The sequence below is a fragment of the Giraffa tippelskirchi genome, chromosome 12 (assembly GCF_054371585.1).
Source record: "Giraffa tippelskirchi isolate mGirTip1 chromosome 12, T2T-mGirTip1v1.2.pri, whole genome shotgun sequence".
In the NCBI taxonomy this organism is placed as follows: Eukaryota; Metazoa; Chordata; class Mammalia; order Artiodactyla; family Giraffidae; genus Giraffa; species Giraffa tippelskirchi.
In genome coordinates, this window is record NC_137286.1 from 126,485,542 (window position 1) to 126,629,720 (window position 144,179).

General features: G+C 34.9%; 1 long non-coding RNA gene across 1 annotated transcript; it reads right to left on the minus strand.

Annotated features, from left to right (window-relative positions):
- Positions 1-5,224: 5,224 nt before the first annotated feature.
- LOC145529442 (uncharacterized) lies at positions 5,225-84,406 on the minus strand. The gene is made up of 5 exons (XR_014071233.1): positions 83,994-84,406; positions 72,962-73,115; positions 30,274-30,412; positions 28,650-28,750; positions 5,225-6,464 (listed from the first exon to the last, which is right to left on the minus strand). It is a non-coding gene; the product is annotated as an uncharacterized LOC145529442 (long non-coding RNA).
- Positions 84,407-144,179: the final 59,773 nt, after the last annotated feature.

Consider the following 144,179-nt stretch of genomic DNA (forward strand, 5'->3'; position numbering starts at 1 on the left):
TTTTAGTGTTAACTTGAAGAAGCTAAAAGTACTACAAGTTTGATGGCATTTTAAATTAAAAGTTGCTGGTATTTCATAAAAATATACAGTAATGAAATGACATTTCTCCCCATATACTTTCCATATTTCTTTCAACTATCAGATCAGATCAGATCAATTTTAGACCTAATGATGAATCATTTCCCTTTCCCTGATTTTTGTATTTCGTGATTTTTAAGTAAAATTTCATAGACAATTTTCACTTTTTTTGTTGTATGGCAATTCCAGTCAACACACTGAACTAAACTCTCACCTCCACCCCCCACTCTGCCTTAACACACACACACACACACACACACACACGGAGAGGCTGAATCAAATATGATATAAACATGCCTTAGATATTTATTTAACCAAGCTTGAAAGCAAAACAGGAACTAAATCACTGAAGTAGAAAGAAAAGAGAAGTTAAATTGAGATAGAAGAGCAATAGTTACTGGGGAGTGACTACTGGTCCTAACAAATGGGACTGGCTGGGCTCTGAAACCTGCAGGAAGCAGTCAGGTTCCTAGTCTTGCTCTGTATCTTTTAAGGTAAGTGCCCTCATTTTAGCCAGTCTGTAAATACCTTCCGGTCATCATTTTTAAACTCATCATTTAGCAATCCACCATATTGCATCCCTACCACTTAACAAATAGTCTTGGATCCAACTGCATCTTCTTCATACAATAGTTTAGTTTTATTTCTTCTTTTATTGAACTGAGAGACTGAGATTGACATATATACACTGCTATGTGTAAAATAGATAATTAATGAGAACCTACTGTATAGCACAGGCAGCTCTACTTGATGTTCTGTGGTGACCTAAATGGGAAGGAAATCTTAAAAAGAGGGGATATATATATATATATATATATATATGTTCTGTCACTAAGTCGTGTCTGACTCTTTGCAACCCCACAGACTATAGCACACCAAGCTTCCCTGTCCTTCACTACCTCAGGGAGTTTTCTCAAACTCATGTCCACTGAGTTGATAATGTCATCCATTATCCTCTGTTGCCCTCTCCTCCTCCCGCCCTTAATCCTTCCCAGCATGGATGTCTTTTCCAATGAGTCACCTCTTCATATCAAGTGGCCAAAGCTCCAAATTCAGCATCAGTCCTTCCAGTGATGTGGTGTAGTCGCTCAGTCATGTCCAACTCTTGCAACCCCATGGACTGTATGTAGCCCGCCAGGCTCCCAGTCCATGGGATCTTCCAGGTAAGAATACCGGAGTGGGTTGCCATTCCTTCTCCAGGGGATCTTCCCAACCCAGGGATTGAACCCAGGTCTCCTGCATTTCAGGCGGTGTCCTTACTGACTGAGCCACCAGGGAAGCTGTACCATTTTTCCAATTAATACACAGGGTTAATATCCTTTAGGATTGACTAGTTTGATCTCCATGCTGTCCAAGGGATTCTCAAGAGTATATATGGCTGATTCACTTTGCTGTTCAGCAAAAATTAATACAACACTGTAAAAAAATATACTCCAATAATATAGTTTAAAAACGAAAATGTAAAACAATGCCACTCTTGTCACTATTTTTTTACTTTCAAAAATATAATTATTTTTCACAAAATAAAAAGATTTTATAAAAAAGAGAGATTAACAAGAGAGACCCCCTTCCCCCCTCCCCCCCAAAAAACCCAAAAACGGTTTAACTTGGTTCTTCAGGCTCGATTCTGACAATAGGATTATCTGGTTGGTCATCACAGTGTTATTTACAAAATATAAATCTGAACTAAATTCAATGTTCTTCCTTTTTTTCCTATTTTTTTTATGGCTCTCCATTAACCTTCAAATAAGTCCCATTCACAATCTCATCCCTTCTCACTTCTCCAGATTTCTTGCATTCTTCCATTTGTTCACAGCTTTGCTCATCAGTTCAGTGCAGCTCAGTTCAATCACTCAGTCGTGTCCTACTCTTTGTGACCCCATGGACTGCATCACACCAGACTTCACTGTCCATCACCAACTCCCAGAATATACTCAAACTCACGTCCATTGAGTTGGTGATGCCATCCAACCATCTCATCCTCCATCGTCCCCTTCTCCTGCCTTCAAATTTTCCAGCATCAGGGTCTTTTCAAAGGAGTCAGTTCTTTGCATCAGGTAGCCAAAGTGTTGGAGTTTCAGCTTCAGCATCAGTCCTTCCAATGAATATTCAGGACTGATTTCCTTTAGGATGGACTGGTCATATGCTGTAGTTTTACAATTGTAATCTGCTTCCCTCTGGGTTCCATCCATTTACATATCTTTGCCTCCATTCAAATGGATATGTCTTTCCTTTTCCCCTTTGCCTTTTGCTTCTCTTCTTTTCTCAACTATTTGTAAGGCCTCAAACAACCATTTCGCCTTTTTACATTTATTCTTCTTGGGGATGGTTTTGATCACTGCCTTCTGTACAATGTTAGGAACATCTGTCTATAGTTTTTCAGGCACTCTATATATCATATCTAATCTATTTGTCACTTCCACTGTATAATCGTAAGGGATTTGATTTAGGTCAAACCTAAAGTAGGTTTTTCTTCATTGTAAGTCTGAATTTTGCAATAAGGAGTTCATGATCTGAGCCACAGTCAGCTCCCAGTGTTGTTCTTGCTGACTATATAGAACTTCTCCATTTTGATTGCAAAGAATAAAATCAATCTGATTTCAGTATTGACCAACTGGTGATGTCCATGTTAGAGTCCTCTCTTGTGTTGTTGGAAGAAGGTGTTTGCTATTTCAGTGTGCTCTTTTGGCTAAAAGCTGTCAGCCTTTGCCCTGCTTCATTTTGTACTCCAAGGCCAAACTTGCCTGTTACTCTTGACAGGGCGTCTTTTTTGGTGTTAGTTCTAGTAGGTCTTCATAGAACCGTTCAACTTCAGCTTCTTCAGCATTAGTGGTTTGGGCATAGACTTGGATTACTGTGATATTGAATGGTTTGATTTGGAAACGAACAGAGATCATTCTGTTGTTTTTGAGATTGCACCCAAGTACAGCATTTCAGACTTTTTTGTTGGCCATGAGAGCTACTCCATTTCTTCTAAGGGATTCTTGCCCACAGTAGTAGATATAATGGTCCTCTGAGTTAAATTTGCCCATTCCAGTCCATTTTAGTTCACTGATTCCTAAAATGTCAGTGTTCACTCTTGCCATCTCCTGTTTGATCACTTCTAATTTACCTTTATTCACAGACCTAGCATTCCAGGTTCCTATGTAATATTGTTCTTTACAGCATCGGACTTTTACTTTCATCACCAGTCACATCTACAACTGAGCCATGTTTTCGCTTTGGCTTAGGCTCTTCATTCTTTCATACCAGACCATCTTAACTGCCTCCTGAGAAATCTGTATGCAGGCCAAGAAGCAACGGTTAGAACTGGACATGGAAAAATGAATGGAGTGATTCCAAATTCGGAAAGGAGTATGTCAAGGCTGTATATTACCATCTTGCTTATTTAACTTATATGCAGAGTACATCATGTGGAATGCCAGACTGGATGAAGTACAAGCTGGAATCAAGATTGCCAGGAGAAATATCAATAACCTCAGATATGCAGATGACACCATTCTTATGGCAGAAAATGAGGAGGAACTAAGGAGCCTCTTGATGAAAGTGAAAGAGGAGAGTGAAAAAGCTGGCTTAAAGCTAAGATCATGACATCTCGTCCCATCTCTTCAAGACAGATGGGGAAACAATGGAAACAGTGACAGACTTTGTTTTCTTGGGCTCCACAGGCACTGCAGATGGTGACTGCAGCCACAAAATTAAGACACTTGCTCCTTGGAAGAAAAGCTACGACAAACTCCTAGACAGCATATTAAAAAGCAGAGACATTACTTTAGCAACAAAGGTCTGTATAGTCAAAACTGGTTTTTCCAGTAGTCATGTATGGATGTGCGAGTTGGACTATAAAGAAAGCTGAGTGCAGAAGGATTGATGCTTTTGAACTGTGGTGTTGGAGAAGATCTTGAGAGTCTCTTGGACTGCAAGGAGATCAAACCAGTCAATCCTAAAGGAAATCAGTTCTGAATATACATTGGAAGGATGGATGCTGAACCTGAAACTCCAATACTTTGGCCAGCCAATGAGAAGAACTGACTCATTGGATAAGACTCTGAAGCTGGGAGAGGTTGAAGGCAGGAGGAGAAGGGGATGACAGAGGATGAGATGGTTGGATGGCATCACTCAATGGACATGAGTTTGAACAAGCTCTGGGTATCGCAGGTGGACAGGGAAGCCTGGTGTGCTGCAGTCCATGGAGTTGCAAAGAGTTGGACATGACTGAGGGAATGCAAATGAACTGAACTGATGCTATGGGGGAAAAAAAAAAAAAAAAAAACCTTTCCTCAGCATCCTTCAAGGAAATATAATCACTGCTTTTCAAGTAATCTTTATATATTCTCACCCTTGTGTTGCACTTTGCTCTACTTCTCTACATAAAACTTTATTCCTTCTAAAATTTAAATATATCTTATTCAAATCATTGAGCCTGTAAAGTCTGTCTCAAATCAAAATTAGAATGAGAAAAATTTCCCCATCTCCTTAGTTAGAAGTGCTTTCTCTGTTTACAAAGCTACTGAAGCATTTATTAGTATAATTTATTTAATTTTAATGATTAAAACTAATGTAAATTGCCACTTTGAGCAATAAAGTCCTGTTTTATCAATGAAATTGCAACTGTTCTGTAAACAATTTATACATACATATATGTATATAATTTATGCACATATATATGTGTTTATGTACATAGTTTTCATTGTTTTTGTTTTCCATAATTAAAAAGTACAAATATAAAAGTCATGATATATTTTGTGAAATACAGTAAGTTATATCTATCACTTAATTAATCCACAGGAATTATTCTTTTTCATTGATTTGTAATTTTTTTAATTGCTAAATAAAAATACGTCACTTCAGTTTCTATCTGTGGGCTAGAAGGAACAAGATTATATCCTGAAAATAAGTGAGATATAATTAGGATGCTACTAATTATATTCTATTTCAATGGCTACCCATCAAGCCCAATAAAGCTCAGTAAGTTTGCACGGAAGGTCAATAACAGAGAAATTAATTCAATTTATTTCCTAATTCAAACTGAAATATGACAGAAAGTTCTCCTCCCCTCTGTTGATTGAGGACCAAATTTTCTAGCAACAATTTTTATAGTATATTGATGATACAATGAACTGAAAACATTTTATCTAAAAAGTTCATCTATAAAGGTACAATGTTTAATAATCATAATATTTTAAAATAAATTAATTCAAATCACATTCATGTAAAGCATTCTACTGAAATAATTACAAATACTAAATAATACTTGTGACTTTTTTTTTCTTATCTCTAAAACTTCACTTCTTAACATTACTTTCCCAAGTCATTTATGTAGTTTTCATTTTCAGCTTTCATTAACTTCAAGAAATTAGTTCGAGGGTCATCAAGGTTGTCACATATTTGCAGGATGTTCTTTTCTATAAAAATCTGAACAATATTCCATTGTATTTATGCATCACATCTTCTTTAGCCATTCATCTGTTGATAGATATTTAGGTTGTTTCCATGTCATGGCTATTGTGAATAATGATACAAAAATAGGGGTGGCATGTCAGGAAGCATTTAACAGGAAGCTTCCTGTGTGCTGTTTTCCGTCTTGCATAAATCCTATGTTTCTTATCAGCCCCTGAATGCAGGTGCAAGAGGGGCTGGCAAGCAGGCTCCCGGGAATAATAGGAATTTATGTATCTCATATGTATGGAAAGTAGCCTTTTCATATGGTGAAAAGTAGCCATTTACAACTCTCTTCCCTTTTGATATGGAAAGTAACTTTTACAATCCCCTCTCTTGAGAATGATTCTAGCCTCAGGCTTCCTGGATAACTTGTAAGATTTTTTAATCCCTATCTCTGCTGAAAAAGCTATCTTTTAAGACAGTATATATATGCCCACAATATGTTGAATAAACGCCTTTCATTCCATCAGAACATTGGCCCCCGTGTCTTTCTTCTCTCTCTCTCTCTGCCCCCTTCAGGCTGCTTCCACGGAGCACAGATGTCTGCTGTTGACACTCTGTGTAAATCAGGAAGTATCAGCCTCTTGTCTTCCTTCTTTCTTTCTTATCGCCGACTCCCTACCACCAGGTTCCGGTCCATTAAAGGACCCCAACAGTGGCATATATCTCTTTAAGATAGTGATTTCATTTCTTTTGGATATAAATCCAGAAATAGGATTGCTGGATCATAAGATTCTTTCTTTCTTTTGTTTTTATATTTTTGCAAAGTCTTCCTATAGTTTTCCATAGTAACAGCATCAATTTGCATTTCCAACAAAAGTGTACAAGAAAGTACATGTACTTTTGCTGTGCCATTTTCTATTCTCTGGTAGTACAGCAGTAAGCAAGCATCTTTCCACTGTAGAGTTTCTATTTTAGCGGGGAAGGCAGATGATAAATGATAGCTAAAATAAATCATATATCAAATAGTGTTATTATGGAGAAAAACACAGCAGGACGAGCAACTACAAAAGGACAAATTTGTAGGAATACAATTTTAACTAGAGTTATAAAGGAAAGGTTCACAGATCATTTTGGAGCAAAGATCTGAAAAAGGCAGAAGTAATCCAATTGGCCGTCTGCTGCCTAGAAGAAGAACATTCCAGAGGGAATACATATTGCAGAATGTGTTTTCTTTATATAAAAATAAGGAAATCATTTACATTGTCAATCACTCATGTCAATATAAATTGTTCCAAATTTAATATTCAATGGAAATATGTAACCTCTAGAAGATAATTATTTTCTTTTTGTTATCTGCTATCCTCCCAGTATACAAAAGTGTATCTATCATGTGATGGCCACTTGATAAGTTCTTATGATTGAATAAATATTGTTTTAAATATTATGACCCAAATTATTTGTCAAATGGAAATATTTATCTTGTCATTATTGCTTCCTTTCTTTGAGAACTACTATAGGCCACAAGTTACAAGACACCCAACTTTGAATGGTGCAATAGATACACACAACAAGTTATACAATGGTATTTAGTTGGTTAGGCAGTTAGGAGACTTGGTCAGGCAATTCAGTGACTTTATCAATAACATAGGCTTTATATATGTTTGTCGCAATATGACAAGTCTGAGTTGGCCCACTATGATCCTATGTGTATGCTAATTAATTGTAGGAGCAACTCATTTCATGTTAGCTGCTCATTTGCTTTTCCCCCTCAAGAATACACTGTACCTACTTATACCATAGGATCTATAGTTTCTCCTTATCAGTGGAGTATATTCTACATGTGACTTGCTTTGGCCAATACAGTGGGTGCTAAAATGATATATACTTATTCTGAGAAGATGCTTAAGAACATACTAGTATTTCCAGCATTATTTTTGCTCTTTTCTCTATTCCAGAAGAATATTAATTCCCAATCAAAGACTGGCCTCCAGGAAGGCTTTCCAAAACAGGACACATTTAGAGCAAATGCATAGTCACTGCCAATCCACAGTACATTAATGCCACACGATCATAAACATTGAAGTGCGGAGATTATTTGTTACTGTGGACTTATCTAACAAGAAAAATGAATAAAATATGTTTATAATTAAAATTCAGTGAAATTAAACCTCAGAAATTTTGTGAATTACTAAAGATACATTGAAACCGATTACTTTTTTAGAAAATATTTGAGTCAGCCAATAGTATGTAATAGAGCTATTCATTTAATTAGATTAAATAAATATTTTGACATAACGGATATAATAAAAGATATTCTTTTGCTCATAAATGTATCTGACAACATAGCATATATCCAATCTTAGCTTATTTTGTAATTAATTTTATCTACATTACTTCACTTTCATCCTGAAAATCCTAAAACATCACCTAATTGTATATTAAACTTCCACTTACTTTTTTTTACTGTGCTTCACTATTTTATTCATTTTATTTATTATACTTCACGGTTATCATGTCTTTTGCAAATTGAAGGTTTGTGGCATTGTTGCATTGAGTAAGTCTATTGGGGTCATTTTTCCAACAGCACTTGTTCAATTCACATCTCTGTGTCACATTTTGGTAATTCTTACACTGTTGTCCATGGGGTCACAAAGAGTCAGACGCAACTGAGCAACTGAACAACATTATTGTACAGTAAGCATGTGGCAATATCTGTGACATAGAGAAGATTTTTCAACTTTTAAGATCATGTTAACATTAAAAAAAATTTTTCCTTCTGTCGAATCCTCAAACTGCAACTTCAATCTAATCATCTGGAGCACCCCTAAGTTTCTTCAATACTAAAATCATCTTGTTGTTAATATATTTTAAAAAAATTACCCCATTTGTATTGTAACAATGTGAAGTACAGGCATACCTTCTTGAAGATATTAGAGTTTGGTTCCAGAGTACAACAATAAAGTGAGTAAACACATTTCTTTGGTTTCTTGGTGCATATAAAAGTAATGCTTACACCATACTGTAGTCTACTAAATGTTCAATAACATTATGTCTAAAAACAGTGTGTGTACCTTAATTAAAGTTTACTTTACTGCTGAAAGATGCTAACCATTTTCTCAGGTTTTATGGAGCCATAGTAATAACATCAAAGACCCCTGACTACAGATCATTTTAACAAATGCAGTGATTCTATTTTCCTGGCACATTTCAAGCAAAATGATGATGTGTTAACATTTTATAAGGCAAATATATATGATGCAAGACAGAAGTAAAAGAGGAGAATTTATAGAACAATTATGTTCTTGCCTATTAAGAAAAATTGGGAAAAAAAGTATTTTTTTAACTTTATTTGGTTTTTTAAGCTTATTTATTTGGTTTTTTAGAGTAGTTAAAGTGTCACAGAAAAACTGAAGGGAAAGGACAGAAATTTCCTATATATATCTGTCTCCACACACGCATATCATCTCTCATTATCAACAGCCCCCAGCAGGCAAATGACAAATGACAGAATGGTCATTTGTTACAACTAATGAACCTACATTGGCATAACATCATCACCCAAAGTCTATAGTTTACATTATGTTTCCCTCTTGGTGTTTTACATTCTGGGTTTGGACAAAAGTATAACAACATGTATCAACCATTATAATATTCTGCAGAGCATGAACTCCACTTCTCTATCTACAACCTCTGCAATCACTGATCTTTTTCTATCTCCCTAATTTTGCCTTTTCCAGAGTACTATCCTGTTAGAATCACAGAGTATGTAGCCTTTTCAGAGTGGCTTCTTTCACTTAACATAAGTAGGTGGCTTATCTTATTCTCTTGACATTGACTTTTGCAAATAGTGGTGTTTAAATTTTGATGAAATCTAGCTTATCAATTATCTCTTTCATGGTTCACATCTTTGGTATTATATCTAAAAATGCATTACTATATCTCAGGTCATCTAAGTTTTCTCCTAAGTTACCTTCTAAAGTTCTTTATAGTTGTGACTTTTAGATTTATGTCCATGATCTATTTTGAGTTAATTTTTATGAAAGGTATAAATTTATAAATTCATTTTTTCCCATGTGAATGTCCACTTGTTTCAGCATCATTTTGTTTAAAAAAACCCCACTATATCTGCTCCATTGTTTTGCATTTGCTCCTTTGCCAAAGACATTTGAAATATTATTTATTAACTTTTCAATTTTTGTCTCCAAGTCACCATCATCCCTTGGTGTATTTCTTATGCCACTTGCCACTTCTCACAGTCTGATCTGTCCTTCTCATCCTGACATTTAATAACTTAGTGCTCATGGCTTAGTTCTGATACCTCATCTCTTTATCAATCGTTTCTAATCACTTTATACCTTCTCACAGCTTAAATATTGTTTAAAATGCAATGGCTCCTAAATCAGAACCCTTCCTCTTCAGTTCTGTGTTTAATTATGTAATCAATATCACCTCTTGATGTACAACAGGCTTCCTATAACTTCCACGTTGAACTCCACATTTCCTATTGCCCTGTCACACTGAAAAGTCTGATTTGCAATGCCTGACTGTGTCATTATCCTGGTTGCTCATACCAAAAGCCTTTTTATCATCAACCCCTCTCCTTCTCTTACATTCCACAGTGAGTCCATCAGTATGTATTGATAACACTACATTAAAAATATATATCAAGCAGCCATCATTTCTGATCCAGGTTATTTCAATAGCCTCCCAACTAGTCTTATAGCACTTTAGTACTTATATCCATGTAGTTTTTCTCACTGGGAGTCAGCTACTAAGTCAAGCCTAAACTATACTGTGGTGCTTAACACTTCAGATCCTTAAACTGACTTTTCACTTCAGAGTAAATGTCAGTCTCTACAATGACATACCTAATCTATCTTCCCTCCCCTGTTTTGTTTTTTTTTTTTCCCCCTCTACTACTCTCCTATTATTCTCCCATTTATTTTCTCTTCTAAGACACACTGGAATTTTTGTTTTTCCTTTAAAAAGTACATTCAGGGTCTTTATCCAGGGCTTTCCTTCAAACACTGACTTTCCCATCAGATATCCACATGGTTTGCTTATTCCTTCCAAATTCTTAATCAAATGTCATCCTCCCTGTGATAACCCTTTAACTGTATTACTAGTCCTTTTCTTACTTTATGTTTATCTAGAACACATTACCATCTGATGAAATATACTTTTGACCCATTAATTTTTTTATTGTTTATCTCTCGTGCCTGGCATATAAATCACATGAGATTTGGAATGTTTATGATCTTTTTTAATGTAATTTCTTGGCCTAAAGTGTCTCTAACAAAAAAGATAGTCAAAAATATTTCTTGGTTAAAACTCTCAGATATTGTCAAATTGTCTTCCAAAATTTTTTTTTAATATGCAAACTCTCTCTTTATGAAGGTTGCTGTTTTCACATCACTTTCATCTATGCTCTGCACTGTGAATCTTGATGGGGTTTTAGGAAATTAGCAAGTAGAAACATTTATATCAGCATTATGTTAAATTATATTTAATTTAATTATGAATATTTCCATTTTGGAATATTCTATATTTCAAAAATATTTCCACTGTCTCTTTTAGCTATCTGTTCATTTATTATTTTCCCTGTTTATGATCCTTGTTTATGAGTTGTGTGACACACTTAAAAAGTAGAAGCAATTCCTTAAATTTGAATCTTCAGCAAGAGAAAAAGTTTATTTAAACATAAACACAAATGCATACCCAGCACAGCTTCACAACTAAGGTAAATATAGGAACCAAAGAATTTGTAAAAGACTGACTATATTATCTCTTCACTAGAGAATTTGGGAGACTCATACATATAGGTCTAAGGAAACTGTCTACCTTACTGCTTTCAAATTTTCTTTTCCCCATTTTCTTGAATACTAGTTGGTTTTCTAATAATTTACTGCATTGTTAATACTGCTGTCTTCATTATATTCCTTCTACTGTGTGATTATGAGTTAAATAATTACAGAAAGATATTATTTATGTGTGCATTTGTTGGAATATTACAGCTTTAATACAGTTATCAGCAAATATAAATCAGTTTTATATATCATTGGATACATTTAAATTTAAAATGTAGATAGTTCAGGAAAATGGTTACTTGCTTTTGTATTTTTCAAATATCTGGAATGCTTGCCTACACTGAGTGGAATCCTCTCTTCTACCCCATCTTTTGGCAATGTAAGCATCTTTGGAGAACATCATGTATACCAAAGGGAATAAAATCCTAAGTTGAACATCTATGTAAATTCATACATTTAATATCAGATATTGTCCAAAAATTTGCATTTGGTGGTGTAAGTATAAGCGCTGCATTTGATAGGCATTGTAAAATATTTTTAACCAATTCAGTGACTTATATGATTATAATGTTACATAGTTTTTAGGCAGCAAAATAAGACTTGAATTGCTGCCACATTATTTTTTCCAGTAGTCTATGTTATTTGGGCTAAAATCTATGAAAATACACTGACTTTATTCTAGTATTTGAAGGATATTTATTCTACTATTTCCTCCATACATCAGAGTAAAATAACCTGAGACTTGTAAGATCACAGAGAAGCAGTCATGCAAAACTGCATTTGCACTTTCCAGAGAGCATGGAAGGAAAGGACATTATATCTGAGAGAGAATCAATTGGACATAATGAAGCAAAAGAGAAAGTCCAGTGAGGCAGGAGAAGAGCAAGAGGGGTTTAGGGACAGGTTGGAGCAGAGGGCTATTATAAGAGAACAGAGAAGTATACAGAAGTCAGATCATGAATTTTTAGTTGATTGGTTTGCTTCTTTAGTGAACTGATTTACAGCTATAAACACACTTGGTGATTTTACTTTCTTCTGAGACCAGCAATAATGCAAACCAACTAATAGAACCTCCAAAGATGGCAGTGAATAGATAAGACATGAAAATATTCTTTAGCTGATCTTATTATTTGATTCAACACAATAATCAAAACATGAACTCTGTATAGTTGATGAATATTTTCCTTAAATTCTGTCTCATTTGGGGTAAAATATATGAGTAACTATATCTATTTATCATAAGCTGTTTGAGGATTTTAAAAATATTCCATATAGCACTAAGAATGGACAATGATAATTTATATAATAAAAAGGTTTTTATATATATAAAACTGACAAATTTTATTGCTTTGCTGTAGCATTCTGAATTTTGTGATGAAAGAATACCAGACTTTTCTTACGAGAGACAAGTTACTATCACTTAGTAACTTTGAATAAGTTCTTAATTTCAGTGCTAATTTAAATGACTCCATTGTCCTACTACACTGGAGAGGGGGAAATAAATGAGTCACCTTGTTTCAAAATGTGAGTAAGTGTCATCTTTGATATTATTAGTCTCTGCATTGTGTTAGGCAAGCTGATTTTATGTGCTGGCACAAAACCCATGGCTCATAAACTCAACAGAGGTGAGTGAGTTATGATCGTCTTGGAAATACATTAATGAAATTCTGCAAACATCAGTATGGTACATTAGTCTTCATCACATTTGGCTTTATTAAACACACAGATAGATGGGAGGCTGTCATGTACACCAATTGTTTTGCTTTTTCAAAATGACCCAAGGAAATATAAAAGGTTTTCCAGCTATTTTAATATCATGTGTAAAAGATAAAATTTCATAGTTTGTTGATTTAAAGAATGAGACAGCTTAGGATTTTGTCATCACCATAATTTAATATTCATCAAGGATCTATAAAATATTGGACAGGACAGGGGGGAAGGAGACTGCTAAGACACAGTTTCTGCCCTTAATTTATGATTGCTTATTTTTTCTAAAGACTAGAGAAAATATAAGGTTTGCTTCAGAGTACATGTTTTGAAAGCTGAAGTTTTCCATCAAAATCAATGGGGCCTAAATCATAGGAAAGGCAAGGTTGATTTGTTCATTTCAATACAAAGCAGATGTTAAAATGAAAGTTACGCCAGCTAATAATTAAAACTTAAATATTGAGCTCATTGAAGGAAATTTTTGCTCTACTGACCAATTATATGAACATTCAGTTTTTGAGTTCAAATTAAAAACATGATTTACAATCAGGATTTTTTTTTTTAATGTGGGGTAATATATAAGAGATCATGTAATTAATTTAGATTTTGGAACTGAAAGATGCCAGTCACTTTAAAAATGTTCTTTAATATATACCCTAAAATAGTTTACTGAATGTATTCTGTATACATACTTTAGCTCTGGGACATTCTTTTAACCAGGACTTTATAATAGCATAAGAGTAAAGTATGTGAAATCCTAAACTCATCTTTCTTTCAAACATAGTTTCCAAGTTTATCCAATGTATATTCTCTCCTAAAGCCAAATTTTATGATGTGTATATATTATGTCACTCTATGTCTTATTTGTTTCTCTCATATTTGGCAAGGTAAATATTATATGGCACTACTGTGCCTTTCTAATGGAGCATTACACAAATTTTTTCAGGGACAAACTCTTCTGTTTTAGTTGCTATTATTCAATTTTTACAATGGTATGATAGTTGATATAGTTGACTATTAATATCTCTTATTCCTGATTATAATATATTGCTGTACATTGTCTAAACACTCAGTATTATTAGTTGGCCATATGAATACATATTTATCCTTCTATCCATCTACACACACAGACACAAACACATATGTATGTATACGTATATACATGTATTGTATGTATACATATATATGTGCATATATATGTGTTTATATAAATTATAAATAGTGAGGAGGGACATTTAAAATATATATTTAAAGTTTGAGAAGTCAGGAAATGCATATGCATCAAGAGGGTTTTGGATGTGATAAAAACAATATTTCAAGGCAAGACATAGGACTCATGAAATGCACTTTAATAATTGCACAAAAACTGTAGAGCTATTTAGAAACTTGTTAGTAGGATTCTTGTAATATTTTAATGTCTTTTAAACTATCTATATCACTTTATGTGAATGTAGATATTGACCTATTACTGTAAAGCGATTATACAATATGAAGTTTTTAAAATTAATTGATTATTTTAAATTGAGGTAATATTGGTTTATAATATTCATTTAATCCATTTTAAAACCAAAATTTATCTTGTCAATTATCAGTTGAACACTATTATTGTAAAGGAAACATTTGAATTTCACTAATGAAGTGGCAATATCATTTAAGAATCAAACATTTGGAAATAATTATATTTCTAAATATATCTACTAGATTACTATATAAATATTAACAAAAACCCTTTTGAAAGTATAAGAAGTGATTTCTTTAGCTAATTCCAATCAGATCCTGTGCATTCTACTGAAAACAGTACATATCAGGTAGATGATTAAAATTATGCTTCTCTGACAATTAATATCCAGTTAAGGGTAAAAAATTGACTTCCATACTCAAATATTCATAGTATTCAATGAAAGATAATGTTTAGAGATGGACTGACCAAAATTATTCATTTGTTCTCTGACCAAAGAGATCAATAATGATAAAAAATGGAATAAATATGTTATGGAACTAAACAATGAAGGAACCTAGAGTCAATATCATTGAGGCTACTCAAAATAATTGGAAATAATTCCTATATTTTTAAAATGTCAAAAATAGTTAAGACTGACTTACTTACTAGTAGTAGACTTACTTACTTACTAGTATATGATCTGTGAATTCTTATTTCTAGGCTTCCTTGCTACAGTGGAAACTTGTGATCTACATTACACCAACTAGATATACCTTTTTAAGGCTTCTTTTCTGAGGTGTGAAATATGATGTCACAGAATTCAGGGAAAATGACTTTCTGGCAATCATGGAGGCAGAGTTGCTATTTGTTCTGAAGCAGTTGTATTATTTTCTGTTACCCAGTGACTAGAGGCAAACAGGAGAATAGTGCTTTCTGTACATTGGTTATTGCATTATGTTGTTCTTGTTCTGGTTATGTCTCTAAGTGGTGGCCAGCTCTTTTCAACCCCAGGGACTGCAGGATGGCAGGCTTACCTGTCCTTCACTATCTCCTGGAGGCCACTCAATCTCATGTCCATTGAGTTGGTGATGCCATTCAACTATCTCATCCTCTGTCGTCCCCTTCTCCTCCTGCCTTCAATTTTCCCTGGCATCAAGGCCTTTTCCAATGACTCAGCTCTTCGCATCAGGTGGCTAAAGTATTGGAGCTTTGGGTACAACATCAGTCCTTCCAAAGAATATTCAGGATTGATTTCCTTTAGGATTGCCTAGTTTGATCTCCTTGCTGTCCAAGGGACTCTCAAGAGTCTTCTCCAATATCACAGTTCAAAAGCATCAAGTCTTTAGCGCTCAGCCTTCTTTATGGTCAGATCCATACATGAATACTGGAAAAATCATAGCTTTGACTAGACAGGCCTTAGTCAGCAAACTGATATCTCTGCTTTTTAATATGCTTTCTAGGTGTGTCATAGCTTTTCTTCCAAGGAGCAAGTGTCTTGTAGTGTAATAGCTGCAGTGACTACCCAGTGATTTTGGAGCCCAAGAAAATTAAGTCTGTCACTGTTTCCAGTTTTTCCCCATTTATTTGCTATGAAGAGATGGGACTGGATGCCGTGATCTTAGTTTTTTGAATGTTGAGTTTTAAGCCAGCCTCTTCACTCTCTCACTTTCATCAAGAGGCTTTTATTTCCTCTTCACTTTTTGCCATTAGGGTGGTGTCATCTGCATATCTGAGGTTATTGATACTTCTCCCAGAAACATTGATTCCACTTTGAGCTTCATTTAGCCTGGCATTTTGCATGATGTACTCTGCTTATAAGTTAAATAAGCAGGGGAACAATATACAGCCTTGATGTACTCTATTTCCAATTTTGAACCAGTCCATCATTCCATGTCTCATTGTAACTGCTTTTTCTTGACTGGCAAACCAGGTTTTTCAAGAAGCAAGTAAGGTGGTCTAGTATTCCCATCTCTAAGAATTTTTCAGTTTGTTGTAATCCACTCAGTCAAAGACTTTAGCATAGTCAATGAAGCAGATGTTTTTCTGGCATTATCTTGATTTTTCTATAGTCCAGAGGATGTTGGCAATTTGATCTCTCATTCTTCTGTCTTTTTTAAATCCAGCTTCACATATGGAAGTTCTCGGTTCATGTACTGTTGAAGCCTAGCCTGAAGGATTTGAGCAATACCTTGCTCGTATGTGAAATGAGTACAATTGTGTGGTAATTTAAACATTGTTTGGCATTGATCTTTTTTGGGATTGGAAATAAAACTGAACTTTTCTAGTCCACTGGCCGCTGCTGAGTTTTTCAAGTTTGCTGGCATACTGAGTACAGCACTTTAACAGCATCATCTTTTAGGATTTGAAATAGCTCAGCTGGCATTCCATCACCTGCCCTAGCTTTGTTTGTAGTCATACTTCTTAAGGTCCACTTGATTTCACACTCCAGGATGTCTGGCTCTAGGTGAGTGATCACACTATCATTGTTATCTGGGTCATTAAGACCTTTTCTTGTACAGGTTTTCTGTGTATTCTCACAGATTCCCTGGCTATCTGGAAAGTTCTTGGAACAATTTAATATTTATCAATATTTTTTAACTACCAAGAGATGGCTTTTACTACTTGTGTGTATGAGTTCTAGGCAGAAATAACTTCGCAAAATTATTGCAATTAATAAATATTCAAGAATATGCTAAATTTGGATTTTGTATCTGACCTTGTCTGAGTTCACTACTATAGGATAGAAACTTGGAAGTCAAGAGCATCCAGTGATGAACATATTATTCAAAATCTCACGTTTACTCATCTGAATCATAACGCTGTGGAAAGCAAGACTTTGACAAACCAAGGACTACTTCAGATTGTACCAGTTATTTAATGATAAAATACAGCACTCAGTTTTTAAATTCTTACCTCACACACAGACAAAGAAAATGAAGATTTTTATGATGTTCAACTTTTTTATCTCCTCCAGCCAAAGTGACAATGATACTGAAAATCAAGTCTACAGTCTAAATATGCAAATTTTGGAATTATAGATAATTTTTTTGAATTTTTAGGTTTTCTAGTCTCTTGTGTGTGATTTTGGTAATCAATTTCACTTAAAGATGATCTGGAAGTTGAGGTAATTTTTTATAATGCCCAACACATGAACATCTTCTCACCAACAAAAGTACTCCCCGTCTGCTCACTGTAACTTGAAGACCATGTAATTATTGTGTTTGCCTGAGAAAGTTACCTACTGATAGTATTTTCTTCACATCTTACCCTAACTATCATGCCTTTTTTTTTCAACAAATTCAGAAGTATATCATACTTCACAAGGCCAACTTCAAATCTAATTTAAGAAGGCTTACAAATCAACAGAATACATGTATGACTGCAGTCTAGACAAGGAAATATAATTTTCAATATGTTAAGCTTATAAATATGAGTTCACTTACCAGAGATTTTGAATTAAATGTGCTCCTATAAAGTGGTAGTGATTGATTTCTCAGTAAGTGTAGACAGTAAACTAATTCAGTGGGTTTTCGCACAGAAAAGTCACAATGTCAGAAATTCCTTGTCAAGTTTGAGAGGGAAGAGTCCAAGTCTAACAAAGATAGGGATGTTGGAGTGGATTTAATATGGCTTGATGTACACATTTATCATTTAGATATGTTTCTGGATAAGATAAAAAAAATCAATCATTTTAACAGGCATTTAGAAATTCTTTAGTCTGGGGTTGCAAGAATCTTATAAAATATTATTTTGGCTATTTTCTAAAGAACAGAGATGTGGGTCTTAATGCTGTCAATAAAATGTTTTGCTTGGTTTCAATGTGGATGGTAAGATGCTAATCCATCAGAATTCTAGTACCAGTACTAAACCACCACAGGTAATCTTCTTAGCTACTAAGTCCTGTCTCTAATCAGAATAGAATGATCAGAAAGACTAGTTGATAGCAACTAATTAATTGTCGGTTCCTCCAACAAATATAATGAGGTACAACTTGTATAATTATATTAGGATTATGTAATTGAAAAAGATAGCATCTTATAGGTCTGGAAAGTATTTCCCTATATGAACCACCAAATACTACCTTTGCCTTAAATTCTAGTCTTAATCAGTTCAAACCCAACATGGATCCCTAGTGTCCCTGAGCAAGAACTATATTATAAGGGATTTCCCTGGTGGTCCACTGGCTAAAACTCTGAGCTCTCAATGAAATTGGCCTGGGTTTGATCCCTGATGAGGGAAGTTGATCCCACGTACCACCAACTACAGATTCCATATGCTGCAACTAAAGATCTCTCAGACCACAACAAAGATGGAAGATACCATATTCTATAACTACACTTGACACAGACAAATCAATAAATGTTTAAAAAATGAACTATATTATGACAATACAAGCATCTGTTATATCCTCATCCTAACATTTTCTAGAAATATGTGTTATTTACCAAGATAACTCTATACTTGTAAGTTAATAGAAATTTTCCTGTACAGTTGTATGATTTTCTTGTGTTATATTCACTAGAATTCAGAATGGCACTGAGGTCATGGAAGTACACTATGGCTTTCTCATACTTCAAATATCTTTGGTGGTTTGTGCAAACTTACTTACCAATCCCTTATTAAGTAATAGAAGTCTATTTAGTATGGCACATATAATATTTCCCTTTGGAGTTCTTCAAGACGTGGGGGCAAATTTTCCAGCAATGTCACTCCTGTGACTATAAGAGGTAAGTCTAATTTAAATTTGCCTTAGAAGTCCTTTGGTTTAAAACTGTTCACTAGGGTAGGAAACAACTTCTCTGAACCTATTACATTCTTTTGCAAGGTATTCAGTATGTATCAAAATAATCAATCAATTTCACAATAATTATGGTTTTTGTTGTCCCATAGTGACTATACATTGAATTAATTCCCCAAAGTTTCCTCCTCTTCCTACATTTTATGTCAATTAATAATAAATATCACCTTAGCTAATTGAGATATGACTACCATAATTTAAAACATCATAATCAGTGGGTTTATCATTGTCTTAAATCAGGTAGGAATTTGACTCTGAAGGCTTGCTTTTTCAAACAGGCCCTACTGGCAATTTTCTGAGCCCCAGATTCCTAACAAAAGCAAACTTCACACAAGGACAAAATGTCAAGAATTTATTCGAAAGGTACAATCCAGGAGGAGTAAGAGTAAGACTATAGTGACATAAGAAAGGAAAAGAGAAAAGCATGATGAAATATTGCCCTTGTGGCTACTGCTCCATGTGAAGCCTTAAAAAAAAACAGTGCAGATACTTCTATAGACTCATAAGGACTAGCTCCATGGCAAAACTGCCTGGAGAAAGAAGAAAGGGTTTATCTTCCTATTATTCTCTGATTTTCTGTTTAATTTGATTCAGACCAGAAGTTTCACTGCCTGAGGCTGACTAGCCCCAAAAGCTAGTGCCTTCGTTTCAAACAAGATTTTTTTTTTTTTTTGCAACAACATGTTTTGCCACACTACTGAAAATCAATCTGATTTCCAGAGTGGCTGCATAATGGACCATCTAAAACAAACATTAAGTGCATGTTGAGTGAGTGTGTAGGGGGTAGGGACAACTTCCTGACTGGAGTTAATGTAAAAGTAAAAGTCGCTCAGTCCTGTCCAAAACTTTGCAGCGCCATGGACTATAAAGTCCATGGAATTCTCCTGGGTAGCCTTTCCATTCTCCAGAGGAGCTTCCCAACCAAGGGATCACATCTAGATCTCCCACATTACAGGCAGATTCGTTACCAGCGGAGCCACAAGGGAAGGCAAAGAATAGTCGAGTGGGTAGTCTATCCCTTCTCCAGTGGATCTTCCTGATACAGGAAACAAACTGGAGCCTCCTGAATTGCAAACGAGTTATTTACTGACTGAGCTATCAAGAAAGCCCCTGATTGGAGTTAATATGGGGACATAAAATAAAAATAATGCTGTTAAAACCCTTAATAGAATCACAAATAAAATTTGATCTCAATGTCACATCACATTACATGAAAAATCATTTCTATATAGTTTAAAATTTAAAATGTACAAGACATGTATAAAATATTTTTTTAAAAATCCAGAATATGTTCATATCCTTTGTAGAGGGGTTACTACCTTAACAAAACGTAGAAAGTTGAAATGGTAATAAAATATTAAAAATAAAACTTACCATATTAAATGTAAGAAACATGTATTGCTCAAAAGATGACATGAAATGTGTATAAAGAAAACTGCAAACATGGAGACGATACATGGAACACATGTAAGTCACAAAAAACAGAGACTACTGAAGAGTAAAGAAAAAAAATGACAAACAAATACATAGGTAAGTAGACAAAAGCATAACCCAAAAATCTGAAGGAATAAGAGTCATGTTGACATATTAGTTACTAGTAGAAATCTATGTAATTATCAGTAAACTGAACTGATATATAATATGAGATTCTTAACATGAAATAATACCACACCGACATCAAATAATATGTGATAGAGAAACAGTACTTTTATTCTCTAAAATGGAGATAAGACAATGATGTGTACTAAAATCTCTCACTGTTCACATGGAAGGATGTGTTATAACCACAACTATAAACATTATATCTATAACTGTGGGCAAGAATCCCTTAGAAGAAATGGAGTAGCCATCATGGTCAACAAAAGAGTCCAAAATGCAGTACTTAGATGCAATCTCAAAAACGATAGAATGATCTCTGTTCGTTTCCAAGGCAAACCATTCAATATCACGGTAATCCAAGTCTATGCCCTGACCAGTAATGCCGAAGAAGCTGAAGTTGAACGATTCTATGAAGACCTACAAGACCTTCTAGAACTAACACACAAAAAAGATGTCCTTTTCATTATAGGGGACTGGAATGCAAAAGTAGGAAGTCAAGAAACACCTGGCGTAACGGGCAAGTTTGGCCTTGGAGTACAGAATGAAGCAGGGCAAAGGCTAATAGAGTGTTGCCACGAGAACACACTGGTCATAGCAAACACCCTATTCCAACAACACAAGAGAAGACTCTACATGTGGACATCACCAGATGGTCAACACCAAAATCAGACTGATTATATTCTTTGCAGCCAAAGATGGAAAAGCTCTATACAGTCAGCAAAAACAAGACCGGGAGCACACCGTGGCTCGGATCATGAAATGCTTATTGCCAAATTCAGACGTAAATTGAAGAAAGTAGGGAAAACCACTAGACCATCCAGGTATGACCTAGATCAAATCCCTTATGAGTATACAGTGGAAGTGACAAATATATTTAAGGGACTAGACCTGATAGACAGAGTGCCTGATGAACTATGGACAGAGGTTCGTGACATTGTACAGGAGACAGGGATCAAGAAAATCCCCATGGAAAAGAAATGCAAAAAAGCAAAATGGCTGTCTGAAGAGGCCTTACAGATAGCTTGGAAGAGAAGAGAAGCGAAAAGCAAAGGAGAAAGGAAAGATTCCCATCTCAATGCAGAGTTCCAAAGAATAGCAAGGAGAGATAAGAAAGCCTTCCTCAGCGACCAGTGCAAAGAAAGAGGAAAACAACAGATTGGGAAAGACTAGAGATCTCTTCAAGAAAATTAGAGATACCAAAGGAACATTTCATGCAAAGATAGGCTCGATAAAGGACAGAAATGGTATGGACCGAACAGAAGCAGAAGATATTAAGAAGAGGTGGCAAGAATACACAGAAGAACTGTACAAAAAAGATCTTCATGACCCAGATAACCATGATGGTGTGATCACTCACCTAGAGCCAGCCATCCTGGAATGTGAAGTCAAGTGGGCCTTAGAAAGCATCACTACGAACAAAGCTAGTGGAGGTGATGGAATTCCAGTTGAGCTATTTCAAATCCTCAAAGGTGATGCTGTGAAAGTGCTGCACTCCATATGCCAGCAAATTTGGAAAACTCAGCAGTGGCCACAGACTGGAAGAGGTCAGTCTTCGTTCCAATCCCAAAGAAAGGCAATGCCAAAGAATGCTCAAACTACCACACAATTGCACTCATCTCACCTGCTAGTAAAGTAATGCTCAAAATTCTCCAAGCCAGGCTTCAGCAATACGTGAACCGTGAACTTCCAGATGTTCAAGCTGGTTTTAGAAAAGGCAGAGGAACCAGAGATCAAATTGCCAATATCTGCTGGATCATTGAAAAAGCAAGAGAGTTCAAGAAAAACATCTATTTCTGCTTTATTGACTATGCGAATGCCTTTGACTGTGTGGATCACAATAAACTGTGGAAAATTCTTAAAGAGATGGGAATACCAGACCACCTGACCTGTGTCTTGAGAAACCTGTATGCAGGTCAGGAAGCAACAGTTAGAACTGCACATGGAACAACAGACTGGTTCCAAATAGGAAAAGGAGTACGTCAAGGCTGTATATTGTCACCCTGCTTATTTAACGTAAATGCAGAGTACATCATGAGAAACACTGGGCTGGAAGAAACACTGGCTGGAATCAAGATTGCCGGGAGAAATATCAATAACCTCAGATATGCGGATGACACCACCATTATGACAGAAAGTGAAGAAGAACTAAAGATCCTCTTGATGAAGGTGAAAGAGGAGAGTGAAAAAGTTGGTTTAAAGCTCAACGTTCAGAAAACTAAGATCATGGCATCTGGTCCCATCACTTCATGGGAAATAGATGGGGAAACAGTGGAAACAGTGTCAGACTTTATATTTTGGGCTCCAAAATCACTGCTGATGGTGACTGCAGCCATGAAATTAAAAGACGCTTACTCCTTGGAAGGAAGGTTATGGCCAACCTAGATAGCATATTGAAAAGCAGAGACATTACTTTGCCAACAAAAGTACGTCTAGTCAAGGCTATGGTTTTTCCAGTGGTCATGTATGGATGTGAGAGTTGGACGGTGAAGAAACCTGAGCCCCAAAGAATTGATGCTTTTGAACTGTGGTGTTGGAGAAGACTCTTGAGAGTCCCTTGGACTGCAAGGAGATCCAACCTGTCCATCCTAAAGGAGATCAGTCCTGGGTGTTGATTGGTAGGACTGATGTTGAAGCTGAAACTCCAATACTTTGGGCACCTCATGCGAAGGGTTGACTCATTGGAAAAGACCCTAATGCTGGGTAGGATTGGGGGTGGGAGGAGAAGGGGACAACAGAGGATGAGATGGTTGGATGGCATCACCGACTCGATGGACATGGGTTTGGGTAGACTCCGGGAGTTGGTAATGGACAGAGAGGCCTGGAGTGCTGCAATTCATGGTGTCGCAAAGAGTCAGACACGACTGAGTGACTGAACTGAACTGATAACACAAAAAAAGGAAGAAATGTTGAGATGGATATAAAGGGAACAGAATTATTGTTATGAAGACCTACACGACGTTCTAGAACTAACACCCAAAAAAGGTGCCCTTTTCATTATAGGGACTGGAATGCAAAAGTAGGCAGTCAAGAAACACCTAGAGTAACAGGCAAATTTGGCCTTGGAGTACAGAATGAAGCAGGGCAAAGGCTAATAGAGCTTTGCCAAGAGAACACACTGGTCATAGCAAACACCATCTTCCAACAACACAAGAGATGACTCTACACACGGACATCACCAGATGGCCAACATCAAAATCAGATTGATTATATTGTTTGTAGCCAAAGGTGGAGAAGCTCTATAGGGTCAGCAAAAACAAGACCGGCAGCTGACTGTGGCTCAGATCATGAGCTTCTTACTGCCAAATTCAGACTTACATTGAAGAAAGTAGGGAAAACCACTAGACCATTCAGGTATGACCTAAATCAAATCCTTTACGATTATAAAGTGGAAGTTACAAATAGATTTAAGGGACTAGATCTGATAGACAGAGTGCCTGATGAACTATGGATGGAGGTTCGTGACATTGTACAGGAGGCAGGGATCAAGACCATCCCCAAGAAACAAAAATGTAAAAAAGTGAAATGGCTGTCTGAGGAGGCCTTACAAATAGCTGTGAAAAGAAGAAATGCAAAAAGCAAAGGAGAAAAGGAAATATATACCCATTTGAATGCAGAGTTCCAAAGAATAGTGAGTTGAGATAAGGTAGCCTTCGTCAGGGATCAGTGCAAAGAAATAGAGGAAAACAATAGAATGGAAAAGGCTAAAGATCTCTTCAAGAAAATTAGGGACACCAAGGGAAAATTTCATGCAAAGATGGGCTTGATAAAGGACAGAAATCGTATGGACCTAACAGAAGCAGAAGTTATTAAGAAGACGTGGCAAGAATACACAGAAGAACTATACAAAAAAAGACCTTCATGACCCAGATGACCATGATGGAATTATCACCCACCTAGAGCCAGACATCCTGGAATGCAAAGTCAAGTGGGCTGTAGGAAGCATCACTGCAAACAAAGCTAGTAAGGTGATGGATTTCCAGTTGAGCTATTTCAAATCCTAAAAGATGATGCTGTGAAAGTGCTGCACTCAATATGCCAGCAAATTTGGAATACTCAGCAGTGGCCACAGGACTGGAAAAGGTCAGTTTTCATTCCAATCACAAAGAAAGGCAATGCCAAGGAATGCTCAAACTACCGTACAATTGTACTCATCTCACATGCTAGTAAAGTAATGCTCAAAAGTTTCCAAGACAGGCTTCAACTATACGTGAACCGTGAACTTCCAGATGTTCAAGCTGGTTTTAGATAAGGCAGAGGAACCAAAGATCAAACTGGCAACATCCGTTGGATCGTCGAAAAAACAAGATAGTACCAGAAAAACATCTATTTTTGTTTTATTGGCTATGCCAATGCCTTTGACTGTGGGGATCACAATAAACTGTGGAAAATTCAGAAGGAGATGTGAATACTAGACCACCTGACCTGCCTCTTGTGAATCTGTATGCAGGTCAGGAAGCAACAGTTAGAACTAGACATGGAAAATAGACTGGTTCCAAATAGGAAAAGGAGTGTTATCAGGCTGTATTGTCACTCTGGTTATTTAACTTATATGCAGAGTACATCATGAGAAATGCTGGGATGGATGAAGCACAAGCTGGGATCAAGATTGCTGGGAGAAATATAATAACCTCACATATGTATATGACACCACCCTTATGGCATAAAGTGAAGAACTAAAGAGCCTCTTGATGAAAGTGAAAGAGGAGACTGAAAAAGTTGCATAAAGTTCAACATTCAGAAAACGAAGATCATGGCATCTGGTCCCATCACTTCATGGCAAATAGATGGGGAAACAGTGGAAACAGTGGCAGACTTTATATTTGGGGGGCTCCAAAATCACTGCAGATGGTGACGGCAGCCTTGAAATTAAAAGATGCTTGCTCCTTGGAAGAAAAGCTATGATCAGTCTAGACAGCATATTAAAAAGCAGAGACATTATTTTGCCAACAAACATCTGTCTAGTCAAGGCTATGGTTTTTCCAGTAGTCATGTATGGATGTGAGAGATGGACTATAAAGAAAGATGAGTGCCGAAGAATTGATGTTTTTGAACTGTGGTGTTGGAGACGACTCTTCAGAGTCCCTTCGACTGCAAGGAGATCCAACCAGTCCATCCTAAAGATGATCAGTCTTGGGTGTTGATTGGTAGGACTGATTTTGAAGCTGAAACTCCAATACTTTGGCTGCCTGATGGAAAGAGCCGACTCATTTGAAAAGACCCTGATGCTGGGAAAGATAGAAGGCAAGAGGAGAAGGAGACAATAGAGGATGGGATGGTTGGGTGGCATCACCGACTCAATCGGACATGAGTTTGGATAAACTCCGGGAGTTGGTGATGGATAGGGAGTCCTGGAGTTCTGTGGTCCATGGGGTTGCAAAGAGTCAGACACGACTGATCAACTGAATAGAACTGAACTGAGCAGGCAATCTAAAAAAGTTTTTATCTTACTCTAAAATAAAATGGTTAGAAATAAGAAGGTCATTAACGTTCTGATTATGAAAATTGATTCATAGAAATAAGTTGGATTTGTTTTCAAGCACAATTAAAATCCAATGATATCTGTCTATCTATCTTTCCACTCTCTTCTAAATTTACTCTAGGATAAATATAGGGGAAATAAATAAATATGTGTGTGACAAACCGTTTAATTTATCATATCAAGAAAGTGGGCTCACGTCACAGAAAAAGAATAAAATGACATCTTTACAGCACCTACAAACATGGAATTCAGATTTGCCTGATTTAAATGTCAGCAAATCATGAAATAAATACAGGAAAATATAAATCATACATGCTGGGTTTAGGAAAGGACTTTTAAAATAGTATGTCTAAAGCATATAAAATAGTATGAAGAACTAATGGGTTTAATTACATACATACTTTTCATGAAGTTTAGGAAAAGTCATATTCAAACTGAAAAACCTAAAAAAGGTAAAAATCTAAAATAATAAAGAAATTCTGCCAATCACCAAGAAATAAACCAGGAAAGAATAGATATATGGAGAAAATATATAAAAATATAATTTACAGAGGACAAAACTCAAATTCTATATAAGGTACAAAAAAATCACAGCTAGCCAGTAAATGAAAATAAAAATGTACGACATTATATTCAAATATAAAATATTGGGTACAATTTCTAGTTGAAATGACAGGAACTCTTTGCTGCTAGTACAAATTTGACTGGTGCAGTAATATGGCATGTAGTCTGATATACACAATCAAAATACACCCTATGACTAGAAATCTTCTCCCATCATATGTGGCCCAGAAAAATTCTTACACACGTCTGTAAGAAAATATGTCAGAAGCTTACTTCAACATTCTTGTAGTTTTGGTATTTGGAAAGTGTTTAAATTTTTATTTTTGATGAAGGGAGATAAATAAAATAGAAAAGTCTATAGAATAAAATGCAGCAGTCAGAAGAAATGAATTAGAATATGTACCCCTCTTGTATGTAAACAGAAAAAAACATTTTAGATTTCTGTCATATATGTATTTTAAAAATGTATGTATTCCCCAAATAAAATATATATATAATTCAAGGATAAATGCTAACAATATTAGAGCACCTGTGAGACATGTGATTGTGAGTGAGAAAGGGGAAGAAAAATAGTATGAATGGAATAATAAATATTGAGTAAAACAAAATAGAGTTGATGGATGAAGAGTGTATACCTTAACTGAAATGTATTTTTAACTCAATTATGTATGCATGAGTTAAAGAAAGAAAATAGTCCCATAGTTCAGGAAAGCTAGCATAACCACATGATAAGTGATTAAGGAAGTTACAATTCCAGCATACAATTGCTAGTGACAACGCACATTTCCTGTTTAGTTTAGTTTGAAGTACATGGACAGTTGCACATGTACAGTGTCTAGCTGACAGTGGTATTCGATTCAGCATTATTTTCTACTCCCAGGCTCACCTTTCAAAATGAGATAATTCTACCCTATACTAGGTTTGGAGATTCAACTTTAAAACTGCTTAACCAATGCTTAGAATAAAGTACAAACAATAAACCCTCCCTCCTGTGCTTTTTTTAAAAGATTTAGGTTTTTAGGTGAAAAGGATAGTTGTTACTAACTCATCTAACTCATTTTTTAAAATACGTTATTGAAACAGTTTTAACAGTATATTGATAAATAATTGAACTTATTGAACAATTTTATTAAGGAAAGAACACTTCAATACAACATTCTTGTTTACTAATTTTTAACTAAAATCAATATGTAAAATGAAATCCTAGTTTTATCCTCAGATTTCTCACAGAAAGAGCTTTATCATCCCTATGTCTTTATTCCAGGAGCAGATCAAATACATTAAAGATGATCAAAATCAGTTTCCTCAATTTGTTCAGTTAAGAAAAACTACATTATTTTAAGAATAAATAAAATCAGTCTTAGAATGACTCTATTCCTGTCTTATAGTATATAACTGTCAAATTTTTGGAAGTTTTGTTTATAAATTAAAAATGACAATACTTTATTCATATATATGTCTTTCTGCAACCATTGTGGTGGAAGGTATGTCATCAAGTATAGCCAAACATAGTTTGTGAGAAGTTGAATTAGTTTTTCAGAGAACTCAGAGATTGGAAAGAAAAGATTGATGAACTGGGAGCCAAGAATCTTGAATATAAGGCCCAGTCTTGCTGGGGATATGTTGTAGGAATTGAGATACATCATTTTCCCATGAAATTTTCTAGTTTCCCATGGTGAAAAAGAAGAAGCAATTAGAAGCACACATATAAATGGCACATTTCTATTTATCCAGTACATAAAGAGCCCATTTACTCAAGGAATGCTTTTTGAAAAGCTGCCGTGTACATACCTTGTTCTGCGTAATGGGGAAGCAGTGATACAGAGTGAAGAGATGAAAAGCCGAGGGTTTATGCAAGGGAGTGGTTAAAATAATTGTTCATAAAACTTAACCTACAAATCAGGAAAGAAATATCATCATAGGGATGAGAAATAAGGGGCTTTAAAGATGTAGCAACAATGAAGGACTCTAAGTCTTAAATAGGATGAAAGTAGTTTGGAGTTGGAGAACTCAGGGACTAAACTGGATTGATAAGAGGTTGGATTGGAAATGTATGAAAGTGAGATAAAGGAGGAGTTGTTGGTTTTGGTAACAGCAAGTTCAAGTTTTCAACTCTTCTTATTTTAGAGCTTCTGCACTGACTCCATAATCAGCTATCCTCTCCCCTCATTATCACAACATTCCTCTCAAAAGAGTCTGAGGTTTTATCCTTTCATGATGAAACCCCAAATTCTCATCAGTGTACTTATGTATCTGTGGACACTAGAATTTCTTGGGGCTGCTGGTATTACTCTACACTAACATTTGAGAAGGAGATCTACCCAAATAAAAATGGATTCAAAACAGAAAAAAGTTGAATTCTCAGGGTTTCAATTTAGGAAAGTTGAATTAATTATGTAAATCAAATGTTGTTATTGAGTCAATAAATCATGCCTGACTCTTTGTGACTCCATGGACTGCAGCACACCAGGCTTCCCTGTCCTTCACCATCTCCCGGAGTTACCTTAAACTCATGTCCATTGAGTCAGTGATGCCATCCACCCATCTCATCCTCTACTGCCCCCTTCTCCCGCTCTCAATCTTTCCCAGCATCGGGGTCTTTTACAATGAGTTGGCTCTTTGCATTAGGTGGCCAAAGTATTGGAGCTTCAACTTCAGCTTCAGTCCTTAAAATGAATATTCAGGGTTTATTAACTTTAGGATTGACTGGTTTGATCCCCTTGCTGTCCAAGGGACTCTCAAGAGTCTTCTCCAGTACCACAGTTCAAAAGCATCAATTCTTTTGCACTCAACTTTCTTTATAGTCCAACTCTCACATCCATACATGACTACTGGAAAAACCATAGCTTTGACTATATGGACCTTCAGCAAATAACAAAGTAAATCAATGTGATTTTTGTGTTTTTGTTCCATATCAAGAGTTCTCCTTTGAAAAGATTTTACCTCTCTAATATTTAAAGACTGTATTTCAAGATTGTGACCATTCATCTGTATTTATCATCTCTGGTGGCTCAGATGGTAAAGAAGCTGCCTATAATGCATGGGAGTCTGGTTTGATCCCTGGGTTGGGAAGATCCTCTGAAGAAGGGAAGGGCAATTCACTCTAGTATTCTTGCCTGGAGAATTTCATGGACAGAGGAGCCTGGCAGGCTACAGTCCATGGGGTCACAAAGAGTCAGACACATCTGACTGAGCGACTAACACATCATTTAACACACTGTGACAATCCAATATACATTTCATTGGATGTTTCCATTTAATATAAAAATTCATGATCAAATGGTGATTTGTCCTAATTTTTTTTAAGTTTTTGTGAAAACTTAACTTGAGATCTACCCTCCTTATATGTTTCAAGTGTACAATTCAGTAAATTTTCTACAGGCACATTATTGTACAGTAGATCTCTATAACTTACCTTGCATAACAGAACTTTTATTCTTGTTGATTAGCAACTCGCCACTTTCCTTCCTCCAGCCACTAGCCAACACAATTCTAGATGAAGTTCTGGGTTTGAGAGATTCATTTGTGAATTCTCGGTTTAAACGTGGAACAGCCTGGGATGAATGAAGGAAATGTGGGAGTGAATGCATATAGACATGAAAAATGGATGAAAGACTAATACAATGCTTAAATGTTGCTAAATGAGGAAACAGTCAAGGGAAACTGAGACAATGGCTAGAGATGGAGTGCTGTATGGAAAATCAAGTGAAGAACATGTTCAAAGAGGGATGTGGATAGACCAGCTACTCAGAGATGAAGACTGAAGATTAGCTTTTGAATTTGTCAGTGTGGATGTTGTCACTGACCTCAATTATAAATCACTGTGTAGTAAGCAGTAAACAAAATTCTGATTGAAGTGATAATAAAAAAATTAAAAAAACCAAAACACTGAAATACTGGTGATACCAAGTATAATAGTGTATACAATTGCTTTCTTTTTTAAAACTGAGCCTTGACCTTGTTTTGAGGCACGGATTAGAGGTCCTTCAATTTTCCTTGAGTAACTGATTAGATTTCACCAAACTCCCTTAACTTGCATCTACTCTCTGAGACCACAATGCATCTACTCTTATCACCCCGATGTCAGAAATATAGGGACGGCCTCTATTCCTCAAAACCCACAGAATTATTTAAATTAGCCGGTTCACAGGGAACCAATGAAATGTAGCTAACCTCACTCACTTGCCTTACATAAACGGCCCCTAAGCTCCTGGTCACTGGTACCCTGTCTCTACCCTGGGGTTCTCTCCTTTGTGGCCCTGCATGGCAGCTTTCTCTCCTTTAGAACGGCAAGTTAAGTTCTCCCATCTATCCAAATGTAATCAGTGTCATTCTGCTGTGTCTTGCCATAAAAAAATCTTTAAATCCTAAAATGAACGTCTCTTGAACACATTTTTATCAGAGAAAGAATTGTAGTTACAGGAAGATTTGAGAGCAAGGGAAGATTTTTTTTCTCTTTTTATTACTTTTAGTAGTCATTGTGGCATATTTGGAAGCTGACCAGAGTAATTTAACAAGGAAAAACAACATTGGAGAAAAAGTGAGACCATTGTAGGACCAATGAATTTGAAAAAGCCATCTGTACTGGCTGATGGTGAGAGCAAGGGAAATTCACAAAAAAATTGCTACTTCAATAGTAGAAACAAAATAATGGATGTTTGATGACAGTAATATTAAACCACAATATTAGTATATATATATAGGCTCCCAGGAGAATACATTTCAGCAAAACAGAGTTAAAACTTCAAAACACTGATGAGTTGTGCTATGGCTCAAGAAGTTTCCTCTAGAGTGTGAAAACTTGGCTTCTTTTCACTACATTAGAAAAAAAAAATAATGCTGCAAAAATTGCTGAGCTCCACATTTCTCCATGGAAATTAACCAATTTAAACAAACCAAGAGCAGTGAAATGTGATTCACTCACTTACAATTAAGACTAGCTTAGTATATTCAGCATCAACATACAATTTTTCTTTGGACAAGCACTGTCCCAAGAGTATTCAGTAGTGATATAAAGGGTCAGGCTTATTAAATTATTAAGTATCCCATGGGGAACCCGCTGCATAAGCCATATAGTTTCTGAGTAGTATTGCAGCAATGAGAAATGTCTAGCTGTTTGGTTTTATGCATATATTTGCAACATATGCAATTTTTAGGAACTTAGGTCAAAAAATTTGTGCCTGATATTTATTCGCAATAAATTTTTCTTTAGTTCAATAGAGTACACATAACTCAGATTTTGACTAGCATACTTTCCATGCCTTTAAGATTTTCTTTTACTATGAAACTGGTGAATACGCTTTTGAAGTTTTGGTAATCAATGATAATTCTACTTTCTTGTTATCTCTTATTAATATAAAATATTCTAATAATTCTGACTGAAAAAATATAGCTGATAAAAAGATTTGCAATAGAGTTCTGAGACAAAATATTTAGCTTTCATTTTGTTTTAATTTATTAATAGGTTTTTTTTGAATGACATGAATTTTACCATTAGCAAACAGATGTTAAATATTTCACAGATTTTTAATTATTTTGAAATTCCAATTGATTAAACTTAGTATTCATTTATATTTTCTTAAAAATATTATTTGTTAATAAATTGAATCATTATTTCATTTTCCTAAGAATTGTATTATAAGCAAAATCAGAGATAGAACTGAAATCCTGAAAAATAAGATTCTATTTAATTGAGAATTACTTGTTGATATGAATATATCCAACATTAATTATGTATGTGATCATGGCTTATATGCTTATAATGTCAATTATTTGATTATAATGACAGTAAGAAAAAGTATAATTTGGGGGAAGTTTGTGTACATTGTAGGTAATTTTATTTTATATATTTTTACTGAAATGATTTTCACTATAGAGCTTACTGCATTCTCTAAGTGATATGTCAATGTATCTGCTAATTATAATAATTGAAATCCATGTAAATATAAACAGATTGATATGCTATCTTTCAGCATATAACTCTCAAAGATTTCAATTTCTCAACTTAGTTATAGCAGAAGCTGGGAAACAAAAACTATAAAAATAAAATATTTAATCAGAATTTGGAAACATTCTGATATATTTAGCTTTTATTTGAAGACAGAATTTTATTATTTACTTCCCCAAATATTTAATTAACCTCTAGAATAAATTGTTTATCATTCAACTTATATTTGGAATGATTTCTGAGATGTAGATTTTTAGTTAAAAAAAGCAGAGTTTTGAAAAGAAAATTTTTTTTAAACTTTCTTAGAATTTAAATTAGATTAAATATTCAACTCTGTTCAAAAGGGTATATTTCTATGGGTACATGCTACTGACTATTTTCTTTAAAATAAGTTAATGTGTTTCCATTAATAGAACACTGAGGATAATTCTATTTCTGTTGCAAAGTTGAATGATGGATTAGCATAAACTTGATGGAGAAAATATGAGCAAGTGATACTGTTTAAATAGAAGATTCAACCTGATTTGTTGGTAATGAGAACCCAGTATTTTGACTGCTGGCATGGAACAACCTACATGTTACAGACTCTGATTAGCATAAAAGTAGTTAGTGTAAGTAAATATATGCTTTCTTAAATAAACTTTCCTTAATAAAACATATTCTTTGTAGAATACCAAGTATACTCAACAAAAATTTTGATAGTTTAGTGAGAATTTGGAATAAAATTTAACTGGGATTTTTGGTTTGTTTGTTTTCTTTATTTTTAGAAAGGAAAGAGAGAGCCTGCATTTATACCTTATCTAGAAGATTTATGTGTATTATCTAAGCTAGTTCTTACAATTTTTATCCTCTTTTACATGAAGGATACAGGGCCCTAGTAGGTAACCATATTGAGATTAGAACTCAACTGACTGATACTAAATTACTCTTCCTAACATAATTTTTGCTCAGATTTCTTAGATATTAACTTACTTCTGTGTGTCTTAAATCTGAGTTCCTAGAATTCAATATCTTGTTTAGAAATTTGGAGTAGACATATTTGACCCTCCCTTCACATCTCTTATTAAAAGCAACCTTACAAATATAAAATTAGAAATATAAATAATTTGATAAAATTTATGTTTAGAAAAAATAGTCAAATTGATTTTATCTTTCATTATTTCTTGCTTAAACAATATTTAAAATATATTTAATTTAATATCACAGATATATCCCCATGTTTATTTCATTCTCTTTTTTTATCATGTTAGTCATTTTGTTGAACAAATTTCAAATTACTAAATCTATATTTTCTAAATCTATATACTTAGAAGATATAGAAGCCATCAGAAAACCAAATGGTAAAAATCTGCACAAAGAAATGCTGCTCAAATGTATATTGAAATGAAAGTATTTGAATTTTTATAGATGAATTGATAAACATATACATTTCTAAAAATATGATTTTAGAGGATAGATGTGTAATCAAGTTATTACAAACCTATTGCTTTCTGTATGAATGAAGACAGTGCGGTTAAAAATTAAAAATTATCTATGAGACAAATAGAAAAAACTTTTTGTGGAAACATATATATATCACCTGAGATTTACTTCATGAGCAACATGATTTCTAAAATGCCAAACACTTAAGAACAAAATTGATAAATGCATATGCAGATTGTTTAGGATATTTTGCCTAAGTGCATGATGAAAGACTAAGAAAATTCCAAGAAGTTCAGCTCTGTTGTATTATTCTGACTTATGTTTCTTTTGTATACATATCATTATTAATTTAGCAGTTCCAACTTTTCCTTAATCAGCTTAAAAATGTAATCTGCTTTATAACCTAGTTAATAAACATAGCATTCCTGACATAGAGAGATACCAGATTTTACAGTTTCTCTGGGTAACTGCTGAAAATTATTTCTCCTGAAAGTGCTTTTGATACCCTCTCTAATTCCTGACATATGACCTTGATTTATTCTTTGAGCATAACAACACATTTTTTTTTCCTCCCAATGTTCCTATAAAAACATGGTTGCACTCAGTGCAGCAGTAAATCACAGAGTTTCAAATCAAAGAGTTATCATGCCAAGGAATAAATGTGAACAAGAGAAAGCTGGCCAGGTAGGTGTCATAAATCATTGAGGGGAAGGTTTGTTTCCGGGAAGAGATGACAGGTCTACTCAGCTGTAAGCTTTGGGTCAGGATCTATAGTGATTTAGTTCTAGAGCAGTAAGCTAAAGCAGAAAAGGCCTAACAAGTCTCATAAATCTTGACATGCACAATGATAAATGCTATAGCACTGAAGTAATGCACGTTTTAGAATATGTGAAGTAAGTACAAAGTAGTAGCACCACCCTAATATGAGACCCTGGTTATGAACTATGATTACAGAAATATTGGACTTGTTTTATATAGATATTGAGAGTGGAGAGTTGAGATAAGCCAGATAACAAAGAAAAGAATAGGATTAAAAATTTAATGAGAATGATAGTTTAGTTTAAGGATTGCCAACAATCAATGAAAAGGACATATGAGAGAATTAACACAAGATCAGAAACAAAAGAGCATAAACTAATCTGAATTTTGCTTATTGTCAAATTCAGACTTAAATTGAAGAAAGTAGGGAAAACCACTAGTCCATTCAGGTATGACCTAGATCAAATCCCTTATGAGTATACAGTGGAAGTGACAAATATATTTAAGGGACTAGATCTGATAGACAGAGTGCCTGATGAACTATGGACAGAGGTTCATGACACTGTACAGGAGACAGGGATCAAGAAAATCCCCATGGAAAAGAAATGCAAAAAAGCAAAATGGCTGTCTGAGGAGGCCTTACAGATAGCTTGGAAGAGAAGAGAAGCGAAAAGCAAAGGAGAAAAGGAAAGATATTCCCATCTGAATGCAGAGTTCCAAAGAATAGCAAGGAGAGATAAGAAAGCCTTCCTCAGCGACCAGTGCAAAGAAATAGAGGAAAACAACAGATTGGGAAAGACTAGAGATCTCTTCAAGAAAATTAGAGATACCAAAGGAACATTTCATGCAAAAATAGGCTCGATAAAGGACAGAAATGGTATGGACCGAACAGAAGCAGAAGATATTAAGAAGAGGTGGCAAGAATACACAGAAGAACTGTAGAAAAAAGATCTTCGCGAGCCAGATAATCACGATGGTGTGATCACTCACCTAGAGCCAGACATCCTGGAATGTGAAGTCAAGTGGGCCTTAGAAAGCATCACTACGAACAAAGCTAGTGGAGGTGATGGAATTCCAGTTGAGCTATTTCAAATCCTCAAAGGTGATGCTATGAAAGTGCTGCACTCGATATGCCAGCAAATTTGGAAAACTCAGCAGTGGCCACAGGACTGGAAGAGGTCAGTCTTCGTTCCAATCCCAAAGAAAGGCAATGCCAAAGAATGCTCAAACTACCACACAATTGCACTCATCTCACCTGCTAGTAAAGTAATGCTCAAAATTCTCCAAGCCAGGCTTCAGCAATACGTGAACCGTGAACTTCCAGATGTTCAAGCTGGTTTTAGAAAAGGCAGAGGAACCAGAGATCAAATTGCCAATATCTGCTGGATCATCGAAAAAGCAAGAGAGTTCCAGAAAAACATCTATTTCTGCTTTATTGACTATGCCAAAGCCTTTGACTGTGTGGATCACAATAAACTGTGGAAAATTCCGAAAGAGATGGGAATACCAGACCATTTGACCTGTCTCTTGAGAAACCTGTATGCAGGTCAGGAAGCAACAGTTAGAACTGCACATGGAACAACAGACTGGTTCCAAATTGGAAAAGGAGTACGTCACGGCTGTATATTGTCACCCTGCTTATTTAACGTATATGCAGAGTACATCATGAGAATCGCTGGGCTGGAAGCAACACAAGCTGGAATCAAGATTGCCAGGAGAAATATCAGTAACCTCAGATACGCGGATGACACCACCCTTATGGCAGAAAGTGAAGAAGAACTAAAGATCCTCTTGATGAAGGTGAAAGAGGAGAGTGAAAAAGTTGGCTTAAAGCTCAACGTTCGGAAAACTAAGATCATGGCATCTGGTCCCATCACTTCATGGGAAATAGATGGGGAAACAGCGGAAACAGTGTCAGACTTTATTTTTTTGGGCTCCAGAATCACTGCTGATGGTGACTGCAGCCATGAAATTAAAAGATGCTTACTCCTTGGAAGGAAGGTTATGGCCAACCTAGATAGCATATTGAAAAGCAGAGACATTACTTTGCCAACAAAAGTATGTCTAGTCAAGGCTACGGTTTTTCCAGTGGTCATGTATGGATGTGAGAGTTGGACGGTGAAGAAAGCTGAGCGCCGAAGAATTGATGCTTTTGAACTGTGGTGTTGGAGAAGACTCTTGAGAGTCCCTTGCACTGCAAGGAGATCCAATCAATCCATTCTAAAAGAGATCAATCCTGGGTGTTCATTGGAAGGTCTGATGTTGAAGCTGAAACTCCAATACTTTGGGCACCTCATGCGAAGGGTTGACTCATTGGAAAAGACCCTAATGCTGGGTAGGATTGGGGGCGGGAGGAGAAGGGGATGACAGAGGATAAGATGGTTGGATCACATCATCGACTCGATGGACATGGGTTTGGGTAGACTCCAGGAGTTGGTGATGGACAGAGAGGCCTGGCGTGCTGCAATTCATGGGGTCGCAAAGAGTCGGACACGACTGAGCGACTGAACTGAACTGAATCTCAATTTCTTGTATTGGTCCACACAAAGTACACCAGAGCTTTTATGTTTCATGTTATATAACTCATGTGGAATGAGAAATTTATTCAGCTAACGGGAACTCAGTGCTGAGTGTAGGCCATTGATTTTGATATGGAGATGTATTAGGGGCATCTCAGCATTAGAAGTCTTACTATTTCAATTAAGAGATCTTGGCTTTGTCATGCAACCACACTCTGTCATATTCTCATAATGCATATATACATAAAAAGTTACAGACTTATATGAAAGACATGTATATTCATATACATAAATATCCTTGGTCTTATATCAGACATGATGTTTGCTTGCCTTGTGTCTTTGATTCCAACTCTGTACTTGGTAGGAATTGATTCAGAAAACTGTTACCATGAAGAGGTCCTTAAGAAAAACTCATACTTCAAAAATTATTCAAATTTATATAAATATGTACTTACTTGGGCTTCCCCAGGGTCTAAGTTGTACAGAATCTGCCTGCAATGCAGGAGATGTGGATTTGATCACTGGGTTGGGAAGATCCCCTGGAGGAGGACATGGCAACCCACTCCAGTATTCTTGCCTGGAGAATCCCATGGACAGAAGTTTGGCAGGCTACAATCCATAGTGATGCAAATAGTCAGACATGACAGAAGCAACTGAGCACACATGCATGTGTGAGCACACACACACGCACACACGTGTATGCATATATATGAAAGTGAAAGTGTTCATTGCTCAGTTGTGTGTGATTCTTTGCAACCCCATTGACTTTTAGCCTGCCAGGTTCCTCTGTCCATGGGATTCTCAAGGAAAGAATACTGGAGTGGGTTGCCATGCCCTCCCCTAGGGGATCTTCCCGACCCAGGGACTGAACCAAGTCTCTTATGTCTTCCGAATTGGCAGGTGGGTTCTTTACCATTAATGCCACCTAGGAAGCCCTAACTTCATATGACTTCTGGTCAAACTTAGCATTTTAAATGTAAGCATTTAGTACATTTCATCCTAAGAATACATGACAAGATCATAAATTGTTTTTGTTGTTTAGTTGCTAAGTCATGTCTGACGCTTTATAACCCCATGCACTGCAGCACACCAGTCTCCCCTGTCCTTCACTATTTCCTTGAGGTTGCTCAAATTCATGTCCATTGAGTCGGTAGTGCTATCTAACCATCTAGTCCTCTGCTGCCCCCCCTTCTCCTTTTGCCTTCAGTCTTTTCCAGCATCAGGGTCTTTTCCAATGAGTCAGCTCTTTGCATCAGGTGGCCAAAGTATTGGAGTTTCAGCTTCAGTACTTCCAATGAATATTCAGGGTTGATTTCCTTTAGGATCAACGGGTTTGATCTCCTTGCCGTCTAAAATGTCTTCTCCAGCACCACAATTTGAAAGCATCAATTCTTTGGCACTCAATGGACCAATTCTCACATCTGTTAATGACTACTGGAAAAACTATACCTCTGAATATATACAACACTTTTGGCAGAGTGATGTCCTTGCTTTTTAATATGATGTCTAGGTTTATCATAGCTTTCCTTCTAAAAAGCAGGTATCTTTTAATTTCATGGCTGCAATTTACCAACAGCAGTGACTTTGGAGCCGAGAAAATAAAACCTGTCACTGCTTTCACTTGCAAGATCATATATAACTATTGGTAAATAGAAAGGACAGGAGACAGCAGCACTGGAGAGTTTTAAATATATTTAGGGGAAATAAGTATTTATAGAAGTGCTTTAACTGAAATAACAATGTAATAAACTAAGACATAAGTGCTTAACAGTAAGAATGACAGAAGGTAAGATGCTTTCAACTATAACATCACCATAAAGATTAAGATATTTTAAAGAAGAGACACAATGAAAGGAGGAAATATAATAAGTCACACTTTAAACAAGTAGAAGGTTCAATTGCAATCTTTTAAGGAGAACTTGAAAGTTAAGAGAGGGATCAAGCAAAGCAAATAACAGATCATATACAAAAGATAAAAAATAAGAGTAACAGTGCATTTTTAATTGAAAACTTAAAAAATATAATGCAAAACTGTGCTCATTCTTAGATAAAATGCTTCTCAACTTGGTATTTTAATACAGAGGAATAATTATTCAAGTATGATTATATATTTTCTATGTAAGATCTTCCAAATGTATCTGGGTTGCTCTCTTTCAGGAAGTAATTAGGAAATGTGTTCCAACAAAATGTGAAAGCACATATAGATCCATGAATATTTTTTAAAATAGATTTTGATAGAGAGAGACAATCAGACATTCTTTATGATACTGTGAGCAGTTTAGGCTTGGGGTCCCAAACCTCCAGACTGTGGACCAGTAGTTAGCATCATATCAGCAGCAGCTTAGATTAGAAATAAATTGCATAGTATAGTCACTGATTTCAGTTGCTCAGTCCTGTCCAACTCTTTGCAACCCCATGGACTGCAGCATGCCAGGCCTCCCTGTCCATCACCAACTCCCAGAGTTTACTCAAACTCATGTCCATTGAGTCGGTGATGCCATCCAACCATCTCATCCTCTCTCATCCCCTTCTCCTCCTGCCTTCAGTCTTTCCCAGCATCAGGGTCTTTCCCAGTGAGTCAGTTCTTCGCATCAGGTGGCCAGAGTATTAGGGTTTCAGCTTCAACATCAGTCCTTCCAATGAACATTCAGGACTGATTTCCTTTAGGATGGACTGGCTAGATCTCCTTGCAGTCCAAGGGACTCTCAAGAGTATTCTTTAACATGACAGTTCAAAAGCATCAATTCTTTGGAGCTCAACTTTCTTTAAAGGCCAATCTCACAGCCATACATGACTACTGGAAAAAACATAGATTTGACTATACAGACCTTTGTTGGCAAAGTAATGTCTCTGCTTTTTAATATGCTGTCTAGATTGGTCATAACTTTTCTTCCAAGGAGCAAGCGTCTTTTAATTTCATGGCTGCAGTCACCGTTTGCAGTGATTTTGGAGCCCAAAAAATTAGTCTGTCACTGTTTCCATCATGTCCCCATCTATTTGCCAAGAAATGATGCGATATAAGCAGCTAAAGTCATCCCCAAACCATGCCCCCACCAACTCCATGGAAAAATTGTCTTCCAGGAAATCGATCACTGGTGCCAAAAGGGTTGGGGACTCCTGGTTTAATCCATCTACAAATGAAGTATCTGCAGAATATATTTCCTACATTTTAGAAAGAGATTGCTCAGACTGAAAGATCTAAGCAATGAAAAAAATAATAGAAAGAGAAGTCAGAATGTGACTTGAATATCTGGATCTACCTGTGTCTAAAGCCAGAATGTTTTATTTCTTTTTATTTATATTAGTCTATCTAGTGAAGTTGCTCAGTTGTATCTGACTCTTTGCGACCCCATGGACTGCGGCCTACCAGGCTCCTTCATCTATGGGGTCTTCCAGGTAAGAGTACTGGAGTGGGTTACCATTTCCTTCTCCAGGGGATCTTCCTAACCCAGGGATTGAACCTGGGTCTCTAGCATTGCAGGCAGACACTTAACCCTCTAAGCCACCAGGGAAGTCTCTCTTTTATTTATATTAACCCATACTCTTTTCTTCCTTTCACTTTATTTTTCTTCCATCATTCCTCACCACCTCCATATTTTGCCTTGAAGTAGTTTAAAGTATGTTTGTGTAAAAGGCAAGAACAATTCTGACTCCATATTAGATCTGTTCCTTTTGCTTTAACTTTGTGCTTTGTTGCTTGTTCTTAGTCATGCTGGCCTTGCATCTTTTGTGAGAGAATGTTGCTTAAAGCCTGAAATATATAGGATAGCCTATTCTCAGGACTCTGACCTTTAAGAGTCCATTCATACAGAGATAAAAAAGTTGAAGAACAGAGAATAACATTTGTCTTGTTGGAGTTTTACAGGAACATGACGACCTGACCTATGTGGCCAGTTGCAAGAACAAAGACATTTCCAAAAACTGACCACACTTCTCCCCTAGCTTGCCTAGCTTGCTTTGCTGAAACCCTTCTGCGAGTTTATGGGTTTTTAGCCCAGAGTCCCAAGCCACTCATATCCTTACATGGCCCTGCAGTAAACTTTTCTCTACTTCAAATTCAGTGTTTTAGTTTGTTTGATCTCATTGTAGGTAAGGCACACAAACTTGTATTTGGTAACATTTCATCACTTAAAATTGAAAGATAACTTCTAAAGAATCTAGTCAATAAATCTCTAAAGAGAAACAACATTCAATCACCAAGTTGATAGTGTCATTCTCAGACACTCAAACATTGTCTCCTGTTGTTGAAAGAAAAAAAATCTCATTATTGAGTATGTTACTATGGTGCACTCATACTTGTTATATGCATAAGACAAAGGACACAGTTAAGTTGACCCTTGAACAACATGGATTAGAACTGCATGAGTCTACTTACGCTCAATAATTTTCAAGAGTTAAATACTACAGTACTACACAGTCTGAGGTTGGTTGAAACTGTTAAGTAGGAAATTAGGCATGAGCAATGAGTTGTGGCCTAGCCGAAAAGGATGCAAGCTGATAGTTAAACTCTATCTGAGATACTCCAGGATCTCACAGATATGCTACAAAAATAACAACAGAGACTTACAATTTCTGCACTTGCCCCTTAAGCACACAGTGGATACAAACTAACCACAGGGGCTTCATGTAATCTTATGAAGCTGGTAGCCTGTTAAGGGATCATAAATATTCTATACATATATGCATGCATGCTAAGTTGCTTCAGTCACGTCTGAACCTTTGCGACCCTATGGACTGTAGCCTTTCAGGTTCCTCTGTCTGATTATAACAGACTGAATTATGGGAAGACATACACAACAGAACCTCTTATTATATAACTTGCAATTGTCAATCGACCTTGAGTGTATGCCCATTTGCATTCCCTTTCTTAATTAGTGGTGGGTACAAGCCCTGTTTTGCAGAGAGCACAACCAAATGAAGAGATGGGAAATATAAAAATAGGAAAGTCAAGAGGGACTGGGAGGAGGATGACTCCTTTGGAGTCAGTTGGCTCCCATGTCTTGAGAGTGTCTAATAAAAGATCTGTTGGCTTGAGCTGAACCCTTTAGTCCATCATTCCAAATTTTTGTTGTGATGAGACAAGAACCTAGGAAGAGAAATAAACCGACCTGACAAATCCATGGATGTAGAAGAGCCTGGATATGGAGGATCAATTATAGTCAGATTAATCCTTGCATTGTTCAAGGATCAACTGTACTTAAGGCCTCCACCAGAAATTTGCTTTTGGAGGTATTACACTAGGTTCTCCTCTGGTGTTTTAACTCTGGGAAATAGTGAAGGACAGGGAAGTCTGGCATGCTGCAGTCTATGGGTTCACAGAATCAGACACAACTTAGCAACTGAACAACAACTTTGCAAATAACAAGAATGGTAAGGTCTAGCTTTTCCAATCCAAGGATATTCTTCCACTTTTAAGGCAATCATCCCTATGAAAATGCTTCATCATGTATACCTGATTTCAAGTACTTTCAATCACTCTGTCTCCTCAGGTATTTCCTCTTAAACATAATCATGCTCATATTTTTCTTTTTTTTTTTTGCATCTTAAATTATACAGCAATCATTCAGACTTTCACTTCTGTCAGACTGCTCCCTATACATTAGAGTTCAAAATGAAACTGAATTCAAATAACCACACTGTAAAAAGTCCATGTAAATATATCTTCTTCAAAATATTAAAGATCTTTCAAAACAGAATGGACACAGTAGATCAAAAGGTGTGTGAATATATATAAAGTAAAGAAGTAAAAGTAACTTTTACTCTGATAGCATTGTCATTATCAGGCAAAATTCTGCTTTGTGTTTCTCCTAGTGGGTAGCTAGGGTACAAAAATTCAAACAAGATAAAGATCTAAGAGAATCAGTAGAAATTTGATAAAAATTATCAGAATTAACTTGTTCAGAACTCTGGAAATTAACTAGAGGTTTGCAGCAATCCAGCAGCAGTTTGGGGGAAAAAAGCCTGAATCTCTGTAACAACAAAAATAGCTTTTTGATGTTTTAAATTATCTTATTTCCATCCACCCCTTTCTGTATTTGTGGTTGCTTAAACCTAACAGCCAGAACTAATGTAAAAATAAGCACCCTGGCAGCCACTGAAGGTGCCAAAACTAGTTTGGAGCTTTATCTTTACTCACTACTTGCAAAATGTCATTATTTGACACTAGTATGGTGGTTCCATGAAAGGTCCAACTTCCACTAGGAAGACTGGTTTTATTTGAGGTGACTTAAAGCTCATCCACTGTGAAAGTTTCCCCCCAGTTCAGGGATATTTTTCACAATTAATTAAAGGAACTATTTTAACATTTTAGCTGATTGAGGTAGTGGATAGCAGTTAGGGTGATAAAAACACAGAAAATGAGTACTGGCAAAAATATGGAAAAATTTAAATGTCAATACATTGCTAGTAGGAATATTAAATGGAAGAAATTTAAAATACAACCACTGTGGAAACCAGGTCATCTGTTCCTCAAGAAGTATAAATTACTATAATGACTCAAAAATCTATTTTATATTATCTCATAATATTGAAATTGTTTTTAATCTAAATGCATAAACCACAACAGTGATCTACAACATTTGCACATATCTACTAAACAGTTTGTAAACTTTATATACTGAGACAACAATTTTTAAGACTAATATCTTAAATTTTCAAATTAAGTATACCCAGTTTTAAAAGATAAAATCAGGGGCATTTATACACATTGAAATTTTATAATAAAAACATTGAAGACTTTTAGGAAGATATATTTTATGTTGCTTTGTTTGACCTTGAATTAGGCCTTGATTAAATCACTCTGGCTACCACATGGATTAACTGAATCATATGGAGCAGTGTGAAGACTCTTCTGTTATATGTTACCATCATTTAACATCAGTAACATCCCTAATATGTTAGGAACATCACTGAGCATCAGGAACCACTTCTAATAAACACTTTATTTTACATATACTAAGTGCAGAAGACTCTTGAGAGTCCCCTGAACTGCAAGGAGATCCAACCAGTCTATCCTAAAGGAAATCAGTCCTGAATGTTCATTGGAAGGACTGATGTTGAAGCTGAAACCCTAACACTTTGGCCACCTGATTCGAAGAACTGACTCACTGGGAAAGACCCTGATGCTGGGAAGGATTGAAGGCAGGAGGAGAAGGGGACAACAGAGGATGATATGGCTGGATGGCATCACCGACTCAACGGACATGAGTTTGAGGAAACTCCAGGTGCTGGTGATGGACAGGGAGGCCTGGCGTGCTGCAGTCCATGGGGTCACAAAGAGTCGGACAAGACTGAGCAACTGAACAGAACTGAACTGAAGCGCAGATACAGCATTCTTAAAAAGTAGGCGATAGAGTGATTTTGAAATTAGTTGCCATGAAGACTGAAAAGTAAATGTCAAAGCAAAGCATAGGAAAAAAAAAATGCGGGGAATTCACTGGTGGTCCAGTGATGGTCCATAACACTCTCAATGCAGGGGGCCCAGGTTCAATCCCTGGTCAGGGACCTAGATTCTACATGCCACAACTAGGAGTTCACATGCCGCATCTAAATATCCCGCATGACAAACGGAAGACTGAAGAGCCTGCATGCCGCAACTAAGACCTGGTGCAGCCAAATAAATGAATATATATATATATATATATATATATATATATATATTTTAAGAAAAGAAAAAAAGAAAAACATTTATGGGTGGCCAAATATTTTGAAAGTGTTTTAAATTGTGCCATTCCCTATAAAATGTTCTAAAGAATGAAGAGCTGAGTATGATTGCTATTTTAACTAAATTCTGATAATTCCAAGGCTCATTTCCTCCCAACTTTCAGTAGCTTCAAGAAATTGGCTCAAGGCTGTTCTTTTTTATGAACGGCTGAATAATATTCCATCATGAATATACACCACATTTTCTTTATCCATTTTTCTGTTGCTTGACATGTAAGTTGTTTATACATCTTGGCTATTGTGAATAGTGTTACAATCTGTTAGACTGCTAAGCCAAAGGTATAAATCCTTCTCAGGACATGAGAAGATAAAATGAGATGTCCCGGCTCAATCAAAGATGAGGGGAAAAAGGGGTAAATTTATTCTTCTGAGCTTTTTGTTTTTGTCAGGCCCCCGATGGGTTAGATTATGTCCACCCATATTGGGAAATTATGCTCTCAGCTAACAAAATTGTCAAGAATATTTCAGTTAAAGAAGGGAGACAGGTATTAATTATTTTTTGAGAAATGGCACTAACAATATATTTATATTTAGTACAAGGCTAAAATGTAAGTCAGATATGCATTATAGTAAAAAATCTCTGCCTCCACCTGTAGCAGTTAGATACCTTAAAGAATACATCATTAACAAAAAAAAAAAAAAAAAAAGAAGAAGGATCAGCCCAATATTACTTTAGTTTATTTACTATGTTTACTTTTGATTATAACAGTTTTTGTTATTCTTTTCTTGGTATTATATTCTGGTATGAAAATAATAAAATGGGAAAATATGTAAAATAAGGTATAGAAACTGGGTATATTTTTAATGTACTTCATTTTACATGAGACTATAACTCCAGGAAAATATATGGAAAACCTAGAGGGATACCAAGAAGAAATCTTGATAAGAGGGAATCTGAATTTAGGAGAAATCAAAGAAATTCATTTTAATTATAGAAATTGATCCAGTTGACCACAAATTCATAAGAAATTTCATTTCAGCCTGTTATTTTGAATAAAGAAGATAAAACAGACAGGAAATAAGAATTGCCTATGTTTTATATTTTAAAGAAAAGTTGATAATAGAAAATCTTAAATGTCTTGGTTGTAGCTGTTCTTCATAAACTCTTCATCCAAATATTTTGCTAACAAAACGCTCACTTTACCATAATGAAATTCTAATGGTAAAAAAACACGCAAATGTGACAGTTACTGGAAACTAATATCTAGCCTGTGCCCATTCTATAGGACAGTTCTGTGCACTAAATTTGCTTTTTGTTTATATTCCTTATGCCATATATTTCATCCCTGTGACATTTAATTTATAACAAAGTTTGTATCTCTCATATTTTATTGAAACTACTTTTATACAATTTAAATTTCACCCCTGAGGAGGTTAATTTATGGTCTAGGATAATCTGGGGATTAGTAAGTTTCACAAATGTGATGTCATACAGCGTAAATCTATCATGTCTATAAAAGGGTTAAATTGAGCTGCCCTAATGGAAAAATAGTGCCCAGGTAAGAACAAACTCTTGCTTCTCCTTTGGCTTCACTTGTAGGTGACAAACCCATTAGTTATCCTTTAATTATCACTTTGACTTTACTCCAGCAAAACTGCAGAGTATTAAAATATAAATACACTATTTTAGTTTATTCTGCTTATGCTTTATGCCAGGATTCAGAGTCATCTAGTAGCCTGTTGTCTTGATAGATCTGCCTGCAAAGTCATCATGTTCATGGATGCAGGAGTAGGAATTTATCAAATTTTAACTGATATAAGAAAAGTAAATAATTATACATATTTATAATTCATAGATATATGGAAATATGTAACTGTTTCATAGATAAAATACCTATTATATGTATAAGTAAAACATTACATGGAAGAAATTTGAATGAATTATTAGCATGGTTGAAAAATGAGATGACACTGAATGGAACATACACATTTTTATGTCTCATTTACATTTTAAAAATAAGCACATAGATCTTAACAGACTCATCACAAGCATGGAAATAGAAACTGTAATCAGAAATCTTCCAGCAAACAAAAGCCCAAGACCAGATGGCTTCATAGCTGAATTCTACCAAACATTTAGAGAAGAGCTAACACTACCCTACTCAAACTCTTCCAGAAAATTGCAGGGGAAGGTAAACTTCCAAACTCATTCTATGAGGCCACCATCACCCTAACACCAAAACCAGACAAAGATGCCACAAAGAAAGAAAACTACAGGCCAGTATCACTGATGAACATAGATGCAAAAATCCTTAACAAAGTTCTAGCAAAAAGATCCAAAAACATATTAAAAAGATCATACATCATGACCAAGTGGGCTTTATCCCAGAGATGCAAGGATTCTTCAATATTCCCAAATCAATCAATGTGATACACCACATTAACAAATTGAAAGATAAAAACCATATGATTATCTCAATAGATGCAGAGAAAGCCTTTGACAAAATTCAACATTCATTTATGATAAAAACCTTCCAGAAAGCAGGCATAGAAGGAATATATCTCAACTTAATAAAAGCCATATATGATAAACCCACAGCAAACATTATCCTCAATGGTGAAAAATTGAAAGCATTTCTCCTAAAGTCAGGAACAAGAGAAGGGTGCTCACTCTCACCACTACTATTCAACATAGTTTTGGAAGTTTTAGCCACAGCAATCAGAGAAGAAAAAGAAATGAAAGGAATCCAGATTTGAAAACAAATAACATGATCCTCTACATAGCAAACCCTAAAGATTCCACCAGAAAATTACCGGAGCTAATCAATGAATATAGTAGTAAAGTTTCAGGATATAAAATTAACACACAGAAATCCCTTGCATTCCTATACGCTAACAATGAGAAAATAGAGAAATTAAGGAAACAATTCCATTTACCACTGCAATGAAAAGAACAAAATATTAGGAATAAATCTACCTAAAGAACAAAAGACCTATATATAGAAAACTATAAAACACTGATGAAAGAAATAAAAGATGACACAAATAGATGGAGAAATATACCATGTCCATGGATCGGAAGAAACAATATAGTAAAAATGAGTACACTGCCTAAAACAATCTATAGATTCAATGCTATCCCTATCAAGCTACCAATGGTATTTTCAGAGAACCAGAACAAATAATTACACAATTTGTATGGAAATACAAAAAACTTTGAATAGCCAAAGCAATCTTGAGAAAGAAGAATGGAACTACAGGAACCAACCTGCCTGACTTCAGGCTATACTACAAAGCTACAGTCATCAAGACAGTATGGTACTGGTACAAAGACAGAAATATAGATCAATGGAACAAAATAGAAAGCCCAGAGATAAATCCACACACCTGTGGACACCTTATCTTTAACAAGGGAAGCAAGAATATACAATGGAGAAACGACAATCTCTTTAACAAGTGGTGCTGGGAAAACTGGTCAACCACTTGTAAAAGAATGAAACTAGAACACTTTCTAACACCATACACAAAAATAAACTCAAAATGGATTAAAGATCTAAATGTAATACCAGAAACTATAAAACTCCTAGAGGAAAACATAGGCAAAACACTCTGACATAAATCACAGCAGGATATTCCATGACCCACCTCCCAGAGTAATGGAAATAAAAGCAAAAATAAACAAATGGGACCTAACTAAACGTGAAAGCTTTTGCACAATGAAGGAAACTATAAGCAAGGGAAAAGGCAGTCTTCAGAATGGGAGAAAATAATAGCAAACAAAGGAACTGACAAAGAATTAATCTCAAAAATATACAAGTAGCTCCTGCAGATCAATTGCAGGAAAATAAATGACCCAATCAAAAAATGGGCCAAAGAACTAAACAGAAATTTCTCCAAAGAAGACATACAGATGGCTAACAAATACATAAAAAGATGCTCAACATTACTCATGATCAGAGAAATGCAAATGAAAACCACAATGAGGTACCATCTCACGCCAGTCAGAATGGCTGCAATCCAAAAGTCTACAAACAATAAATTCTGGAGAGGGTGCAGAGAAAAAGGAACCCTCTTACACTGTTGGTGGGAATGCAAACTAGTACAGCCACTATGGAGAACAGTGTGGAGATTCCTTAAAAAAACTGGGAATAGAACTGCCATATGACCTAGCACCAAGGAAAACAGAATTGAAAGAGACACGGGTACCCCAATGTTCATTGCAGCACTGTTTACAATAGCTAGGACATGGAAGCAACCTAGATGTCCATCGGCAGATGAATGGATAAGAAAGCTGTGGTACATATACCCAGTGGTATATTACTCAACCTTTAAAATGAATGCATTTGAATCAGTTCTAGTAAGGTGGATGAAACTGGAGCCTATTATACAGAGTGAAGTCAGAAAGAAAAACACCAATACAGAATACTAACGCATATATGTGGAATTTAGAAAGATGGTAACAATGACTCTATATGCGAGACAGCAAAAGAGACACAGATGTAAATAACAATCTTTTGGACTCTGTGGGAGAAGGCGAGGGTGGGATGATTTGAGAGAACAGCATTGAAATATGTTTATTATCATATGTGAAACAGATCGCCAGTCCAGGTTTGATGCATGAGACAGGATGCTCAGGGCTGGTGCACTGGGATGACCCAGAGGGATGGGATGGGGAGGGAGGTGGATGGGGGCTTCAGGATGGGGAACACATGTACACCCATGGCTGATTCATGTCAGTGTATGGCAAAAACCACTACAATATTGTAAATAGCCTCCAATTAAAGTAAATAAATTAATTCTAAAAATAACCACATAGTTTTATTTCATCTAATTTGGTGAGTCAATTGTAGTTAATATAAAATAGCTTTCTTCCTTTCTTGCTTTCAGTTGCTGGAATGTGTGGCACAAATTGAGGAATTAGTTACAGAAAAATTAATTGCTGGCACAGTTTTATGAAGTAGGAATAATGATGAAAATGTAGCAGAAAAATCAGCTGAGTGGCATGGTGATAAGAGTAATGCTTTCTTTAGATACAGTTTTTGGTACTTGAACCCTCTCAACTTTAAAAAATACAAATATTTTGTTGTGATTTTTATTTTCCAAGGGAGTGATTGAAAATGCTAATAGCATTTTCAATCACTATTATTTAATAATATTAATTTATGAAAATATATAAACCTGTTAGTTCACAAATCACATGTTAGTATGATAATAGAGTGTTCATCTAGAATAGAAGTTTTTTTTCAGTAATGGAAACTCCAAAGTGGAGTTATTTTGAATACCTGAGAAAAACAATTAAAATTTAAGCTTCATGTCCCATTACTTTTCTTTCCATCCTGTTCATTACTTTCCTTTCTTCTCCAAGGATTGGAGGAGAAAAGCAGAATAGTGATCCTTTAAATTGATAGTATCTCATATTAATAAATCTTACACTTTCTGCTTTTCTTTCATTCTATTATTTACCCACATTAAAACTGTGAAATTAACTTGTTAGAAATATGTCCCTTGAAAGGTTAAAGATTGGCTTGAGAATGTCTAGATTTTTTTCTTTTATCAAGATATAACACATGTTAATATATTAGATATTAGTTTTTCTTAGTTGAGTTGGTCATTTTCCTATCAAAATGTAATGGATTTCCTTTTATTTTCCACCGATACTTATTCAAAATCATGCACTATAATTTTCTTTTACAGTATTATGCAAAAATTTTCGGTTCTGGATTTTAATAGTTCACTACAACATTAAAACAAGCAAAGTTAAGCTGACCATAGTTCATAATGCTATTATATAATTAATTTCACTGCTATTTCAGAATCAGAGAGTTTAATATATGTAAAGTGTTTGATACATTGGCTGGTATGAAGTAGATATTCAGTAACTAGTGTTGTATTTTATTAAATGCCATTTTCAAACTGGCCCAGTGACTCCTCCAGTCATACAATTATGTTTTATTTAGCAGTATATTTTAACGTGTAATTAATGCATTTCTATACAACTATATATTTATTGAGAGATGATCATGAGCCAATCCTATCATAGTTAACTCTTCTATAAACTTTGGCTATCCACACTGAAAGTCTGTACTCTATTTTTTTTTAATTTCAGAGATTCTGCTACCCTCTTTTTTATTTTACTCATGGATAATACCAGCACTGCTTTGTGCTGTTTTAGTTTATTTGAAACTTACTAATAATTCTTGCATAAAAGACTCCTTCCACATCCTTTCATATGACATTATGCCCTGTTGCCTTAAGGGCTAAGTGTTCATAGCAGAGACTCAAAGAATAAACATGGCAGCTTCAGTGACTGCAACATTTTATAGTCTTTTATTTATTCTTAAGTTTTATCCACTTGTGTAACATATATATTTATTACCTACTGATTTAATATTGTGAATTTTCATTAATAGAAAATACATTGTGATGCTGTGGTTGGTCATTCTGTAGTTATTTAAAAATTACTTCATACCTATAACTTTTTTTCCTGTAGCTTTCAGGTAAAACATAGCAGTGAATAATTTGGATGTCTTTGAACTAGTGTTAGCCTTTAGGGTATTATTCTGCAGGTTTTATGGCTAAAGAACACAAAAATAGAAATTTTTCAATAAATCAAAATTTGATGAGAAAACAATGGTTCTGAGACACACATGCTGACCTTAGGATGCTCAAATATGTTAAATAATTTTCCTGGCATTTTATTTTTTAAATTAGTGGGCAAATGAAATTAAAATTCTGGACTGATTTCAAAGTATAAAATCAGCACACTGTTTGAATATCTTTTTACTGGACCAAGAAATAATTTCCTTAATTGATCCATTCTTTCTAGGATTATTTTTGCATGATTCAGGATATTTAAAAATTTACCATCAACTAATTTTTTATCATAGCTCTCAGGGAATGTAAACTCATTGGTCCTGAATTATTAATTGATAATAACTTCAGTTTGGACTTCAGTGGTAATAGTTTGTTCTGGAAATTATCTGCAAAACATAATCTCCTTAGGGATTTGTGTTAGATTCGTTGGGCATAAACTACATATTACATTTGCAACTAGCTCAGTCATTCATTCAATCACACTCAGATATATTTATTGAGAGGTTGAGTCAGGCTAATGTGTTTCTGAAACTTTTCTAAACTAAATTTCACTTAAGGCTTATTGTCCTCCTTGTCATTTCAGTGATGCCTCTCTGCTTTTATATTTTAAAGATGTACAATGTTAATAAATCCATGAGACTTTTTAATGTTCAGATTGTTTGCAAGCTGCTCAAAATTCATTCATATAAAATGCCTTTCCCATTCTTAGCAAAGCACAGAAACAGCACATACATTTCTTAAAAAATTCAAACCACTGAACAAAAGTTTATATTGCCAACTGAATTGCAGAAAAAATTACATTTGTATTAAAATAATTCTGATTCAGAGAGACAAAACTTGCAGTTACAAAATAAATTAGTCATGGGGATGAAATATACAGAATGGGAAATGTATTCAATAAAAATGTAATATTTTTGTATGATAACAGATGGTAACTAGATTTATTTTGGTAATCATTTTGTAATATATAAAAAACACCTGATCACTATGTCATGACCAGGAACTAACACAGTATTGTAGGACAATTATACTTCAACAAACAAACAAACATATAGAAAATGAGATCAGATTTGTGATTACCAGAGGTGGGAGTCAAGGGAGGGGGAATTGGATGCACGGAGTTAAAAGATACCTGCTTTCAGTTTTAAGAAAAATATATACTAGATATGTAATGTACAACAGCTATTAATATAATTAACATAGCTATATGTTATACACAAAAATTGTTAAGAGACTTAATTCTGAGTTCTCATCACAAGGAAAATATATTCACAGTTGAATTATTTAATACTTGCTCACACAAATTGTATTCCCTACTAAATTTTCAATATACTGAGGGCAACATAGCTTTTAATATGCTCTCATATCTTTAAAACCATATATGGAAGTGAAAGCGTTAGTCACTCAGTTGTGTCCTACTCTTTGTGACCCCATGGACTGTAGCCCACCAGGCTGCTCTGTCCATGGGATTTCCCAGGCAAGAATACTGGAATGGGTTGCCATTTCCTTCTTTCTCCAGGAGATCTTCCCAACCCAGGGATTTAACCCAGGTCTTCCACATTGCAGGCAGATTCTTTACCACTGAGTCACCAGGGAAGCTCCCTGCCCCCCAAAAAGCTAATTAAAGGAATATAAAAATGTTACTAATAATTGTTTGGAAAAATAATTTCAAACTTAAGTAGCCTGTTAAGTATGACTATGTTGACTTAGAAATTTGCTTATGTTCATGAAAACACTGAATTTTAATTCCCCTTTTTTACATTCTATCCAGTTAATATTCTTTATGCAGTGTTAGTCACAGGGAGAAAAGTGTTACTTTCTATGAATCTCAAAATTATTTATAGATGATTATATCAATATATTTTTACTGGAAGATATCTCTGAGATTAAATTATATTTAATTTTGAGAATATATTGTCTTCAGTGTGACTGAAACAAGTAGCCACATAGGGGAGCTCTAACCTAACAAAAGAATAAATCACCTGCTCAACAGGACAACGTAGGAGTACTTTTGCTTTTTCACAACAAAATCCAACAAGATTTTTAGCCATTCGTACAATTTTCCAATAATATCTTCTTTGCTTCTCATAAATATGTTTGTCTGAATATAATGTGACATTCAAAACAAATTACAGCAAAAAGTAAAGATTTTTTTTTTGGCTGACTAACCAGTTTTACATTCTGTATTAGCATGGAATTATATTACAACAGCTAGAGATTCTACTTCAAAGCAATTACAGTTAATGAAAATGACCAAATTCTAGCAGCTGCTTTGATAGGTTTCAGTAACTGATGAAAGAAGTGTCTTTAAATTATGTAAAGATGAAAGAAACAGAGCATATCTTTAATAATTAAATATTTAATTGCCTTGGTGAGAAAGATTAAAAAAAAACAAAAAACTCTGTCCTATATGGAGTATATATTTTAACATTTTCTTCTGGTGTGGTAATTTTAAGTGAACTGTAACATTTGTTTGTTGTATTATAAAATGAAATATAAAGTTAGAGACAACATCATTACATACATTTATTTTAAACAATTAAAAACCACCGTTTGCACAAAACTCTGAACAATTTAGTTTCTTTTAATTCATTTCATTTCATAAGCATTTCTAAATGATTTCAGCAAAAAGTATGTAAAGATATACTATTGGGGATTACTTTCTGAATGATAGTATGAGAAACTCCACAGATCCCACAATCAATGAAATCAAATATAAACTGATGGAAACTATTAAAACAAATCCCTTAAAAAGTATATTTTAAGCTTTTGAGATTATCTTAAGAAGATGCAGCAAAGGAAGACATGTTTACTCAACACAAACAGAATAGATTTTGATAAGAACAATGAGAATCTGTGGCTCTTAGGCTATAGTTCAACCCCTGCTTCCGGACCAGCATGAATGAAACCTCACTCAGGTTGAATGGGGTAAGAAAATGTGGCTTCTTCTCCCTGCCTCAGCTCCTACACAAGAGTTACAGTATCCCAATGGACAGGAGAGTGGCCACCCTGATTTCTTATAACTCCAACACTATATTTCTGAGGCATAGTGAGTGCAGCCAAAGTGCTGGGGGTTTCCTTCTTTTACCCAGCTCCCATTTGAAGAACTGAGGCTTTAACCTAGGGTGTGGCAAATTAAAAATATCAGGGCCCCGATTTTAACTGCCTCAGCTCACTTACATGATGGCAGTTCAATGTAAAAAGAGACAAGTCAAGAAGTCCAGAAGGTACAAACAAACAAGCAAACAACAACAGCAACAAAAAGCCCTAGAAAGAGGGGGAGATTAGTATATATTTGACTATTATCTAACTTGTCCAGTTTTCAACAAAAAATATTATGAGACTTGCAAAGATAAGGGAAAGTGAATGTGCACAAAGAAAAGCAGGCAAAAGAAACTCTGAGAGGGCTGGCACATAGGACTTAAAAGCAATTGTTATAAATATGTTCAAAGAACTAAAGGAAGTCACGCATAAAGAAGTAGATGAAGTTATGGTAACAATACCTAATATTGAATATCAATAAAGGAAAATCATTTTAAAATAAAAGTTGTGATGTTTAACAGTACAACAAATGAAAAATTATTAGAAGGTGTCAAAAGTGGATTTGAAAGAGAAAAAAGAGTCTATAAATTTGATGATTGATTGTTAATGATTACGCAATCTGAATAACAAATAGGCAAAAAAAGACAAAAATGAATAGACCTTCATAGAAATGGAGGACATTGTTAATTACACCAACATGTGAATAAAGTGAGTACCAGAAGGAGAAAAAAATATTTTAAAAATTGCAGAGTACTTCTCAAACTGGATGAATTACATTAATCTAATCTTTCAAGAAGCTCAGTAATCTAAAAGTTAGATAAATGCAAAGAGATCCACAGCCAACATGTTATATTAAAAATTATCAAGGACAAAGGCAAAGAGAGAGAAAGAGGAAGAGCAAAAGAAATGTGACTCATCAAATACAATGTAACAGTAATAAGATAAACGGGTGACTTCTTGTCAGAAACAAATGATACCTGAAAACATATGAGGCCTGGGATGACATATTCAAAGTGCTAGAAGGAGAAAAGAAACACAAAAAAGCCATCAACCAAGAATCTTATATCTAGCAATATATCTTTCACAAAAGAAAATAAAAAGATAAAGGCATTCACAAACAAAAAGACTACTGCTGGCAGAAATAAATTTTTCCAATGAAAATAAATCAAGATAGAAATCAAGATAGAAATTTGAAAACACAACATAATCATGAAGAAAAGTATGTAATTGTAAAAGATAATACAAATGCATGTTTTCTTCTGACTTCTATTATCCAAGACAAAAAACAATTTTATAAACAACATTAATACAGTTGAATTTTTCATTCTTTAACATATAGAGACATAATATCTGAATAAAAGAGGCAGAAAGGAGACAGGTGAGAGCAAAGCTTATGTTGAGTATGTAATTAATGTTAGATAGTAACTCAAATCCCACAGTATCAAATGTTGAGAAATAGAAATGGTAAACAAGAAAATTAACATGCATGTCAAATTCTATAAAGTATATACCCTCCATTTCTTCTTTCACTTTAGCTAAAACATAGAAAATTATATGAAGTAATAATTATAGCAAAGTACTGGTGGACTTGTATTATATTCAGATATTTTAAAATGCTCATTAAAAGAACACATAATATAGAAACATAATGGTAAAAGAGTAAATACATAAAAAAGTTACAGCAATTTTTGCCAACAAAATTGGCAACGAAAAGTAACATTTGGGAAAATGAGGCAAAAAGTGACACCAAAGTAGAGATCAAAACGATACAGAAAAACAATGAGAACTCATAGACTTGTCTAAAATATGTTATTTGACAATAGTAGAATACTAGTTCTCTGCGATAGTTAATATTGTTTGGAAAAGACCATATTCTAGGGTATAAAATGAGCTTGAACATTTAAAAGGAGTGAAACCCTTTAAGAATTTTATCTGATCATAACGGAAAGAAATCAAATTCAATATCAGAAGGAAATTTCAGAATTTCACAAGTAACTGAAAACTCACAGAAACTGCTAAATAAACAGTGGGTCAAAAAAGAAATCATGATGAACTAGAAAATACTTTCAAATAAATAAAAATGAAAAGATAACATACAAAAACTTAAGGGATAAAACTAAATCAGTGTCCAGAGAGAAATATACAGTTTTAAATGTCCATATTATAAAAAGAAAGATGGTGATTATAGTTAATAATACTGTATTAAATACTTGAACTTTGCTGCAAAGTTAAGGCTTAAGCATAATCAAAACACATACATACACACACACTCACACACACACAAATGACAACTAGGTTTGCTGATGGGTGTGTTAATTAACCCGACTGTAGTAACCTTTACATAATGCAAGCATACATCACATCATCACTTTGTATACTTGTGCTGTACTCAGTCACTTGTCATGTCCAACTCTTTGAGACTCCATGGACCGTAGCACGCCAGCCAGGCTCCTCTAACCATGGGATTCTCTAGACAAGAATCCTGGAGTGAGTTGCCATTTTCTCCTCCAGAGGATCTTTCCCACCCAGGGATGGAACCAGCTTCTCCTTCCTCTCCTACACTGAAAGCAGATTTTTATCGCTGAGCCATCCGGGAAGCCCCACTTTGTATACTAAACAATTTTGTCAATTTACTTCAATAAAGCTAATGGGTGGGGGAAGATCTCAAATCAATAACCAATCTTCCACTAGAAACAACTAGAAACAGCAGAGCAAATAAACTCAAGGCAGGCAGAGGAACAAAGTAATAAATATAAGAGTAGATTTAAATAATAGAAAACAAAGCCAATAAAATCAAGAGTTGGTTCTATGAAAAAACAGGAGAAAAATGATAAAATTTAAGTTATTCAGATTAAAAAAAGAAGATTCAAATTATTGCAATCATACAAGACCATTTATATGAAATATCCCCAAAAGGTAAAATGCTGTTGAATATATGAAGCTGATTATTTTGTGTATATATACATATATTTATATATATATATAAACTATGTATATATATTTATAGATATAGACCATAGACTGAATGACTAACACTACCACTAATTATACATAATGAATATATGAATATGTATATATATACACATAGGTATGTATATATGGACATAAAAATGTTTTTAATGGGAAATTGTGTTAGATTGTGAAATTCCACTTATAAAACAGACTAAATAAACTGAGTCTTATTTTTCTGAAAATATTTTTACTTTCAATCATTAAGTTTAAAGAAAAATCACTATTTTCATTAACTTTATATTTCATTCATTAAAAATCAACCATTTTTAGTCTCTTTCAGAGATAAAAATAATTTTCCTAAGAACAGAAACAAGCCTCTGTAGCCAAGAGAAAGATATTCCTATGTTCTTCTTCATGGAGTAAATCATGTTTGTTGAAGATCTTTGTTCATTTTAGGCAGCACTAAAAACCCTGTTCTCTTCAATGAAGTAACTGAACATTGGGTTTGCTAAGGTACTTAATGAATCAGGAAAACCTTTTATCTACAATGCTATTTTATGAGTCACAGATTCCATCACTCTCACATAATGACAGAAAATCATTGAAACAAAAATGCTTACTATCCTGCAATAGTGATAAAAAGCACATTTTCCCTGAACCAATACATCCATTATCTTGTAACCTTAGGAATGTAAAGGAGAGATAAATTGAGACTACAATATTCCTTAGCCTAAATTATTGCTTTAATATTTTACATTGGCATAATTTCAAATAAGCAAAAAGACAAAAATGGGATTTTAACTTTGTTATTCAACATTCTAGTATAGTTTTTCAAAATTTCCCTTACAAGACCAAATAAAAACATATGTGATATAGAATATGCCACACGGCTAGACATATATCATAATCTAAACATGAAAAAGATTTTAAAAATATTTCTTCAGTCTGAAGAGAAAAGACAAACGTTTATTCAAAGGTCACTAATATTGGTATAATACATGACAATAACAGATGCATAAAAATGAACGTTGTCTTCACAGTAAGTTTAAATTAATACTTTCTAACCAAGGTTTTAAATTTTAAGTCAGAGCATCACCATCAGTTCAGTTCAGTTCAGTCGCTCAGTCGTGTCTGACTCTTTGCGTGCGACCCCATGGACTGCAGCACTCCAAGCTTCCCTGTCCATCACCAACTCGTGCAGCTTACTCAAACTCATGTCCATTGAATTGGAGATGCCATCCAACTATCTCATCTTCTGTCGTCCCCTTCTCCCGACTTTAATCTTCCCCAGCATCAGGGCCTTTTCTATTGAGTCAGTTCTTCGCATCAGGTGGCCAAAGTATTGGGAGTTTCAGCTTCAGCATCAGTCCTTCCAAAAAATATTCAGAACCAGTTTCCTTTAGGATTGACTGGTTGGATCTCCTTTCAGTACAAGGGACTCTCAAGAGGCTTCTTCAACACCACAGTTCAAAAGTGTCAATTCTTCGGCACTCAGCTTTCTTTATAGTCCAACTCTCACATTCATACATGACTATTGGAAAAACCATAGCCTTGACTAGACAGACCTTTGTTTGCAAAGTAATGCCTCATCTTTTTACTATGTTGTCTAGGTTGGTCATAACTTTTCTTCCAAGGAGTAAGCATCTTTTAATTTCATGTCTGCAGTCACCATCTGCAGTGATTTTGGAGCCCAAAATGACATCTGTCACTGTTTCCACTGTTTCCCCATCTATTTGCCATGAAGTGATGGGACCGGATGCCATGATCTTAGTTTTCTGAATGTTGAGCTTTAAGCCAACTTTTTCACTCTCCTCTTTTCACTTTGATCAAGCGGCTCTTTAGTTCTTCTCCGCTTTCTGCCATATGGGTGGTGTGTCTGCATTTCTGAGGTTATTGATATTTCTCCCAGCAATCTTGATTCCAGCTTGTCCTTCACCCAGCTCAGTGTTTCTCATAATGTATTCTGCATATAAGTTAAATAAGCAGGGTGACAATATACAGCCTTGACGTACTCCTTTCCCTATTTGGAACCAGTCAGTTGTTCCATATCCAGTTCTAACTGTTGCTTCCTGACCTGCATACAGATTTCTCAGGAAGCAGCTCAGGTGGTCTGGTATTCCCGTCTCTTTAAGAATTTTCCACAGTTTATTGTGATCCACACAGTCAAAGGCTTTGGCGTAGTCAATAAAGCAGAAATAGATGTTTTTCTGGAACTCTCTTGGTTTTTCGATGATCCAACGGATGTTGGCAATTTGATCTGGTTCCTCTGCCTTTTATAAATCCAGTTTGAACATCTGGAAGTTCATGGTTCATGTTCTGCTGAAGCCTGGCTTGGAGAATTTTGAGCATCACCACAGTGTTTTCATAAACCAAGAACAGATTGAATTTGGCTTAGGGTGAAATTCTGCTTTCAATTCAGCTCTCACTTCAATCTGAGAACAAAATCTAGTTTATATTTAACATCTTGGAATGTTATCAATTGGCCTATAAATATATATCTATTTTTGCAATAAGAAATTTGTAATAGTTAATGACTAAGAAAATATGTTATGATTAAATGTTTATGATTAACATTAAGAACTTTTTTAAATAGCTAAATAAATAAGAAAATAGACTGCTACTACAGGGCTTCCCTGCTGACTCAGACAGTGAAGAATCTGCCTACAATGCAGGAGACCTGGATTCAATACATGGGTCAGGAAAAACCCCGGGAGAAAGGAATGGCAACCCACTCCAGTAAGTATTCTTGCCTGGAGAAGTCTACGGACAGAGGAAACTGGAGGGCTACACTCCATAAGATTGCAAACAGTTGCACACAACTTAGTGACTAACATAACTACTAACAGTATACTCAGCTAATTATCTCTAAGATGGAAGTAGCCTTTTATAGCCTTTCCAGGATTGGGTGCTGGTACTTTGTCTGGCTCATGATCTCAGGTAGCTGGACTGAGGATGCAGGAAGAAGGAGGTAGGTAAATGAAAAAACAATTCAAAAGCTGTTATTAAAGCTGCTGCTTATTAATGGCAGCTCATTGTGAGGACGTCACTCAAAAATTGTGCCACTCCAAATTGTGCACCTGAGGTATGGTAGCCAAAGCATTAATCCTACCCCAATTTGTTGGGTATTTCCCACCTCCACTAATGTCAATTGCCTTTTTAGTTCAGATAAAGCATATTTAGTGAGTTTTTTGGTCATGGTTTCAATTAGAAAGATATGTGACACAGCTATATTGTGGGGTACTGTTGGTTGACTCTAAACTGGAAATTGTATAGAAATGAGCACTGAAACTGAGGTTGAAGTCAGACACATTGTGGGGTACTGTTGGTCGAATCAGACTGTAAATTGTATAGGAATGCCCACTAGAGCTGAGGTCGAAGTCAGAGGGAACCTCATATGATACCATACAATCACCAAAAGTACCCACTACATTTTTGCTTCTTTGAACTAACAGATATTTCTAACATTTAAATAGTAGTTATTTTATTAATGTTTCTATATATTTATCTTTGTACTTTCAACCTACCTTATATGTATATTTGTAGTAATTTTTTTGTAGATAATATAGAGTTGGATCTTTTTTTAAAATCCACTTTTTCAATCTCTTTCAATAGCTTAAGTCATACACACTTAGGATAATTATTGATAGGCTATGGCAAAATTTGTTATTTTGTTTTGTACTTTGTATTATCCCTGGTTTTAATATCTTTGTTTTATTTATTCTAATTAATGTGGTCTACTTTAACATTTAAATAATTTCCCTTTTAATATGCTTACTGGTATTTGGCAGGCATTTTTTATAGTGTTTAGTGGTTGCTCCAGAGATTACATTATACATATAAAACTTATCATAGTCCACTGGTGTTCATATTTTACCAGTTTGAAAAAAAACTATAAAATTCTTAGCAACTTTGTCTCTTTGATTCTCATATTTATAATTGTCTTTAAAAACTTCCTCTCCATATATTTGAATCCAGCATTTTAATTTCAGTTTCAACAATCAAGCATAACTGAGAACACTTATCAGGAGAAAGAAAATGGATTGCGTTCAGTCACATTTCAGTTTTTACATTATTCCTTCTTCTTTACCGATGCTCTCAACTTTCTTCTTTTATCATTTCCTTTATTTTCACAGAACTTGCTTTTGGCCACTATTTTTGGGTAGGTCGACTGTTGACAAATTCCTAGGTTTTTTTCATGTGTGAATGTAATTAGTTTCTCTTCATTCCTGACGAGTATTTTCACTGGGTATAAAATTATTGTGTCCTTTTCTCCAGCTGTTTAAAATATTTTCCACTTCCCTTTGGCCTCCATTGTGTTGGATAAGAAATTGACTGTTATTCAAATTGTTCACCCCACCACCACTAAAGTTCCATTTCTGTCTGTATGGTTTCATTATTTTTTGTTTATCTTTTTAGTTTTCAGAAGTTTGATTATGATCTAGATAGGGGTAGATTTAAGTTTATCCTATATGAGATTGGTTCAGTTATTTGGGTCTGTAGGGTTGTGGCTTGTGCCAAAGTTAGGGAGAGAACTCAGGCATTATTACTTCCAGTACTTTGAAGCAAAACTCTTTTTATCCTCTGTGCTCAGGACTCTAAAAACAATGACATCAGATTTTTGGGTTATAGTCCAACAGTTTCCAGGACCCTGCCCGTATTTTCTTCACTTTCTTTTTTCTATGGTGTTCATATTTTACTTCTGTTTTGTCTTCAGGTACATTGATTCTTTTCTCTGTTTCCACCATTGGTTGTTGAGCCCATTTGTTGAGATGTTATTATAATTATTTATTTAAAAATTCCCATTCAGTTCTTCAGTGGGTTTATTCCAGACATAAAATGAAGGATCCTTGTGGGCTTAAAATGGTCTTTATATTAATGTTGTATTATAGTTTTTAAAGATGTAATTACTGAGCAAAACTAGGTAGAAGGTTTATGGGAGCTCTCTGTATTTTTAAAATTGTATGTGCATCTACAGCCATCTCAAAAATAAAAATGATGATAAAAAATAAGAGAGAAAAATATCTGCCCTGACTACTCTAAAAATTTCAACATAACAATACTCAAAAACAGATTTTACATTTTCATGAAGCCAATTAATATTTGTTCTAATTAGTAATACTACATTATAAATAACACTGAATTTAATAACTTTTGCAAATTAATGGTTTATTGCATCTCATGTAGTTTTGGGTCCACAGTAAGTGTTCAGCTTCAAATATCCTACTGGGAATCTTTCATGAATTTGTAATCAGATGACAGCTGGGACCACAGTCATTTGAAGACATGAATGGAGATTGGAGGTTCACTCACAAAGTTGGCAAACTGGTATTGATTGTTGACTAAGTGTATTAATTTTTCTCTATTTGTACCTCTCCTTTGGGATTTTTATGTTTTTATTTGTTTCAATCGCATGGTGGTAAACTTTCTTCAGAGCAAGTCATCTAAGAGAACAGCTTGAAAATGAGGAACCCTATTATGACATAGACTAAGAAGTTATACATAGTCACTTCTTCAGCACTTTTTTACCATATGAGGACAGCCCTGTATTGTTTATGAGAAGACTACATAAGTGCATGGATATTAGGAGCCCAGAACCATTATGGCCAATATGATCCCTGGCTAAGTGGAAAATATGGTAATTTTATTAAAATATAAAATAGTTATATATCTGTAACAATATATGCTTTAAACTATAATAATGTCTTTCTGTTTAAAATTTAGAGTTCAAAAATAGCTCTGGAGCTCTAGCTCTAGCTCTGGTATAGCTCTAGAAGATACAGTTTATAAAATCATACTTCTGATGCCAAAATAATTTGAGCAGATATATACAATATAAAGTTCATTAGCTCACTCAACAAGTCTCCTAGGTTTCTGGAGTTTACATTTAGGAAATTCTCTAACAATAGTGAATCTACATATATTCCAAATTTCAAAACATATTTTTGAGTACCTAACCTCTCAACAGGCTGAGTTACATTTTTAAGGGAAAAAAATAAATTTCTTTCCTTGTTAAAATTACTAATTATGTGCAAGTGTGCCAAATTGTTAATTGGAGATAGAATACCCATACTACATCATTATTAACCCCATCTAAAATTTTATGCTGCTTATTAGAGAGTAAAAGGACATAATTTCCCTTAAATTACCATATATTCATATGTACAAAGATAAAAAGAAATTAGAGGTTATGTTTTTTTCAGAAAATTTGGTCCTTGATGTCCAAAAATTCCTCTGGGATATGGTTATGAATCAGTAGTTCAGATCTTAATACAGTGTTCACTTTATTAAAATATTTATTTAAAATAAATGTGGCCAAATATTATAATAGCACCTAGTTTAGAATTCTGAAAAATAGATGCAATAGTGTTGCTGATAAAATACAAATATTATTTATTACTTAAGAATATAGAAATCTGTATTCAGAGTTACAAGTGCACATATATAGCACATTTAAATAGTAATAACTGTAGCAAAGAATCACAATTATGTAACTGTTGTATGAAGAAAATTTCATTAAGTTCTTTCTTTAGCCATAATCTATGTAGAGTCTCCTCTAGGGAGGACCAGCTTCTGTTTTGAAAGTTTAATTGTTAATTATCATATACAATCCTCTTTAATAATGCTAATTAGTTTCTAAGTGGCTGTACAACTATTCTCAGAGCTATCATCTTGCCAGTTGACAAGAAATATTGTGATATTTTAATGTTCTATGAGTGCAATACGGTAGAAGACATAGTGAAGACAAAAACTGTTGAACGGCATTTGGCAATTCCGAACCAGTCTTTCGCCTACTGTTCCATTAAAATCCTCAATGTTATTTGATGAACACTATAATAAGAATTTTGGAAATGCCTCCATAGAAAACCATTTAGTACTCTACGAAAATTTTGTGTTGTTACACTTGATTTTTTAAACTGCTTTCTTTTCATGGTATTAGGAAGAGTTGCGTTTATTTTTTAAGAAGTTTATCTTAAAAAAAAACTTAGCCTACATATTTTCATATTTTAATGTGCTTAACTACTTTCCAATTAAAACATTATGCATAAAATTATAAATATTTTGTAATTAATATTAGATTAGATCACAGACATCATTTAAAAGCAAATAATATAATCAATGAAAGTGATGTAATTTTCAGACTTTCCATATTATTAGCAGTTTTATGCATTTAATAGCTATAATTCATAAACATGATTATGGTGATGATAAAGAACTGAATAAATATCTAAATTACAGATTCTACAGTAAGGTTTAAATTGAAATCTAATTTATTTTGCCTTTGTTGGGGTCCATACAAAGAACTAGACACATGATAGCCCCTTCCATCTCTAACATTAAATTTTTCAATGTATCATAATGTGCATACTGTTTATTATTAATACATGTGTGAAAGTGAAAGTCGCTCAGTCGTGTCTGACTCTGCGACACCATGGACTTATTCAGGCCAGAAAACTGGAGTGAGGAGCTTTTCCTTTCTCCAAGGAATCTTCCTAACCCAGGGATAGAACCCAGGTCTCCCACATTGCAGACAGATTCTTTACCAGCTGAGCCACCAGGGAAGCCCAAGAGTAATGGAGTGAGTAGCCTTTCTCTTCTCCAGAGGATCTTCCTGACCCAGGTATGGAACCGAGGTCTCCTGCATTGCAGAAGGATTCTTTACCAACTGAGCTATCAGGGAAGCCCCAATATATGTGTCAGTATATTTATATTATATAATCTTAAAGTCATAAATTTCAATGTTTGTTTGATATATTCACACATGTAATATCCAATCTGAATTTTAGTATTTTATATTAAGACAGAAATAAAAAGCCTTGATCATCAGAATAATACCTGTGTGTGTGTGTTAGTTGCTTAGTCGTGTGTCCGACTCTTTGCAACCCTGTAGACTGTAGCCCACCAGGCCCCTCTGTCCATGGGATTCTCTAGGCAAGAGTACTGGAGTGGGTTGCCATTTCCTTCTCCGGAATAATACCTAGATACACCTAAACTGCTAAATGGACTACAGATTGCAAAATTAAAAGTTTTTCTTTAAATGATACTTCACGACCCCATGGACTATACACTTCATGAAATTCTCTTGGCCAGAATACTGGAGTGGGTAGCCTTCCTTTTCTCCAGGGGATCTTCCTAGGCATATTCTTTACAAGCTGAGCCACAAGGGAAGCTCTTTTAAATGATGAAAGATATGATTTATTTTTATTTCCAAATAAATTGCTTTTAAAATATTTACCAAATAAATGTATCTTGAATTATTTTTTAACAATAATCTAATAGTTTTCTGATTTTATATATATGATCTCTATCTTCTATTTTCCATTTATTTTGCTAAATATAAAACTATTGGTTTATGTGAAAGATAAATCAAGGTTTTCTTACAAAATTTCTATAAATGAATAACATTTTTTATTTTGTTACATGCATACTTCAAAATAACAAGGAATCTGTTAGCAAACATGATATTTTAACATGCAAAATAGCATGTCTGTATATACAAGTGTGCATACAATCATAAAATCCTACTATAGATTCCCATAACCCTGGAAGTTCTCTCATGCCCCATTGACAATTTCCTCTTGCCATCCTCGAGCCTAGGGCATCCATTGATCTTCAATCACAATATTTCTATGATTTCTAGAATTTAATGTAGACTTTATGGTATGTAATCTCTTTTGTCTAGTTTCTCATTTTACATAATAAATTTTAGATTTATTCATTCATGCTGAAATTATTGTATCTATTGACTTGATGGTTTTTATTACTTTTGGAAGTCTTTTAGCCATTATTTTCCTGTTTAATTTTTTGCCTCCTCCTCTTGCTTCAATTTAAACATATGAGAGCCTGTATGATATTGTCCCACAAGTCACTGAAATTCAATTTTCTTTTTGTTTTTTTCTTCTATCTGTGCTCTATTTTCTGTAATTATTTTCCTTCTGTAATATCTAATCTAATATTCATTTCATCTATTGTATTTTTATTTCGGATACTTTTATTTTTCATCTCCAGAACTTCTATTTGTGTATTTTTTTATATATTTCTTCTTGGTAAGCCTATTTTTCTAAATTATTCAACAAATGTATATTTACAATATCTGTCATAGTACATTTGAGAATTCCATGGACAGAGGAGCCTGGCAGGTTACATTCCATGGGGTCCCAAAGAGTTCAACACAGCTGAGTCTAACACTTTCACTTTTCACCCTTTTCATCTTTATCCTTTTAAGCAAATACTTAAAAACTAATTGGATAGTGTACCAACCTTACTTACAATTATGTTCATTATATAGCAGGACAATTACCAACTATTACACAATGGAAGAAGTCCATGCATATGTAAGAGTCATGCATTTTATTTAATCTTGCTACCTCCTTTGCAACTGAATTATTTCATAATATTACTCATTTTACCATATTCAGATCAATTATCATTCTTCTTAGAACAAAGATATAATCAACACACACAATGCATAATTCTCTATTCTTAATGTTGTCTACTAATATAATAACTGCTCAAAGAAGGTGATTTCTTTTTTAAACAAAATATTTCTTTAAAACTACATTTTTAACTAAAATTTTAGACTTCTGATGTGGAGTTTAATTAATCTTACTCTTAAGAGCATAGTAATTCCAAAGATTCATGAAAAATCTTTTATGATTTTAATTTTTCATTTAAAACTGATTTCACACTCATTTTCCTCTCATTGTTCCAGCACTGCTATATAAACATACTCTGATATTTTTGAACAGAAACCCTTAAGTGTACATAAGTCTGCAAAAAATGCACACTTGTGGTTTTGTTTTGTAATTTTGCTTTTGCATAATTGAAATTGTGCTATGAAATTTAAACATGTTTCCATGTTTTTGTAGGGAAGTAACTGATATTTTCCTAGATGCTGATTATTTCTTACTGATGGTCACTAAATTATCACATTGCTTACATGAATAAAATGGACATCTCCATAATAACTTCATACATATTTGTACTAAGTTTGGCTCATCAGGTCAAAAGGCATATCCATGTTTAATGTAAATATTGCAAAATTCCCTTTCAGAATGACTATTTCAGCTTACTAACTTTTCAAGACATTGCTCTCTTTCCCAAAATGCTGTATTTCCAAATTGTTTATATCCAAAACAATGCTTTGATAATCTAGGTGTATGATTATCTTTATTTGGATGGATTTATTTGTGTATGTCATCACTAATTTAATTTTCATTCTGCATTACAGTGACTTGGACCATTTCTTGCAGCCTTACAGAGTTCACATTCTGTGACATGAATCTACATATATTCAAATATATATATATATATATTTGTGTTTGTGTGTTTATGGGGCTTCCTAGGTGACTCAAGTGGTAAACAATCCTCCTGCCAATGCAGGAGATGTGAGTTTAATCTCTGGGAGGAGGAAATGGCAACCCACTCATGTATTCTTGCTTGGATAATCCCATGGACAGAGGAGACTGAGAGGCTACAGTCCATGGGATTGCAAACAATTGGACATCGCTTAGCAACTGAATACACACACACAGTTTGTGTGTGTGTGTATATATATATATATATTTTATATATATATATATATATGTATCTCCTGTGGGGTTTCCTGAGTTATTCAATTTGATTTATATTTTATATTCAGTTTATACAGTGGATTATCATTTCCATGGTCAATATTTCATTAAGTACTTCTCAATACTGTTGTTCTTCCTTCTTGTTCCCAAGTTTTAAACATCTTTTTAGATTTTAATTTTTATTTCTTAATTTTAATTCTTCTAATTTTTCCCATGTGAATACATTTTGATTTGCTTTATATTTTCCATGCCTAGGCTAGTTATATCATCCTGTAGCTAAAAATCTAAATTATTCCCTACAATGAGTTCATCACATGAGTGGAGGAGAGGTGTACATTTAAGATTGCTATGTAAACCTCATCATTCCATGTGAACTCTGCCTCAAGTTATGTCCAAATCATTGTATTATAAACTTTACTCTTGCTTTTAAGTGTAGCTTTCCTTTTCATTATTCCCTGTTCCAAGGATTATGTAAAAGAGTGTTCAGAGGTCTGCAGTCCAGTCATCTTCAAGTTCTTGGTTCCTTAAACTATTATTAAAAGTCTATCATTTTCTTAATATTACTCTACCTGTTGGTTCGACTGCTTTGCCACCTTTTTGGTACGAGTGGGTCTGGCAGGAATCTAGGATGACAAGGTCTGAACACATGGTGCATAATAATGAAATCATTTCTTATGTTTTGTGTTATTTTAGAGAATTTGTAGCATCACAAACATCCCTACTGCCTCAAAAGTATGAATTGATATTTGTGAGTACAACCTGGGTCGGGTTTTCAACTTTGACCTCAATATCATGTTATGTTATCTCTAGCTTCAAGCCCTCAGGCTCACAACATGAAGGTAAAGGGGAAAACTCTAGACTTTTCTCCCCCGGAATATTCCTACAATCTGATTCCTTAGTTCTTTCCAACCAAAAGCTTCCATTTCTCAAAATAATTGTAACCTGGCTACTGCCTAATTCTTCAGGGTTGTTTTCTTTTCTTTTTTTCCATATGTTTCCCATTATTGGGGTTTGAATTTTATCGGTGCTGAAATTAAAAAAAAAAATATTGGAGGGTAACTGCTTAACTATATTCTGCCAGTTTCTGTCATACATAAATGAATCAGCTCAGGCATACATGGGCTCCCCTCCTTCCTCAACCTCCCTCCCCATCCCTCACCCCTCCCGCCACTCTAGTTTGTCACAGAGCACTGGGCTGAACTGATACAACACTATGGAGAATTGTACGGAGATTCTTTAAAAAAACTAGGAATAGAACTACCATAGGACCCAACAATCTCACTACTGGGCATATACACTGAGAAAACCACAGTTGAGAAAGATATAGGTGCTCCAACATTTGTTGCAGCACTTTTTACAATTGCTTGGACATGGAGGCAACCTAGATGTCCATTGACAGAAGAATGGATACAATTTTTTTTCCTTAAATTGCTAGGTTATTATTCAACAATTGGAGCCACTAGCTGGTTCTTATTTGTCCTCTTACTCCACAAAACATTTCAATCCTGAGTCAATCAAGAAATAACTAAAAATTTCTGCCTTTATCAGGCTTCCCTGGAATACAGGAGACCTGGGTTTTTTCCCTGGGTTGGGAAGATCCCCTGAAGAAGAGAATGACAACCCCTTCCAATTAGCTCATGTTAAGTCACAGTCTAAAAACTACATCAATTATGACTTATGGACCACTACATTTCTCATAAATTTTATTTTCTTCCACTCAAATTCAGAAACTGAGCTGTGGCATTTGGAGCTGTTATGCAGTGTCAGGTCATGCTTAAATTTTCTCAAAGACAAATTTCTAATATTTTTCTTCTCTCTTGACTAAATGTATAGGACTGAATGTTTTGTCCTGACTTTCACTTCTTGAAAACAGTAGTTCACTCAGCACAAAGCTTTATTCCTCAAGTTAATGAAACTGATTCTTAGAGAATATGTTTACATTCTCCACTATGTGGAAGTTAAAAAAAAAAAAAAAAACGTTTTATGGCTTACTTGATTTAAATTTATTTTTAACTTTTCTCAACATCCTTGTCTTATTTTTAATCAAAGTTTGGATTCCCTTCTAGCTTTCCAGAATTCAATTCTTTAATAAACAGAGATAAGGGAAATGACAGGAAGCTGAAAACTTGTATTGATTTTAAGGCTATTATTAAAAACACACCAAAAAATTTCTACATTTTTGTAAAATAGTAATCAGATGATTCTACCACACTCATGGCTGCTCTTCTAAATTAGTTTGGGTTCCTGAATGACACTCATTCCAATCAACTAACCTGCCACCATCCTTCATGATGTCAAGAGCTATTAAACCTGGTCTTAAACCCATCCACTGCAGCAATTTTCATTTCATTCCACTTTAACTTTATATCCCACTGCCACACCAATACATCATCATAATCAGAAATACACAGTCTCTGAACTCTTAAAATGAAATATTTTACTTGGCATAATATTAATCCTCTCTCATCTAAGTCTCCTAAACTTACTCGCGCACTACACTTACTCTTTTAATACTCTTAGTGAACTATACCATTTATAAAAATACGTGTAATATAAATGAACAATGTAAAGTGTAATAACAAGAGAACTCAAGCACACAAGAAATAGTGTATGTGTGTACACTTGTATGTATCTCTAGTTTTCTATATATACATATATGTATATTTTTTTATATAAATAAATGCATTTCATACTTTTAATGCATATTGATATATAATATGTAAATAATATATATAAAATGTGTCTATATTAACTCCAAAGTATGTATGTGTGCATATTATACACATGCACACACATACACACACTTATGTGTATCTTCAGTGTTTTGGAAATAAGCATTACACCTGCCTTATCACATACCCTCCCAGTGACAACTGTTAATTTACACAGTATTTTCTATATTCCAAGCACTATTTTAGACCTAAAGAGAAAGAACAAATATCAGTTGAAAAATTGAAGAAATACTTTGCCTTTGTTGATCTCACATTCAAATATGTACCTTTCAGAGTATGGGAAAGCATGCAACAATTATAACTTTGTTTTCTAAATGGTAATAAATACTATGCAGAAAACAAAGCCAACAGTGTCATAAGGGTTGTTGATCGTGAGAACTTGCAACTTTTAAGAGTGTCGTTCAGATAGTCTTCACTGAGAAGGTACAACATGCACTTTCACTCACATTTCATGGCCAAAGCAAAAACTTGGCTACCCCTAACTTCATCATGATCCTCTCCTATGCAAAAAATTGGAAGAGAACTGTACACTGGTGACTAATGATACTTTCACATGGAGTTATTATTGTTGTAAGGCATGGCAATATATTTAGCATTGCAGAGTAACTACAGGTATATAGAAAAAATAAAATAGCATTAGTACTATGAATTATGTTGTATATAGTAAGAAATTATCAATTAACAAGATTAGGAAGAAAGTTATTTGCAATATTGGATACTAGGCACTAGGTAAATACCATTTGAAGAGATTCCTTCTCTATAAGAGACTAAAATTAAGATTGAAATACTTACAAAGCAAAATCACTTGCAAATGGAACTTTGACCCAACCAAACTTTGATGTTTTAAGCATACCATATTCAACTGTCTGTATACTAGTTTCTCTTATTTGCTGCTGCTGCTGCTGTGTCGCTTCAGTCGTGTCCGACTCTGTGCGACCCCATAGACGGAAGCCTACCAGGCTCCTCTGTCCCTGGGATTCTCCAGGCAAGAACACTAGAGTGGGTTGTCATTTCCTTCTCCAATGCATGAAACTGAAAAGTGAAAGTGAAGTCGCTCAGTCGTGTCTGCCTCTTCATGACCCCACGGACTGCAGCCTACCAGGCTCTTCTGTCCATGGGATTTTCCAGGCAAGAGTACTGGAGTGGGGTGCCATTGCCGTCTCTTATTTAGGAGATTATAAATTTATTTTAGGCACAGAATCTAGCATCATTCCTGAAATGTAGCAAGCAATAAATAATAATCATTAAATTGATAAACAGATGAACAAATTTACATTGGTGAGATCATAAAACTCAGGTTTTAAAGTAGCATGTTTGTCACATTTTATTTTGAAATGATGAAACAAAAGTTATTCATTTTCAGTTATGAGTATGTGTGAGAAGGGGATAATGTCAAAACTATTTTTATTTTTTGTCTCTAGACTTCAATTCTGGAAAGATTTTACTTCTTAGGTATGTGTTATGTGAATGCTTAAATGACTTTTCCTAGTAGTAGAGTAATAATTTTTGTTTGCAATTCAAGCTTTGTTCAGCTATAATCAGACACCTTTCAGTTTTCTGGGGCTAAGGTTTTAAGATAAAGGTATTTGCCTCAATTCACTATTAAAAAAAAAGGTAAAGAAAAAATGGAAAATTATAAAAAGAAAATAACTGCCTAGTTTTGACTTGTGAGTGAAAATCGCTCTGACCATTCAGTGACATAGAATGAAACTGCTGAAACATTAACAATAAAAAAGGTAGCCAAGAAAATTACTAGAGTGGACATAATGCCTTTCCAGTCCATTAGACCACAGCACATTCAGCTAGATTTTTAACATATGTTCTGAGAGTCCTATAAAATATTAAAATGCTGTTTAATTCAATCATAGGGTTTCAGCTAAAGAAACAGCCCAATTTATTGCACCTTTTTCAGCTAATACCAAAGGTCCATTGAAGGAGCAGTGAAAGCACAAGGAAGTCCCGGGCAGCCTGCTTCTCTGGCTCCAGGCCAGGGCTCTCTAGCTTGCCACTGGGTGTTATTGTGATGCAAATGACTGGAAGCCAGGCGTCCACTGCATCTGAATGGATAGAGAAGGAAACAAAAATAGCAAAAAACAAAACACAAGCAGAATCACAGTTTAGAAAACAAATCTTGGCATGTTCAGTGGCATTTTGAGCCTCTAAATAAGACATTTAAATCGATTCATTCAGCAGGATTAAGGAAAAACAACAGAGAATATCAAATTTACCTGCAGGGTTTTATGAGGTGGTAGTGGTTGACACGGAGAAGGCAATGGCACCCCACTCCAGTACTCTTGCCTGGAACATCCCTGGACGGAGGAGCCTGGTAGGCTCCATGGGGTCGCTAAGAGTCGGACACGACTGAGCGACTTCACTTGCACTTTTCCCTTTCATGCACTGGAGAAGGAAATGGCAACCCACTCCAGTATTCTTGCCTGGAGAATCCTAGGGATGGCGGAGTCTGGTGGACTGCCGTCTATGGGGTCGCACAGAGTCGGACACGACTGAAGCGACTTAGCAGCAGCAGCAGCAGCAGCAGCAATGGTTGACAAAATTTATAAGAATAAAAAGAATGTTCATCTTCCTCTAATCAAATAGCTTACCATACAGATTTTAAAAGACATTTTTAAACTTGTTTTTTAAATTAAAAGTTTGAAAAAGTATATTAGTGTGATGTATTTCAAAAAGAAAAAAAAAAGATATGCAAATGAAAATCAGAATACATCATTATTCCAAAAAAGGCTTAATCACTACATTCTAGACAAAATATATTATTATAAAAAGATACAATTAACCAGAATTAACTCTATATCTCAAAAGAACATATAATTATTCATTATTTTTTTTGTTTGTTTTAAGGATATGGGTTCTGAGCTCTATGATCTGTGAGCAAAACAAAACCCCTCCTGAAGTACAATTCCTATATCTTCAACTGTTTGCTAGAAGTTCAAAATCATAACACAAAATTAAATTTAAAAAAGATCTATTCAAACATTTGCAATGAAAGAGAATATTTATTATTCAAAAATGATGCTGGGTAAGTTCTAAACTTCCCTTCACTCTCTATGTATAGATCTTTTTTACTTCCCTTTGTGTCATTGGTATACAAACATTGTGTTAGATTTCAGGCTATTCACCAAAGACTTCTGGGCTATTTCTCTAAAGAAGCACATGATAGGACTGTGTTTCTCTGACCTGTTAAAGTTAGGAATGGACCTATGACTTGATTAGGCCAATGGAGTGGTAATTTAAGTGACAGGAGACATTTCTCGCAGAAGTATTACAAGTCATAATGCTATTTATATTGTTTGCTTCTACTGCATAGTGATCTTGGAAGCAAAGTCAAAATGAAATGAAAATAATCTGTGTTTTCTAGCAAGGCTAATATTAAGCTAACCAACTCACGTTGGGAAAAGTGTAATAAAATGTTGTTTTACTAAGCCACTGGAAAGCCACTATAAAGAAAGCTTTATTGATGAACTGATGCTTTTGAACTGTGGTGTTGGAGAAGACACTTGAGAGTCCCTTGGACTGCACAGAGATCAAACCAGTCAATCCTAAAGGAAATCAGCCCTGAATAATCATTGGAAGGACTGATGCTGAAGATGCTAAGATCTGACTAATTGGAAAAGACCTTGATGCTAGGAAAGATTGAAGGCAGGAGAAGAAGGGGATGACAGGATGAGATGATTGGATGGTATCACCAACTCGATGGACACGAGTTTGAGCAAGTTCTGAGAGTTGGTGATGGACAGGGAAGCCTGGTGTGCTACAGTCCATGGGATTGCAAAGAGTCGGACATGACTGAGCGACTGAACAGAAGCCACTGGACTTTAAAATAGTTTGCTACTACCTTAGCCTAGATGACCCCATTCTGCTATAAATAGAAATAGGCAGTCACAGAGGAGATGCTAACTTTAACAAATAACTATAATGTGTGGCACATTTCACATGTGCTGCAGTGAGCAGAAAAAGGGAGAAACTCTTATTGCAGCACGGGAAAAATAATGATTCAGGCAATAGAGTGATAAAAAGAACTGGTAAACTGGTCACTTTTGTTAATGAGAAGACATCATGGATGTAATGACCTTATAACTCTTGGATGAAAAGTTGGAAAAAATATTAGAAGCATGTGTGATTGGCTATTGACAGAAAAAAATATCAGGTATCATATATAAATCTTTTGAATCGGTTCTACTGAGATGGATGAAACTGGAGCCCATTATACACAGTGAAGTAAGCCAGAAAGAAAAACAACAATACAGTATACTAATGCATATATATGGAATTTGAAAGATGGTAACGATAATCCTATATGCGAGACAGAATAAGAGACACAGATGCATAGAACAATTTTATGGACTCTGAGGGAGAAGGTAAGGGTGGGACGTTCTGGGAGAATAGCATTGAAACATGTATATTATCATATGTGAAACAGAACACCATTCCATGTTCGATGCATGAGACAAGGGCTTAGGGCCAGGGCAATGGGATGACCCAGAGGGATGGGATGGGGAGGGAGGTGGGTGGGGGGTCCAGGAAGGGGAACTCATGTAAACCCATGGCTGATTCATGTCAATGTATTGCAAAAACTATTAACAATATTGTAAAGTAATTAGCCCCCAACTAAAATAAATAAATTTATAAAAAAAAAGAAAAAAAGAAACTTAAAAAAAAAAAAAAGGAATGAAAAGAGATAAATAGTACAAATTCTTGGCCATTTTAAGAAACAGCTGCTTCTCACACACAATTTCTAATATATATATATATGTATGTATGTATATATGTATATATATATATTAAAAAGAGAGCTTTGGACTACAAAAAACATTTAAAATTCATCATTATACTAATCATGAAATCAATCATACATATATCACATTTATTGTTCAAATTTCTGTTTAGATTAAGAAGTCTCAGATAGAAGGACTAATAGTGTGGTTTGCAATAATCCTGGTGTTTTAATTGGACAAAATACTTCAGGGAAAAAAGCTAATCATTCCTTCTAGTCTAGCATTGTGGGTTCATAGTACCCAAGACTGAATCATAAAGGGAGCTTATTTTACTTTCACAGTTTCATTAAATGGGATCCACTTTACCCAGACATTGCCTAATGCCTGACTGGCATGGGGATGCCAAAGATAAGCCTGTTGTCTCAAAGTGAAAAAAAAAAAATGTTCTAAGATGTGTTCCAGGACTTCTCTGAGTTTCTAAAGCTAAGGGTATATTCTTGTTTAACTTTCTTTTTATATCCCTTCTTGCTTTCTCAATTTCCCTCCTCCTGAAAGCATTCCCCAAATAATACTTGAACAAGAATCCCCTCCTCAGGATCTACTCCTAGAGAATAACTGACCTAAGTCAGCTACCTCCCCCCCTCAAAAGTGAGCAGTTCCATTCAACATTATTACATTAAATTAAAAGTCCTTTCAGCTGACTAGGCCAGAACTTTCTGAGTTAAAGCTCTCGGATTTTCTCATCCATTCCCTTATATAGGAACTTAGATTTCTCCAGATTGCTACTACACACTCTCTCTCTCTCTCTATGTGTATATATATATATGAGGCTAAATAACTCTTCTGGTATAGCTAGTGCAATGGAAGATTGAATGTAACCATCACATTTATTTTATTTTTCTGTTGCAGAAAGAATATTCTCTTAGGTTAATTTTATGATAAAAATAGAATCCATTATGGATAACAAACATAAAAGTTAATCATTGATGTAGAAAATGCATTTGAAAAAATCTAACACTTATTCATTACAAAAACTCTCAGTAAACACTTTCTTCAAGTTGATAAACAATATCTACAAATAACTTACAGCTAATATCAAACTTAGAAACTCAAAGTAAGAAATTCTAAGTTTTCTCACTAAAATCAGGAATAAGGCAAGGATGTACCCTCTCACCATTGTTTTTCAACACCTTACTAGAAGTCCTAACTAATGTATTAAGAAAAGGAAGGAAAAACAGGAAGGAAGAAATAATAACTGTGTTTGTTCTCAGATAACATGATAGTCTATTGGAAAATCCAAAAGAATCTATGAAACAATCCTGGAACTAACTTATTACAAAGAAGTCACAGGATATAAAGTTCATATAAAAAAGTCAAATTTTATCGTATAGGCCAGCAGTAAATCAGTGAAATTAGACATTAAGAACAAAACATTATTTATAGTCACACCCCCAAAATTGAGTACTTAAATATAAATCTAACAAAATTTGGACAGGCTCTATATAAGAAAAACTGCAAAACTTTAACAAATCAAAAAAAAGCTATATAAGTGGAGAGATATTCCATGTTCATATATAGAAATATTCATTATTGTCAATATGTCAATAGTTTCCAACTGATCTATAGATTCAATGCAATCCTGATCAAAGTCCCAGCAATTTGTTTTGAAGATATATATATATATATATACATATATATATATATAAATTCTAACATTTATATAGGAGAGGCAAAGTCCCAGAGTATCCACACAAAACTTGAAGAATAAAGTTGGAGAAGCAACACTGCCAGAATCCAAAGCTTACTATAAAGGTAAGTAAGCAGGACTGTGTGGTGTTGGCAAGATAATAGATATATAGATCAATGGAACATAGTAGACAGCTCAGAAATAGACTCACAAAAATATGGTCAACTGATCTTTGACAAAGGAATGAAGGTAATGCAATAGAACAAAGATAGTCTTTTCAGTAAATGTCCATGGAACTGTAGGACCTCCACATGCAAAAAACAAAACTAGACATAGACTTTATACCCTTTACAAAACTTAACTCCAAATGGGTCACAGATCTAAATTAAAAACACAAAACTACAAAATTTCTAAGTGTATGATGACCTGGGTATATTGAGTATGATGATGAGCTTTTAGATACAAATTTAAAGACATGATCCATTAAAGAATTGAAAAGCTGGACTTCATTAAAATTAAAACCTCTGCTCTGCAAAAGACAATGTCAAGAGAATGAGAAGACAAGCCACTGACTGGAAGAAAATGTTCTCAAGAGACATATCTGATAAACGATTGTTATTCAAAATATACAAATAAATCTTAAAATTCAACAGAAATAAAACAACCTGATTAAAAATGGGCCAAGATCTCAATAGGCACCTCATCAAAGAAGATATACATATGGCAAGTAAGCATATGAAAAGATGTTCCACATCATACGCTGTCACAGAAATAGAAATTAAAATAAGATACCGCTACCTGCCTACTAGAATGGCAGAAATCTGGAACACCAGTAACATCAAATGCTGTCAAGTATGTGCAGCCATGTGAACTCTTTTATTGCTAGTGGGAATGCAAAATAATAAGACCACTTTGGAAGACTGTTTGGTGGTTTCTTATAGAACTAAATATACTCTTACTATACAATCCTTCAATTCAACTTATTAAACATATTTATCCAAAGATGTTAAAAACTTATATTCCGGAAATTACCTGCACATGGATATTATAGCAGTTTGATCTATTAATGTCAAAATTTGGAAGTAACCTGTAGTATTCCAGACATTGGAATATAATTCAGAACTAAAAAGAAATGAGCTATCAAGTCATGAAATGAGGTGGAGGAATCTTAAATGCATATTAATAAATGAGAGAAACCAATCTGAAAAGGCTAATACTATATGATTCCAACTACATGATATTCTGGAAAAAACAAAATTATAGAAATAACAAAATGATCAGTGAGTTCTAGGGATTGGGTAGGGATGAGTGGTGAATAGTTGGAACACAGAGGATTTTTGCAGATGCGAATAAACTGTATATGATACTAAAATGAAGAATATATGTCATCTCCATACAAACCAAATGCACAAAACCAAGAGTGGATTTTGGGTGATACTGATGTTTCAATATATGTTCAGCAATTATAATAAACGTTCCACTCTGGAGAACATTGGTAATAGAGGAGTCAATGCATATGTGGAGACAAGATGTTTATGGAAAATCTCTGGGCTTTCCTCTTAATTTTGTTGTGAATCTAAAACTGCTGTAAAAAAATAAAGTCTATTAAACAATTAAGTATGGAGAGAATCACTTAACTAAGAAGAGGCTCAGACTTTTTGAGCTGTTATACAGTATAGATTTTGGAAAGATACAAAAGAAAAATATGTAATCATATCTATCAATCTAGCTACCTATCTACCTAGAGAGAAAGTTTTAAATGATCATGGTAGTAAGTTGATATCCAAAATAAACTGGTTGTCATAGAAAACCAATCTATGTCAAATGCAGTTAATATATTGAATGAGTTGTAGAATGAAAATTGCCATTATATTGGAATAGTGGTGATCACTGGGCTTTTCTTTTGTGTAGTGGGGACAATGATCTGACTGACCTGGATTCCAGAGAATTCAATAGGTGAGAAAAGAGAATAATGTAAATAGAGCACTCCTTGATGATTTGCCTCAAAACAGGAGCATTCAGGAGACTGGTAAATGGAGGAGGATGCTGGATTAAGGATGCTGTTTTTTCACTTGTTTTGCAGTGAACTATATTAAATAATTTCCTTATGTTAATAGGAATTATTCTTGAGGAGGCTTTCAAACAGAAATTCTTTGTAGAGATGCACCAGTGGGATTCAATGCACACATGGAGATTTTGGCCTTGCATGGAAATATTTCTAATTTATTCATTTTAAAAGGAAAACAAAGGAAAAGTTTGATAATTTTGACACTGAGTAGATATGAGAGATCTCTTCTGATTGTGTACATTAGCTCAGTGATGTAAGAAGCAAAACTGACTGAGGACTGAGAAGGCAGCTTAGAAAATTAGTTGCATAGAAAAATAGGAAAAATGAATTGATATAAATATAGGAGAACTTCCTTGAGGGTTATATTGATTAATGAGAGGTGAGAATGTGCACCTCGTGTATATGTGTCCATAGATATATTCACAAGCTGCCTTGCAGGCAGAATGTAAAATTCAGATGTGGCTTTAATCCACAACCCCCATCAATCTCAGAAATTTAATCAAGGGAGAGAGGAAGTTTGAGGATATATGCAAGGAGATAAATGTTGACAACTGGTTTTGTGTGCAGAAAAGTCAGGCAGTGAGGGGTTGATGAAAAGTAAAAATTTCAGTAACTTGTAGGTTATGGAAATATCTATAAAAATTTTAGAATCAGGGTATTTGAGTGATTGCATTATAAAGATAGTTATTAACAGAAGGATATAAGATATTGAAATTCAAGAGGTGATTCAATTATTTCTCACTGAAAATCTAAGTGTGACAATTAGTATGTCTGAGGTCTAATGGAAGAAAAATTAGAGGAGAAAACATCAAGAAACTATGGAGAATAGGTCATACATTTATATTGAATGATATAACTGGTAAAACCAAGGAAGCACACTAAAATCTTTGCTGAATGTGGGGATTACAGAAAGATAGATGACTGCAAACAGGTTGGAATCACATTATAATACATAAACACAAGCACATCAACGTGCTGGTCTTTTGAGAGTCTAGATTTTAAAGGATTTGGGGGAGGTTGACTAACTACTGGGAACTGAGATAACCTAGAATAAAGGACATGATGAGTCTAACTCTCATCTAAATTAAGGAGTTAGTCATGATGATCATGGAACTGTAGGTAGCTATACTAATTATAGTCTCTCTCTTTTTTTAATTGGGATATAATTGCCTTACCATGTTGCTTTAGTTTCTGCAGTGCAATGAAGTGAATCAGCTATATGAATGCATATAGCCCCTCCCTCCCCATCATCCCACTCTAGGTCAACACAGAGCACTGGGTTGAGCTCTCTGTGATATACAGCAGGTTCCCACTAGCTATCTATTTTACACATGTAGTGTATATATATATATATATATATATATATATATACATATATATATATACTGCTGCTGCTGCTGCTGCTAAGTCGCTTCAGTCGTGTTCGAGTCTGTGCGACCCCAAAGACAGCAGCCCACCAGGCTCCGCCGTTTCTGGGATTCTCCAGGCAAGAATACTGGAGTGGGTTGCCATTTCCTTCTCCAGTGCATGAAAGGGAAAAGTGAAAGTGAAGTCACTCAGTCATGTCCGACTTTTAGCAACCCCATGGACTGAATCAGCCTGCCAGGCTTTTCCATCCATGGATTTTCCAGGCAAGAGTACTGGAGTGGGGTGCCATTGCCTTCTCCGCATATATATATATATGCCAATCCTAATCTCCCAATTCATTTCCTCCCTCCCCAGTCTAGTGTCCACATGTCCATTCTCTATGTCTGTGTCTCTATCCCTGCTCTGTAAATAGGTTCATCAGTACCATTTTTCTAGATTCCACCTATAAGTGTTAATATACAATGTTTGTTTTTCTCTTTCTTACTTACTTCACTCTGATTGACAGATTCTAGGTCATCCATGTCTCCTTTTTATGGGACTGGACACTTAGGCAGGATATTTGCGAATGGAAGTAAAGAAAAATGGCAGTCTCAGAGAGAACATAAGGAGCTGTCTAGGTCTTTCTTCAAACCTGTTATTTTACTATGGTGGGGAAATAAATAGCCTTACAGTTAGTGCTAGAACCTGTATGACAACAGTATTAAAGTTAAGGGACCACTCTTAGCTTATTCTCCCAATTACTCAACAGAGCAAAGCCAATTTTTTTATAAGGCAGTATGGTATAAGGCATGGTATTAGACAGTGTATTACCTTATTAATATCTTTGACTATTATAATAACTGTGAATACTTACCAATGTATTATTTAAAGAATAATCTGATGGTATAAATGTGTCCTCAGTGAGGGGAACCAAGAAATTAAAATGCAAAACAAAAAAATTTCAAAATTATTGAATATGCTTAAATGACGAACCGAGAATATCAAATAGCTTTCCATATTTTAGAAATCATTTTTTAGAGTAACTTTTACTTTTAACTTTTCTCAATCACTTGGACAATTTTTAAAATAAGTATAGATAGGTTTTATTTGTTTGCAGAGGAACCCAAATCATTATGAAGATTATTGTTGTCTAGTGGAAATAAGTCAAAAGGGAATTCTGTTTATCAAATAGAAGTCAATTATTTAAAAAAAAAAATCATGGGAATATTGTATATTTTAGTAAAAGAGAAATAGATGTGAAAGTATGCAAAAGGAAAAGTGATAGAAATGTGAGCAAAATCATGATTTATCTTAAAGTCAATCATATACCTTGCTGCATAAATAATTAAGTTGGAAATACTACAACAGACTGTTCTTAGCACAATAAAAAGTTACTTTGATCTACTTTTACCATGCTAGGAATATGACAGTTTTATCTATTTTCACATACTAGAGCTCTCCCATTTCCAGTTTTCTTTTGAAAATAGAAGAGAAGAGATGTGTAAAAAATTTACAAGGTGAAAAAATATAATATAAAATAGAACTTCAAAGACGTATGAGTCAAAATGAACTTTCAATGTAAGTGAAGTAATATTAAAGTCATCCTTTATTGCATTAGCATCATTGTTATTGCTACTTGAAAACTTAGTATAAAACAGGAAGATTTTAACATGACTGGCAAAAGATCATGCATCAAGGGTAAAATAAATATGATTCAATATTGTAAGAATAATGAAGATAACCTTTACTAACATTAAAATATTTTTGATTATATACCTTTTCATAAACATTGTAATTTTAAGGTAGAAAAATCAAAATACACTCATCTTAAATCAGTTTGGTGTGTGTGTGGAGGTGGGGGGGGGAGTCATTTCGGCTATTTTGAGTATAGGCAAGTTTGTTGATCAAGAAGAAAAGTTGATTTTCAACCAGTACTATTTTACTGTTTTTCAATATCTTACACTATGATAAGCACACAAAATAATATTACTTTATTCTACTATTAGTACAGCACTCCTGAAATGAAAAGAAAAATCCTTGGTTATTGCAGGTTAAGGTTCAAATTAAGGTTGTTAGGTTGTTTACAAAATCATTTCATGGGCTGACTTCATATTTTAGTCAATTTACTGGGAATTTCAGGGACTTATGAAGCTGCACACACGCACATTCAAACACAAATACACATATCACAGACACACACATGCAGACTCTTGGGTAGGTTTTTATTGTAAACTCTGAGTTCTCATGCTTTCAAAAAGTTGTTTGTAAGGTTCTATTTGTATAAAACATACAGTACAAAATTATAACGTGGAGACTTGAGTCCTGTTTTTTTTTGCTCAGCTAGTTATCAAGTGTATCACTTTAGACAGATCATCACCCTCTGAATATCCTTTTCTATAGCAGGGATAATAACGAGTCCTACGTCACATGCATATTGCACATGCATAATTTAAAAAGAGCTTGGGAATGGCTTACAGTATAAAAACAGGATCAGATATTTTAATAATTATGAAAGGCAAGAGAAGTTAAAAAAAATAGGTTTTTGCCTTCTCCTGAATTTCCTGGATGCCTCTTGAAAGCTTTTTGAAATGCCCACAAGACTTAGGCATTTAAGTTTTAAGTAAGCTCTGCTGCTGCTGCTGCTGCTAAGTCGCTTCAGTCGTGTCCGACTCTGTGCGACCCCATAGAAGGCAGCCCACCAGGCTCCGCCGTCCCTGGGATTCTCCAGGCAAGAACACTGGAGTGGGTTGCCATTTCCTTCTCCAGTGCATGAAAGGGAAAAGTGCAAGTGAAGTCGCTCAGTCGTGTCCGACTCTTCGCGACCCCATGGACTGTAGCCCACCAGGCTCCTCCGTCCATGGGATGTTCCAGGCAAGAGTACTGGAGTGGGGTGCCATTGCCTTCTCCGAGTAAGCTCTGAGGAAACCACTAAACAATAAACTATAAGAGATACAGGCAGGGTCCCCATGAAGTTGTTCCGGGTTCCCATACTCAATTAAACAGAAGGTTTACAATATCCAAAGAAATTAATATCCTGCAAATAAAGGATAAGGATATTCTCAAATTCTTTGAGACAGGAATCTACTTAGGACTCACCAACCTTGGCTTCCCAATGGAACGGTACATCCACTCAAGGGAAAGTGATGGCGTCTACTTCATAAACCGGAGAAAAATCCCAGAGACGCTATTTCCAGCAGTTTGCGCCGCTGCTGTCGTGGACAACCTGGCTGACGTGAGTCATATATTCCAGGATTACTGACCAGGGAGCTGCGCTGACGTTTGCTGGGGCCAGTGGAGCCGCTGGTATTGCTGCGTCTTGGCTTCTGGACTGGCACTCAACAGATCCAGGCAGCATTTCAGGAGCCGCAACTCTGGTTACTGATCCCAGGGCTTCCCACTAGCTCTCACAGAGGCGTCTGGTGTCAGTCTGTCTACCACTGTTCTGCGTATCAGGCTCTCTTCTCTGAGAAGCAGACACTGCCATCTGAGCTACAAGGGCGCTCCCTCAGACCCGCTAACCGGAAGCAGTCTGGCTCTGGAGACCCGCTAACCGGAAGCAGTCTGGCTCTGGAGTTTGCGCTTTGCAAGGCACTTTTTGGAGGGAAAACCCACAAGGCGTTTGCTCCTGTTCTCCACAGATCCTGTAGAGATTGGAAAGGAGGGCTGGGAGCTGCTGTAAAGGCCATAAATGGGAAGGAATTTCAGATTTAATAGACTGCTCTTTTGCCCAAGGTTACTGGTCTTCAACCAGCTGTCGCAGAAGGCACTGGAACTGCTGAGGACTTACCAGGCCTCAGGCCACTGCTGGAGTCAAAGCTGCCGCTCCCGCTGCTCAGGCCTCTGAATGGTAAGAAGGACCACTGAGAGGTCTTTGCTTTTCCAGAGGTTTATACGGGAAATGGAAATAAAGTTGACAGAAAATACATAGTTTCTAAGTTTCTATGGTCTGCGGGTGGGGGGAAGAACACACACAAAAATGCTTCTTTGTTTGCGGGACTCTTCCATGGCTTTCATTGCGCTCGGCTTTCACAGATTGGACTTTGGGGCCCGTCCCCCTCATGGGAGTCTCACAAATCTGGGCACTAAATGTGAAGTACAAGCCCTTCACTCCAAAGGGAGAAGCTCCTCAGGGTGCCCACCTGATTGGAGGGTGCTGTGTGGGCCTGGGGTTTACAACGGGAGCGTGACTCAGCATTTCCTACCTGTTTTGAGGCGGGTATTTTCTCAACCTGTAGGGTTCACTCAGCCAATTTCTGCATTTCTCTCAGAGGTTAATGGCTCCATGTGTGGCTGTACATTCCCTACACCTGTGTGAGGAGGGAAGTTCAGGGTGTTTTATGCCATTATCTCTCTGTCTCTAAGAGAGAGTTCTCCCGCTTTTTGAGAAATGATTCACCAATCGACTTTTATTTCGAAAATTTTACTTAAATGTTAAGTCACTTAAAATAATAAGTAAAATGTTGACTTATTTAAAAGAAAAAACAAAAACATTATGTTCATTAATCAGGACATCTAACAAACAGATCCCATTCTTAAATATCCTTAGAACTCCTAGAATAAACTGTTTGGAAAAGTAATAACAAGTCTAAAGATTACGTGAATATTATAAATTGTGTTAAGTGTGTGGCTGTAACTTTTCCCTAGAACTATAATTGCATTTTGGTTTTGCTCTCCATCCTTGATAAAGGATTCCCTAATAGTTCATAACTCTCTGTTTAGCAATGTCTTATCCACAAGTAAATTATTTTAGACTGCTTTCACATATTTTCCGAGAATTATAGAGCAAAGATAAAAAACCTAGGTAAGTGTTTGAGCTACAAAGATAACTACATTTTTAGCTATAATTAAAAAAAAAATTACATACAAATTAATTAATCAAGTATCAAATCACCTACAAAGTGATATTGTAGAACTCAAATGCCTCACTGATCCACAGAAATTCAAGGCTGCACATTTATTTTTACCTTTCTTCCAATTTACAAAACCACTTTTAATCATGGACTGTTAGAACTTCCTGTTTCAAGCTTCCACATAGGGGCCTGGGTGATGAGGGAATAAAGAAGACTCTGGTAATTTAAAAATTCCATTAAATAACCTTATATATTTTAAATGCACTTAAAAGATAATCTGAGCATGCATCAAATTCTTTATTATACTGAAAAGAAGAACATACAACTAGAACTCCGTGAGAAAATAAGTAAACTTCTAAGACTTGCCAAGAACACTAAAATCTTAAGAAAAAAATTGAAGACTGGGATGGTCTACTAGAAATCAAAATATACACATGCGGATTTTAGAGCTAAGAAAACCTGTATTCAGATATCAGCTTTGACATTAGGTAGGTATATTGCCTTCCCAGGTAGCACAGACAGTAAGGAATCTGCCTGCAGTGCAGGAGACCAGGATTCAGTCCCTGAGTTGGGAAGATCCTCTGGAGAAGGAAATGGCAACCCACTCCAGTATTCTTGCCTGGAGATATAGGTATATACTTAACTTCATTTTTTGAATGTTTATTTTTCAGTAATGAATTGAGTAAAGTGGAAACCAAATCAAAAAATTATTACTTTAATTTATATTAAATTTTATTGTTCTTTTACATTATGGAAGGAATCATAGCCCTTTAGGATTATTTGTTTTTAAAACTCTATTGCTTAACAAATAAAACTTGGCTAAGATCAGTTCGCCACTTGACCTAGTATTACTGGTTTCTAGCGCCTACTGAAGGTAAGCAAATGGAAAGATTTTGTTTTTTAAAGTGATTTACCAGTTTTTCATGTAACTACTAGTTTGAAACTTAACATTGTTTATTTACTATATAAATAAATTATATTGTTTCATAATGTATATTATTTGCCTTCAAAACAATTATATTACTACCAGCCTAAGTATCATCTTCACTTTATAGAGGAGAAAACTGTAGCTCTTAGAATTAAGCTTAATATCCTGGTTTTTATAAAGTCAAAATATCACCAAAACAAAACTCAAAGAACACTGGATTCCAAAACAAAACACACAACACTTCTCGACTATCTTTGTTAATGTTGTTCAATTGCTAAGTTGTGTCCAGCTCTTTGCAAGCCCATGAACTGTATGTAGCCTGCCAGGCTCCTCTGTCCATGGAATTTCCCAGGCAAGAATATTTAAGCAGGTTGCCATTTCCTTCTGCAGGGGATCTTCCAGATCAGGGATCGAACTCCTGCACTGGCAGCTAAATTCTTTACTACTGAGCCACCAAGGAAGGCCCAGTCATGACCATTATTACCTGTTCGCAATTTAGACTTGTAAGAAAAGAAACAATGTGCCATCAAATCTCCTTCATTTATCTAAGTATATGATAACTGTTTCAGATTTAAAGAAAATAAGAAAATACAATTTTTTTATTAAGTATTTCAAAACCTTAATTGTTCACAGTGCCTTTGTTTAAATATGATGTGAACTTTTGCCTTTCATTAACTGACGCATTTCCTATTAGCATTCTAATTACATCAACCACACATACTGGGTCTGTTATTTTGTACTTATTATTTCCATGTAGACTTCTTTGAAAATTAGTATCTAACTTACATTGTCTCAAAGGAGTTCCAGAACATGACAATTAGTACTTTAGAAATCAAAGTTGCTTGGTCTCTTATGCTATAACCATATCGGATATATGCATGTCTCTTGTCTTTCAAGCCTGAAATTAATTTCCTGAAATATGAATTTTAACTATAAGATAAGCACTGAGTCCCCAAAGAGTTTGCTTCAGTGAAAAATAACTAAGCCATAGGCATTGCTTTCAATCTTTAATAGAATGAAGATTATCCATTAAAAAGCAAAGCCTTCATTTCATAAATTGAATAGAAAGATGATTGGAAGTAATTATAACTGCTTAAAAAGTAGGTCACTTGGAAAAGTCAAATCTAAGAATCTCTCCTGAGGAACTGTAGTGTTTTTATTTAATTTTAAATAGAAATATTTTCATTTATTTTAAACAGCTGTTTTCTTTTATTCTCTTAAAACTAGAATTGATTGGTATGAATAATTCAGCAGTAAGTATTCTTTTATTTAGAAATAAATTCTGAAATCTGCATTAATGTTAGGTAAAGAGGCACATCTTCAATGTTCATTGAAATTAAATCCCATACATTAAACATTTACTCTTCTACTTTGCTATCAAGTCAACCTTGTAATAAGTGGTATGGTCTACTTATAATAGCTCACTCAAAATAAAGTAAGAATGTAGTAAAATTCTTGAAACGTTCAAAGAAAAAATACACCAAGTTAAAGTTATGTATCTAGTGAAATTATCCTTCAAAAATGAAGAAGATAAACTAAGACAAGAGTTGAAGAAACTTTTGTCAGTGAGCCTGTCTTGAAGTAAATGTTATAAGAAATTCTTCACAGAAAAGAAAAATGCTATAATGAAAACATTTTAATACACATAAAGCAAGACCATTAGATAAGGAATATCTACCGATAAAATAAGATATTTTATTTTCTCACTCAACTTATCTAACAGATAAGATTTTGTTTCAAATAATAATAGCAGCAATGTATCAGATGATTATAACATGTGAATAAATGAAATAAATTATGGCAATGTTACAAGAGAGAGGTGGGAAAAATTGTGAATGGTTCATTGTGAGGTGTGTGCACTATAATTGAAATGGTATAATACTATTGGAAAAGAAATTTATATTAGCTGTAAATTATATTACAGACTCTAGGCAACCACTATTAAGTGAGAAAAGAGAAATATAATTAATATGCTAAGAGACTATAAATTGGCATGATCAATTAATTTCAGAGATAGCAAGAAATGAATGGAATTGAAGGAATGAAGAGCAAGGACACTGATAGAAAAAAGTTACAAGTATGATAGGTATGAATCCAAATATATAAATAACACAAATTACATTGGATTATTTTAGTAATCTTCATTTTAGCTTAGTTGCTTTTTCAAAAGCTTTAAATCCAAATATAGTTACATTGTAATGAACTAGGGCTTATGACTTAAACATGAGTTTGAGGGGAACACAATTTGGGTCATACGAGGTAGCCATATTAATTTTGACAAACTAGACTTTGGGGCGAAGAAAATTATCAAGGATATAGCGAAACATAATATGAATAAAAAGGGGCCAGTTCTCCAAAATGATATATTAGTCATTAATGGGTATGTGTAAGGCAAAAACTGATAGAATTATGCAATGATATAGACAAAGCTCAGAGAAGGCAATGGCACCCCACTCCAGTACTCTTGCCTGGAACATCTCATGGACGGAGGAGCCTGGTAGGCTGCAGTCCATGGGGTTTCGAAGAGTCGGACACGACTGAGCGACTTCACTTTCACTTTTCACTTTCATGCATTGGAGGAGGAAATGGCAACCCACTGCAGTATTCTTGCCTGGAGAATCCCAGGGATGGAGGAGCCTGGTGGGCTGCTGTCTATGGGGTCGCACAGAGTCGGACACAACTGACGCACCTTAGTGGCAGCAGCAGCATAGACAAAACTACTGTTATAGTTGGAGACATCAATGTTCCCTATCAGTATCCGATAGATTCAGGAGGCAGAAAATCGGTGAGGACAACATTGAATGAACAACACTGTCTATCAAGTGTATGTACTTGACATTTAAGGAATATTTTATCCAACAACAGCAGAATATACGTTTTTCTCAAGCTAGCATGGAATATTTGATTGTTAGGGCAATGAATGTTTTCTGTATGAGACTGTAATGCTGGATATGTGACATCATGTGCCAGTCAGAACAGAACTGTACAACACGAATGAACACTAATGAAAACTATGAATTTTAATAATAAAATATCAATATTGGTTCATCAGTTGTAACAAATGTAGGCAAAAATGGTAGGGAACACTATGTGCCACCACCAGAGAGCTTCAGTCATGTCCGATTCTTGGCGACCTTATGGACTGTGTAGCCCCCTAGGCTCCTCTGTCCGTGGGATTCTCCAGGCAAGAATACTGGAGTGGGTTGACATTTCCTTCTCCAACTATGTGCCAAGGGTTGTGATAAACAGGGGTAGATAAGAAATTTCTGCGCTTTCAGCTGCTCTTAATTTTTGATTACCTGTTGTTGACTTTTTTTAATATTGCTAAATCCGTTCTGAGGTTTTCGCTAAGAAAAACATCTGTGCCATCTGCAAATAAGGAAAATAAAGAAAATTTATCCCCTCTTTCTCCCATCTGCATAAATTTTCTTTTATGGTCTTATTTGACTGGCTCAACTCACCCTCCAGTGTTTATGTTTAAAGTGGCTCCGTTGGTAAAGAATCTGCCTGCAGTGCAGGAGATCTGGGTTTGATCGTGGGTCAGGAAGATCCCCTGGAGAAGGAAATGACAATCCATTCCAGTACTCTTGCCTGGAGAATTCTATGGATGGAGGAGCTGGGCTGGCTTCCGTCTGTGAGACTGCAAAGAGTCAAACGTGACTGTGCAACTAACTTTCACTTTTTCTTTCAAGGAAAAGGCAGTCTTTATTTTACTTTCTGTTTTGGAAGGAAAGCTTTTACTCCTTCACAGTTAACTATAATGTTAGCTATAGGTTTTCCATAGTAGTCCTTTAGCCGTTTGAAGAAGTTCAATTCTATTAGTTTCCAGAAACTACTACTTTTTACAGATAACGATTTTGCATTTTTTCAAATGCTTTTTCTGCACTTACACAGATGTGTGAAAGTTTAACCCCTTTGCTTGTATTCTCATTGTCTTTTATTTTACAATTGTGTGCGTTCATTGATTTTTGTGTTTAACTTGCCAAATGTTCCTTGGACAAAACTTCACTTGATCATGATGTACATAGATTTCTATGTGTTGCTGGATTCCACTTGTTCATGTTTTTAAGGAATTTCATGTGTATATTCATAATGCAAATTGATGTGTGGTTTTGATTTCTTTTGATGTCTTTGTCTTGCATCCATGTTGAGGTAATCCTGGCCCAATGAAATGAGTTGTAAACCTTGTGTAGGACTGGGATATCTTTTCTACCTTCAAAGTTTGATAGTATTAGTTCAGCTTCTTTTGTGAGAAATTCTTAATTATTAATTCAATTTTATTACCTCATATAAGTTTACTTACACATTCTATTGTTCTTCATTTAATTTCGGCAATTTCTAGCTATCTAGAAACTTGTCAATTTCATCAATTTTTTTCTATTTGTTAGCATAAAGTTGTTCATAATATTTCTTAAATTTTTTTTAATAGCTGTAGGATCTATAGAGATGTTTCTCCTTAATTCTCATGAGCTGAATTTTAATACTCATCTAGATTGACTGGGGTTTAATTCCTGGGTTGGGGAGATCCCCTGGAGAAGGAAATGCAACCCACTTCAGTATTCTTGCCTAGAAAAAGTCCATGGACAGAAGAGCCTGGTGGGCTACAGTGCATGGGGTTTCAAAAGAGTTGGACATAACTTAGCAACTATACAACAACAGATTGAATATATGCTATTAGAAAAACTCAGCATAATACAAAAATAAACTTCTAATACCATGCATGCCAGTTCTTTATTTTCAAATAATCCAAGTAAGATTTCCTCTCTTTTTAAAAATTCTATACCTTTTTCTTTATTTATAAAGGAATATGAGTAACCTGTTTACTCATTCAGTTGCATTCATACTTTTATTCCATTGAAAGTAAGCTAGTTAGCTAGTTGAATAATTAGCAGAAAAGTAAGGAAAAAAAAGTTAAAGAGTTTCTCACTACAGAAAAGATTCTCACAAATTTTAATGGCATCATCATGATTTTAATGACAATTCTCACTCCATTTTTAACATCCTCCTACTCTCCCATGTGATATATGTATAGAATATGACACGTGACATAACCAGTATTTCTCAAGCTGCAGATTCTTAAGAACCTTGGGCTCCACACAGATTCTGAATCAATCCTTGCTTAGTATTTTCTGGTATTTCTGATGTAGGAAGTCCTGAATATAGTTACACAACACTGATCTAAAAGGGCCATGTCTATGCAAATCAACTCCATGTTTCCTTTTATTGTTTTCCCAAAGGAAAATCTGTCTATATAACCCATACTTTGTACCATCAAGCAAATGTTTGATAAACACCATTTGACATAATATGAAAATTAGGTTGTATTTAATTTTTGTCTTCATATGGTATACATTTTATTGTTTAATTCTTAAAAATAACATTAAAATAGAAACACAGAAGTTTCCAATGTAACCTAACCTTTAAAAGACTAGTAGTATAGTATAATTTTCAAGATAAAACTACATGCCTGGCTTGATATATTTATTTTTCTTTATGTTTAAACTTATATTAACTGCCAGATGTACCTTGTACACCTCAAAGCAGACTTTGTTTCATTCAGTCCTTGGACTGTGTAATACACAAATATATGTTTCAGTTTTAAATTATTATTTCTGTAAGTTGATGTTCAAACATGATGTTTCCTTTTTGTGTATTCTTGTTTGGTCTTGGACCAGAAAACATAAACACATTTTTCACACATTTCTAGCCAAAAATTAATTATAGAAGTAATAATGAAGACTCTCGTGTGATTTCTGTGGAAACAGTAATGACTCAACATTTCAAGATTGTGAAATATATATCAAAACAAAGCTACTTTTTAAAAAACTGCCAAGCCACTTAATGCCATTTTAAAAGTGTGGTAGTCAGAATAATGCCCCCAAATATGTCCATGTCCTAATTCTCAGAATTTGTGAACAGCACCTTACATAGTACAAGGAACTTTACAGGTGTGAGTAACTTAAAGGGATAATTTAGGGTACCCAATGCAATCACAAGAATCCTAAGGCGTGGAAGAGATAAGCAGAGTAATAAAAGTGACCATTCAGAAGTATGATTGGTCAGAAAGATGCAGTGCCGTTGGCTCTGAAGATAGCAAGACCACAAATGAGAAATCAAGAAGCCTGTAGAAGCTGTAAACAACTAAGCAAGTTAACTCTCCTCTCAAGCCTCCTGAGATGAACACAGTCCTGCAAACACCTTGATTTTAACTCAGTAAATTTATATTGAACTTCTGGCCTATAAAACTGTAAGACAGTATGTTTGTGTTGTATTAGACAACTAAGTTTGAGGTAATCTATTCTTCAGCAACCACAAGCCAATGTAATATAAGTAAATATGATACAAATGAACCACCAGTGATCTATAGGCCAAATTTTGTGAAACACTTGGACAGATTTTAAATTTTGTTAGCAATCAGAACCATTAGAAATGGCAATTTTCTTATGGTCAAATGAAATAGAAGTGGAAAAAAAATTAAAATTCAAAAGTGCTTGAATAATCCACTGAGTTCTATAAATTCAAGCATATATTTACTCATCACCATTATTGCAGTCAAGCAAAAGTAAGCACTCCTTAAAAACAGTTTTTTGTTGTTGTTGTTGTTCTATTTTTGCTAGTGACACATTCTAGTTAGAATGCTAAAAGGTTATTTGACCTCTGATATAAATATGTGTCAATCAAAAAATCTATAATTGATTGTATTATTTATTTTATATTTTAGAAGTACTATTAAACCTGTTACAATGCTTTTGCTATCCAAAATATCTTACTCTTAGATTTTTTTAATGTTTTTCATGTCATATGCAAGACTAGTGTGGAAATACTCATTAGATACCTCATATAATGTTCTCAAAAGCCTGGTGTTATAATTTATTATTCCCATTTTTAAGTACAAAGAATCTGAGATAGAATGCTTTAGTGATTTTCACAAATTAATACTTTTTCAGCCTCCTAACTGCAATAAAATCTAAGTGAATTCTACACCTATGTCCTAAATCAATGTATTACATTTTTGTTGTTTAGTCGCTAAGTCGGGTCTGACTCTTTTGTGACCCCATAGACTGTAGCCCGCCATGCTCCTCTGTCTATGGGATTTCCCAGGCAGGAATGCTGGAGTGGGTTGCCATTTCCTGCTCCAATAAGCCTCAGTTCCACTTTTCCATGTTGAATCACTTTATTTCTCCTGCAAACATTTTTATGGGCTCCATTTATGTACTCAGGTATATTTAAAGACTATTTTTTAATTTACTACATGTAACTATTTAAGACCTTCTGTATTACTTTTTAGTTAAAATCAAATTGTAATTACCCACATAAATGTTTTTTTTTAATGAAATTTAACTGGTCATGGAGAGGATAGTGGATGAGAATGCATAAATCAGATTTAATCACAATTAAAGAGAACATCACCATAAGTTGGCACATAGCTTTGCATGTTGTGATACCCTTTTAATAGAAAAATATCCTAAACATCACGAGTTTTTTTATTTAGTGCAGTGCACATCACTGTCATTCCATTAATTAAACAGATAGTTTTTCATACCTTCCACCAGGTGGCAGCACAATGTCACTATTTGAATCTCAGTTTGCACTTTTAAACAGGCAAAACTAAATGATAAAAACACAAGACATAGACTATTTTAGAAACATTTTTAGGGAGTGTAAAACATCATTTTTCATGAAAAATATGTATTAATTGTAGCAAAACTTTCTATTCATTTATGATTCTAAGTTATTTTTAAGTGTAGGAAAAGTAAAATTCAAAATAGTGGTTAGTGTCTGTCCAAATTATTTTTTCTCAGAATCATTTCCAGTACATTAAGTGATGTTATCTTTGAAAGAATATTACAATTTAATAAATTTAAATAAAATGAGATCTTCTTTAAAAATCTGTTTGCCATTAGGGAGATACATTATTTGTTGCCTACAATCTTAAAACTATATATTTAATAAATTTAAAAGCAAAACAAAACATTAGAACTCTTTTTAGAATGCTTAATTCTGTGCAGCATAGGGCAGAAAAAAAATTCTCATTATACAAACTAACTTTGTCCTCTGTTCTCTATCTCAATGACATCACTGTCCAACTGATTTTATCAATCCAGTAACTCAATTTTTTCAAGCTGGCCATCTCCCTTTACCTTATTCTACACATCAACTCTTTTTCTGTCTTTTCAATTTTACCACTTAAATATTTATGGGATCTGTCCAGTGCTTTCAATTCCCCTGTCACTTCATTGGTCGGAGCCACCATATCACCTAGATAACCTCACCAGCCTCATAAAATATCTACTAGCCTCAAGATTCCCACTGTTAGTTTGTGTCAGTGTGAGAGAAATTTCTAAAACACAAATTGTGTCCTACTAATTTCTTTTTAAAAATCCATTTAAAATTTCTCCTTGCTTTTGGTATATATTTAACATTTACACAAAAATTAAGAAATTTTTGTTAGGTGTTTTACATTGAGTAATTTATAAAAGAGAAATTGGATCCAACTATAGAATTTAAATATTTGAGAAAAAAATAAATAGAAATGAAATATAACAGTATTATGATTTGATAGTACTAGAGAAATTCAGGATATTATAGGAGCATACCATAAAAGGAGATGTTCACAAAAATTTTCCCTGAGAAGCAACATTTATGTTGAAGGAGATGACAAGATTGGGGAAAGAGAAGAAAGCATGGGGTATAATAGTTGGAGGCAATAGTACTGGCTAGGGGTTCTATATCCTCCCATGCAATTCCAGTGAAACACTCAAGTCTCAAGAGCGTATTTGAAGTTTGCCGTCATGAGGAATTGATGCAGTTCCTGATCAGATTTGTGTTTTAGAAACTCAAATTGCATGAGAAAAATGATTTGTGGTGCAGCCTGAGGAAAATGAAAGAGAAAGCAAGGAAATGAATGAATAGTATGAGAATGTAGTTTTTAAAACTTGATAGCTTGATTGAATCTTCATATTCGTTATTGGTCTATACAGATTTCTCTTTTGTTGTGATTCTGTACTTATAGGTTGTTTGCTTCTAGGAATTTGTCCATTTCTTCTATATTATACAGTTTATTGGCATATAATTGTTCATATTAGTCTTCTATGACCCTTTGTATTTCTGTGATATCAGTTGTAATGTGTCTTCTTTATATGTTTTTAATATAAATTTTCTCTGTGCTTCATATAACAAAATGTAAAAATTTCTGATACTTGCTATTTTAGCCTCCTTTCAATAAATATCTAGGTCCATGATCTAGGCCTCGCCCACACACCTACCATAGACTCAAATTAATGTCTAATTAAAGTGAGGAATCAAAGGCCACTGTGGAGTAGCTGCAGCTTTTAATATATCTACTTCCTAAGGCTACAGTTGTTGGGCTTCCCAGATGGCCCTAGTGGTTAAGAACTTGCTTGCCAGTGCGGCAGACTTAAGAGATGTGGGCTCCATCCCTGGATTGGGAAGACCTCCTGGAAGAGGAAATGGCAACCTACTTCAGTATTCTTGCCTGGAAAGTCCCATCGACAGAGGAGCCTGGCGGGTTACAGTCCATGGGATCGCAAAGAGTTAGACACCACTGAGCACAGACAGCACAGATACAACGATAGCTGCTGTTTGAATGACAGCATCAACACCTTATGTTTGTGGAGTCAGTAATGCAATTTTTGCTGTCTGTTCCTGTGGAAACAAAAAGGGAAATAATTTAAACCCTGGAAATGTAGGAGAGTTTAGCATACACTGGCCTATTCTACCTATATCTCTTGGACTTTTTATGTGCTACAGGTGATTTCCAACAGCCAATATCTGCATCCCTTTTACCTTGGATTTTTGCAAAGGCTAGCCACCTACACAGCTTCAGCAGCAGACTGAGCATGCCAAGGAATTATCGTGTCCAGGAGTAGCACTCAGTCATTAATGTTTATCCCATGATTATGGTAAAATGGAAATGTGCATTTGCACTGTTTCCACAATTTCCCCAATAGATTCAGCTGATTAACACTTTATGGTAGCTTTGCTGATATCAATGCCCATTATTAAAAATTACTGCTTCATATATTAATTCTTTGTTTAATAATATCATTTTATAACTAAAGAATTTCTCCTGAATTCTGGACTTCTTGGTTTTTGCATATTAAGATGCTAAATTTATATTTGTAATGCTAAGTAATACATATTAAGACACTAGATTCATATTTGTGATGCTAAGTCATATGATATACCTTAAAGGAAAACATTACCACTTTATACAGGTAAAACCAATGAGGACTCAGGTCCTTTAAGAATGAAGATATGTTTTACCTCAAAGGGGGGGGGACTCTTAACAGCTGAGCTCCTGGCTAAAGTGACAGGGTAAGTGATATAATTAGTGAAGTAGAAAAGTAATGAAAACCAGATATCACCTATTGACAAGTTGGGAAATGAATACTATAGTAGCTATTCATATTTTTTTGTTGTTGTTCTGAAATATACATGTGCCTATAGTATAAATAATTTTTGTCTTCTGTGCATTTATTTCTTTTTCTTATTATTTCATGAAGGGTATAAGTTATTGGTAATATCAAAATAAAAAATTTGACAAAATAATATTTTAATATGCATGACTGAATGACTATAGTACTAAATTTGTATTTAGTGATTCATATTAAGCGTTTCAATGGGAAGGTTAAGTGTATTTGTCTGTGTAATTTACAATTATATTATGTTGGAAAAATAGTTAATTTTTGATGTTTATTTTAGAGTTAAAATAAGGAGCATATAGTGATACTGATGCTATACAGACAAGGGTGGCGATGTTAAATATTTATTATTATTATCTTTTGTTCCTCAGTAAATTAATCTTTAGGGAATCTTTACTGCTATGAGAAAGATCCTGCTTCAAGCAAGTGAATTAGAAAGTTTCAGAATTTTGCTTTCCAAGTCTCTTTATCAGATAAGGTGTTTTGGGAAGCTAGATGCTATGCATGCATTTACCCCAGACATTGACTTAGAACAAAATAAAATAAATGGGAATGGCCACGTGGAGTCTATGGTGGGGTTGGTGGACTCAGTAGTATCCATGTTCAGTTTACAGGGTTAGCAGTGGCAATAGTTCTCACGAGGGCCTTCTGAGTCAATACACAAACAAGTCAGTACAGCCCACGGTCTGGGCTGTTTGATGATAGCAGCAGAGCTTTCACTAACCAGTCCTGTACATCACTGTGATCACTCTTTCTGGCTATAAAAGGAGTGCCCAAACCAGCTTCTTCAGCCTTCTTGGAGATTCTGTGAGCTAAACAATAAACCTTAAGTAATATCATTACTCATTTATGTTTTACCAGACAGAATTATGTTTATTTTAACAGATATTCTGTGCCAATGGGGCAATGTTTCATTGTCATGAACTTAGTCTATATCACTCAAAGATAGATCTATTTTAAAGGAAAGTAACTGAAAAATGTGATTACCTATAATAGTGACAATTTATCCTGATTTCTAATGGAAACTTAACATTTGCTAATGTGACAGATGGATGTGAGAAATATTTTCACCAGAGTTTTATTTTTAGTTTCATGAAGCTACATTATGGAGATGGTGGTCTCGGGCTACTTATAAATAAGTGGTTTTATATGTACTCAATTTTTTTAACATATATAAATGATTTTTTCTAATGGTAAAGCCTTATCAAAAGTATTGCAGTCATTAGTCCTATAGATGAAATGTAAACTATGAATCCTCTCAATTTTTTATTCTATTACTTTTGTATGAAGCAGACCTAAAAGAGCTGAAATAAATATTAGCCCAATTTTTAAAAGTATCCCCCAAACCAGAATTTTCATTTGTTACACTATGTGAAAAAGTTCAGATCTAAATTTTGCTGTCAATTTGGTTTTGAGTGTAGAATAAGTTGACAAAGCCAGTTTTAGAGTATGGATTCTTATCATCTATCAGATAGCAATAAAAATTTAAGGAGAAGTAAGTAGGCCTTCATTATGATAATAACTTTTTTTTTTTTTTACTACAGGAAGAGTTTATCTTTCTCTGGCTCCTTCTCTTTGTCCTAGCAATTCCATGTCAGAATTGTCTATCTGAAGTTAAAACAAGAGAAATATATGAAACTAAAATACCGCATACATAACAGATATATTTTTGTTGGCTAATTTTTTGAAATAGTTCAAATAGCCCTGTTAGTGACCATTTTTTATCCATAATGAAAATGAATGCTATTAGCTATCAACTTTGCTCCTCTATCCTCACCCTAAATAATGACATTGATTAAAAATTAGTCTGCTGTTTAATCTTTAAAGATTCTTCTACTTTCTCTGAATGGAAAGTGTGTTCAAAATGGGTCAAGAATAACCTAGATGAGAATAAATATTTGCACTCAATACTGATATACTTTAGACTCAGAGGCAGATTCTTGCCAACAATATAATGGTATTACAATAGGAAAAATAAAAACAAAAAGTTTCTATTAATAATACAGCATTTTTAAAGTCAGTGTCCCCAAATCTACCTATTTCCATAAAAATTGCTTTCATTATTACTGGAGTATTTATCTTTTCTCAGCAGAGAAGGGTCTCTGAGATATTTATTAGTAATAATTATATTTTTATGTTTATGAGCATTATTATATGTATATATTATATGGGATATTAATGTATTTCTCATTTTTATTAGTTTCCAGTTCTACTGTTGAAAATTTCTCTATCATTGTGGTACTTGACCATGTGTAGCTGTTTTTGCCTACTTTTCTCTGTTGTTTTAGAAACTTCTCTTTATCCTGGAGAGACAAAATTTTGTGGTGATATTTGTTGATGGGAGTATTTTTTATTCATTTTTATCTGACATTTAGTTTGAAAACTAAGAAGGAGTAAAATCCATATAGTAGATGACCACACTCAAGATGGATATTGTATAGTATAAAATCTGAAGACATGAGATTCAAAATCTGAGGCATTTATGGAAGAAGAATTGAATTTATTTTGAAATCAGTATAGAAGTATTTCTGCCTTATTTCTAGGCCTTGTGTAAAGGCTCAGAGAAAAAAGCTGCCACAATACAATTTAGAAGTATCATTGTCCTTGGGGCAGATTCAGGAATGAGCGAAGAGGTTTATGTTTTAGGAATTTTCTTGTTTTTTTTTGTTGTTGTTGTTTTGTCTGTACTATGCAGCATGTGAGACCTTAGTTCCCTGGGTCATTGAACTCATGCCTCCTGCAGTGGAAGTCACAAGTCTTCCCCACTGGACTGCCAGGGAAGTCTCTAGGAATTTTCTTGATGATGGATGTTGAATTCTTTATTGTATATTTTAATAATTTTCAGATTTAATAAACATAAGCTATGAGGAAATTAAATATGTGCAGAGAAATAGTCAGTTCAGTTCAGTCGCTCAGTCGTGTCCGACTCGCTGCGACCCCATGAATTGCAGCACGCCAGGCCTCTCTGTCCATAACCAATTCCCGGAGTCTACCCAAACCCATGTCCATTGAGTCAGTGATGCCATCCAACCATCTCATCCTGTGTCGGCCCCTTCTCCTCCTGCCCCCAATCCTACCCAGCATCAGGGTCTTTTCCAATGAGTCAACTCTTTGCATGAGGTGGCCAAAGTATTGGAGTTTCAGCTTCAACATCAGTCCTTCCAATGAACACCCAGGACTGATCTCCTTTAGGATGGATTGATTGGATCTCCTTGCAGTCCAAGGGACTCTCAAGAGTCTTCTCCAACACCACAATTCAAAAACATCAATTCTGTGGTTCTCAGCTTTCTTCACCGTCCAACTCTCACATCCATACATGACCACTGGAAAAACCATAGCCTTGACTAGACGGACTTTGCTTGGCAAAGTAATGTCTCTGCTTTTAAATATGCTATCTAGGTTGGCCATAACCTTCCTTCTAACGAGTAAGCGTCTTTTAATTTCATGGCTGCAATCACCATCAGCAGTGATTTTGGAGCCCCCAAAAATAAAGTATGACACTGTTTCCACTGTTTCCCCATCTATTTCCCATGAAGTGACGGTACCAGATGCCCCGATCTTAGTTTTCTGAACGTTGAGCTTTAAGCCAACTTTTTCACTCTCCTCTTTCACTTTCATCAAGAGGCTCTTTAGTTCTTCTTCACTTTCTGCCATAAGGGTGGTGTCATCCGCATATCTGAGGTTATTGATATTTCTCCCGTCAATCTTGATTCCAGCTTGTGTTTCTTCCAGCCCAGCATTTCTCATGATGTACTCTGCATATAAGTTAAATAAGCAGGGTGACAATATACAGCCTTGACGGACTCCTTTTCCTATTTGGAACCAGTCTGTTGTTCCATGTCCAGTTCTAACTGTTGCTTCCTGACCTGCATACAGGTTTCTCAAGAGACAGGTCAGATGGTCTGGTATTCCCATCTCTTTCAGAATTTTCCACAGTTTATTGTGATCCACACAGTCAAAGGCTTTGGCATAGTCAATAAAGCAGAAATAGATGTCTTTCTGGAAATCTCTTGCTTTTTCAATGATCCAGCGGATATTGGCAATTTGATTTCTGGTTCCTCTGCCTTTTCTAAAACCAGCTTGAACATCTGGAAGTTCACGGTTCACATATTGCTGAAGCCTGGCTTGGAGAATTTTGAGCATTACTTTACTAGCATGTGAGATGAGTGCAATTGTGCGGTAGTTTGAGCATTCTTTGGCATTGCCTTTCTTTGGGATTGGAACGAAGACTGACCTTTTCCAGTCCTATGGCCACTGCTGAGTTTTCCAAATTTGCTGGCATATGGAGTGCAGCACTTTCACAGCATCATCTTTCAGGACTTGAAATAGCTCAACTGGAATTCCATCACCTCCACTAGCTTTGTTCATAGTGATGCTTTCTAAGGCCGACTTGACTTCACATTCCAGGATGTCTGGCTCTAGGTGAGTGATCACACCATCGTGATTGTCTGGCTCGTGAAGATCTTTTTTTGTACAGTTCTTCTGTGTATTCTTGCCACCTCTTCTTAATATCTTCTGCCTCTGTTAGGTCTATACCATTTCTGTCCTTTATCGAGCCTATCTTTGCATGAAATGTTCCTTTGGTATCTCTAATTTTCTTGAAGAGATCTCTACACATATATAAAATTATGATGAATAGCTGTAAAAGTAAGAGATGAGACAGAACCTAGAATTCTGAGATCTTTCAGAGTGATTTGCATTAACAGAGATAAAGAACATAGTGATATTAGTTCTGGTGTCCTTAAGAATTATAATAGTGACAACATTTACTGCTAGTGTTGTTTTCTTCTATTTTGTAATTTTTGTTTCCATCAACAAAAATTTAATTCATTATAATGGAGAAAAAGTAACTTTATTAAATTATTAACTGTACTACATAAAAACAGATAACTTTCTTCATACATTTGCCTGCAAGGTAAATGACTGTACTAGGTGCTACTTTAGGTAAACATTCAGGTTTAAAAGTGGGTAAAATAATCTCTGCCTGTTTTCAACAGGTTTAAAACTGTATAAGGGAGACTGGAAATAAATAACTTTAAAGCAAGTGGAAAATTTGTCAGAAAATGAGTAATGTGTCTTATTTACTTTCACAGGCTGCATCAACTTACTGTAAGAAAAAAATATGTAAAGCTTCCTAATTCAAGGATATGGGCTTCCCAGGTGGCTCACTGCTGAGGAATCTGCCTGCCAATGCAGGAGATGTAGGTTCAAATTCTGAGTTAGGAAGATCCCCTGAAGAAGGAAATGACAACCCACTCTAGTATTCTTGCCTGGAGAAATACCATGGAAAGAAGAGATGGTGGACTATAGTCCATTGGGACGCAAAAGAGTGGAACATGATTTAACAACTAAACAAACAGCAAAAACAAAATCAAAGATATATTTAGTTAATATATAATGTCCAGAAATATATATTCACAATATTTTTTCTGCATTAGTTTGCTAAGAAATAGACTCATAATTCAAAATACTAGTGGTATGGATGCCCCAGGTTTCTTCTTTTGTATTACAATGAAAGACCACACATTTAACCTTTCTAGGGTGGTATATCTTGCCCTACATTCCTAGGTGTGGTGCTAGGCTAAGAAAATGGCTGTTTCATTATGGGAGACATAGATTTCTTCTTCTTTAGCTCACCTATGAGAACAACAAAATACACATTCATAAGGTCCAAATGTCTAAATTACCATACAAATTAAAGTATTTTGATCTGTGGTTCTTGGCAACCTCTCTAGTGATGAAAGTGGCATACAGTAGATATGGAAATCATGATTTCTCTTGACTGTGACAAGACTTTAGTAGTGCCCTCTATTAAAGTTTATGTTTATCTTCCAGAAGCTGCTAAGAAAATAGAATCAGCATTCTGAACATAAATCAAATCAAAAAGATCCAATATGACAGCTTGTGCAATAGAGGCTGTCTAGATGTATGGTTTTATCCACATCAATTTTCAGTGCAAGGAAATTGTTTCTACTTCATTATTCCACAAAGTATAAAACCCCCAACCTCACCATAGAGGACATACTTTGGCAGTACCAATGAATGCCTTTATGTCATTTAAATATTTCCTGAAAGTTGTTTGTCTATCTGAGTCAACCCCTGCTCTGCATCATTGCTACCCTCCTTTGCGCATTACTTCCTCAAGTGTCAGATGTGACTTCTTCTTGTTTCTAACTACAGTGAATGGAGACACATTCTCCTCTCTTAAGTTCCTAAATTATATTGGCTGTTAAGCCATGCATGCATGCATGCTAAGTCGTGTTAGTCGTGTCTGACTCTTTGCTATCCTATGGACTGTAGCCCGCCAGGCTCCTCTGTCCATTGGATTCTCCAGGCAAAAATACTGGAGTGGGCTGCCATGCCCTTCTCCAGGGGATATTCCTGACCCAGCGATCGAACCTGTGTCTCTTACATTTCCTTCTTTGGTAGGCAGGTTGTTTACTACTAACACCACCTGGGAAGCCATAGTGTTTAATAAAACAACAAAAGGAGCACTCATTATGGTCTCCCTGTCTTCTGAAGCCCATCACTCTGTAGCAGAAAGCAGGCACAATACCTTCCGTCATAGGTTTGCCTTAACCAAACCTTGTGCAGGCCAGATTCCATACACTTAGATAGAACTTCCTGTTCCTAGTACCCTTGTATACTTTAAAGTGTATACATTTTAACTAATTGTTTTATATTTTCCCAATTTTATTAAGTAGAGACTTGCCTTGTATATTTAAACTGTTCACAAAAATGTACGATACCAGAGAAAGTGCCATGAGTACGAACTGTAATTTCTACCCTACTAAATTTATTATCCAGATTTTATGGAAATATACTTTCACTTATAAATATTTTTCAAACAAAAGAGGACAATTTGTGTTTCCAAAAAAAAAAAAAAGCTGTCTAGATGATATTTCATGTTTATGCCCAATACATAATATCCCCTTTATTTACAAGGATATAATTTAATTTCTGTGACCACGAGCAATTTCTGAGCAGGTCTCCTAATTTAAACTTCTTTTGGGCTTCTTTCCATGTTTCTTTGAGCTGCAACTTGGGAAATTAATTTTCTTTTCCCTCTGTTTGGCCTATCCTATGCCCTGTAATAAAAACACTCAATTTGTCTCGTTTGTGTTATACCTCATATGATAATTTTTATTTTCTTTAATTTTAGTCTTTTTAAATGCAGGGAGAGTTTTGATTCAAAGATGATTTCTTCCTACAAAGTTACTGGTTGTAGATCAGCAAAAGCAACTAATTTAGTATACTTATTAATTCCTAACCTATTGTAATCTAAGTGTCTTGAGCTATTTGACTTTATAGTGTCAGGATTAAACATTTCAGGATTTTCTGAGAGAAAAGGTCTGATATTGCCCCTGAGAGGAAATAAACAGGAGACTGCTAAAGTGGGGAGATCCATCTTGTTGCCATGCAAGTTTGCTTCTAAGTCAAGGAGAGAAAATGGGAATTTATATGAAAGAGTCCTAGACTCCTTTAAGTCTAAGAAAAGCTCAACAGGGAGACTGGAGAATTCTGGAACCAAGGCTGGCTGTCAGGGAGTCCTGTATCTTCCAAGATAAGAGCAGCTCTAATCTCCTTGCCACTTTTAGTCATTAGCCAAGAACATTTAGTAAGAAACTTACCATTGTAAGTGTGGCTGATGGATTTCAGCACAGCAGCATGGGCCCTTAGTCAATTATTCTCTGATTCCCAAGGCTACCAGTTCTACTACTTGTGCTGTATAGACAAGCTCCTCCACGGCCCATTTTCTTGAGAAAAACCTTGAAAAGTGTTATTGCTTTGAACTTTAGTTCTAACTGATGGAATTGATCTTGAAGTTACAGCTGATACAGTCTCCTAGGACTACTGTCCATTCTAAATCACTCCCAGTCTCAGTTATCTCTTCAGAGGTCATGCTGGCCTACTTAGTAGTGTGACCAAAACTTCATTCCTGATGGCTCTGACCCTTATAGTCATACCTTTCTTCTCAGTCCAGGGTAGGTACATGTATCTGGTCACAGTTAAAATAGAGCAATGAAGTACTAATGAGGCAGAGGCAAGCCAAGTGGATCATCTGGGTTCTATATTTATTTGCCCAATTTTCTAAGTACTGTTATTCTTTCTCCTACTGATCAAGGCTAATTATCTCTGACATTAAATGACCTCTTTGCTTATCTTCTGATCTCTGGGCATATTAATTCTAAGGTCACCTGTTGGTGGCCATAACTTACATCTAAATGGGACCCTTGCTGTCCCCTACTCAAATGCTATTCTGTGTGGGATTCCAAGCCTGTAAGTTCTCTGTGAGCTACCATGTGGGAATGTTGGCTAAGCATATCCCAAATATTGGTTTGCTTTCGTTGTACACAACGTTTAGCCAACACAACCACATGGAAGCTTATAGAGAACTTGATCCATCTATTATTCTGGGGCTTCCCTGATAGCTCAGTTGGTAAAGAATCCACCTGCAATGCAGGAGACCCTGGTTGGATTCCTGGGTGGGGGAGATCCACTGGAGAAGGGATAGGCTACCAACTTCAGTATTCTGGCCTAGAGAATTCCATGGGCTATATAGTCCATGGACTCTCTAAGTCAGGCATGACTGAGCAACTTTCACTTTCTATTACTCTGAGGTAATTCTGGCCCTTCTAGACCTCATTTCAGAATTCTCCAAGAAGTAGATGCTAAATGGGATTAAATGTGTGGGCATTTTATTAGGAAAAATGCCCATGAGGAAAATAAAAATGAAATGAGGTTGGGAAGTTAAAAGAATTTGGGAGAATCTTCAAATTGCAATGCAAGTCTGACCCTGGCAAAGGAAAGAGGGAAAGAAAGTTGGTGGACACTTTCTAGATAGCAGCACAATCTAAGAAAAGTTCATCTGAGCTACGGAGTAGTTCTTGGGTCAATGATGGCTGTCAAAAGACTATCATGCAGCCCAGGAATGGGCCTGACTTTGTATCCATACCATACTTAGTCATTGATTGGGAAGAAATTGTGGGAATCTTGGCTGTGAAGTAAACATGGACATGGATTCCATGGATAGCAACTAGAGCTTCTGGTCAATTATGCTCTCATAGCTGGAACGTCAGTCAGTGTATTCTTATCACTGACATACTTTTTGTGTGACCTGGGTTAGATCCCTGGTTTGGGAAGATCCCCTGGAGAAAGGAATGGCTCTCCACTCCAGTATTCTTGCCCAGAGAATTCTATAACATTTTATTTATCTCTTGAAAAATTTCTAGGGGAAATGTAAATGATACATTAATGCATAAGAACTAATCTCCAATTATTTCCACAGTTGTCTGCATCATATTCAGTATATTACACATTTCCCTCAAATTTCACTAGATGGTGCTATGTATTAAATATAGTAAATTTAGTAATGGATAGTTCATCTTAATGGACCACCTCTTTTATTATCATTTTATTTGATTTATGACTATAAAACAGGAAACTGGCATTAGATGACTGTTTTTAACAACATTTATGGACCTCATTTATGGAAAGACATAATTGGCGCAAGTTATTAGAAGGCAAAATGAAAAAGTGCAAAAGCCTGCTGAGGCTGTTTATGATGTGTGAGAGTTTATTTGATTTGTCATGGTTCATACTCACCTTCTGTGTTATCATATCTCTTCTTTGATTGAGTTATAATTTGTAAATTCTATATAAATTTTCTTTTCTAGAATGTGCTGTAATTATTGATGCACATTAATTGACCATTCAGAATGGATCTGATGAGCCATAAAAAAACATAGGCACTTACTTTGAAACTACATATCACAGGTGTTATCAGGCAGAGTTTGTTGAGCTCTCTGTCAAAGAAGGTCAATGTAAACTCTTGGAAATGATATAAGCATAATTATTACGTCCTGAAAATAATTAAGTCTATTTTAGGCCTATATCAGCAAACTATTCTTTTCTGATAAATCCAAATTAGAAACGCTTTAGGATTCTGGCTACTATGTTATTACATAGCAACACATTTATTTTACTCAGTATTTAAAAACCGTTAGTAACTGAACTGCTATATCTCCTAAAAAATCAAGACCTATGGTTATGGAAGAAAAGCAGGCCACTTGTGTTGTTGTTGTTTTTTTTTTTTTTTTTTTATTATTATTATTTTCCTTAGGATTTAGCTGTGGAAGCTGTGAAGGAAACTGACTTTGCCCTTCATAATATATAGTATTTTATTATGATTCAGTGACCATAAATCTTTCCCACTTTTCAAGAAGGCCCTATTCTCCCTGGACTTGCCAACCACTCTTAACTAACCTGCAAGCACATCTCTATGTTCACGCTAATTCCACTGCACAGTGTCCCAATTGTGTATAGTTCTAGAACCACACAGTGTCATATATGCTTTTCCTCAGTTGTACCAGCTGTTCTCTCTCCCAGGAAACTTTTCCCTCAGATCATGCCATAACGGTTCTATTTATTTGTTCTTTATTGTCTTTCATGTCCTACTGAGATTTAAGCTACAAAAGAAGAGGAGCCTTGTGTGTCTTATACAAGGACATGTTTCCTGAACTTGGGATACAGGAAAAACTGAATGGTTGTTTGTGGTTGAAAGAATCAACATATTAGCTGAAAACAAGGGATCTTGACACATAAAGTATGTTTTAATTAGAGCAAGCTCATCCAAATGAGAAAATACTGTTGAAAAGTACATTTTTGTCTATGTATATAGAGTGCTGTTGGTTTTTGAAAATACTTTTTTTTTTCCTACAATGGAGCCAGGATATTTCAATATCCATCCTTTCATACTCAGCTGGGTTTCAATAGCAGCCTTACTTTAATATCCTTTTTTCTAGTTTTACGTGTGTGTGTGTTTGTGTGTATGTGAGAGAGAGAGAGAAGAAAGTAAAAAAATAAAGCTTTCATTTCATGTTTTAAATATGAAACTATATCACAATTTTTGTTGGTTTTTTGAGTTTGTTTTATTCATTATTATCCCTAATTTTTCTAGCATATTTAGTTTAAACGATGGTGCATACAAAAAGATACCATTTTTTATTTAAATTATTTGAGCACCAGTACTGCTAGTAATGATAGGGTAAAATGTGGCTTTTAAAATGTATAAGTAAAGAATTGTGAAGATGCTGGCAAAAAATAGCTTCTGAAAATATAAACAGACAAAGGATTATGAGAATACTAGTATCTGAATAGATAATATCACATTTCGTGGTCTACTGATTCAGATGTGATTATAATTATGAATTTAAATGCAGTGTAATTCAACTGTAACCTGATTAGGTCTGCATAAACTTTCAAAAGTTAATCAAGTAGGTCATCACATGTGTAGGTCATCACTCTTAGTAGCCTTTGATATAAAGTATGATTGCACTTCTTTTATTTTTTTTCCTAAAGCAAAATTGTTAATGTGTGAGCTCTTTTCATGCCCCTTATCAGTACACAGTTAGTTCCACTCCAACTGTCTGCTATGTTATTCTGCAAATGACATTGGTAAAATTAACCTCTGATTGGATTGTTTATTGTATCCTGGTGACTTTGCCAAATGATAACTTCCGACATTGGGAAGGTGCTCATTCCTCTTCATGCTTGCTGGGGAGAGAAGGTTTTGATATCACTCTTTACAATTATTGAGTATTTATAATTTCTACCTTGGTTATTCACTTCTGAAATTTGTGTTGATAGTAATGAGAATGTTGCTGATTTACTTTTGCTAACATAAAGAAATGATTTGACATTGCTATTTATTTACAGTATTTTGCCATGAGAATTTATAGCATGTCCACTATTATCAGTATTGAAATAATTTTCAAACCTCCCTGCTTATCAGAATCTGGTTTCCAAAGAAAGAGGGAAATTCTTTCTTGTCAACAATATTTTCAGATTACCTATTTACTTTGATATTTGAAAGTAGGAAAATCCACATACATGTATCCATTATATAATACATGTACTCATTATATATATTAGGTATAAGATACATCATATAATGTATAAAAGATTAATCAAATATGTAAAATTTACTGTAATTCAATCTAATTACAAAATACAGAAGTTCAGTAAAGTTTCTGGACACATGGTCAATGTACAGATATCGAGTATATTCTAATGACTAGCAATGAATAATATTAAAATTTATGTAAATATAATGGAATATTATTCAGCTATGAAAAGTTAAAACTTTACCACTTATGACGTCATGGGTGGATCTAAAGGGCATTACACTTAGTGGAATAAATCAGACAGAGAAAGACAGTCACTTAATGTTTTCACACTTATATTTGGAATCAAAAATTTAAAAAATGAATTATTATAACAAAAAGAAACATATTCACAGGTATGGAGAACAAGCTTGTTTCAAGTGGGAGGATGGCTTAGAGAGGAGGAAGACAGAGAAGGTGCTTAAGAGATGCAAGCTATTAAGTATTAAATAAATGAGATGATAGGATGTAATGTACAGTTCAGAGTATATAGTCAATATATAGTAAGTTTTATATAGTCTAAAATATTGAATCATTATATTGTATACTTGAAACTAGTATAAGTAAACTATACATCAAAAGAAATTTAAAAAGATAAATTTGTGTAAAAAATTCAAAGTAACTAGAATATCAAAAATGGTTTTGAATAAAAGGAACAAAGTTCTCATTCTCCCTGATTTTTAGACTTACTATGCATGTGAAAACTTTGGAGAAGGCAATGGCACCCCACTCCAGTACTCTTGCCTGGAAAATCCCATGAACGGAGGAGCCTGGTAGGCTACAGTCCATGGGGTCGCTAAGAGTCAGACACGACTGAGCGACTTCACTTTCACTTTTCCCTTTCCTGCACTGGAGAAGGAAATGGCAACCCACTCCAGTATTCTTGCCTGGAGAATCCCAGGGATGGCGGAGCCTGGTGGGCTGCCGTCTATGGGGTCGCACAGAGTCGGACATGACAGAAGCGACTTAGCAGCAGCTTAGCATGCATGAGAAAAGAACAGAAGCTAAAGGGAAAAGAGAAAAGGAAAGATATACATCTGAATGCAGAGTTCCAAAGAATAGCAAGAAGACATAAGAAAGCTTTCCTCAATGATCAGTGCAAAGAAATAGAGAAAAACAACCAAATGGGAAAGACTAGAGATCTATTCAAGAAAATTAGAGATACCAAGGGAACATTTCATGCAAAGATGGGCACAATAAAGGACAGAAATGGTATGGACCTAACAGAAGCAGAAGATATAAAGAAGAGGTGGCAATAATATATAGAAGAACTATACAAAAAAGATCTTAGTGACCCAGATAACCATGATGGTGTGACCACTTACCTCGAGCCAGACATCCCGGAATGCGAAGTCAAGTAGGCCCTAGGAAGAATCACTAGGAATAAAGCTAGTGGAGGTGATGGAATTCCAGTTGAACTATTTCAAATCCTAAAAGATGATGCTGTGAAAATGCTGCAATCAATATGCCAGCAAATTTGGAAAACTCAGCAGTGGCCATAGGACTGGAAAAGGTTAGTTTTCATTCCAATCCCAAAGAGAGGAAATGCCAAAGAATTTTCAAACTACTGCACAATTGCACTCATCTCACACTCTTATTAAGATAATGCCCAAAATTCTCCAAGCAAGCCTTCAACAGTGTGTGAACTGAGAACTTCCAAATGTTCAAGCTTAGAAAAGGAAGAGGAACCAGAGATCAAATTGCCAATATCCATTGAATCATAGAAAAAGCAAGCGAGTTCCAGGAAAAAAAAAAAAAAAAAAAAAATCTGCTTTTGCTTTATTGACTACACCAAAGCCTTTGACTGTGTGGATCACAACAAACTCTGGAAAATTCAAGAGATGGAGATACCAGACCACCTTACCTGCCGCCTGAGAAATGTGTATGCAGGTCAGGAAACAACAGTTAAGACCACACATGAAACTGACTGGTTCCAAATTGGGAAAGGAGTACATCAAGGCTGTTTATTGTTACGTAGCTTATTTAACTTATATTCCAAGTACATCATATGAAATGTTGAGCTGCATGAAGCACAAGCTGAAATCAAGATTGCTGAAAGAAATATCAATAACCTCAGATATGCAGATGATACCACCCTTATGGCAGAAAGTTCAGAGGAACTAAAGAGCCTCTTGGTTAAAGTGAAAGAGGAGAGTGAAAATGGTGGCTTAAAACTCAGTATTTAAAACAAAACAAAACAAAACTAAGATCATGGTATCCAGTCTCATCACTTCATACAAACAGATGTGGAAACAATGGAAAAGGTGAGAGGCTTTATCCTCTTGGGCCCCAAAAGCAGTGCAGATGGTGATTGCAGCCATGAAATTAAAAGACTCTTGCTCCTTGGAAGAAAAGATGTGACAAACCTAGACAGCATATTAAAAAGCAGAGACATCACTTTGCCAACAAAGTTCCACCTAGTCAAAGCTATGATTTTTCCAGTAGTCATGTATGGATATGAGAGTTGAACTATAAAGAAAGCTAAGCACCGAAGGTCTGATGCTTTTGAACTGTGTTGTTGGAGAAGACTCTTGAGAGTCTCCTGCACTGCAATTAGAACAAACCAGTCAATCCTAGAGAAAATCAGTCCTGAATATCCATTGGAAGGACTAATGGTGAAGCTGAAACTCTGATACTTTGGCCACCTGATATGAAAAACTGACTCATTGGAAAAGACCCTGATGCTGGGAAAGATTGAAGGCAGAAGGAGAAGGGGAAGACAGGGGATGAGATGGTTGGATGGCATCACCAACTCTATGGACATGAGTTTGAGCAAGCTCTGGGAGGTGGTGATGGACCGGGATGCCTGGTGTGCTGCAGTCTATGGGGTTGCAAAAGAGTCGGACATGACTGAGTGACTGAACTGATGCATACGTGTATGCTGTCACTTCAGTTATTTCTGACTCTTTGCAACCTTATGAACTGTAGCCTGCCAGGCTCCTGTGTCCATGGGATTCTCCAGAGAAGGATATTGGAGTGGGTTGCCATGCCATTCTCCAAGGGATCTTCCTGACTCAGGGATCGAACCCATGTCTCCTGAGGCCCCTCCGTTGCAGGCAGATTCTTTATTGCTAAGCCATCAAGTCAGCCCCTCAGATTTACTATAAAGTTACGATAATCAAGACAGTGTAATATTAGTGAACAAAATAGACAAAGAAATCTGTGAATTTTGAAATAAAGAGTCCAGAAATCAATACAAACAAATATGATCAACTGATCTTTGAAAAAGGTGCTAAGGCAGTTCAGTAAAGATAGGTATTTTAATAAATAGCATTGGAAAAGTGACCATATATTTTAGAAAATACCTGAACTCATACCTGATTATTCTTCATTCAGTGACTAAATCATGTCCAGCTCTTTGTGACTCCATGGATTCTATCCTGCCAATCTCTTCTGTTTTATACTATCTCCCGGAGCTTGCTCAAATTCAAGTCCACTGCGTTGGTGATGCTATCTGATCATCTCATCCTCTGCCACCCTCTTTTCCGTTTGTCTTTAGTCTTTCCCAACACCATGGTCTTTTCAAATGAGTTGACTTTTTGCATCAAAATATTAGAGCTTAAGCTTCAGCGTCCGTCCTTTCAATGAATATTCAGAGTTGATTTCCTTAGGATTGACCAGTTTGATCACTTTGCAGTACTTGATACCTTTTACTAAAATTATATCAAAATGGTTAACAGATCTAAATGTAAACCTTAGGATAATTTAAAAACAGAAACAAAATTTGGAGGATTTTTTGTGAAAACATTTATTGGGTTGTAATATTAAGTTTATCTCTTTACATGTGGCAAGACATTTTGGTGTTTTGTTGTTGTTGTTGCTTTTTAAATCAGTGCTATTTCATAAAATGCTGCTTTTGAATATTTCTGTACAACTTTTTGTGTGAAGTTAGTTTCCTTTCTCTAGCATAAATGCCCAGGAGTATAGTTACCCTGTAATTAGAGAAGTGGAGTTTAATTTTCTATACCCAACTTTTATTTTTCTCTAAAATGTTTTCATTATTTTGCTTTTCCACCAGCAAAGTATGAGAATTTAAGTTGGCTTGCAATAACTCAAGGCTTTCACATTTTAATTTTTTAACTTGGCTGTTTAAACAGGTACATAGTGGTATCTTATTGTGGTTTTACTTTATCAAAAAGGTAACTATATTGAACATCTTTTGAAGTACTCATTTGCCATCTTTATAACTTCTTTAATCAAACGTCTGTTCAGATATCCTGTTCATCTTATAATTATGTTGCTTTCTACTGTTGATTTTGACTATCAAGGTCTGTCTAGTTAAAGCTATAGTTTTTCCAATAGTTATGTATGGATGTGATAGTTGGACCATAAAGAAAGCTGAGCACCAAAGGATTGATGCTTTTGAACTGTGGTGTTGGAGAAGACTCTTGAGAGTCCCTTGGACTGCAAGGAGATCCAACCAGTTGATCCTAAAGGAAATCTGTCCTGACTATTCATTGGAAGGACTGATGCTGAAGCTAAAACTCCAATACTTTGGCCACCTGATGAGAAGAACTAACTTATTTTTAGTAAAGACCCTGATGCTGAGAAAGACTGAAGGCAGGAGGAGAAGGGGACAACAGAGGATGAGATGATTGGATGGCATCACTGACTCAATGAACATGAGTTTGAGCAAATTCCAAGAGATGATGAAGGTATGGAAGCCGAGCGTGCTGCCAATAATGGTGTTGCAAAGAGTTGGACATGACTGAGTGACTGAACAGCAACAACTATTGATTTTATAGAATAATTTATATATTAAGGACACATGACAAATATGAGATATGCTAAAAAATATTGTCTACAAGCCGATGCCTTGCATTTTTGTCTCCATCATAGAAACTTTCCCGAGCAACAGTTTTAATTTTGATAAATTTAAATTTATCAACTTTTTTTTTGGTGGACTGTTGCTTTTCCTTTTGCATCATGTAAACAAAATTGTTGTTAATCCTAGTTCATGAAATACTTTTCATATTTTCTCTTCTTAAATGTGCTATGTATTTGAACATCATAAGCATCTGTATTTTTTTAAATTTATTTTTGTCAGTACTTTATGGTTTTCAGCATACAAAGCCTCTGCATTTTTGCAGAGTATGTTAAATTTTTAGAGCCATTATTAATGGTATTTTAATGGTGTTTATTAAAAAATTGACCCTCAGTTTTACATTGCCCTTATAAATAAATATAATTATTTGCATGTTGACTTTTTATCCTGTAACCATATTAAACTCACTTATTATTTAAAGGAAATTTTAGTTTTCTTGGGATTTTCTCCATATGTAACTATATAATCTGTGAATGGGGAAACATTTCCATTGATTCCTCTCCAATCTGGCTGTCTCTCCTCCCAACCCCCGCCTCCAACCACCCATAGTCTATTGCACAGGCTAGAAACAGCCAATGCTATGAGAAATAGGAGTGGAAAGAATGAAGATAGTTGCCATATTAGTGATGTTAGAAGGAAAGCATTCAGTTTTTCACCATTAAGTATTATGACAGATTTAGGTGTTATTTATTTATTTTTGATGTTCCTCATAAGATTGAGAAAGTTCCAATCTGTTCCTAGTTTTCTGAGAATCTTTTTTTTGTTAAGAATGAGTGCTGCATTTTGACAAACACTTATTACATCATTTATATGATTATGTGTTTTTTTCTTCTTTGTGGAAACCATTTTATATTACTGGAATTAAATTATTTTAACCATAAAATTGAGGAAGCTTGACTCTTAGTAACAAAAGTAAAGTTGAATGATACTTTCAATCATAAAGTGGATAGTTGGTTTATGTTTTAGTTTGGAATCAGTGGCTTCCCTCATATCTCGTTATTGACTTTTGTTAAAAATGGTGGTATGGATTACTTCGGTCTTTAAAACAAAAGAATGAAATTATACTGAATGACTGAGAAATCAGTTAACGCAATATTGGATTGCTTATTTTTAAAATTCTTGTTTGATTTCTGTACCTTGTAATTATACATATTTCATCTCATAAGTTAGTTGAGGATATCAATTAACTTAAGACTAGTGAAAACGATAGTTCCTGACCTTTGGCTAGTAATTGCTAAAACAGTATAAAAACAATTGTTTCCCTTTGTATTTTTTTATTGTTATGACTTATTTTGAGGATGAACTTAAAACCCAAGTTCAATTTTATAAAAAGTAACAAAGTACACAGGATATATTTTCAAAGGAAAAACATAATGTGAAGATGAGAAGTGCATACTTTTCAAAGAGTTTGGAACTCTCATCTCAATGAAGATCAAGTAATACAGAAAAAGAAGATATCTAGTCACTTATCACTGTTGTCCCTTAGATTTCTTTCTTTTTTTAATATAAACATATGATTTTATTTATTTTTTAATATAAACTTATTTATTTTAATTGGAGGCTAATTAATTTACAATATTGTAGTGGTTTTGCCATACATAGACATGGATCTGCCACAGGTGTACATGTGTTCCCCATCCTGAGCCCCCTCCCACCTCCCTCCCCATCCTATCCCTCTGAGTCATCCCAGTGCACCAGCCCCGAACACCCTGTCTCATGCATCAAACCTGGACTGGCGATCCTTTTCACACGTGATAATATACATGTTTCAATGCCATTTTCCCAAATCATCCCACCCTCGCCCTCTCCCACAGAGTCCAAAGGACTGTTCTATACATCTGTGTCTCTTTTGCTGTCTCGCATGTGGGGTTATCATTACCACCTTTCTAAATTCCATATATATGTGTTAGTATACTGTATTGGTGTTTTTCTTTCTGGCTTACTTCACTGTATGATAGGCTCCAGTTTCATCCACCTCATTAGAACTGATTCAAATGTATTCTTTTTAATGGCTGAGTAATATTCCATTGTGTATATGTACCACAGCTTCCTTATCCATTCTTCGGCTGATGGGCATCTCAGCTGCTTCCATGCCCTGGCTATTATAAACAGTGCTGCGATGAACATTGGGGTACATGTGTCTCTTTCAGTTCTGGTTTCCTCAGTGTGTATGCCCAGCAGTGGAATTTCTGGGTGATATGGCAGTTCTATTTCCAGTTTTTTGAGGAATCTCCAGACTGTTCTCCATAGTGGCTGTACTAGTTTGCATTCCCACCAACAGTGTAAGAGGGTTCCCTTTTCCCCAAACCCTCTCCAGCATTTATTGCTTGTAGACTTGGATAGCAGCCATTCTGACTGGTGTGAAATGGTACCTCATTGTGGTTTCTTTTACAGTGATTATATGGTGTGAAGTAGCAGGTTGTTACAAAGTTATTTTATGGATTTTGAGTAATCCTTAGAAACAGGAATTTCCAGAGATCTGAGCAATTCCTTACAATTTTAATGCATTTCTTGTCCATCATGAAACCTACTCCTACTCATCAACACATAGCACAACATTACATATCATAGAACCCCAGCGTCTAATAGTATCCTAGCCTCCAGCCTATATGCCATAAATTTAAGTTGAACCTTTAAAAGGGACAGGCAAAATAGTCAATGTATATATTACAAACTCCATGGATTTAGTATTTCCTGGTTTATTTTTATACGGCACTGAGCTAATTCATTGTTTATAAACATCTTACAAATCTCTGAAACGTGCTGCTCTGTTTGCTATGGAAAAGCTACAAAAGCTGAGAATTTTCTTAATATTCTAGATATAAGACTAATAAACTCATAGCAGAATTATTTTCAGAGTGTTCACAAAAGTCTAGGGACTGTGGTAAAAATTAAGGATTTCTTCATTTGAAAATGAATAATAATCGCCGTATAGGAATTTATTAATAATACTAACATCTAATGTTGATGTCAAAGCAAAATTCCCAGTTTCCAATCAAAGGAGCACTGTGGGTTAGTGCATTACTATGAAATGTTCCATAATCTCATACATACATTGTGATAATATTTGATCCCAGAAAGCAACAATTGTTAACTTGCTCATATATTTCCCATTTTGGTTATAAGTTTCTTGAAACAAGGACTGTGTCTTTGCATATTTGCATATTTGGGTCTCTAGCAGGTATCATATATCTTGCACATAACATATTTAATACATAATATAACAAAAGTCATATTAGGTAAACAATGACTACTTCAATTGGAAGCTAATAATTTAAAGAAAATGTAACTGGCACATTATACCTAATTTTACTGAGTGCTTAAATCTAGACTTGATGAATTGAAGTTCTTGTGGTTGTTCTTATCTGAATATTTGACATTTTTCATGCTTATTTTCTTATTTGAATTATAGATTACCAAACACAAATATACCAATTCTGTATTAATAATATTGGGTTTATTTTACCAGAGAAAAAATGACCATTCTTAAAAGAGCAAAAGTGAACCTGGTAATGCAAGGAAGTTAAGGAGATTTGTCTATTACTGACAAAAATGTACTTGCCTCATTTTTTTTCTTCTGAAGTTTAAGTTAGAGATTTATGAAGATTGGTGTAAAGCAATTTCTGACTTCTTATAGATCACAGAACTCTTGTTTTTCTTCCTCATCCTATTATTGCTGTTGCTGCTGCTGTTTAGTTGCTAAGTTGTGTCATACTCTTTGCAACCCTATAGACTATAGCCTGTCAGGCTCCTCTCTACATAGGATTTTCCAGGCAAGAAGACTAGAGTGGATTGTCACTTCCTTCTCCAGGGGATCTTCCTGATCCAGGGATTGAACCTGGATATCCTATATTGGCAGGTGGATTCTTTTTACCACTGAGCCACTTGCCCGATGGCTAAACTAGTTCTATGTATGTGTTAATTTATAGAATCTATACTAAAATGATTCAAATAAATTTAATGGTTTATATATTGTTATTAAGTTGCAATGTGTTTTAAAATTCTATCACTCTTATCAGTCAAGATAATCACTAAAAATAGCTATTTGGCCTTAGAAACATTAAAATATCATCATTTTGATGATTTTTTTTTTCCTCTGAAGTACCCATTTTTAATGGGCAGTAACAATCTAACAAAATTCAAAATTTGATTTACATATATAAGCACAGGGCTTCCCAGGTGTCAATAGTGGTTAAGAACTTTCCAGCCATTTTGGGAGACATAAAAGACAGGGATTCGATCCTTGGGTCGGGAAGATCCCCTGGACGTGGGCATGGCTACCCACTCTAGTATTCTTACCTGGAGAATCCATGGACAGAGGAGCCTGTTGGGCCGCAGTCCATAGAATCACAGAGTTGAACATGAGTGAAACAACTTAGCACACAGGCACGCACACATGTAAACGAAAGTAATTGAATCTGTGTGAGTTATTTAATGCCATATTATTAAAGTATAGTTTCTTCTAAATGGGAATTAATTCCACCTTCAAATGGATTATAAAATCTAGTATTTTCTGCAAAAAAAACAATGCTTAGTCTGCTTTAGTTTGCATTAATAGAGAATTGACCTATAGAATTGAAACATTAATTTAAAATCTTCTCAATTCTAAAAATGCCAGAATTAGTCAATGATTATTGTTGTGGTTCAGTTGGTAAAGAATCCACCTGCAATGCGGGAAACCTGGGTTCGATCCCTGGGTTGGGAAGATCCCCTGGAGAAAGAAAAGGCTACCCATTCCAGAATTCTGACTTGGAGAATTCCATGGAGAAATCATGGGATCACAAACAGTTGGAGGCAACTGAGCAACTTTCACTTCACTATTGTGCTTGTTAATCAGTGGGCTTATGTTGAACTTTGTTGTTTCAGTTCAGTTCAGTTCAGTCTCTCAGTTGTGTCCAAGTCTTTATGACCCCATGGGCTGTCCATTGCCAACTCCCAGAGTTTACTCAAATTTATGTCCGTTGAATTGGTGATGCCGTACAACCATCTCATCCTCTATCGTCCCTTGTCTTCCTGCCTTCAATTTTTCCCAGCATCAGGGTCTTTTCAAATGAGTCAGTTCTTCATATCAGGTTGTTGTTTACTACCACAAAAAAAATAAAATTATAGTGATATCTGGTAAGATTTATTATGGTAACAAAAATGTGAACAGAAATGATGAAAAGGACAAACTGTCTGAGAATAGAATCATAATATTAATCAGCTGTTGATCCCTCCCATTCAAATGGCAGTAACATGAATGTCTGATGAACAGCTAAAGAGGCACTCAGAAAAGTGCTTTCCCCTGTTAAAATGTCAGTTACAAAACAAACATGAGATCCACTTGTAACTGGTGAATTACAATGTTAAAAGTCTGATTTGTTTTAATGTTTTTTGAGAATCTGGCATCTGAGTCACCACTTACATGATTTTATGGTCAAAAATTTTATATACAACAGCCTGAAAGCATGTTTATTCAATGAATTATCAGTGGAGACTAGAAATGGCTTATAAATCTGTCCCATTCACATTTCAGAAAGATAAATAACATGGAAGTTTTTAAGGCTGTAAACTGTTACATCATTTACTTTTTATTCTAAAAGCTTTTTGTTGACATCACTGTTAGGAAATATGCGATGTCAGCTATTTTATCTGTTAGAGCAGGCCCATTACTTTTCTGTGGAATTTACTGTCAATAGAAATACCTGAAATACCTTACCTCTGATTACAATAGCAGTAACTATTTTTTTGTTGTTGTTGTTAAAGAAACAATTGATTTGTTCTTAAAATTGTGACAAAATAATACACTGCCACTGATGAGCTGGCAGCTTACTTTTTAATTATTTACCATTTAAACTGCACGGTTTCACCTAAATTTGGGTTAGTTTTGTGGTAAAAGGTAAGTAATAGAAAGACAAAGGATTAGTTGATGGGCAGTAATGGCAGGGTAGAAAATGAGTAACAAAGCTCTTTAGAGATCAACTTGACAGACTTCAAAGATATTGTATTCCTAAGTACTTATTATGTAGATGACTGTAATTTGTGTGGAATTAAGTTTAAAGAAATTGAAAGTTACTGACATGTTTATAGAATTTTCCAAGATTTGAGAGAGTGTTTAAGAAATTAAAAATTTCTCCTTTCCATGCTTGCTTTGACTTGTTTATTGAAGAAAAAAAAAAAAAACAGAAAGACAAAGAAAGCTGAGGTCACTTTCTCCTTATATATCCATCCCCTTATTTCATTCGTGTACATTGCTTAATTGCCTGTCTGAAATGGAAAGTGTCATCTAGTAATTAAAATAATCTTGGACTGAAAGAAATAATATATTTATAGCCACTTGATATAAGTAATAAAAGGAAAGGAACAAAAGTATCTACTTATTCTCCAAAAGTAAATTCAATGATTTAAGAAACTACTATAAGATCCATAGCCTAGGGTGAATAAGGTCACTGGAAAATTATGTTGAAAATAAATAAGCAAGATGTGACTAAAAGATATATGCCAAAGTGTGTATTTTTTAATAAATATTGTTAAAACCATGATTATCTGAAGTCAACCTAAAAATTGAAAATATTTATTATCAATAAAACTTGAATGAAAATCTATATAATCAGTACTGTTGTAATGAGGCATAACAAAGGCAAAGTCTCTTAATGTAGGCATATAGTCATATAAAAAACATGGGAAGAAATGATTAAAAATTATAAATTTTATCATTAGTATCTTCAGAATAATAGAAGTATTAATATATTTATGTTTGACCTTTGTAAAACCTTCATTGTTGAGATAACTTGCATGTCATAAAATTTACCCTTTAAAAACAATTTAGTGATTTTTAGTATATTTCTAGAGTTGTGCAGTTATCACCACTGTCTAATTTTAAAATATTTCATCATACCAAAGAAAATAAAAAACAAAAAACACCTGCACACATTATCAGGCAATCTCTATTCATTAACCCTTCCATCCCAGCACTGGGTAACCACTAATCTATTTGATATCTTTATGAATTTGATAATATGTATATTTCGTATAACTGGAATTATAAGGTATATGGCCTTATATCTGGCTTCTGTCACTTAGTATAAGGTTTTCAATGTCCATGTTGTAACTACAGCAGGATGTCATTCTTTTTATTACCAAACAATATCTCATTATATAGATGAAAAACATTTTATTTATTCATTTATCCAATGAACAACATGTGAATTATTTCCAACTTTTGGCTATAATGAATAAATCTACTATGATTATTTACATGTTCTCATTGAGACATACGTTTTCATTTCTCGGGTATATAACAAGGATAAAATTACTTGATCATAAGATAATTCTGTTTAACATTTGAGGGAACTGCTTAACAGTATTTTCAAAGTAGCTACAATTACATAGAGTTCTGATAAAAGACCAAAGCAAGTTTGGTCTTTTATCTCAAGATTTATTTTGGCTAATCTGGATACCTTCCATTTCTGTCGTAATTTTAGAAATCTGATTTCAATTTCTGCTAATGTATTATGCAGCTGAGTTTTTCATAGGGAATGTGTTGCACTTGTAAGTCAGTTTGTGGAACACTGACACCTTAATGATGTTGTCTTCTGTTCCATGAAAACAGAAGTCTTTCCATTCATATAGCTTTTCTTTATTTTCATTCAACAATGTTTTATAGCATTCAGTGTACAAGTCTTGCACTTTTTCCTAGTTAATTTTTTCCTGAATAGTCCATTGTTTCTGTTATTGCAAGTGGAATTTTTACTTAATTTCCTTGCTAGTGTATAGAAATAGTGTTGATTGTTATATTGATTCCGTATTTTGTAAACTTGCTGAATATTTGTTAATTCAAATAGTTTTAGTGGATTCTTAAGATTATCTACATACAAGATTATATAATCCTTGAATAGATGTAATTTTACTTTTTGTTTTCCAACCTGTGTGCTTTATATTTCTGAATATTTATAGCCAAACTGACTCGGGTAGAACGTCTAGTACAGTGTTGAATAGAAGTGATTATAGCAAGATTATTTTCTTAATCATAAAGTGTTTTCTTGATCTTTATACTTAGCAATGATCCTTAGCAAAATTAACATGCACTTGCAGATTCAAACATAATGATTTACTTAACTTTCTCAAAAAATGCAAACATTACTAGATAAAATGATTTGAACAAGTATAATTTCTTAATTTTACTTGTCCACACATCATTACTTGAAGAAATTGCAGCAGTATATTATGTTAATTATTTCTGTGAAAAGAATACTATGACAGAACAAAAACAGTAATGAAATTTGCAACCCATTATTTTTAGTGAATTTTAACTGTTTGCAGCTAATCTCATTGATTGTTTTGGAAATCACTATTAACTATCTAGGAAAAGAGTATGTCAAGGCTGTATATTGTCACCTTGCTTGTTTAACTTATATGCAGTGTAAATCATGCAAAATCCCGGGCTGGATGAAGCACAAGCTGGAATCAAGACTGCTGGGAGAAATATCAATAACGTCAGATATGCAGATGACACCACCCTTATGGCAGAAAATGAAGAGGAACTAAAGAGCCTCTTGATGAAAGTGAAAGAGGAGAGTGAAAATGGTGGCTTAAAACTCAACATTCAAAACAAAAGATCATGGCATCTGGTCCCATTACTTCATGGCAAATTGATGGGAAAACAATGGAAACAGTGAGAGACTTTTATTTTCTTGGATTTCAAAATCACTTTGAACAGTGACTGCACTCATGAAATTAAAAGACTCTTGCTTCTTGGAAGAAAAGCTATGATGAACCTAGCCAGTGTATTAAAAAGCAGAGACATCACTTTGCCAACAAAGGTCCATCTAGTCAAAGCTAAGATTTTTCCAGTATTCATGTATGGATGTGAGAGTTGGACCATAAAGAAGACTGAGCACCGAAGAATTGTTGCTTTTGAACAGGGTGCTGGAAAATATTCTTGAGAGTCCCTTGGACAGCAAGGAGATCAAACCAGTCAATCCTAAAGGAAATCAACCCTGAATATTCATTGTAAGGCCTGATGCTACAACTGAAACTCCAATATTTTGGCCACCTAATGCCAAGAACCAACTTACTAGGAAAGACCCTGATGCTGGGAAAGATTGAGGGCAGGAGGTGAAGGGGATGACAGAGGATGAGATGATTGGATTGGGTGGCATCACCAACTCAATGGTCATGAGTTTGAGCAAGCTCCAGGAGATAGTGAAGGACAGGGAAGCCTGGCATGCTGCAGTTCATGAGGTCACAAGTGAGTAGGCACATACGCATGTGCACACACACACACACATAGATGCATGTCAGTTGTATGTCAGCCTGCATACAAATACTTCAGTTTGCCTGTGGTAGATGGGAGTGTTTAGAGTTATTTTCAGAGTAATCAAAATGTGTGTTGAAAAGGAAAAACATGTAACTTTAATGTTTGTCTATATTTAAGAACATACCAAAAGTTATTTAATAACTCACTCTGAAATTTCACATTACTTTTAACCATACAAGAAGAAAATGGTTAAAATATTCTTGTATATAAAATTTAGGAAACAAATTAAATGTTCTTTGAATTGATTTTTACCACTTAATTATCTGGGTCCCAATGTATGAGGGACAACTAAATCGTCAAAAAGTTTTAAATAATGTTACTTTTCAAGGCACCTCTCATCACATTCTGGTTAAAATTTTATTAGTGAAAAGCATGTGTGGTTTTATTATAACATTTTATGGTTACCATTATATATTCATATTTAATTTTTATTTGTTGTCACATTTTCTTCTATTATCTATCTTTTCTTCTCTTTGCATTTTCTCCATCTACATTCTATTAGTTTCTCATGTCTACATATCTTAGATTTTTATTGCCTATATGAAGAAATTATATTCTTCATCACTTCCAGGGTAGATTTTATTTTGGTGAGTTTCAGAATAGTTTCTCAAAATTGCATACCTCTGCTGCTTCTCAACAGCATTCAATAATGTTTTCTGTCCCAGGTCCTTAGAAACACTGGGTTTTGTGTCCTGTTGAAGAAGGCAACTTATTTCATGTCATTACACAATGTAATATTCAGTGTGATGGTTTTTCTGTCATTATGCAAGATGAGTATACATTTGCTCTTTTATGAATTACGTTATTACGATCAACTAAGTCTCTACTTTCATTATCCTTATAATGATATATGAGCCCAGTTGTTTAAATATCCTTTATGCTATGATTTATTACACGTGCATTTCTAATTGTGGTTTTTCTTTTGACTTGGATGTTAGTTCAGATTCTGTAAAAGTGAGTCTGAGAAGTGGATTTACATTTAATAAATTTATTTTTAAAGTGAATGCTACTGTGGATAATTCAAAATAGCTTGAGAAGACAGGATAGAAGAAGGAAGAAGCCCAGCTTTTAGACAAGTCTAGCCCTTGGATGGTGGTGTATATTGAACCATAGAGTTTGTTCCACATGGAGGAAAGACATTTGAGCATACCTCTGAGATATTACAACTTTTATTCCAGACCACCACAGTTGACTGAATATTTCGATAAAACAAATCACGTGAATTTTATGTTTCCCAGTGAATATAAAATTTATGTTTGTAATATATTGTAGCCTATTTAAGTGTTTAATAGTGTATCTATTAAAATTTTGTACACAACTTAATTTTAAAGAGCCTTATTGCTAAAAAGTGCTACTATCTGAAACTTCAGCAAGTCATAATAATTTTTGCAATAGTAACATCGAAGATAACTAATCACAGGTCATCATAACAAATATAACAATGATGAAAAACTTTAAGATATTGTGAGGATTACCAAAATTGACCCGGAGACACGAAGTGAGCAAATCTTCTTGGGAAAATGGTGCCAATAGACTTGTTTCACACATTGTTGCCACAAACATTCAATCTGTAAAAAATGCAATATTTACAAAGCTCAGTAAAGTGAAGCACAATAAGAGGTGTGTCTCTATGGGTTTTTGCCCTTCATTCACTATTGCCTTGCAATAAATTGGTTAACGCAAGGTGATGCTAGTAGTGCAAGAGCAATATTTGAGCAGATATGGGCAGCAGTGAAGGCAGTACCTGTGTCTGCTGGGTAAATGGTGGCACCAAAGTGATAAATGAGATCCGGGATGCACCCACTGTGTATGCTCCAGGGTCAAACTCCCTACTTGGTAGCTTCACTATTATCTCCAAGAGTCACCTAACTCAAATAGTTTTAAAACAGAATCTTCTTCTTTCTAATGCAGTGTTCTAGTCTCTTGATTGCTCAGTTTTTCCCAACTCGTAAGTGGCACGATCTTTCAGTCCATCACCCAGACCAAAAACCTAGAAGACCTCTTTTGTTAATTTGCTTTGATTGTGTTCTATATTCTAGGTTATTGAAAAACCTGCCACTCCATATTCAAAACTTTTCCTGATTGTCATAGTACTTTATAACCTTAAGGAGGAGTGGGGCTAAAAATATATATTTTTTGTCATTCCATGAAACTATATTGTCACCTGATTTTTATGATTATGCATTGCAGAAGCAATTAATCATGGGAAATAAAGAGAGACATTTCAAAACAGAGTGCTAAATTGAGAATAAATGTTTACTAGGTAGACTAACTTGTTAACTATGTCTATTCTATCTAGTCATTGTCTTGTTCCTGCTTTAAAAAATAGAATTCTTATTTGCATATCAAAGAAAAACATCAACAGGAAAGTCCAGGCAGTTAGTGGATCAATTTAGCTCTTATTAATTATGATAAATTAGCTCTGCCTGTATTTTAGTGTCTCTGTTGCTTCTTTTTCCTAATTGCTTCATCATATTCAGACAAATCTGATAAAGAGGAAAGGAAAGGTTTCCAATCAAAATCTGTAGATTTGGTTAATTTAGACCCTGTGATTACACTATAATCAATGAATTAAATTGCTACAAGTGAAAGGTTGCTTTTCAATCTTTAAAGTGCTTAAATAAATTTTCATTCTTCTGCCTACATTTGAGTGAAATGATGTAGCTCCCCTGACTTGTTCCAGTTCTTTATGTGACTGTCATTGCTGGAATGCCAAATTAATCCAAACATTATTCAATGAACCAAACACTACATAATAAAATAATGGGATGTGTGCTTACACATGTGTATGGAAATGTGAGAGAATCGTAAACACAACACAAATTTAACCAATCATAAATTCTGACATACAATTCAGATAACATATTGAATCCTAAACATGTATTTTTATTCAAAGAGGAAAAAAAATAGACATTCAGCTAATCTTATTCTTGGCTGAGTCTTAACTTTCTTTGGAAGTAGGACGTCATAACAGTTTTTACTTTCTAGGACTTTTTCTCAGTTGTATATTTCAAAGTAGCCTATTTATTTTTAATGATTTGATATTCTGTCTTTTATAAGGTTAAGTTATATTTACTTTGCCAACAAAAATCCGTCTAGTCAAGGCTATGGTTTTTCCAGTGGTCGTGTATGGATGTGAGAGTTTGACGGTGAAGAAAGCTGAGCGCCGCAGAATTGATGCTTTTGAGCTGTGGTGTTGGAGAAGACTCTTGAGAGTCCCTTGGACTGCAAGGAGATCCAATCAATCCATCCTAAAAAGAGATCAATCCTGGGTGTTCATTGGAAGGTCTGATGTTGAAGCTGAAACTCCAATACTTTGGCCACCTCATGCGAGGGGTTGACTCATTGGAAAAGACCCTAATGCTGGGTAGGATTGGGGGCGGGAGGAGAAGGGGACGACAGAGGATGAGATGGTTGGATGGCATAACCGACTCGATGGACATGGGTTTGGGTAGACTCTGGGAGTTGGTGATGGACAGAGAGGCCTGGCGTGCTGCAATACATGGGGTTGCAAGGAGTCGGACACGACTGAGCGACTGAACTGAACTGATATTACTTTTTTTTTTTTTTTTTATAAATTTATTTATTTTACTTGGGGGCTAATTACTTTACAATATTGTAATAGTTTTTGCCATACATTGACAAGAATCAGCCATGGGTTTACATGTGTTCCCCTTCCCGAACCCCCCACCCACCTCCCTCCCCCTCCCATCCCTCTTTTATATTACTAAAAATACTGTTCAACCTAAAGTACTGAAGTCTCAAAAGCTGCACATATAGGCAAAATTAATGACTAGCTGACTGTGTTCTTCATTTAGTCATCCAAAATGCAGAGTATTGCTTTAGCTTTTTACTGTCGTAACTACTGTTGCTATCATAGGGTCTTTGCACATATCTGTCACTTACTAGATCTCAGCAGGATGATAAAATACATGCTCTTTGTTAGCAATCAAGATTTTTAAAACCTTTAAAACCAAGGCATGTTGATGAACACTTTTTTCCAGTATCTGTGGTTGATGAAATTCTGTTTTATAGAGAAAATATAAAAAGGCCAATATTTTACAAGTAGAAAACCTATTTTCAAGCTACATTTTGTCAAATAAACATAGTAAAGAATTAGCTATTTATGCTATTGTTTCTACTTGTGACACCAACAATTGTACAAAACTAGTATCCTGACTTGCCTCATTTTATACATAAGGACCACATTGAAAATTTAACTGAAAAATCAAATTGTCATTAAAATTTACTTTTCTCTATTCTCGGAAGCATAAAGAAATGTATTAGAAATTATTGAAGGCAACATATTTCCAAAAATAAGTGCTAATAGATTTTATTTTTGATAGTGTTAGAAATCAAATAATGTAGGTGTGGCTATGGCTAACCTTAGCTTTATTCAAGATTATAAATCCATTTCCCTGGCTAAGTTCTAAAGACTATATATCTGACCCTAGCCCTTTAATTTAATTTGATATACATGTCAAACATCCATTTACCATTTAGAGCATTATGTGTGTGTTATTTCATGTGAATATTTAACAATATGTCTAATCCACATCTTCACTTTGTTGTCCACTTGTAACTACATTTTATGATCTAGTTTTATTTTAATGTAAGTTTCAACTGCAAAGTTTTCAGCTTTGTGAATAGGTATCCTGTTTTAACGTCTTAACTATCCTATTCTGGACATGTGCTTTGTTTCCAATGTTTCTACCATAACAGATTGCCCGCAGTAAGCATTCAGGTCTAAGTGGCCTGTTGTATTTGAGCCACAAATGTGATAGAGTGTTTAAGAATGGAACTGCTGGGCCTTGGCTTACGCACGCTTTTACTTTAATTAGATGCTGACAATTGCTCTCAAAATAGTAGTAACAATTCATTCCCTCAGAATCATTTAAGAAAAATAATTTTATCTATATTCTTGTCAATATCTGAATCTAGATACTTCTTTATTTTTCTACTTTTTAATTTTTTCAAAGGCATTGTGGCTTGAAATAATAGCTTTTAATTGCTTTAGTTTATATTTTGCTGGTAGCTTGTAAGATTTGAGCTCCCTTTCATATCTTTAATTTCTCTAAAGACTTATAATTCTGGGAGTTCTTCATTTCTATTTGTGAACTTTGTTCTAAATCCTATAGATTTTCAATCTGTTTCTTTATATACTTTGGATGCTAAATATCTTCTATTATATTGAATTATATTTTCTGTCAGTTGTTTGGATCCATTGCCTGTAAAAGATTATTATCAGAATCCAATAGTCTAAAATCAATCATGGGGAATATTAATTACTTTTAAATAAATTAATTATACAGACAAAATGGATGGTTTGTTGCATTGGTATGGAAAAATATGTGACTTGGTTGATCATTTCTGTATTTATTATTTCTTAGGGTAGTTTGCTCAAATGCATTTTTAGAAAAAATAATGTTTTACATTTATCAGCTTTATATATACCAAGGATAAGTATTGTTCTGATAAAGTAAACTATTTTTTATTTTACATGCTGAAAAATTTTAGGTTTTGTTTCTGTTATTTATTAAAACTCTATTTTTATCTAATGCATGAATAAGAAGAAAGAACACATTCTAAGAAATAGAAAACAATTATAGAGGAAAGGATTTATTATGAGGTAGAGCTTCCCAAATTATAATTTTCAAACAAGACATACTCCATCTTACCACTGTCCCTGTTTTCAGAGAAGCATATAACTTTTGTTATAGTTTGATTTAGATATAAATTGTCTACAACAAAAGTTGTAATTTTTAATGTATAGGTGTGGGAGATTTTCAACAATACGTAGAGTTGTGTATCTACAGCCAAAGTCAAGATAAAGTACTACATGCTTCAAATTCCCTCGTACATTTTTTGTAAATGACCTTTGCCTTCACTTGATTTCCTGGAAACCAATGCCCTGACTTCTGTCAGTGTAACTTTTGCTTAACTCAGAAACTCACTAAAATGAACTCTCACAGTACATGGACTCTTGGCTCTGTCTTTGTTCACTTAGCATTATGAATGTGACATTTTTCCACATTGAGCCTGTGTCAGTAATTTTTTGTTTCTTTTAGTTCAGTAGTGCCTCATTGTATTGATGTGCTTTTGATTTTTTATCATTTCATCAGCTGAAGGACATTTGGGCTGTTTACAGATTTTGGTAGTTTTGAACAAAGTTGAATACAATACTCATACCTTTGAGTAAATACCTTAAATTTCTGGTTCTTATGGTAAGTTTACACTAGCTTTGTAAGGAACAGTCAATTTGTTTTCCAAATTGACTATACAGAATCTTCTAACAGAGATGTATGTGAGTTCCACTTCCTTCATACCCACATCAGCACTTAGTACAAATAAGACTGGGATCTTAGCCATTCAAAGAAGTGTTTAGTGGTATCTCACTCTGGTTTCAAATTGATTTTTACTAAGGAATAATCTATTAAACTATATTTTTAAATGTTTAAAGGTTTGCTTTCTCCAATGAGAAGAAAATTGAAAGTGTGACAAGTACAAAATAGAAGTTATTTATCACATTTAAAATGTTGACTAAATAAATTTTCATTTCCTAAGTATGACTTCATGCTCTTTATTCATGCTCCCATTTAATTTTTCCCTAAATGTCATTATATTTAAATGACAGGAAGTATACTTGTCATTCTTTAGAAGTAACAAGAGTTATGAGTATAGTTAAGGTCTTGATATAATTTATTTTAGTTTTGGTAAAAAAAAAAAAATCATACTAAGACTTCTATTTCTAAAGCAGGTATAAGAGTGTATCCAAAGTAAACTTTTAGTGGTCATCTATTTATTTACTATTTACGTTTTCTTCATAGTCTTGTTAAAACTGGGATTGTAAATAATACAAAACTATGACACATTGTGGATACATACTCTTAAATATAAGAGAAAGATTGTCCAGGTTGAGTACATGGAATTAAAAGCAGGCTCACTTCTCAACAGACAGTGAGATAAAAAGAAAAAAAAATCTTGTGGAAATATGTTCCAATATACCATCCTAGCTGTAAGTGCCCTATTTCCTATTAAAGTGAAAGGAAAAGCTCAGGGCTTTCAGTGCTTTTGTCTGTAAGAGCAATGATACCTGAATGTTAAAAATTCCACTCGTTATTTCCAAGCTAAGAAAAAATACAAAATATCAAGAAATAAAATGTTTTTTAAAGTTCCAAAGCATGATAAAAATAGATGCTGACTTAGAATTAGCCCATATTCCTAACCATGTGAATAACCTAGCTATTTCATTTATGTGACATATGATGACCTAACTACATGTTTAATTTCTTTTCCAATTTACTGGTTACCAGGAACATTATAATAAATAGCAATTTTATTAGTTATCTTAGATTTAGCTGTCTGCACCTGTGTTAGTAATTATAAACAAACAATTAATGTGATAGAAGCAGCTCATTTCATCAGAGAATGGCATTTTCCCTTGCTCTGACACTTCATTGTTCCAGTCATCTCCAAACATAAGGTCACAGCTGTTCTGTGACATTTTTACACAATGGAGAATCAGCCTGTTCCATAGAGAAATACAAAAAAGAAATTTAATAACCTGACATTTGATAGTAGAAAAAATTATTTCAAGTACAAGTAATTTTACATGCATCTTTTGTGAAAACAACATAGTGTTAAAGAAATAAAATTAAATATTTTCTTAGGGATATTTTGAGTTTTAATATGTGGACATAACAAGGCCATCATCCTGACTCATTTACCCAATGAGCAAGACTGACAATCTCATGAAACCTTTCCAGCAACCTACATGCATGCAATGCTAAAAATTCCCAAGGTTTTACTATTTATGAAAAAAAAAAAAAATCACTGTTCACTTATATTTTAATAGTGCTTTTACAACTTTACATACATGTCTATTTTGATATAGAGCTACCAGAAGTAGGTGCATCACTTTCTTAAAGCGACACATTATAATTGCTATGAAATTTAAGGTCTATTATGACAATGATAGAATATTCTGTCCTTTCTTTTCAGTCCATGAATTTGTCTATTCTGCTGCCAATGTCATGCTGGGTTTTTTTTATTTTTAATTAAATAATAATTTCTTTACAATGTTGTATTGGTTTCTGCCATACATCAACATGATTCAGCCATAGGTATACATTTGTGCCCTCCCTCTTGAATCTCCTTCCAACTCCCACCCCAGCGCATCCCTCTAAGTTGCCACAGAACCCTGGTTTGAGTTTCCTGAGTCACACAGCAAATTCCCACTGCTATTTTACATATGGTAGTATATGTTTCCATGTTATTCTCTCCATTTGTCCTACCCTCTCCTTCTAGCCCCCAACCCCATGTCCAAAATTCTGTTCTCTATGTCTGCATCTCCATTGCTGCCCTGCAAATAGGTTCATCAGTACCATCTTTCTAGATTCCGTATTTGTGCATTAATATTTCAATATTTGTTTTTCTTTTCCTGACTTCACTCTGTAAAATGGTCTCTGGGTTCATCCACCTCATTATAACTGACTCAAATACATTCCTTTTTATGGTTGAGTAATATTCCATTGTATATATGTACCACAGCTGCTTTATCCATTCATCTGTCAGTGGACATCTAGGTTGCTTCCATGTCCTAACTATTGTAAATAGTGCTGAAATGAACATTAGGGTATACGTATCATTTTCAGTTATGGTTTCCTTAAGGCATAATCCCAGTGGTGGGATTTTTAGGTCATATAGTATTTTTATTCTTAGTTTTATAGGGAATCTCTGTACTGTCTTCCATAGTAATGTTATCCTGCTTTAAATTTGAATTAGGATACTTGCTATATTTATATTTGTTTTTATTGACATTTTAAGAATTGCTTACTAAACTGTATGTCTGCATATTTAGACATTTTATATAGAATATTGGCATTGTTCATCCTTTGAGAAATATTAATTTCTCTACCTTAAAAACTATAGTTCTCATTATATGTGAGTGAGTGAGTGAGTGAAGTCACTCAGTCGTGTCCGACTCTTTGTGACCCCACGGGCTGACTATAGCCTACCAGGCTCCTCCGTCCATGGGATTTTCCAGGCAAGAATACTGGGGTGGGTTGCCATTCCCTTCTCCAGGAGATCTTCCCGACCCAGGGATTGAACCCTGGTCTCCCGCATTGTAGGCAGACACTTAACCGTCGGGGCCACCAAGGAAGTACTCATTATAGTAATGAAATCTTTGGGCTAGTACCCTTGATAGAACTTGAATGTCACAATTCATCTGTCAAGTATGACTTTCAATAAAGTAAATGTTAATGACCTTTATTAATAGAGTTTTGATTTTTTAAATGTTTATGCATATTTCACTACCTGTCCTATAAAACAATTGAAAAAAGTGAATCTTTCTACTATTTTAACATTTTTTTCTTGTTCTTTGGTCATTCCCCCAATTCTAAACTGTATATATCTACTAACATATGTATTCTTTTCCATGATTTCATTCAACTTACTGTCTTTAAAAGGTTTATATATACTAATGATTTGAGTTTGTAGACTTACCCTCCACCACAGTAGACTATTATATATTTTACTATATATTTATGACTTGTATTCATATTTGTACTGTGTATCTAAGCCTATAAAATTGAAATATATATTTTTTAACCACACAAAATCTATCCCCTGCCATCAAGCACCTTCTTGATGCTTCTTTACATTACCCAGCAGATACTTGGTCAGAGATATAGGAGTCATTCTTGATTCTTCATATTTCCTTCCATGCCCCCACAACCAATCAGCAGCAAGTTGTTCATCTGTACATGCGACATTCTGTTCATCTTTCCTATTCTCCCCTACTTTAAGCTATTTGTTCAGACTACTATAATGTTCTGAATTGATTGGTTCTGCCTTTATTTGGTTCTTTCATATAGTTCCTCTTTTAGATAGCAGCCTGGGGCCATTTTTAGAGTATCAAACAAATGACATAATTCCTCTCAGTAAGAGAACCCAATAACCTCCCATTTCAATCAGATTAAAATTCTAACTTCTTACAATGACTTAGGTGCCACCTGACCTGGTCCAAAAATATGCCACTCTAATTTCATCTCTCACAGAAGATGACATATATCCATTACTGCAATTCAGAATTTCCTAGTCTTCTTTCATTCATTTGAATATATCAAGCTTCTTTCAGTTTCAGAGCCTTTGGAGAAGTTATGGCATCCAGTTAGAATTATACTACTCCATATCTTCAAGTAGCTATTTACTTTTTGTTGTACAGTTTTGAATTCAAATGTCACTTTATCAGAGAACCCATCCTTGCCATTACAGTCAAACATCAATTTATTTTCATGAAAATACCAAGTTTATTTTCTCTATATTATTGACTATGGTCAACAAAAGAGTCCAAAATGCAGTACTTGGATACAATCTCCAAAACGACAGAATGATCTCTGTTCATTTCCAAGGCAAACTGTTCAATATCATGGTAATCCAAGCCTATGCCCCGACCAGTAATGCTGAAGAAGCTGAAGTTGAACGGTTCTGTGAAGACCTACAAGACCTTTTAGAACTAACACCCAAAAAAATATGTCCTTTTCATTATAGGGGACTGGAATGCAAAAGTAGGAAGTCAAGAAACACCTGCAGAAACAGGCAAATTTGGCCTTGGAGTATAGAATGAAGCAGGGCAAAGGCTAATAGAGTTTTGCCAAGAGAACGCACTGGTCATAGCAAACACCCACTTCCAACAACAAAAGAGAAGACTCTACACATGGAAATCACCAGATGGTCAACACCGAAATCAGATTGATTATATTCTTTGCAGCCAAGGATGGAGAAGCTCTATACAGTCAGCAAAAACAAGACCGGGAGCAGACTGTGGCTCAGATCATGAGCTCCTTATTGCCAAATTCAGACTGAAATTGAAGAAAGTACGGAAAACCACTAGACCATTCAGGTATGACCTAAATCAAACCCCTTATGATTATACAGTAGAAGTGAGAAATAGATTTAAGGAACTAGATCTAATAGACAGAATGACTGATGAACTATGGACAGAGATTCATGACATCGTACAGGACACAGGAAGCAAGACCATCCCCATGGAAAAGAAATGCAAAAAAGCAAAATGGCTGTCTGAGGAGGCCTTACAAATAGCTGTGAAAAAAAGAGAAGTGAAAAGCAAAGGAGAAAAGGAAAGATATTCCCATTTGAATGCAGAATTCCAAAGAAGAGCACGGAGAGATAAGAAAGCCTTCCTTAGTGATCAATGCAAAGAAATAGAGGAAAACAACAGAATAGGAAAGGCTAGAGATCTCTTAAAGAAAATTAGAGATACCAAGGGAGCATTTCATGCAAAGAAACGCTCGATAAAGGACAGAAATGGTATGGACCTAACAGAAGCAGAAGATATTAAGAAGAGGTGGCAAGAATACACAGAAGAACTGTACAAAAAAGATCTTCATGACCCAGACAGTCACGATGGTGTGATCACTCACCTAGAGCCAGACATCCTGGAATGTGAAATCAAATGGGCCTTAGAAAGCATCACTATGAACAAAGCTAGTGGAGGTGATGGAATTCCAGTTGAGCTATTTCAAATCCTCAAAGATGATGCTGTGAAAGTGTTGCATTCAATATGCCAGCAAATTTGGAAAACTCAGCAGCGGCCACAGGAATGGAAAAGGTCAGTTTTCATTCCAATCCCAAAGAAAGGCAATGCCAAAGAATGCTCAAACTACTGCACAATTGCACTCATCTCACATGCTAGTAAAGTAATGCTTAAAATTCTCCAAGCCAGGCTTCAGCAATATGTGAACTGTGAACTTCCAGATGTTCAAGCTGGTTTTAGAAAAGGCAGAGGAACCAGAGATCAAATTGCCAGCGCCTGTTGGATGATCGAAAAAGTGAGAGAGTTCCAGAAAAACATCTATTTCTGCTTTATTGACTATGCCAAAGCCTTTGACTGTGTGGATCACAATAAACTGTGGAAAATTCTGAAAGAGATGGGAATACCAGACCACCTGACCTGTCTCTTGAGAAACCTATGTGTAAGTCAGGAAGCAACAGTTAGAAGTGGACATTCAACAACAGACTGGTTCCAAATAGGAAAAGAAGTATGTTAAGACTGTATTTTGTCACCCTGCTTATTTAACTTATATGCAGAGTGCATCATGAGAAACACTGGGGTGGAAGAAGCCCAAGCTGGAATCAAGATTGCTGGGAGAAATATCAATAACCTCAGATATGCAGATGATACCACCCTTATGGCAGAATGTGAAGAACAACTGAAAGGCCCCTTGATGACAGTGAAAGAGGAGAGGGAAAAAGTTGGCTTAAAGCTCAACATTCAGGAAACTAAGATCATGGCATCTGATCCCATCACTTCATGGGAAATAGATGGGGAAACAGTAGAAACAGTGGCTGACTTTATTTTTTGGGGCTCCAAAATCACTGCTGATGGTGATTGCAGCCATGAAATTAAAAGATGCTTACTCCTTAGAAGGAAATTCATGACCACCCTAGATAGCATATTAAAAAGCAGAGACATTATTTTGCCAACAAAGGTCCGTCTAGTCAAAGCTATGGTTTTTCCAATAGTCATGTATGGAGTGAGAGTTGGACTGTGAAGAATGTTGAGCCCCGAAGAATTGATGCTTTTGAACTGTGGTGTTGAAGAACACTCTTGAGAGTCCCTTGGACTGCAAGGAGATCCAACCAGTCCATACTAAAGGAGATCAGTCCTGGGTGTTCATTGGAAGGACTGATGTTGAAGCTGAAACTCCAATACTTTTGCCACCTCATGTGAAGAGTTGACTCATTGGAAAAGACCCTGATGCTGTAAAGGATTGGGGGCAGGAAGAGAAGGGGATGACAGAGAATGAGATAGTTGGATGGCATCACCGACTCAATGGACTTGAGTTTGGGTGGACTCCAGGAGTTTATAATGGACGGGGAAGCCTGGCGTGCTGCGATTCATGGCATTGCAAAGTGTCAGACATGACTGAGCGACTTAACTGAACTGAAGTGAATAATATTTTAATTGCTTCTTCACTTGTCTTTACAATAAAATAGTATTTTCTTTGAAGGCAAGGATTCAAATTATTCATATAATGTATCCTTAGAAACCAGTATAATTCCAGGATTATAGCAGTCATTCAGTAAACATTACTGACTTACCAAAGGAGTCTTCACAGGTGGTGCTAGTGGTAAAGAACCCGCCTGCCAAGGCAGGTAAACTTAAGAAACGTGGCTCCAATCCCTAGGTCGGAAAGATCCCCTGGTGAAGGAAATGGCAACCCACTCCAGTATTCTTGCATAGAGAATGCCATGGACAGAGGAGCCTTGCAGGCTGCAGTTCATAGGGTTACAAAGATTCAGACATGACTGAAGCAACTTAGTACACACAGGCTTGACTTACCCATATGTCTGAATGTTTGTATCCCCACAAAATTCATATGTTGAAAACATAATCTCCATTTTGATTGTATTTGAAGATGAGGCCTTCCAGATGTAATTAGATCATGAATGTGATGAAATTAGTGCCCTTTTTGTATCAGACTAGAGAGAGCTTGCTCTCTCTCAGACATTTAAAAAAACCAAGAATAGGATCCTCATTATACCCCGCCATGCTGGCACCCTCATTTATGACTTCCAGGCTTCAGAGCTGTGAGACATAAATATTTGTCTTTTACGCAACCCAGTCTAGGGTATTTCTTGTGGCAGTCTGAAGAGAGTAAGACATTTACCAGGTTCTGTTGTAATTAGAACCAAGAATATTTTTAAAATATATTTCAGAAGATATGTAAGAATTGTGGCATTCAACCTTTATCAAGTGTTATATACATTTTTCTGATATATTTGTCTTCTTACTTATCTTCATTTCCACGGAACTTTTCTTAATATATTTAATAGGTATTCATTATTTTCTGTGGACTAGAAGAATTAGAGGATGAAAGAACCACTTATTTGTCCCTCTATTCATTTAACATCGTTTATGAGATGCCCACTGTGAGCTAGGTATCCAGGGTATCCAGGGCGCTACCTTCATGAATCTACTATTCCAATCAGGAGAGAATCACAATAAATAAATAAATAAACATATTAATATGGCAAAGAAGATAAAGTGCTATGAGGGCAATTAAGTAAGGTAAACAATATGTTGTGTTCTAAGGAAATGTTTACATAGTGCATTTAGGGAAATATTTGCTAATAAGATGAAAGTTTGGTAGCGACATCAGTGAACCATGGATCAAGATATCTACAGAGGAAGCATTCATGGCATAGAGAAAAGCAAAGACCTGAAGAGAAAAGATAGTTTTTCCCCTTCAGGAAGAGCAAAGAGTACAGTGTTGCTGTGGCTGAGTGAGTAAACAGAAGAGCTAGTAGAGGTGAAGATGATCTAATTCAAGCTGAGTTTTATGATCCAAAGAAAGGACTTTGTTGTTGTTGTTAGTAAGATGGGCAATTATTTAGAGGAGTTCATGCAGAGAACTGATAAAACCTGACATGTTCTTTGAGTGGCCCATTTTCACAGCTTTTTATACAGGACAGAAGCAGAAGAATCAATTGGATGACTGTTGTAATTATTTAGGTGGGAGATATTGTGTGGGCTTAACAAAGGATGAATGGTAATAGTGAAAGTGGTTAGTTTTGAGTTTTTTGCTTTGCTGTGTTTTATTTTGTTAGAGGTTATTAGGAAACAGTGGATTTCTAATGTTAATTTTCATGTTTGTTAGCTAGTTAACAGAAAGCATTAGGTTTATATACAAGCCTGAGATTTAGAGTTCTGGACAGTGGGTATATGAATACAAATTGATTAAATTAGTTGAGACACTAAATGATTTTATATAGAGAGCTAATAGAAAAATTAGAGTGGTGAGCCCTGGGGCATGTTGTAATTTAGAAGTGGTTAGCTGTTGAGGAACCATGGAAAGAAACTCATATAAGAAAAAAAAGAAAAAAGAACCAGGAGCTGGGACTGTTTAGGCAGCCTGGTTGAAGTATTTCATGACTTAAGGGTGTAGAAATGACTTTTGCTAACAACATTTCAAAGAGTCCCTGTAAGCCATATTCATGAATGTTGCATTACGTGAGTTATTGTATCATGAGTAATGATGTAGCCAACAAAACAGTAAAAGGTGTTTTGTAGCAGCAGAGGCAAGAATATCTCTGTTAGTCAATGCATACTTGTCTATAGGACTAAGGCATTGGGTAAAAACAGAGTCGGTACCCCATTCTTTTGTGTTGGAAGACAATAAATGAGCCAGGGGTAACATTTTTGACAAAAGGGTGAAGCAATGTTTCCTAGACCTGACCAGAAAGAGATGGTATTTTGACACTATGAAAAATCTCCACATGCACATTTTGGACAGTAGTAAATAAATACTCTTCTCTACCTATGATTCCAAGTCACCATTAAATCACCACGTGCCAAGTCACTTCAGTCATGTCTGACTCTTTGCGACCCTCTGGACTGTAGCCCTCCAGGCTCCTCTGTCTATGGAATTCTCCAGACAAGAATATGAGCCCATATTTTTTATAATACATTTTAAAACAAATTGTATATATAGGAAGGGATATGATAAAAATATTTCCCTTGAGTCCTAATGCAATTTAAGAATAGCTCTGGTTTCAATTTTGTGTTCTGATTTTGAAATTGTATTGTTATATAAGAAAATTCTCTAATCTAGGGAACATATACAGGAAAAATTTAGAAATAAATGACTCAGTGTCTGAAATTTACTTTTAAATGATTCAGAAAAATATTATACAAGCATATATTTGCTTTGTAAATTTAAAAATGTTATAGCTCTTTATTTGAATTTTTAGAGATATAAGGTAAATTAAAGAGCTACTTTTTGAAATTGTTAAAGTTACTTTGAATTTTAGACATGTGTACTATTCTACCTTATGTTATTCTGTTTTACTTTAGTATACTTGATTCTAAATTAACTTTACTTCCCAAAATATAGTGCTATTAATCAGGAAAATGTAGCAAATCCTGGCTACGTGAAACCATAAATAGATCCTGTACCAATCAGAATAATATATATTCTAAATGTTCATGAATCAAACAAACAAAGATGAGTTGCTATCTTTTTGATATATTTTGTCATTTTTATGTTATATTTTTCAACTACATCTTTAAAGAAATTTATTTACATCATATAAAAATGAACCAATTTATAGGCACACTGCTAAAAAAGTTGACTATTGGTGTAAAAGAAAATAATGATTGTACATAATTAAACAGAAGTCTCTTTATTATTTTAACATAATCTGATTTGAAAAAATACTAATATAATGTTACATCTTAATTTTATTTATAGTTATAGACTAATGATCATTCAATCACTAAGAGGCCCTTTGTTACTTGGAAAGAGATGGCACTGAAAATAATTTGCAAGACAGAGATTTTATACTGAGATGAATCTGAGGCAAAGGCAGGTTAAAAGACTGAGAGGAAGTGACCCTACTTTTGATCTCACTTTTCTGCAAATAAAATATGATCATGGACATGAACAAAATAAGTATTGACCTACTCAGAACTAAGTAATTCAAATCCAAGAGGATTTTTGCTTCTAAATTTCTAAAAAACAAAATCATGTTTCTGATGATCTTGGCAAATGCTAGTTAATCATACTGGTTATAAGGATGTCTACAGTGAATGCTATTCATCACAATGTTAAGACTTAATAGACTTCTGGGTGGACCTACAGGGCCTTATGCTGAGTGAGTTAAGTCAGAGAGAGAAAGACAAATACTGTGTTATCATTTATATGTGGAATATAAAAAATAAAACAATCAAATGTATATGACAAAACAGAAACCGACTCATAGATACAGAAAACAACCTAATGGTTACCAGTGGGAAGAGGGAAGGAGGGAGGGGCGAAATAGTGGTATGGGATTAAGAGAAAAAAACTACTGTGAATAAAATAGGTAAGCAAAATGATATTGTACTGTGCAGAGAAATATGGCCATTTTTATGATAACTTTAGATAGAGTTAATCTTTTAAAATATTGAATCAAGGACTTCCCTGGAAGTTCAGCGGTTAGGACTTTGCTTTCCAGTGCAGGCGATGGGGCTTTTACCCCTGATTAGGGATCTAAGATCTCACTTGCCTTGTGGCCAAAAAAAATGAAAGCATTTAAAAAAAAAAAAGGTGATACTGTAACAAATTCAATAAAGACTTTTAAAATGCCATGGCTGATTCATGTCAGTATATGGCAGAAACTACTACAATATTGTAAAGTAATTAGCCCCCAACTAAAATAAATAAATTTATTAAAAAAAAAAAGACTTTTAAAATGGTCCAAAAATATTGAATCACTGTTGCACATCTGAAACTAATGCAATATTGTAAATCAGCCATACTTCAATATATACATATATAGAGAGAGAGAAAGAGAGAGAAATTTTAAAAAGGACAATAGACTGATTAGTAACAAAGTGGTTCATTGCATTATCTTAAGTATTTCTTTATGGCTTCGTAAATTTCCATGTCAGTAACTACAAAACAAGACTAGAAAATGGGAAATTAAAATGCACGTACATTTTGCATTTGGAGTTTCTCATTTTGCTCTTGTTTTTCTTTTTTTTCATTTTTATTGGACAAAAGAAAATATTCCCTAAGGTTAAAAGGGACAGTTTAAGCATACTGGTGTTTTTTTCCTTATAGTTAAGAGGAAAATCAGAGTTTTGATAAAGCTTAGTAATTTAAATTTTCTTTGGTCTCTGAAACTTTCTGCATGGTCAGTTTTCAGGCAAGCCATACTGTGAATCTGTCAAATTTGTATTTCAGAAAAAAAACAGAGTAAAAGTGAATACCATTTATCCACAATGCCACCATATTGTTCTTAAATATTTTGAGATATTTGACTTTGGATCTTTTTTCCATTTCCTTTCTTATAATATGTATATTTGAATTCATGAAACTTTAGTAGTACTTTTATTTTTCTGTGTTTCAACTCTTCAGTCATTTTGGTGTTATCAGAGGCAAAGGATTTCAGGCTATAATCTCTGAACTCCAGTATACTACCCATTGTTCCTATGATGGTCCCACTGTCTAGGTGCAGGGTTCAGTTCCTATTGATTAAATGAAAACTCAATATATGCATTATATTTCTTCAGTTTTAATAATGAAATGTATATTGTGTCTTAAAAATGATAACTCTCTGATAGTCTTATGGAGATCTTACACATTTTAAAACTAATACAGCTTTTGTAATTTTTTTTATCTTTCTATTTATTTAAAAGATCTAAGCTATACCTTGAAAAATGAAGTCAGAACAAACCTGATTCATGTTCACAAATGTTTTTTCTTCTTTCTACTGTGCCCTTCTCTTAGGCTTTTGTCCTGTTTCTGACCTTTTCAGAATCCGACTTTTATAAAAGTTCTTTAGCTTTGGTTATAAGTTGCAGTGATTTTGCTCAAGCTTAGCTTTTCAATTGCCATAGGTAAAATTTTTGTGAAAGTTAAACTTTATTTTTTATTTGGTATCAATATCTGTGTACCTTTGTGCTGTAATTTTGAATAATTCATTTGAAATAAAACTAGCTATCAGGTAGTTATTAAGCTTTAAATGAACGTTCTTGCTTAAAGAGTACTTTTCCTCACCACAGTTATTTGGATTAGAGAGATCTGGTAGACCTCCTCCAAACCCCAGTTTACACATAAAAGCACATACATATTTTGTTTTATTGAAAACTACAATGAAAAAACGGAGAAGGCAATGGCACCCCACTCCAGTACTCTTGCCTGGAAAATCCCATGGATGGAGGAGCCTGGTAGGCTACAGTCCATGGGGTTGCTAAGAGTCGGACACGACTGAACGACTTCACTTTCACTTTTCCCTTTCATGCACTGGAGAAGGAAATGGCAACCCACTCCAGTATTCTTGCCTGGAGAATCCCAGGGACGGCAGAGCCTGGTGGGCTGCCATCTATGGGGTCGCACAGAGTCGGACACGACTGAAGCGACTTAGCAGCACAATGAAAAAAATGAGAAAATAATTTCAAAAGTATCTATTTGAATTTGTCAAGTTGTCAGTTTTACATATTGGCTTGTATTTCTGGAGAGATGCCATGTTTACAGAAAGAAATAAGGGACTCATCAGCATGTGTTTTAGTTGGTATTTAAAGAATAAATTCTGGATGAGGTTGAATAGGAAAAACATAGATAATTAATAAAATGGACCTTAGGACGATATCTATTATCAGGCCAATAGTTAGATTTTAGAAGAGGAATAGAAGCAGAAAGGAGAAAAATGAACAGCCAGTAATGAAAGAGAATTATTTCAGCAAGCCCAGAGCAGTTGTGTCAAAGAAGATGTGTCCTGTAAATGACAAATCAGAAGAAGGGTGACTAGACACTGAGAAATGTTCACTGGAGGTAGCAACACAAAGGCAATAGTGACATTGATAAACAGCAGTTACAATGAATGTTGGAATGAAAATGTTCTTGTGAAGGGATACAGTTTTGTAGGCAAGTGGAGACAGAGCTGATACAAATGAAGTATTCCTAGACAGAAAGTAGAGAAATTAAATATAGCTCTGGGGCAGTGATATTTATGTGTCTCATTTTATGAATCTATCATAGTCAATCAGTGTGTAATAACTATATTTTTTGTGCATTTATTTGAGCTGGTCTCAAGACTATCTCAGTTCAGTTCAGTTGCTCAGTCATGTCTGTCTCTTTGCGACCCCATGGACTACAGCATGCCAGGCCTCCCTGTCAATCGCCAACTCCCAGAGTTTACTCAAACTCATGTCCGTTGAGTTTGGTGATGCCATACAACCATCTGTCCTCTAACGTCCCCTTCTCCTCCTGCCTTCAATCATTCCTAGCATCAGGGGCTTTTCAAATGAGTCAGTACTTCACATCAGGTGGCCAAAATATTGGAGTTTCGGCTTCAGCAGCAGTCCTTCCATTGAACATTCAGGACTTATTTCCCTTAGGATGGACCGGTTGGTTCTCCTTGCAGTCCAAGGTACTCTCAATAGTCTTCACCAGTACCACAGTTAAAAAGCATCAGTTCTTCGGTGCTCAGTATTTATAGTCCAACTCTCACATCCATACATGACTACTGGAAAAACCATAGCTTTGACTAGACAGAACTCTGTTGGCAAAATAATATCTCTGCTTTTTAATACAGTTTGCTCATAGCTTTTCTTCCAAGGAGCAAGTGTCTTTTAATTTCATGGCTGCAGTCACCATGTGCAGTGATTTTGGAGCCCCCAAAAATAAAGTCTGTCACTGTTTCCACTGTTTCCCCATCTCTTTGCCATGAAGTGATGGGACTGAATGCCATGATCTTAGTTTTCTGAATGTTGAGTTTTAAGCCAACTTTTTCACTCTCCTCTTTCACTGTCATCAAGAGGGTCTTTAGTTCTTCTTCACTTTCTTCCATATGGGTGGCGTCGTCTGTATATCTGAAGTTATTGATATTTGTCCCTGCAATCTTGATTCCAGTTGGTGCTTCATCCAGCCCAGAGTTTCTCATGATGTACTCTGCATATAAGTTAAATAAGCAGGGTGACAATACACAGCCTTGATGCAATCCTTTCCCTATTTGGAACCAGTCTGTTGTTCCATGTCTAGTTCTAACTGTTGCTTCCTGACCTGCATACAGATTTCTCAAGAGGCATGTCAGGTGGTCTGGTATTCCCATCTCTTTAAGAATTTTCCAGAGTTTGTTGTGATCCACACAGTCAAAGGCTTTGGCATAGTCTATAAAGCAGAAGTTGATATTTTTCTGGAACTCTCACTTTTTCGATGGTCCAATGGATGTTGGCAATTTGATCTCTGGCTCCTCTGCCTTTTCTAAATCCAGCTGGAACATCTGAAGTTCCCAGTTCACGTTTGGTTGAAGCCTGGCTTGGAGAATTTTGAGGATTACTCTACTACTCTGTGATATGAGTGTAACTGTGTGGTAGTTTGAGCATTCTTTGGCATTGCCTTTCTTTGGGATTGGAATGAAAACTGACCTTTTCCAGCCCTGTGACCACCTGAGTTTTCCAAATTTGCTGACATATTGAGTG